General features: G+C 38.1%; 1 long non-coding RNA gene and 1 other non-coding gene across 2 annotated transcripts; one reads left to right on the forward strand and one right to left on the reverse strand.

Moving 5' to 3' along the window:
• Nucleotides 1-65,354: 65,354 nt before the first annotated feature.
• Nucleotides 65,355-118,137, reverse strand: LOC110150787 (uncharacterized). Its single transcript, XR_011484864.1, has 3 exons — nucleotides 118,041-118,137; nucleotides 72,526-72,617; nucleotides 65,355-65,499 (listed from the first exon to the last, which is right to left on the reverse strand). It is a non-coding gene; the product is annotated as an uncharacterized lncRNA (long non-coding RNA).
• Nucleotides 69,058-69,190, forward strand: LOC139032528 (U11 spliceosomal RNA). Its single transcript, XR_011485067.1, has one exon. It is a non-coding gene; the product is annotated as a U11 spliceosomal RNA (small nuclear RNA).
• Nucleotides 118,138-144,179: the final 26,042 nt, after the last annotated feature.

The following is a 144,179-nucleotide window of genomic DNA, read 5'->3' on the forward strand; positions in this document are numbered from 1 at the left end:
ATTGGTTAGGATGCTATAGGGTGGGTGGTAGATTAGGTGTTTTACCTAATATGGGATCAGGAAATTGGCCAGTTTAGATCCTGAGGCGCATGGCAGCAATTGCTGTGGGAGTTGGTCAGTTCCAGAGATTTTTATCCTGTGACCTTGGTACAAGGCTCCACACCTGTGAGCTTGATGTAGGGCTCTGCAAATCAGTAGAGAAAGCTTATCCTTCAAGTTTAACTTCCAAATTGTCCTTTTCCCAAGAGGTTAATCTTCTTGTGTAGTATTGCTTACATATGATTTTCCCTTATGCAGACTCTAAGCATGGATGGTGTGTGTGTGTGTGCTCACATGTGGTATATGTGTCATGCATGCATGTATGTATATGTGTGTGTGTATATGTGTAAATTCTAGAATGAAATTTCATTATCTACTAAATCTAATACAAATTTCTACCTAGAGTGTTATCACATACTACGCAGGAGCTCTACTTTTACATCATTAGAAATCCAAGGACCCTCAACCTTGCTCTCCTTTCAGCTGCGAGAAAATCCTTCCTTCCCTAGATGTCTGCACACGTGTTTCAAGATTCAGCAAGCTCTGCTCTGGCCTTCCTAATCTGATTTGTAAGGTGGTAAAATTCCTCTCACTTAATTATCACTAAAATGTGGCTTATCTCACTCTTATGCTCCAAGTCATGGTAATTAATTTGACTGAAACTCATTAATCAGGTGAAAGTTGAACTGTGCAGATTCCTGTAACTTGAATCTCCTTTCCTGCCCTAAATCATCCAAGTGCCAACGGGGTACATTCTCTGCTGCTTCCTCAGGTCAAAAATACATCATCTTTTATTAAGGAAATTCCCAAGTCACTTGTGAATCTTAGCAACAGCTCCAGGACCCTTGGCCTGGAGGGCATAATTATCTTACTGGCCTTTTGACTGAGCATCAGTCTCCCATTGTTAAAAATGTGTTCACTGTTTGTGTGACAGGAAAGCCCACCCACCCTGCCTTGCACAGCAAAAGATAATTGAAAGAGGGAGTTCTCTTGCAATAAAACTCAAGGCAGAGAGGTGAGCTTTCTGCATGATAATGAAAAAAAGCCATGGTAATAAAAATAAACCTTTGCTAAGCAAAGGTTAATTGGGGGGACAGCAGAAAGACTGACTGTGTCTGAAGTTATCTGTGCTGAGCAGTGCTCCCTGCTCCTCCGAAGTCCCTGAGCTCTGCTCTGTGTTTCAGGGAGGTGCCAGGTTTTCATCCAGGACTACTGAATGGCAGTGTGTTGCTCTCTGCTCCCCGACCAAGGAATGGTCCACACAGCTGGGTAAGAATGTTAAGAAAAGCAACAATCATGCCCTCCTGAGGCCCCGAGAAAAAAAATAATGGGGCTTGAATTTTTCCTTGGGGAAGAATTGGGGAGTGTGGGGAGAGGATGGGGGAAAGATGTGTCGACTTAAAAATTATACTGCATAAGAGTTATGAGTTAAGTTTTATTTGGAGCAAAATGAGGGCTACAGCCTTGGAGACAGCGCCTCAGTAGCTCTGAGAAACTGCTCCGAAAAGGTATAGGGGGAAAGTCAATATATGTGGTTTTAGTGAAGGGGTGGGGGGCCTCATGCAATCAAGCACTTCCCTTTACAAAAGGTTTTCTGCTCTCACCCTGAAGGGATTTAGTGCTTTTCTAGATATGAGGGGATGCAAGGATTGGGCTAATAAAATCGGTTCCTGAAAATATCTATCTAAAGACTGATTCTGCCAGTTTTCCTGGAGCATGGAGTGCCTCATTCATGTCCTCCACCCTGAACTTCCTACAGGGTGTGTCAAAGGTCTACAACTGAAGCAGCACAGGCTCCAATTCTCACGGAAGCAGATGGCAAATGCCCTTGGCAAATGCCAATTCATAGTTGACAGATGTGGGTCTGCGCCAGATGTGCTGGGTAAAGTGATGCTGGGGAACGTGTTTGCACAGCTGGACAAAGGAGCTTGGACTATGCATGATGTGAGTTTACTGGGTCAATTTCCAATGAAATTCCATGAGGAAGAAGCCCCTGAACAGTGGCCTCTAATCCCCCAGAGACCTATAGAGAAGGCTTAGAGAAAGCAATGTTGAAAGAAAAATCCATGGTTGGATACCCTGGCAGAGCTGATGGAAGCTCTCAGGCCTTCACTGGATTCTGTGGTGACTGTTCCCAAACCACGGTCAGGTGAAAGGTCAGGGAGGTAGCCCTGTTCCATGCCACCAAGTACCATCAGCTCAGGATACTTATGTGGAATGCACTTAGGTGTTTGGGAAGGAGGAGAAGTTGGAGGGGAAACTGAATACAGGATAGTGAAAGGACTCAGAGGCTGGTGGGTTGGGAAGAATTCTCCAGAGCCAAAGGAAACTTGGGCTAAAGATTAGGGATGAAACAACTATTCATTGCATGATGGTTCTCATTTTTGGGCTTTCCTGGTGGCTCACCTGGTAAAGAATCTGCTTGTAATGCAGGAGACCTGGGTTCTATCCCTGGGTTGGGAAGATCCCTTGGAGAAGGGATAGGATACCCACTCCAGTATTCTGGCCCGGAAAATTCCAAAGGGCTTGCAAGGAGTTGGACATGACTGAGCAACTTTCACTTTCACTTTTTCTCATTTCTAGAGTATGAATTGATGAGGATATAGAGTATCCAGGAAACATTCTCCATATTCATGGCCACTTGGCAGCTATAGGCCAATGTATTGAGGGCACCCCTCATGATCCTAGAGTATGGCCCACGCATTCTTTGATGGAGGTTAAGCCGCTACCAATTTTCAGTTGGTTAGTGATAGTGTTCTTGCTTGGAGAATCCCAGGGATGGGGGAGCCTGGTGGGCTCCCATCTATGGGGTCGCGCAGAGTCGGACACGACTGAAGCAACTCAGCAGCAGCAGCAGCAGTGATCCTCACTTCTTTGCAGACTTACCATTGGGCTGCTTTAGGTATGCACCCAACGGCTTGGATATAGTGTTGTTATATCAAAGTGAGTTGTGTGATCCTGTAACCTCCGAGAAGCCAGAGCCTCCTTTCAATGGGTGCATGCACCAACTGAAGTTAAGTGCCTCTGGCTGTCCCTGTCTTTGAGTCTCCGGTAGCCCAAGGTACCAACTGGCCATTATTCTGATATAAGCTCTTGCGTGAGTACAACCTGATGAGGGAAGCCACTTCAATGTGGGCTGTTTGTGATTTTTCAGCCCAGTGCCCTTTGGGGAGATAAGTCAGCAGAAGTTTCAAGCTCTGTGAGCTTTTGAGAAATGAAAGGAGACACTGAAAGAAAACTATAAACTATGATTCATCCTTGGATGGTGACATAACCACTAGTGCTGCAAGGAGCCTCCTAGAAGTTTGCAGTCTAAGATGGATAATCATGTCAAAAATCTTGAACACCATCTCGGTTGAGCACGTAAGGTAGGAAACATTTAAAGCATGATGTATGTGGATTGTGAGACTCTAAATCAAAGGCACATGGCATACCAATATCCTGTGTGTTTAATGTATCCTAGACTTTAGGGTGGGATTCACCCCATGGATCCATGCCATCATTTTGCAGAATAAAAATAGCAGACAGGAAAGTCTGTTGCTGATATATTTAAGGGCACCTGTTGGTGACAGAGCTTCCTTTCAGGCATCTGAGGTTTGGCAGCCAGGCTCTGAACAAAGGGGATGCCACCTACTCTGATTCACATGGGAGAGGGTAGAAGAAGCCAATGAGCTTGCATCTTCATTAGTAGCGAAGTAGCTTGTCACTTGCAGAACTGACTTGTGTGTGAATCCAGCATTGAAGGCAAATGATTATTGCATACCATTAGTGGTTTTGAACTTCACTGTGCAGCAGAGCCAATCAGAGGGCTTATGAAAACATACTTGCTGGACCCCCCAGCACTCATGAAGTTTCCAACTCAGCAGGTCTGAGGTAAAGCCAAAGGATTTGATTTCTTAATAGGGTTCAGATAATGCCAATGATGTGGGTCAGTGGGCCCCACTTTGAGAACTACTGCTGTCTATCATAAGGATGTGGAAGAGCAAAAGTCACTGCTAGCTGGGGACCTCTCTAATAGAGCTGATATCTGTTTCATAAAATAGGTTCATCAGCTCTACAGAGGGCCCAGAAGCAGAGAAGGGGCATGAGTAGGACGGAGAGGAAGTGACTCATGGAAACTCTCACTAATGGTAATGTGGATATCCCTGGGCTGTGAAGGGGCACCTTGGTCAACAATGTTACAAAATGCAAGTTCATGTGCCTAATGCACAGTGAGGCCAAACAAAGCAAAACATTGGGGTTGGGCGCAGAAAAGATTCACTGCACGGCCATGCAAGGAGAATGGGGGGTTCATACCCCACAAAACCCTCAAATCCCCAAAGGGTTTCAGCAAACCATTTTTAAAGACAGGATGAGGGAGGAGCAGGGTTAGTGGTTGCAAACTTCTTGGCATCCAAAGTCTCTGTTCTTGCAGCTGTACACATAGGTTAGGTCACGATATTTCTGTACACCTCCAGGACAAATATTATTCTCTGTTCTGTAACCTTTCTCTCTATATGAGTGGAAAAGTGTTATATCCTTGTATACCTACTATGTACATTTCAGGTTATTCACAACATTCTTAACTGAATGCTAAAGCAATAGAATACAAAGATTAAAGTAAAAGAAGCAGATCTAAGAAGGAGTCAGATTTTTTCTTCCCATTACAACAGCACAGTCCAGAACTAGAACTTTCCCCAGAAGCTATGCATCCTCTCACCCTGAGCCAATCCCTGTTGCCACAGATTGGGGGATAGCATGGACAAAGATAGGTCTTGAAGAGAGATGGGCATAACCCATATTCATAGTCATAAGGCCTGGCTCAGAGAAGTTCCTGATAATAATGGAATGCTATAGAGAGTATTGCAGCACCCCTAAAATATTTCTGGAAATAAAAAGTACTTCCTGAGGCCAGCCACAATGCTGATAAACTTGGAAAACAGAAGGATTGATTTTAAGGATAACTGAGGTATAGTTTTTTTTTTTTAAATACAATGATAGATAGATGATATTTATTTTAAAAAAGACAAGAAAGAAAAGAAAAACAAAACAAATCTAACCCCCTGCACCTGTTATATTTGGCAGAAAGCAATAATCACAAAAACCACCTGTCAAGATGATTCAGGCCAGGAATTCCTTGGAAATAGCATACCTTAATATGCTGTCTTCAAAGCTAGACTTGAAACCAAGACACTGCATTCACTACAATGGATGACTTTACTTACCACTCCTAGAAAGAAATCTTCTAGCTCAGCACAGATGTTGTAGGAAAATCTTCTTGGGTTTTGCTCTACCCAGACTTATCCAGAAAAAGTGGGTACATTTTGGATACTGTCAAAATGGAATGCAAGCATTTGGTGGGAAGAGAAGACAGAAGACTGAGGCCTTTGATGAAGAACTCAATGCAAAGAACAAGGTACACTTTATCATGTAATAGGGAAGAACAAATCTGACACTATATTATATCTGCTTCTTTTAATTTAACATTTGTATTCTCTTGCTTTTGCTTCAAGTTAATAATTCTACCTATAGCCTGAAATATACAGGATAGCTCATGCTCAAGATTCTGACTTTAAGGGTATAATGCCCTTCCATTCATGCAGAGAGAAAACATTGTAGAACAGAGAATAACGTATGTCTTGTTCAAGGTTTACAGGGATATTGTGACCTGACCTATATGGATGGCTGCAAGAACAAAGAATTCTGAAACCAAGAACTCTGCAACAGCCAACCACACCCCCTCCCTTTTTTAGTATAACGGAAGCCTGAATTTCACTTTGTCCACATTGTGGCCAAAATCATTTACAGAGAAAACTTGAGTTTCTGAGGGTAAGATACTTTATTTCAGATAAGATCCTAATCATAGTAAATGGAGTGGAGGAAAAGTTGATTTTTAGGCCAATCAAGGTTACAAATATAAAATTATAATTGCAAATTATTTTTATGCATTTGAATGTCTCTATAGTATTGTTTGTATTTATGTAAACATTTTTGCTAACATATGCTCTGCAGCTGAGAAGTTTTACTACCCCTGATAGTAAATGTGATACTGTTGTATTATATAAGTGAACCTATAAAATTGAAGATATTTAAAAGTGTTTCTTTGAATAGCCAGATTTGCATTACTCTTGGGAACCTTTCACTAAAATAAAACATTGGGTCAGAATATTAAGACCGTTGCCACAGAGTTTGCATTTGAGTGAGGATAAATACATAGTCAGGGAGTAAGGCAAGATTAAAATAGTAAACACGGCAGCACTGGTTCACTTCTGCTGCTGCAAACTAGGCCATGTTAATATCTCTTCACAATAATATTCTGATCCTGTCTATGTCAGTTTTCAATTTTATTTGGGATTACACATTAAATGTCTAAGTCAGCATCCTAAAGAAAGAAGACTCATTATCATCCTACATTTCTAAGAAAAAAAGGGATGGTTAATATGAACAAGAAACAGTCATTTGACACAAATCTAACTTGTTTGTCTTTTTCCTTTCAGTTTATTATATTTTGAAAATGTTCAAACACAGAAATGTTGAAAGAATGAGAAGGTGAGCATTTACATACCACCACCCAGGTTCTACATTTTTCTATACCTGCTTGTATGCTTACCTATTCATCCATTCTTCCTTCTATTCACTCTATTCATCCATCAGTATGAACGAACATTTTTTATACATTTCAAAATAAGCTACAGACATAATTTCCTTTCACTCTGAAATACTTTGGCATGCAGATCATCACCTTGAGTTCAGTATTTGTTATCTGTTTTATATTATTTGTGGTTAAAAGTTCAAATCTGAAGACCATTTAATGTTTTGACAAATGCATGCACCTGTATAGCCCAAATCCCTACCACCATATAGAACTTTGCATCCCTCCAGAGAATTCCATTGTGCCCCTTCCCAGTCAATTCCATCCACCTCCATCCTACCAGCAGGACTACTACTTATATCTTTTCAACCATTGATTAGTTTGCCTACTGATCAGTTCATTTTTGTCTCTCTTGCACAACTGAATAAAAAACAGTTTTAAAGATTTTGCTTTCAGACTAATGAAACTTCAATATTTCATTGGACGCTCATTTTTTAATATTTAGGGACAATTTCTAATAACAATGAAGAAAAGGTCTCACAAACAATGTCAATAAAAATTTCTAATGTGTTTGAGAAAAGTGCAGTCTTTTAAAGGAGGCAGATCTTGCCAAAAGGGAGCAGGATTTATTGTGTTCCTTGAGGTAGCTTGACTGTTGCAGAGAGGAAAAAAAAGAAAAAAGAAAATTCATTTGTTGAATATTGCCTGAGGGAAAATCAAAACAGCTCTATGTTTTCATTTGTCCATGACATGATGGTGTTTTCTTTCTCTCACATCACAGGGCAGCAGAACATTTTTCTTCCCACGAGCTCTGCTTGAGTTCTTCTTCCCTGTTTTACTTTCAGAAGGCACTTGCCTGAGACAATAGGACTCTCTGCAGGCTGCATGATTTAATCTGCTAAGTGAGATATTTCAGAATCCAGAGGCTGCTGGGCCCTTGCCTCCTGGAGAACACAGAGGATTTACCATAGATTATTTCCAGTGGGCTGCCCTGGCAAGCCCAGAATAGAAACACAGTGGGAAAGTGGCAAAATACATGTTTCATCTCTCTTCTCTGTTCTTGTTCAGCACGTCAGTTGAAATTAGAACATTGTGTTTGTCAAAACTCCAAACTATTCTGGCTGTGTATAGCAGCGCTCCCACAGTTTAATCAATTCTTATTTTGCCATCAGCTACAAATATTAATTCACTTATTCACTCATTCATTCATCAATTTATCCATTCCTAGTATTGGTTGTCTCTCCCAACGGTTTTTCCATTTCTTTTCAACCATGATGCAAACCAGATTTGCCCTCAACCCTTTCCTCCATCACTGTAGTCAATCTATGACCTCTTTATGTTCTCCTTCCCCCAAAATCTCTAGAATCTGTTTGTCTCTATCCATTCATGAAATAAGTATCTTTGAGCATCTGTGTGTCCCAGGTGTCATTTGTTCAGCGGGAATACAGTGGCCCATGAAAAAGGAAAGGGTCCTGTCTTCCTAGATAGTCCACTTTAGGGAGAAGAAATACCCAGAGAAACATGTTGAAATTTTAGATAATGCTGTGAATCAAAGAAATTCAAAACTAAGGCTCGCATAACATGGTATAAAGAGAGAGAGAGCAACAATTTAGAGCGTAATCATGGGAAGCTTTTTTGAAGTGAAATTGTTGCAATCAAGAGTCTAATAATGAGAAGAGATGGTCATGTGATGGTCTGGTTGGGACTTTCAGGCAGAGGGGACAGGAATTGGCAACACCTTACTTTTATCTACTTCCCTGGTGGCTCAGAGAGTAAAGAATCTGCCTGCAATGTGGGAGACAAGGGTTCGATCCCTGGGTCAGGAAGATCCCCTGAAGAAGGGAACAACAACCCACTCCAGTATTCTTGCCTGGGAAATCCCATGGACAGAGTAGCCTAGCAGGCTACAGTCCATGGGATTGCAAAGAGTCAAACCTGACTTAGTGACTAACATTTCATTTACTTTTTTTTTTTTTTTTTAACATCTTTTTTTTTTTTTTTTAAATTTTTATTAGTTGGAGGCTAATTACTTTACATCATTACAGTAGTTTTTGTTTCTACCATCACTTTTACCTTGGTCCAGCTAACTGGTCTATCATGATGTATGGGTGCTCTGATATACTGTGTCTTTCATACTAAGCTTTCTGTAATGTAAATCATATTCCATCAGTTTCCCTACCCTCTTGTCATTCCCATTAAAATGTCCCATAGCTCTCTACTACTTTTTCAGGGATACAGTCCTTAACATAACAACAGGTAACCAGACCATCCAGGGCCCGCCTTGCATTCTTCTCCATCTACATGTTGCAACACAATTTTCTGGTCCCACTGACCTTCTTTCAGACTTCCAGTCAACTGGGCTTACATAGATGACATTTCCCCAGTGTCAGAGTGGCCCATTTATTCCCCTACTATTGAATTAATACAATTTCATCCTGTAAATTGCAAATCATTCATCACTATCCCAAGAAAGCCTTCCCTGACCTACTTTTCAGAACCAAATGTCCAAATTACATGTTTTTAGGGAACAATTGTCTCCCATATATAGCACTTCTCACTCCAGTAATTTTCAATATAGTTTAGTTTATTTGGTTTATGTCTGTCCATAAGATTCTATGTTTATAAGAGGAGCCTCCCTGGAACATTACTTAGAACATAATTTTTCTTTTTTTAAATGTTAAATTGGTTAATCATGAGTAACTTCTGTGAATTTGAAAGTTGTCAGCATAGAGAAGACATTCTAAGACATTACAAAGGATGAGCTCACCTTGGGAGATGATAAGCAGAATCAGTACTGGGCACCTGAGTCATGGGCAAGTCTACCTTTACAGAACCAAAGAAGAAGGAGGGTCAACCAAGGAAATAGAAGTGGAGCAGCCAGAGGGGCACTCCCTGAAAAAGGAAAGGGGAGAACTCTGTCTCCCACATCAGGAAAGGAACTCTTCTAGTCTATTTGGGCTACTGTAACAAGCTGAAACTCCAATACTTTGGCCACCTCATGCAAAGAGTTGACTCATTGGAAAAGACCCTGAGGCTGGGAGGGATTGGGGGCAGGAGGAGAAGGGGATGACAGAAGATGAGATGGCTAGATGGCATCACCAACTCGATGGACATGAGTTTGAGTAGACTCCAGGATGGACAGGGAGGCCTGGCATGCTGCGATCCACAGGGTCGCAAAGAGTCGGACACAACTGAGTGACTGAACTGAACTGAACTGAACAGACACTTATAAGCAACAGAAATTTACTTTTCCACAGTTCTGGAAAACAAGTCCAAGATTAAGTGACCAGATTCAGTGTCTGATGAGAGCTCTCCCTCTGGTTCAGAGATGGCCATCAGCTCATCAGCTCTGGCTCATGAGGCAGACAGGGCAAGAGAGCTCCTGGGGTCTCTTTATAAGGGTGTTAATTCCATTATGAAGGCTCCAATCTCAAGAATTAAGCACCTCCTAAAGGCCCTACCTCTGAATACCATTACATTGGAATTAGGTTTCAATATATGAATCTGAGGGAGACAAAACTTTTAGTCTATAGCAGAGAGTGTGCTGAAGAAGAGAAGGGTCAACTCTTTGAAACGTTGCTGTGTATGACAGTGTTTTAGGAAATAAAGAAACAGAAAAAGAACATAAATGGAAATAATTCATATACACAAATACGCACACATGCGTGCATACTATGTTTGGGAAATGTTCTTAGAAGACTTTTAAGCACCTAACCAAACTGTGTTTGAGTGTGAATGTGTGTGTGTGTGTGTGTGTATTTGGGAGAGGGAAGTGATGAACATTATTAAATAATCCTCAGGTCTCAGAATTATATGTTTTATCAGCTGCTAAAAGAAGACAGATTTTTGTTTTGCTTAGTTTTTAAAACATTTTTCTTTAGATTTTGTGACAGCACTGTTCTAACAAAGTATTCATTTTTTGCAAATAATAAGTCATATTGAATAATCTTAAAGGAATCCTAAAATAGAACTGAATACAAATCAGGTAAGTTGCTATTTAATAAAGAAGGTATATAAGATAAACATAAGAGGATCCTTGGTAAATATTTTGAAAATAAGTTTTTTTCTCCTGCAGAAATTGTTTGTTATATTTAATATAAAACGAGAAATCTAATTTCCTCAAAAATGTGCAAACAGTTTTCATGACACAGCAACTTGGCGTGTCGAAACAGTCACAGGCGATGTGTAGAAATAGTACTTCTCTGGCAATGCCCTCAGGCTCTCTGAAGGAGAATTACTGACCCTTAGGTGGTCATGAAAATCCAAATCTTGAATCCAGGGTACTCCTAAGAGTCCTTGTGGTTACCTGCCAGTGACCAAAGAAGACTCCAGGGCTAGTGCTGGCTGCCTGATGTTTGCAGCAAAATCAGCATTTCTGCATGCCCCCAGACACTTTCCCTGGGCAATCTGCAGCCCCTCAAGGCTGCAGGCACCAGATCACTGCTCTCAGTATTCATAAAGATTTGATAAAAAGAGATATTTTGTTTACAAGTGATTACTCTTTCATTGAATTGATTACACTGGAAACAATCCATGCTTGGACTGTAAAACAATCTAAGCAAAAATACCTTTTCTGTATTCCAAATAACAACCTGCAACCCTCATTTGCCAAGTTAAATCATAATATAATCTTCTTTGAAACCAAGAACTCAGATAAGCTCAAAACAATTCTCTCCATGAATCTGAGGCAAACAATTCTTGACCTGATCCTGAGCCACAGAGGGAAATTGTGAAACTGACTTCAGCTGGAGATAAAACTCCAAACTAGCCCATGAGATATACACTGATCAGAAATCAATAGTTTATGTAAACAGGTCCAGGGTGGGTAGCTGGCTACACATTGGAGTGACAAGTGTGCTGAGACCTACTGTTTTTTCGCTTCTGCCTTCAACAGCTTCCTCTGTGACCCTCTAAACTTATTTACTACATATTTAGCAATAAACATAAAACAAAGATAAACTAGGAACTGATCATAACACTTTTCATCTCTCCACATTTATGTTAGTTTAAGTTACTATTGGACTTCCCTGGTGGCTCAGTGGTAAAAAAAATCTGCCTGCTGATGAAGGAGAGACAGGTTCAATCCCTGGGTCAGGAAGATCTCCTGGAGTAGGAAATGGCAACCCACTCCAGTATTCTTGCTGGGATAATCCTATGGACAGAGGAGCCTGGTGGGCTACAGTCCATGGGGTCACAAAAGAGTTGGACACAACTAAAACAACAACATGACAAAATTACTAGGAATTTATCTTCATGCATTGACTGGCTATTTTCTGTGAGCCTCTGTGTGAAGATAATAGGCCTGTGTCTTTGGGGGAATAATAATTCTCTGAAAAAGAGAGTGAGCAGAAAACAAGAGAAGAGAGGCAGGGAAGCACTCTGTGTAGGTAATCACTTCTACTGAAATTGCAGAGCTGTAATTATCCAAAAGCTGAAAGGTTTAGATGAAACATTTTCAGGTCATTTCTACAGAACCTCAAGGGCAAGAATTATTTACAATACTTAAATATTTAAGTAAAAATCTAAGGAAGAAAAAAAAAATGTATCTTTCAGCATGACTAAGCCTAAGGCTTTTTAAAACCTCACATACAAGTGTCACTTAATTACTCTTAGGGAAAAGGTGAGTTCAGAAGACTTTTTATTATAGTTCAGCTTTCTGGGAAGAAATAAACTCATGTTAAGCAAATGACAGAAGAAAGTTCTCTATCTCAAAACATGGCTAACAGAAAAGCGGTGTTTCTGGCTTGGGATGCACTATATCAGGGCTACAGGAATTATATACTGTGTTCATCATTGGAAGAAACCTAACATTTCCCTAATGGGAAACAATTGCTGCAGACTGGGCTCTGACGCCTTTATTTGTACTGAGGAGCGTAGCTATGTTCACCCTGTAATTACAGTGACACAACAAACCTTGGCAAATGTTGGCACAGCAGAGCAACCTTCATCGTTGCGGAGTCCTGAGATGCGGGAGTTCTTGGAGTCATGCCGTCTCTCTCAGTGGCTCGCATTGACCTTCCGCGGTGTCATTGCCAATACTTCTAGGGGCCTGTGGTCCATCACCATGTCTTAAACTTTCCTGACAGAGAATCCAGAATCAGATTTGAGATAGAGGGATTGAACCTCCTCCACAAATCAACCACGTCAAAATCTCCAGGTGTAATGCTGTAAAGAGCAATATTGCATAGGAACCTGGAATGTTAGGTCCATGAATCAAGGCAAATTGAAAGTGGTCAAACAGGAGATGACAAGAGTGAACATCGACATTCTAGGAATCAGCAAACTAAGATGGACTGAAATGGGTGAATTTAACTCAGATGACCATTATATCTACTACTGTGGGCACGAATCCCTTAGAAGAAATGGAGTAGCCATCATAGTCAGCAAAAGAGTTTGAACAGCAGTACTCGGATGCAATCTCAAAAATGACAGGACGATCTCTGTTCGTTTCCAAGGCAAACCATTCAATATCATGGTAATCCAAGTCTATGCCCTGACCAGTAATGCTGAAAACGCTGAAGTTAAACAGCTCTATGAAGACCTACAAGACCTTCTAGAACTAATACCCAAAAAAGATGTCCTTTTCATTATAGGGGACTGGAAAGCAAAAGTAGGAAGTCAAGAAATACCTGGAGTAACAGGCAAATTTGGCTTTGGAGTACAGAATGAAGCATGGCAAAGGCTAATAGAGTTCTGCCAAGAGAACGCACTGGTCATAGCAAACACCCTCTTCCAACAATACAAGAGAAGACTCTACACATGGACATCACCAGATGATCAACACTGAAATCAGATTGATTATATTCTTTACAGCCAAATGTGGAGAAACTCTATACAGTCAGCAAAAACAAGACCAGGAGCTAACTGTGGCTCAGATCATGAACTCCTTATTGCCAAATGCAGTCTGAAATTGAAGAAAGTGTAGAAAACCACTAGACCATTCAGGAATGATCTAAATCAAATCCCTTATCCCTTATCCACTTATCACTATACAGTGGAAGTGAGAAATAGATTTAAGGGACTAGATCTGATAGACAGAGTGCCTGATGAACTATGGATGGAGGTTTGTGAAATTGTACAGGAGGCAGGGATCAAGACCATCCCAAAGAAAAAGAAATGAAAAAAGCAAAATGGCTGCCTGAGGAGGCCTACAAATAGCTGTGAAAAGAAGGGAAGTGAAAAGCAAAGGAGAAAAGAAAAGATATACCCATTTGAATGTTGAGTTCCAAAGGATAGCAAGGAGAGATAAGAAAGCCTTCCTCAGCGATCAATGCAAAGAAATAGAGGAAAACAATAGAAAGGGAAAGACTAGAGATCTCTTAAAGAAAATTAGAGATACCAAGGGAACATTTCATGTAAAGATGGCCTCAATAAAGGACAGAAATGGTATGAACCTAAGAAAAGCAGAAGATATTAAGAAGGGGTGGCAATAATACACAGAAAAACTGTGCAAAAAAGATCTTCAGGACTCAGATAATCACAATAGAAACTCACCTAGAGCCAGACATCCTGGAATATGAAGTCAAGAGGGTCTTAGGAAGCACCACTATGAACAAAGCTAGTGAATGTGATGGAATTCCAGTTGAGCTATTTCAAATCCTGAAAGATGTTGTGCTGTGAAAGTGTTGCACTCAATATGCAGCAAATTTGGAAAACTCAGCAGTGGCCACAGGACTGGAAAACGTCAGTTTTCATTCCAATCCCAAAGAAAGGCAATCCCAAAGAATGCTCAAACTACCGCACAATTGCACTCATCTCACACGCTAGTAAAGTAATGCTCAAAATTCTCCAAGCCAGTCTTCAGCAATACGTGAACCATGAACTTCCAGATGTTCAAGCTGGTTTTAGAAAAGGCAGGGGAACTAGAGATCAAATTGCCAACATCCACTGGATCATCGAACAAGCAAAAGAGTTCCAGAAAAACATCTATTTCTGCTTTATTGACTATGTGAAAGCCTTTGACTGTGTGGATCACAATAAACTGTGGAAAATTCTGAAAGACATGGGCATACCAGACCAGCTGGCCTGCCTTTTGAGAAATCTGTATGCAGGTCAGGAAGCAGTAGTTAGAACTGGACATGGAACAACAGACTGGTTCCAAATAGGAAAAGGAGCATGTCAAGGCTGTATATTGTCACCCTGCTTATTTAACTTATATGCAGAGTACATCATGAGAGATGCTGGGCTGGAGGAAGCACAAGCTGGAGTCAAGATTGCCAGGAGAAATATCAATAACCTCAGATATGCAGATGACACCACCCTTATGGCAGAAAGTGAAGAAGAACTAAAAAGCCTCTTGATGAAAGTGAAAGAGGAGAGTGAAAAAATTGGCTTAAAACTCAACCTTCAGAAAACTAAGATCATGGCATCTTGTCCCATCACTTCATGGCAAATAGATGGAGAAACAGTTGAAACAGTAGCTGACTTTATTTTTCTGGGCTCCAAAATCAATGCAGATGTTGATTGCAGCCATGAAATTAAAAGATCCTTACTCCTTGGAAGGAAAGTTATGATCAACATAGGCAGTATATTGAAAATCAGAGACATTACTTTGTCAGCAAAAGTCCATCCAGTCAAGGCTATGTTGTCATGTAGTGGTCATATATGGATGTGAGAATTGGACTATAAGAAAGTTGAATGCCAAAGAATTGATGCCTTTGAACTGTGGTGTTGGAAAAGACTCTTGAGAGCCCCTTGGACTGCAAGGAGACCCAACCAGTCCATCCTAAAGGAGATCAGTCCTGGGGTGTTTATTGGAAGGACTGATGTTGAAGCTGAAACTCCAAAACTTTGGCCACCTGATGCAAAGAATTGACTCATTGGGAAAGACCCTGATGCTGGGAAAGATTGAGGATGGGAGGAGAAGGAGATGACAGAGGATGAGATGGTTGGATGGCATCACCGACTCAATGAACATGGGTTTGGGTGAACTCTGAGAGTTGTTGATGAACAGGGAGGCCTGGCATGCTAAGGTTCATGGGGTTACAAAGAATAAGACATGACTGAGCAACTGAACTGAACTGAAGAATTTGAATGTGGACACTCACTTTTTGGAAACACAGAGACCCCTGAAGCTCCTTCCAGGTATACGGTCTATGAGGATCTCAGCTAGTCGTTCTCAATAAAAATAGAGGAGCTTGCATTTGAGATCCAGCTAAGGAGCCTTGTCAGAACACAGATTCCTTTTTCTCCAACCCTCAGTTATACTGAAGTCTCCGATAGAGTTGGTTGTACATATGCTTTGAAGCGACTTTCAAAGTAGTCACAGCCTCCCTAGGCAGCTGCTCATCTAGGACTTTGATATGCAGAATGCCAGTTCAGGTACTACTCATTCAGTCAGTGTTTTTGGTTTTTGTTTTTTGTTTTTTTTTTTAATGGCGCACCCACCATTTACTTATTCGGAAAATTTTAGTGCTTATTGTTTCCTACCCCAACATGTTTCAAGTGAAATACAACCACCACGCTCATCAAAGTGCTTTAAGCTCTGAAGAAAAAAATAAACAAGAAAATACAAGTTTGGTGACACCATGACCCATGACACTTACAGTCTAGTTAAACAAGAAAAAGAAAAACAACAACTACAACAAGGAAAATGCCTCAAAGAAAAGTATATGTCACCAACCAGGAGCCTCCAGTTCCAAAGGGGAGTGTGGTTGAAGTTCAAGTAAAAATAAAGTCAGTATTTGTCTTGAAGAGGAAGACTTCACTCTACCCCTTGAGAAAGCAGCAGTGGGATAATACCTGGTAGAGAGAAAGGGAAGGCAGCATAATGTATGGGGAAACTGCTCTCTTAAAAAAACACAAAAATTAACAAAACTGTATTGTATTTTTTTCTGGAAAATTTAATTTACCTTTGCTTTTTGTCAAATGGCATGCATTTTTATTCTGTTTCTGAATCAGATTTGTGCATCCTTTGCATATACATCCTTTGCATGTACAATATTTGTGTTCATGTCTACAACCTTGAATTACTAAGCTGCTGCTGCTGCTGCTGTCGCTTCAGTTGTGTCCGACTCTGTGCGACCCCATAGATGGCAGCCCACCAGGCTCCCCCATCCCTGGGATTCTCCAGGCAAGAACATTGGAGTGTGTTGCCATTTCCTTTTCCAATGCATGGAAGGGAAAAGTGAAAGTGAAGTTGCTCAGTCGTGTCTGACTTTTCCCGACGCCATGGACTGCAGCCTAGTAGGCTCCTCCGTCCATGAATTACTATAAGTGCATGGAAATAATTATCCATCTTGAGAACTGAGAAATGCATATCCATGTGATGAAGATAGCCATCCTAACCAGTTTGCTCTATTAGAAAGGAAGAGTAAGAAAGAGAAGAGGAGAAGGAGAAGAATATGGAAGGAGAGAGGGGGAAGAGATGGGGAAGGAGGAAAGAAAGAGAAATAAAAGAGGAATAATAAAAATAATAATGGAGGATTTGAGAAGCATCACCGAAATAAAAAGCTGGAACAGAGGTGAGTCACCGGCCTGATGAATCTTGCATAAGTGAGAAAAATAAGGAATAGATTGGTCAAAGGCCACATGAAACTCAGGAGCATTGAGTAGAGAGTTGTCCTAGACTGTTTACTGTAGGAAACTGGGCTTGGCACATTCACATGTTTTTCATTTTAATTGTACATGGAACTTTCTAGAAGTAACATCTGAAAGTAAGTGGCAAACTAATCTTACCTTAGGATATCTAACATTAAGGGATGGTGTGCCAAGACTTTGTTTGTTTCATTCCCTAAAAGAAGTGGTAGGAAGCAGGAGGGGATAACCCCCAACAAAACTCCACCACCATTGCTTTGAAAGTCATTGAAATTTATGAGACTGACACCACAATTGTGGGATTCCTGGAGATTTCAAGATTCTAGTAATAGGAAGAGCAGCAAGTTGGGAGGCAGGCTCGAATGTGAAGGCTGCAAGGCTGCTTGCCTTATCTCAGTTCTTTGCCATAATTGATAGGCATACACTAACCTCATCAATAGCTGGCTCCTGGCCCTCAAGTACCAGCCTTATACTCATGTTCCCACAGTGTCCTTGGCAGTACAGGCTTCATTCATGGTGAGGAAAACCTTGCAAAGTGAAATAACATATCATGTTTGCCTCCTTATGGGAAATATTTGAAATATACCCACTGATGTAGTTTTTAAGGAAATTGGCATATATTTTAATTGGTTTTGGTACTAAAGAGCCACCTGATTAAAGTGAAAGAGGAGAGTGAAAAAGTTGGCTTAAAGCTCAACATTCAGAAAACTAAGATCATGGCATCTTGTCCCATCACTTCATGGCAAATAGATGGGGAAACAGTGGAAACAGTGGCTGACTTTATTTTTCTGGGCTCCAAAATCACTGCATATGGTGATTGCAGCCATGAAATTAAAAGATGCTTACTCCTTGGAAGGAAAGTTATGACCAACATAGGCAGTATATTGAAAATCAGAGACATTACCTTGTCAACAAAACCCATCCAATCAAGGCTATGGTTTTTCCAGTGGTCATGTATGGATGTGAGAGTTGGACTATAAAGAAAACTGAGTGTCAAAGAATTGATGCTTTTGAACTGTGGTGTTGGAGAAGACTCTTGAGAGTCCCTTGGACTGCAAGGAGATCAAACTAGTCAGTTCTGAATATTCATTGGAAAGACTGATGTTGAAGCGGAAGCTCCAATACTTTGGCCACCTGATGCAAAGAGCTGACTCATTTGAAAAGATCCCGATGCCTGGAAAGATTGAGGGCAGGAGGAGAAGGGACAACAAAGGATGAGATGGTTGGATGGCATCACCAACTCAATGGACATGGGTTTGGGTGAACTCTGGGAGTTGGTGATGGACAGGAAGGCCTGGCATGCTGTGGTTCATGGGGTCGCAAAGAGTCAGACACGACTGAGTGACTGATCTGAACTGAACTGATTATTGCCTAGTCATATAATGGTTCACTATGTTGTTATTATAGGCAATTATTTTACTTGCCATTAAAAGATTTCCTCAGTTAAAAGTTAAAAATCTATTAGAAGTATGCAATACAGTATGATCTTGTATTCACACATACAGACACACACAATACACACACATTTATATACACAACCACATACCATACATACATACACATTCTATAAATATTTTAAGTATGAACTTACACAAATTCATATGCTCTTACATTTTTGTATGGCGATGTTAAAATTCTTCCTAGGAGTCAATAAACCAAAATGCTAAGACTTGACCTAAGGATACTGTTGTTATCAGTGATTTTTACTTTTTACCATTTCTTAGCTTTTCAAAGATGTGAATTTTTTCTCCAATTCAAGATGGATTATGAGTAAAGAGCAAATGTTTCTCTGAGATATTCATAGTTTATATCATCACCCTTCATTTCAAAAAGTTACCAAGGGTGTATCACGTCCCTGTCAAAAGGAAGCATGAGCTGATGGGCACGTTCAGATGGAGAAGGAGGCTGCTGAGAGGAGAGAGAGGTGGTACAGATGCTGCAGGCTGACTATGCTCCTCCCAGATGCAGCACACCACTCAGGTACCAGATCTCTAGTCATTTTGCTGCCCAGAGTTTGCCAATGGCCCAAGACAACCAACAGTAATAGATGAAACTTACAGCACTTCTACCACCACAGTCCCCATCCCAAACCATCCTAGGGCAAAAAAGGGAACCGCAAACTCTCATAGATCCACATGGGGAAGGGGATTGTGCAGGGCCAGGAAGTAGGCTTGTACCATTGGGGTTGAAAGTTCTAGGGTCCTGAGAACCTTGCAGAGGGAACTGAGAGGAGGACTATGCTGAGAAAGAACATGCCCTGTCAGTACCACCAATGCCTAACCCCATGGGGAGTAAAAACTGAAGGAAGGCTGGAGTAAGGACCCGTAGGGCATCAGGTCTAGAGTGAAGATGACAATTGCCCAGGTCCAGTGGTGTTATCCAGAGACGGCAATGCACCCCACTCCAGTACTCTTGCCTGGAAAATCCCACAGACAGAGGAGCCTGGTAGGCTGCAGTCCATGGTGTCTTTAGGAGTTGAACATGACTGAGTGACTTCATTTTCATGCATTGGAGAAGGAAATGGCAACCCATTCCAGCATTCTTGCCTGGAGAATCCCAGGGACGGGGGAGCCTGTTGGGCTGCTGTCTACGGGGTCGCACAGAGTTGGACATGACTGAAGCGACTTAGCAGCAGCAGCATCAGTGGTGTTATGGTAAATCACTTCTCTCCTGAAAAAATAAAAATTTAAAAGCACTAATTTGTAGGATTTTCAGATTTTAATGATGGAATTCTTTATGACCAACTTTAGGCTGCTAATAGCTATATGGTATAGGAAAGGAGACTTCAATAATGTTTAATACTAACCTTTAGCCAGCCATTGCAAGCTGACTCTCTTTCTTTGTTCCTAGTTTGGAAATCCCCATAAACAGACAAGTAAAAGAAATAAACATCATTCCCATTACTCAGAGACTGAGATGATTCTGATGAAGATAATGCCCTAAGCCTTTGTAAACTGTCACGGCCCACCTCTATTTCCCACCCACAAAATAGTCAGCAAATGTGCCCCCTTTCTTAATAGCCTCATAAAAGATCCTCCTCCTCCAGGCACATCAGTCTAGTCTTTGAATTCCTTTTGTTTTTTTAAAATTGGAGTGTAGTTGATTTACAATGTTGTGTTAGTTTCTGCTGTATAATGAAGTGAATCACCTATTTGTTGTTGTTCAGTAACTAAGTCTTGTCTGACCCTTTGTGACCCCATGAACTGTGGCTTGCCAGGTTTCCTGTCCTTCACTATCTCCCGGAGTTTTTTCAAATACATGTCCATTAAATTGTTGATGCCATCCAACCCTCACATCTTCTGTTGCTCCTTTCTCTTCCTGCTCTCCACCTTCCCCAGCATTAGGGTATTTTCCTAATGTGTCTTCTCTTCACATCAGGTGGCCAAGAATTGAAGCTTCAGCTTCAACATCAGTCCTTCCAGTGAATATTCAGGATTAATTTCCTTTAGGATTGACTGGTTTGATCTGTAGTCCAAGGGATTCTCAAGAGCATTCTTCAGCAGCACAGTTCAAAAGCATCAATTCTTTGATGCTCAGCTTTCTTTATGATTCAACTCTCACATCCATACATGACTACTGGAAGACCATAGCTTTGACTATACAGACCTTTGTCAGCAAAGTGATGTCTTTCATTTTTAATATGCTGTCTAGGTTTGCCATAGCTTTCCTTCCAAGGAGCAAGCATCTTTTATGGCTATAGTCACTGTCCACAGTGACTTTGGAACCCAAGAAAATAAACCTGTTACTACTTCCACTTTTCCCCCTTCTATTTGCCATGAAGTAATGGGACCAGATGTTGTGATCTTCATTTTTTAAATGTTGAGTTTTAAGCCAGCTTTTTCACTCTCCTCTTTCACCTTCATCAAGAGGCTCTTCAATTCCTCTTCACTTCCTGCCATTAGGGTAGTATAATCTGCGTATCTGAGCTTGTTGACATTTCTTCAGGCAATCTTGATTCCAGTTTCCAGTTTGTGATTCATCCAGCCTGGCATTTCACATGATGAACTCTGCATATAAGTTAAATAGGCAGAGTGACAAGATACAGCTTTGTACTCCTTTCCCAATTTTGAACCAGTCAGTTGCTTCATGTAAGATTCTAACAGTTGCTTCTTAACCCACATCCAAGTTTCTCAGGAGACAAGTAAGGTGGTCTGGTATTCTCATCTGTTTAAGAATTTCCCACAGTTTGTTGTGATCCACACAGTCAAAGGCTATACATATATATATATACCCTCCTTCTTGAGCCTCCTTTCCCCCACCCCATCCCACTCCTCTAGGTCATCAGAGCACTGAGTTGAGTTCCCTGTGCTATATTGCAGGTTCACACTAGCCATCTATTTTTAAACATGGTAATGTATATATGTCAATCCTAATCTCCCAATTTGTCCCACCATCCCTTCCCCTTCCACCCTCCCCAACTGTGTCCACATGTCTCTTTTCTACATCTGTGTCTCTACTCCTGTGGTGGAACTAGGTTCATCTGTACTGTTTCTCTAGATTCTATGCATGTGTTAATATATGATATTTGTTTTTCTCTTTCTGACTTCACTCTGTTAATCTCTAGGTCCATCCATATCTCTACAAATGACCCAATGTGCTCCTTTTAATGGCTGAGTAACATTCTATTATATATATCAGCCACCCTCTGTATCTACTCATCTGTCAGCGGACACTTAAGTTGTTTTCAAGCCCTGGTTATTGTAAATAGTACTTTAGTGAACATTGGGGTACATGTGTCTTTTTAAATTATTTTTTTCTTAGGGTATATACCTGAGATAGGATTGCTGAGTAGTTCTATTTTTAGTTTTGTAAGGAAGTTTCATACTGCTCTCCACAGTGCCTGTGTCAATTTACATCTCCACCAACAATACAAGAGGGTTCCCTTTTCTCTACACCCTCTCCAACATTTATTGTTTGCAGATATTTTGATGATGGCTGTTCTTACTGGTGTGAGGTGATACTTCACTTACAGCTTTCATTTGCATTTCTCTAATAATTAGTGAGATTGAGCATCTTTTCATGGACCCCTTGGCCATCTATATGTCTTCTTGGTACAAAACAGATATATAGATCAATACTACAGGACAGAAAGTCCAAGATAAACCCACCTATGACAAACCAGTGGTCACCTAATCTATGACAATTAGATTGGGTCACCTAATCTATGACAATTAGATTGGGTCACCTAATCTAGGTAACCTAACCTAACTCCCTGGTGGCTCAGATGGTGAAGAGTCTGCCTGCAATGCAAGAGACTCAGGTTTGACCCCTGGGTTGGGAGGATCCCCTGGAGAAGGAAATGGCAACTCACTCCAGTATTCTTGCCTGGAAAATCTCATGGATGGAGGAGCCTGGCAGGCTACAGTCCATGGGGCCACAAAGAGTTGGACATGACTGAGCAACTTCACTTTTTCACTTTCAATCTAGGACAAAAGAGGCAAAAATACACAATGGAGAAAAGACTGCCTCTTTAGTATATTTTGCTGGGAAAACTGGACAGCTATATGTAAAAAAAAAATGATATTAGAATACAACCTATCACAATACACAAAAATAAATTCAAATGGATTATAGTCCTATATGTAAGACTGGAGACTATAAAATTCTCAGAGAAAAACATTGTTAAAAAAAAAAAACTCTCTGACATAAATTACAGAAAGATCATTCATGACCCACTTCTTAGAGCAACAAAAATAAAAACAATAAAAAATGGGTCTTCAAAAAAAAAAAAATGGGTCTTCATTAAACTTAAAGAGCTTTTGAAAAACAAAGAAAACCATAAAGAAGATGAAAAGAAGCCCTCAGAATGGGAGAAAATATTTACAAATGAAGCAACAAAGGATTAATCTCCAAAATATACAAACAGTTTATGCAGTGCTCTTTGTGTGTGTGTGTGTGTGTGTGTGTGTGTGTGTGTGTGTGTAAACTTGCAAAATGCCAGAATGATGAAACACAATCTGGAATCAAGTTTGTTGGGAGAAATATCAATAACCTCAGATACACAGATGACACCACCCTTATGGAAGAAAGTGAAGAAAAACTAAAGAGCCTCTTAATGAAAGTGAACAAGGAGAGTGAAAAAGTTGGCTTAAAACTCAACCTTCAGAAAACTAAGATCATGGCATCCGATCCCATCACTTCATGGCAAATAGATGGGGAAACAATGGAAACAGTGAGAGACTTTAATTTTGAGGGCTCCAAAATCACTGCAGATGGTGACTGCAGCCATGAAATTAAAAGATGCTTGCTCCTTGGAGGAAAAGCTATGACCCACCTAGACAACATATTAAAAAGCAGATACATTACTTTGCCAACAAAGGTCCATCTAGTCAATATGGTTTTTCCAGAAGCCATGTGTGAATGTGAGAGTTGGACCATAAAGAAAGCTGAGGGCCGAAGAATTGATGCTTTTGAACTGTGGTGTTGGAGAAGACTCTTGAGAGTCCCTTGGACTGCAAGGAGTCCATCCTAAAGGAAATCCAGTCCAACCAGTCCATCTTAAAGGAAATCAATCCTGAATATTCATTGGAAGGACTGATGCTGAAGCTGAAACTCCAATACTTTGGACACCTGATGTGAATAACTGACTCATTTGAAAAGGCCCTGATGCTGGGCAAGTTTGAAAGTGGGAGGAGATAGGGATGACAGAGGATCAGATGGTTGGATGGCATCACCAATTCAAAGGACACCAGTTTGAGCAAGCTCTGGAAGTTGGTGATGGACAGGAAAGCCTGGCATGCTGCAGTCCATGAGGTTGAAAAGAGTTGGACACAACTGAGTGACAGAACTGAACTGATAAAAGAACTTAATCAAAAATGGATGAAAGACCTAAATAGACATTTCTCCAATGAATTCTTGAGATCATCTTTAGAGGGTGGAACAGGTGTTGACTATAGGTTGAAAAGAGCTTATAAGATCCAAAGCACTTCTGAATTCCAGTGCAGGGTATGTCTTTAGATATGTGATTTTTGTCAAAGAATTAGAGCACTATAGTTGTTTAGTCACTAAGTCATGTCCAACTCTTTTGTGACCCCATGGACTGTGACCCATCAGGCTCCTCTGTCCATGGAATTTCCCAGGAAAAAATACTGAAATGGGTTGCCATTTCCTTCTTCAGGGAATCTTCTTGACCTTGGGATTGAGCTCACATTTCCTGCATTAACAGGCAGATTCTTTACCACTGAGCCACCTGGGAAGCTCTTAGAGCATTGTAGTCTTTGACATTTCAGTTGTAAATTGGTGCTGCTATTACCAACCTCAAAACTATGATTTTTCCAGTAGTCATATACAGATGTGAGAATTGGACCATAAAGAAGGCTGAGTGCTTAAGAACTGATGCTTTCAAATTGTGGTGTGGGAGAAGACTCTTGAGAGTTCCTTGGACAGTCAATCCTAAAGGATATCAACTCTGAATATTCATTGGAAGGACTGATGCTGAAGCTAAAACTCCAGTTCTTTGGCCACTTGATGCAAAGAGCTGACTCTGGAAAATACCCTGATGCTGGGAAAGATTGAAGGCAGGAGGAAAAGGGGGTGACAGAGGATGAGATGGTTGGATGGGATTACAGACTCAATAGACATGAGTTTGAGTAAACTCCAGCAGATAGTGAAGGACAGAAAATCCTGGTGTGCTGCAGTTCATGGGGTCTCATAGAGTCAGACATGACTTAGAGACAACAGCAACATTACCAACCTCATAAGTTGCTGTAAAAATTTAAAGTGACACATGAACAGAATTTGTAAACTATGAAACAGTTTTCAAATATTATATAGTAGTGGCAGTTTTACTTAGTTTGGGAATACAATCAATGGATCAAGAATCTCTGCCTAAAAAAGGCTTAGGGATACCATGGGAGTCAGAAGAACTCTCTTGACACCATGTTTTCTTAGCAACTGCATTGTTTTCTCTTGACGATTTATTTGGAATGAGTAGAAGGATATGCTGAACACTGGAGGAGGAATAATATCCTCTGAGAAGTTCCTTTGCACCTCTACTATATTCAGGGAGTACAAGAAGAAGAAAAAGTAACTGAAGAACTGAAGAGATTCACAACACAGGAAATGACAAAAGGATTTTCTTTATTTGAGGAGGCAGTTAGATTTTAAAGCATGGGATCCAAATGTAGAACTGTACACAAAAGTTGCAGCAGCCTTTTAGGATGCTATCCAGTGCTACTGTGTCATTTATGATGAGGAAAAAAAGAATTGCTACACAGGCATCTTTTGATTTTTTTTTTTAGCCATGGATTTACATGTATTCCCCATCCCAGTCCCCCCTCCCACCTCCCTCTCTACCTGATCCCTCTGGGACTTCCCAGTGCACCAGGCCCGAGCACTTGTCTCATGCACCCAACCTGGGCTGGTGATCTGTTTCACCCTAGATAATATACATGTTTCAATGCTGTTCTCTTGAAACATCCCACCCTCGCCTTCTCCCAGAGTCCTCAAGTCTGTTCTATTCATCTGAATCTCTTTTTCTGTTTGCATATAGGGTTATCGTTACCATCTTTCTAAAGTCCATATATATGTGTTAGTATACTGTAATGGTCTTTATCTTTCTGGCTTACTTCGCTCTGTATAATGGGCTCCAGTTTCACCCATCTCATTAGAACTGATTCAAATGAATTCTTTTTAATGGCTGAGTAATATTCCATGGTGTATATGTACCACAGCTTCCTCATCCATTCGTCTGCTGATGGGCATCTGGGTTGCTTCCATGTCCTGGCTATTATAAAGAGTGCTGCGATGAACATTGGGGTGCATGTGTCTCTTTCAGATCTGGTTTCCTCAGTGTGTATGCCCAGAAGTGGGATTGCTGGGTCATATGGCAGTTCTATTTCCAGCTTTTTAAGAAATCTCCACACTGTTTTCCATAGTGGCTGTACTAATTTGCATTCCCACCAACAGTGTAAGAGGGTTCCCTTTTCTTCACACCCTCAAAAGACCTATACATAGAAAACTACAAAACACTGATGAAAGAAATCAAAGAGGACACAAACAGATGGAGAAATATACCGTGTTCATGGACTGGAAGAATCAATATTGTCAAAATGGCTATACTACCCAAAGCAATCTATAGATTCAATGCAATTCCTATCAAACTACCAACGGTATTTTTCACAGAACTAGAACAAATAGTTTCACAATTTGTATGGAAATACAAAAAACCTCGAATAGCCAAAGTAATCCTGAGAAAGAAGAATGGAACTGGAGGAATCAGTCTGCCTGACTTCAGACTCTACTACAAAGCCACAGTCATCAAGACAGTATGGTACTGGCACAAAGACAGAAATATAGATCAATGGAACAGAATAGAAAGCCCAGAGATAAATCCACGAACCTATGGTCACCTTATCTTCGACAAAGGAGGCAAGGATATACAATGGAAAAAAGACAACCTCTTTAACAAGTGGTGCTGGGAAAACTGGTCAACCACCTGTAAAAGAATGAAACTAGAACACTTTCTAACACCATACACAAAAATAAACTCAAAATGGATTAAAGATCTAAATGTAAGACCAGAAACTATCAAACTCCTAGAGGAGAACATAGGCAAAACATTCTCCGACATAAATCACAGCAGGATCCTCTATGACCCACATCCCAGAATTTTAGAAATAAAAGCAAAAATAAACAAATGGGACCTAATGAAACTTAAAAGCTTTTGCACAACAAAGGAAACTATAAGCAAGGTGAAAAGACAGCCCTCAGATTGGGAGAAAATAATAGCAAATAAATTTTTTTTTTTTCAAGAGGGTAGATAGAGTTGACTCCAGCAAGCAATCAGAACTGTGCCATCAATGTCAGGTGTGAGTGAAATTTCAACTTTCTCTCCATCTCCTATTGCTGACAGTCCTTCAGCTCTACCATCTCCCACCTCCTCTCCCTCCTCCAGTCAGTAACTCTTCTTGTCTGTTCACTTGATACCAGCCTCTATATGCCAGTTGTTGCTATATTGTACTTTTCAAGTTCAAGATCCTATACTATAAGATTAGAAATGTTTTCTTTATAAAAAATGACAACAACAAAAAAGTATAATTTTGAAACCTAAAAAATGAACATTTATGTGTGTACTTCTGTGAATATGCACACACTCATAACTATAAACACACACACACATTACAGTGCTGTTTCTTCCTAAAATGAAAAGGTTAGAGCAGAATTACAAAGAAACCCTGCTCATTCTGGGCACCTGAATCTCAAATAGGTTCTTTAATATTTGGAACTACTGTTTTTAAAAAATATAAAAAAGATTGAGAGTGACTGGAAGGAACCTATATTTTGCAGTAAGGACTTGTAAATGTACTTTACTAGAATGACAAAAGAAGTGTGAGCATCTATAAAACAAATTGTATATAATGTCTTGTGTTTCACTGGGATTAACTTATTCTGGCTCACTAAAGACTGGGCATCAAGTGAAGTGCTAGAACTGACTATAGTCAAAGGAAATTCCATCCCTGGGCCATTCACACCCTCTGGGTTTGATGTCAAGGAGTGTCACACTCATGTCTGTGTGGTTCTGTGGTGCATGGGGCACTTCATGGTATCAGGGCTCTCATATTTATTCTAATTTGGCCTTGATAGTTCCATCTGAAATTCCTAGAGGTCCATACAGTTTTTACAAGGCCCCTAAATATAGCTTTGATTATCTCTGATTAAATACTGCCTATGCCCATGCAGTCAGAATCACAAAAAATATGACTTTCATTGTGGCCCTCAATAGGTTGTCCAAGCTTATTTCTTGCCAGTGGCAGCTTGCTGTGTATTTCACCCTGGGGACTTTTCTTGACTTTACACACAATCAGCTCTCTGCTCCATAGGGCTGAGGAGTTGTTTTGGGGTTGGACATTCTCTCCGTTTGGTTTCCTTCCCTCTGGCTTTCATGAACACTCAAATAAGATAGAGGTAAAGGGAATGAGTCCACTTCCAAATGAGTACGATCTGAAAGGACTTCCTTGCACAGAAACCCTAGAACATGACACTTCCTATATATTATTTGTGAGTATTCTTCCCATCCTCAGCTGAATATTATTTCAGTTTTCATAGTTCTCTGTGGGATTCTGCAGGTAAGACATTGAATTTTTAGCAAACATTTATTAATGTAACCTGATTGGCCTTCCATCCTCCCTGTGATGGAATCCCCTGGGCCAGAGGCTGAGTCAATGGTTCCATTGCTGAAGTCCTCAGTCAGTCCTGCCCTGATGCCCATCACACACATGCATGCAGGCTAAGTTGCTTCAGTCGTGTCTGACTCTTTGCAACCCCATGGAGCCTGCCAGGCTCCACTGTCTTTGGGATTCTCCAGGCAAGAATATTGGAGTGGATTGCCATGCCCTCCTCCAGGGATCACACACACACACACCCTCTTAAAAATCACCAACCTGTGCCAGATCACTCTGGAAAACTTACAGAACAAATGGAAAAATGGGGTTAGTAGCACAATGCTTAATAACTCTGTGACTGAAAAAAAGAGAGAGATAAGAATCTAATAAAAATAGGGACTTCCCTGGTGGTCCAGCAGTTAAGACTTTGTTTTCCAGTGCAGGGGCTGCCTGTTTGATTGCTGGTCAGGGAGCTAAGATCCCACATGTCTCATGGCCAAAAAAACAAAACATAAAATAGAAACAATATTGTAACAATTCAATTATGTAAGAATGGTCCACATCAAAAAAAAAAAAAAAAAAACTTAAGAAAAGAGTAATCTAATGAAAATAATCCCACAATTTTTGCATATTAACTTGGTTAAAAAACATAGCAATAAATATGACACCTAACCTTCAAAAAGATATACTTGTTTATGGCACTATTGCTTCAGAACCCTGTGTGCAGAGGAAGAGAATAAAATAGAGACAGAAAACGGGTGAGAGAAACAAATAAAGAGCAATAGAGAAAAAGAACCAGAGGATGACTGCAAACTAGGATAGGTGGCCAGTGGGGGTTCAGGGCAGGGAGGAACAGACCTTGTGTTCTGTTTGGAGTAGTCATCTTGGGGCAGTGTTCTGTGGCCACGTTGGGCTTCTTGCAGACAAAGTCATCAGTAAAGTAGCTGAGAAGCTTGGTGGTGCTCAGTTGATGCAAATACATCAGTTCTGTTGGCAAAAATTTGGAGAAAGGCCAAGAAAACCCAAGAAAGGTGCCATCTGCCAGCTGCAAGAGAGTGAAGCCCATCCAAGGGCACATTCACAGGTAAGTTAACCTTAGGCTCTGAGGGTGGAAGGGTGCATGCAGGACTTTCCCTGCCAGGGCCCAGCACCTAGCACTGTCAACTTAAAAATGTTTACAACCTGAAAGTTGAGAGTTATGTCTTATTCAGTGGGAATTTTATTTTATTTTTTTTCCATTTATTTTTATTAGTTGGAGGCTAATTACTTTACATCATTACAGTAGTTTTTGTCATACATTGATATGAATTAGCCATGGATAGTAGACAGAATCTCAGGTAGCCCTGAGAGAACTGCTCCAAGGAGGAAAGGGAAGGAGCCAGGTTATATAGAAGTTTTATAACAAAGGGCAGATAGTCTGTACATCAAAATATTATTGTTAATTAAGGAAAACCAGATATCCCAAGTTAAGGAATTTAGTGTTTTTCTATGTATGGGAAGATATAAGAATTTGGGCTCACTGAAATCATTCCTTTCATACGTATCTTGACTATATGGGGCTATTATCTTGTGCTTTTCACATCCTGAGCTCCCTTGGAACTCACTGCAGGAAGTGGCTGCAGTCTGATAGCTGCTAGATTTTAGATACTCTCCTCCTTCTTCAGTGCCCTAAGAGCTCATCAGCTCACATTAGAGGGCTGCAATCACTGATGACTATAAAACCCTTGTTCACTGATACGGCAGGAAATATTCCATTTTTCAGCACCACAAAGTGTTTACTCATCCAGTGCCTACCCTGCCTGGTTTAAGACCATTTCTGGCTGCTATGAGAGAGGCTGAGGCATATACTGGGTGCATGCTGTGGTGACTGGCCAGGGATGAGAACAAGAGGCTGTAGTGACCGCCCAGGGATGAGAACAACCCCCAGGAGCCTGTATCAGTACAAGCAGAGTGTGCAGCCAGTGACGATCTCCTCAAACTGTAGCAGAGTTTTGTTTCCAGTTGACCCTCTTGGGTTACATTGGTGAGGACTGCTTCAAAGCCCAGGCCAGGGTGCTGTGCTGGGTACTTCCAACAGTGAAGACTTCCATGGCCCAGGGCTGGTGCCAGCTCCCTCCACACCCATGCCCCATCTGATTACCTTTTCCAAGAAGCATTCTGGCTACCCTTACCCGTTATAGTTACTCTTTAAACTGACATTTGCTGAAGTTCTATGCATTTTTTTTTAGCTTAAATGTGAATTATGTGTCAGTTCCAACCCTGGCAAATTTAGCTATAATTTGAAAGAATTGTGCTCCATCAAAATGGAGAGCCCAATGGGGTTCCTTTCAAGGATTTGCATTAAATAACAAAAAGAGCTTTTTAGAACTCTTCCAGCTGTTAAAATATTAAAATTCAAGAGCAGTAAAGAATGTATAAAGGCAAAAGCATCCAGTTTATATGAAATAAAAACTTTTCTTAAAGTTCCTTGAGTATCGTTTTTAAAGGAACTGAAGAGCTTATTTTTCAACAAAATTAAAAAAAAAAAAAACTTAGAAAAAAAACTTTTTCCGTGGCATCTTCAACTCATCAAACTTCCCTCCTGATGCCTCAATTCACCTTTGAAACAGGAACTGTGCATCAATTCTACCAGCATGTCCCTTATTAAATGAAACAACTGCTGCTGAAAACTTTAGCACTACTTATATGGAGAGAAGGATTTGAAACAGTCTTCTCCACAGAACAATAGTTTGAAAAGATACAGGCACTGCTGTGTTCATAGCAGCACTATTCACAATAACCAAGACATAGAAACAACCTAAATGTCCATTGACAGAGGAATGGATAAAGAAGATGTGGTACACATATACAATGAAATATTACTCAGTCACAGAAAAGAACTAAATAATGCTATTTGCAGCAACATGGGTTGCTGCAACTAAGTGAAATCAGAAAGAGAAATCACTTATATGTTATTTCTTATATGTGATCACTTATATGATACCACTAGGGCTTCCCTGGTGGCTCAGAGGTTAAAGTGTCTGCCTGTAATGCGGGAGACCTGGGTTCGATCCCTGGGTCAGGAAGATTCCCTGGAGAAGGAAACGGCAACCCACTCCAGTATTCTTGGCTGGAGAATCCCATGGACGGAGGAGCCTGGTGGGCTACAGTCCACGGGGTTGCAAAGAGTCTGACACGACTGAGCGACTTCACTTTCACTTTTCACTTTCATATGATACCACTTATATGTGGAATCTAAAATATGACACAAATGAAACTATATAGCAAGCAGAAACAGAATCATAAACTTAGAAAACAGTCTTGTGGCTGCCAAGGGTTAGAGGTGGGGGAGGGATGGATTGGGAGTTTGGGAATAGCAGATGCAAATTATTATCTGTAGGATGGATGATCAACAAGGTCCCACTGTATAGCACAGGGAACTATATTCAACATTCTCTGATAAATGATAATGGAAAAGAATATGAAAAATATATGTATGTATGTGTATATATCTGAATCACTTTGCTATACAGCAGAAACTAACATAACACTGTAAATCAACTATACTTCAAATAAATAAACAGTCCTCTTGAAATGTCATTTAAGTAAGTTCAGGTTTAACAAGCATATATATCTTGAAATCAACCCCAAATGTTGAGGCAATGATGTGCGCTGCACCACTGCTGTCTGATGCAGACAGATCTTAGGGTTCAGAAGCTACTAGCTTCCCTAGAGCTCTCTTAATAGAGCACCCAAGATGATCTTCAGGAGCTCTCCTATTACTGTGGGGAATTTGGAAATGCTGAACTATTTTCACACCACCAAATACCTCATGTCTGTGAGCTGAAAACCAGTTTGCATTGCAATCCAAATTGTCAGAATTGAACAGTGAAGCACAAAAATCTCCACCCGACAATTTTTTATCTATCTAGATTTGGGAATATTTCCATAAATGCTTAATGTAACAGGCAAAAGACCTAAAAAATATTGAACGGTGTCTTTAAAACAAGTACACTTTCTGACAAGTGGAAATATAAGCATAAATTGTAGCCTGGAGGAGCAGTCAGCTGTGTACATTGTTTATGCTAGAAGACCTGAACTATAAGGCCAAGAGAACAAGACAAAGGATAAGCAGAATCTGGGAGCCCATTTCTGCAGATGGTTGAGTTGCAGAGGCCTTTGTACAAGATGATTCATACAATGGTCACAAATCCTACTTCTAGATCCTTTTAAAAGATCCTCCTTTGTTTCATTTACCTTCACACTTTCAGAAGTGTTCCATAGTTATTTTTACTTGCATAAGTGTCTTTAATCGAGAGATTTATCTTCTTTTCTCACTATGCTAGATAAGGGCACATTTCTTACCTCAAAACTAATTTCAAAGATGTGCTTCACGTGATGAATAAAGCTTTTCCAATGAAACATGGCTTTTGCTGTAGACTTAAGCATGCTTGAATAATGCAGGTGAAAGCACAGGGAGTGTTTATGTTCTACCAGTCCTTTCATTAACTGTTGGGACAGGCTGATGTGAGGCTCCCAGACATAGACAGACATAGACAGCACTGCAGCAAAGAGAATCAACCTGAGAAGAAAAGATTTGTGTAGGAGAGGTCTGGAGTGATTGGCTAAAGCTTCTTAACTATAATGATGCTGACTTTAATAGTTTAAATAGCCTTCCCTCTTTTTTGTCCCTAAATTAATCTAGCTAAGTATGCATCAGTTTTGCTGATCTTTTCAAAGATTTCAAAACCCTAGAAGTAGTGTAAGAGACGTTATAAGAAATCTATGGAATGTAGGAAGTGGAAGAAAAATACTTTGTGGCTCCAGGCTTGAAGGAACATCATACGCATCTTCTATGAGATAAAAGCCCCCTTAGACCTGGTATATCCTGGAGCTCACATAGCAGGAGAATGCCACCTGGGTATTCCTATTATCTTGAGCAACAGTCCATCTGACAACATGCAGGACCATACCATCAGGAAGGTGGATTGGAAGCCCTGTCAGAAATCATCTTTTTCTACTCTGGACCTGAAATTTCCCTGTCTGCAGAAAGATACCTAGGTGAGCAGTTTGCATAAGAGAAACAGACACAGTCAGAGCACATGGCTGATTTGGAAAGATGCCTTGTCTCCTTGGGCCTTCAGATCCTCATCCATCATCCAGAGATGAAGGATTGCCTGGAGGTTTTGCAGCAGGGGAAATACAGACACCATCATGCTAAGATCCTAGTGGTTGATGTGCTCTAATATTTCTAAATGTGACCATTTAGGGGAAAAAATGTATATGGTATCTCTCTGTATTATTTCTTACAGTTGCATATGAATCAATGATTTTTTCCAAAACATGGAATAGAAAAATCAGGGAGTAACCAGAATCCAAGATCAAGAAAAGAATGGAGAAAAACCAGGAAATAACATACTCATTCTTTTTAAGTTAGCACAGAAGGTGTACAAAATTGACCTTATGCTGTACTGTAAAGAAAGTCTAACAAATGTCAAAGATTTGAAATTAGACCAAGTATAATTCTGTGACTACAGTAAACCTAGTTGTCAATAAAGAAACAAAACCGGGAAACCTCTAAATGCAGCAATAATATTTTAAGTAACCAATGAGTTAAGAAAATAATAATAGATGTTAGAAAATGTTTGTATTAATTAATAGTGAAAACACAACAGATCAAATTATCAAGTTCATGAAACACTTTTTTCTAAAACTGTGCCTAGAGGAAAATAGCTTTAAATACACAAGTTAGAAAAGAAGAAAGGCTGCAATTTCAGTGAGTAAGTACTAAGGAGTTACAAACTAATAATTATAAAAATTAAGTGAAAAGACATAGTTAAAACAAGAATAAAAAAGTTTTATTTCTAGATAATAGAATAGGAAGAATATTTAATGGAGAGAGATAATATTTTCATCAGAATCTTCAGAAGATTAAAAATACGAGAAACTATTGACAATGATGATAACAAAAAAGAAAGATACAAGCATTATTAAGAATCAAAAGGGAACAGAGCTACAGTTATAATAGAAATGAAAATGATAATCAGAATGTTATTAAAAAATTCATGGCAATAACTTTGGACTCATTTCTGGAAAAATACATCTAACCAAAATTCAAACAATAACAAGTAAAATTTTCAAGTATCCTATAAAAAAGCTTATTCCAGAAAGAAAACTTTGGTATCAGAGACCTTCAGTAGAGAACTGTTAAAAAACATTAATAAAGAAGTAACATGAATGTTACACATATTTTTTTCAGAGTATAGAAAAATAGAGGAAAATTTGCCAACTTTATTAATGACAACAAAATAAACTGCACAGCAAAACTTGTACTAAAGATTAAAAGAAGAGAAAATTTTAGATCAATTATTCTCATGAATATAGATACAAAATTCTAAAAATAGTGGCAAAATGAATAAATAAATATACGAAAATGATACTAGATCATAAAGAAGTTTATGTTTATTCCTGTTTACTTCAGGAATGTAAAGTTGGTTTAAAATTGAAAAATTAATCAATATAAATCACTACATTTGCAGAAAAAGGAGACAAAATGCATAACTTTCCCAAGAAATACATGAAAAGAATTACATAAAATCGATCCCCTATTTAGGAGTGCAACTTGCAGCTGAGATGTAACAGAAAGGAACATCTTTAATCTGAGAAAAGATACTTAATATCAAATTTAATCAAGCATCATACTTTTTAATATATGAAACACCGGAAAATTTGCTCAAAGGCCAGTGGTAAGATAAGAATGTCCATTATCGATATGCACAGTCAACTTTTTACTTGAATTCAGCTGCTCAGTCATTGTCTGACTCTTTGTGATCCTATGCACTACAGCACGCCAGGCTTCCCTGTCCATCACCAACTCTAGGACCTTGCTCAAACTCATGTCCATCAAGTCGGAGATGCCATCCAACCTCTGTCATCCCCGTATCCTCCTGCCTTCAATCTTTCCCAACATCAGAGTCTTTTCCATTGAGCGAATTATTCACATCAGGTGGCCGAAGTATTGGAGTTTCAGCTTCAGCATCAATCCTTCCAATGAATATTCAGGACTGATTTCCTTTAGAATTGTCTGGCTTGATCTACTTGCAGTCCAAGGGACTCTCAAGAGTCTTCTCCAACACCACAGCTCAAAAGCATCAATGCTTCAGCTTTCTTTATAGTCCAACTCTCACATTCATACATGACTACTGGAAAAACCATAGCTTTGACTAGACGAATTTTTGTTGGCCAAGTAATGTCTCTGCTGTTTAATATGCTGTATAGGTTGGTTGTAGCTTTTCTTTCAAGGAGCAAGCGTCTTTTAATTTCATGGCTGCAGTCCGCCATCTTGGCTCCTCCCCTGCAGCCATGAAATTAAAAGACGCTTGCTCCTTGGAAGAAAAGCTACAACCAACCTATACAGCATATTAAAAAGCAGAGACATTATTTTGGCAACAAAGGTCCATCTAGAAAAAGCTATGGTTTTTCCAGTAGTCATGTATGGATGTGAGAGTTGGACTATAAAGAAAGCTGAGCAGTGAAGAACTGATACTTTTGAACTGTGGTGTTGGAGAAGACTTTCGCGAGTCCCTTGCAGAGTAAAGGGATCCAACCAGTTCATCCTAAAGGAAATCAGTCCTGAATATTCATTGGAAGGATTGATGCTGAAGCTGAAACTCCAATACTTTGGCCACCTGATGCAAAGAACTAACTCATTTGAAAAAACCCTGATGCTGGGCAAGATTGAAGGTGGGAATAGATAGGGACGACAGAAGATGAGATGGTTGGTGAAATCACTGACTCAATGGACTGAGTTTGAGTAAACTCCGGGAGTTGGTTATGGATAGGGAGGCCTGGTATGCTCCAGTCCATGGGGTCATAAAGACTCAGACAGGACTGAGCAACTGAACTGAACTGTAGCTTTAAGCCAACTTCTCCACTCTCCTCTTTCACTTTCATCAAGAGACTCTTTAGTTCTTCTTTGCTTTTACTTGAGGTTTTGACTAATGTGATCAAGTCAAGAAGAAAGAAAAGGTATGAATATTGAATAAAAGAAAAGAAATTATCCATGGATGGCATGAACATGTATGAGAAACATCCAAAATAATCCACCATTACATCAGAATATCATTTACTGAAATTATCAAAATCTCTGGGCACAAATTTATCATTTAAAAATAAATTGTGTTCATATCTACTAGTCACAGAAAATTACAAAAAGCAATTTTAAATGATAATTGCTACATGGCAAATAAAACAAATCAAATACTTAAGTATAAAGCCATCTAGACATTATAAGAGTTCACAAAACCTACAAAACTATATTGAAAGTGATATTATTTAAGCAAACACAAATAAAGAGAAGGATACATCATCTTTAAGGAAAAGAATAATCAGCACTGTGGGGGTGTCAGTTTTCCTCAAACTGAGTCTACAGTTCCAGTTTTCATCCCACGTAAATCCTCCCTGGATTTTGTTTTTACTTTCTGCTAAAGTTGACAAGCTCATTCTTAAAAATTGTATATGGAATACAATGTCCAGGAATAACCTTAATAATCTATTTTTTTAAGAGAGCAATGTTTGAGCACTCAGACTATCTGATATCAGTATTTATTGTAAAGGCATATTATATTACTTAAAGAAAAGCATTACGGTATTGGCACAAGGACAGATAAATAGTGCAAGGTGAAGTTCCTAAACAGACCCAAGCATAAATGAGCTCTTGAATTTTTGGCAGAGACAACACTATGAAACATGGGAAATAAAAGTTCTTTTAGGTAAACAGTACTGAGTAAATTGAGTATACATATTAGACCTGAATGTGAAAGTTAAATGGAGTAAGCTTCTGGAAAATTACATGGTACAAAGCTATCTCTCAAACAGGATAAACTACATGAAGACTATCAGAAAAATTTGAGCAGTTAGACTTCTTAAAATCTTCTGTTCATCCAAAATTATTAAGAAGACGTTGCAGACTGGGGGTGGAAGAAGAACTCTGCAATACATGTAAGTAGCAAAAGATTCATATTCAGAATATATTTTTCAAATCATTAAGAAAAAAGTGATACAATAGTCCAGTTTTTAAGTGAGGAAAAATTATAGATAAGCACTTAACAAAAGATAATACCAAAATGGCCAATAGCAATAAGAAAATATACTCAAAAATTAAGCCACAATGATTTATCATTCTACTATTTTGTCCTCATTTAAATTCTAAAATTAAGAAAACTAGAAATACTGAATATAAGTGAGGGTGTGGGACACCTGTAACTCCTTTGTATTGGGTGTATAAATAGATAAAACCATTTGAAAAGCTGCCTACAGTATTTATCAAAGCTAAACACACACATTTGTTCAGCAGATCCATGCCCCTGTATCTACTAATAATCAACAGAAATCTTATATCTGTCCCAGAGATACAAAAGAAGGGCCGTTTCACTGTTACTTTGAACAATGAATAGTTTAATGATAAAACTGGGATGAATACAATCCTTCCTCAATAGCAGAATGGAAACACAAACTGTAAATCATACAATCATGAATGGAACATTGTGCATCAGTGCAAATGGGATGAGCTGCCCTCCATACACAACATGGGCACACCTCACAGACACACCTGGTGCTTACAAACCAAACACAACTCCAGCATACTGGATGACCACATCGATCTCAACACCAGGCAAGAGGACTCTGAGGTCTTGAGGGGAGGAGCTTGGTCCCCTTGCTGAGGATAGAGGCTCTGTGACTGAGTGGCCATGGGAGAGACATCTGGGCTGGGATGACCTCCTACTTCTCCACTGCTGTAGTGAGAACATGCCACATCCAGGCTACAATAAGTTAGAATGTTAAAATTCCAGTAAATCATATTGAAAAAGCAGAGTTGAATAGATTGATTAATAAGGAGTTGATGTGTTTGACTGCTGACAGCTTCTAAGTCTTATCTCTCCCTTCTCCCCTTGTGCCCACCTCTGGTCAGTAGACAAAGCAGCCAGATGCTTTCTCCTTTAGAGAGGACAGGAGATTAAAGTTTCTAAAGTCCCTGAGTGTGTGGGGGAACCCTGGTAAGCCCCAGCTCTAACCACAATAGAAATTCAGTCTGGTCTCCTTTACTGGCTATCCCAGGCTATTTGGGAACTAAATTTTGAGTAACATAATGAGCTGAATGATTGTAAGTGAAAGCCACTTAGTTGTGTCCAACTCCTTGTGACCCCATGGAAGTAGCCTGCCAGGCTCCTCTGTCCATGGAATTTTCCAGGCAAGAATACTGGAGTAGGTAGCCATTCCCTTCTCCAGGAGATCTTCCCCACCCAGGGATCAAACCTGGATCTCCTGCATTGCACTTAGATTCTTTACCATCTGAGCCACTTGAATGTTTGTGCCTCTCCCAAATTCAAATGTTCTTGGAGTTAGGGCCTTTGGGAGGGGATTAGGTATAGTTGAGGCCATCAGCGGGCCCCCGTCATGGAGTTAGTGTCCTTATAAGATATTTCTCTCTTTCTTCATGTTCATACACCAGGGGAAAGCCATGTGAAGATACAACCAGAAGGTGGCCATCTGCACACCAAGAATAGAGCCCTGATTAGGAACTGTGTCTTCTGGTACCTTCATCTTGGATTTCCAGCTCCCAGAACTGTGAGAAATAAATGTCTGCTATTTCAGCTGCCCACAGTGGTATTTTGTTATGGTAACACATGAACTTATTGAGAAGGGAGGGCAATCCTCCTTCTTTCCATAGTACCTGTGATAATATATGGAACAATATCTAACAAGCATTAAAACAAACAAACAAACAAAGGTCAGTTTACATCTATCTGGTCTTCATATTTACAGAAAAATAATTGGAGACACACAAACATATTTGTATAGGGTCTAGATACAAAACAGAAACTATATCTGCCTTTTTAGAGGACTCACAAGAAATTGGAAAGTATAGTTAATGCTGAGCTATTTGCAAGGCCTCCTCAGACAACCATTTTATCTTTTTGCATTTCTTTTTCCTGGAGGTGGTCTTGATCACTTTCTCCTATACAATCTCATGAACCTCTATCCATAATTCTTCAGGCACTCTGTGTATCAGATCTAGGCCCTTTAATCTATTTCTCACTTCCACTGCATAATGGTAAGGGATTTGATTTAGGTCATATCTGAATGGTACAGAGGTTTTTTCTACTTTCTTCAATTTAAGTCTGAATTTGGCAGTAGGAGTTTTTTATTTGAGCCACAGTCATCTCTCTGTCTTGTTTTTGCTGACTGTGTAGAGCTTCTACATCTTTGACTGAAAAGAATATGACAAGTCTGATTTCGGTATTGACCATCTGGTGATGTCCATGTGTAGAATCTTCTCTTGTGTTATTGGAAGAGGATGTTGGCTGTGACCAGTGCGTTGTCTTGGCAGGACTCTGTTAGTCTTTGTCCTGCTTCATTCTGTACTCCAAGGCCAAATTTTCCTGTTACTCCAGTTACCTCTTGACTTCCTACTTTTTCATTCCAGTCCCCTATGAAGAAAAGGACATCTTTTGGGGTGTTAGTTCTAGAAGGCCTTATAGGTCTTCATAGAGCCATTCATCTTCAGCTTCTTTAGCATTACTGGTTGGGGCATAGACTTGGATTACTGTAATATTGAATGTCTTGCCTTGGAAACAAACAGTGATCATTCTAGAGACCTAGAGATCTCTTGAAGAAAATGAGAAATACCAAGGGAACGTTTCATGCAAAGATGGGCATGATAAAGGACAGAAATTGTATGGACCTAACAGAAGCAGAAGATATTAAGAAGAGGTGGCAAGAATACACAGAAGAACTATACAAAAAGCATCTTCATGAATCACATAACCACAATGGTGTGATCACTCACCTAGAGCAAGACATCCTAGAATGTGAAGCCAAGTGGGCCTTAAGAAGCATCACTATGAACAAAGCTAGTGGAGGTGATGGAACTCCAGGTGAGCTATTTCAAATCCTGAAAGATGATGCTGTGAAAGTGCTGCACTCAATATGCCAGCAAATCTGGAAAACTCAGCAGTGGCCACAGGACTGCAAAAGGTCAGTTTTCATTCCAATCCCAAAGAAAGGCACTACCAAAGAATGTTCAAGCTACCACACAATTGCACTCATCTCACATGTTAGCAAAGTAATGCTCAAAATTCTCCAAGCCAGGTGTCAACAGTACATGAACCATGAACTTGCAGATGTTCAAGCTAGGTTTAGAAAAGGCAGAGGAACCAGAGACCAAATACCAGACCACCTGACGTGCCTCCTGAGAAATCTGTATGCAGGTCAAGAAGCAATAGTAGAACTGGACATGGAACAAAAGACTGGTTCCAAATCAGGAAAAGAGTTCGTCCAAAGATGTATATTGTCACCCTGCTTATTTAAGTCATATGCAGAGTACATCACATGAAATGCCAGGCTGGATGAAGCACAAGCTGGAATCAAGATTGCCAGGAGAAATATCAATAATCTCAGGTATGCAGATGAGACTATCCTTATGGCAGATAGCAAAGAAGAACTAAAGAGCCTCTTGATGAAAGTTAACAAAGAGATTGAAAAAAGTTGGCTTAAAGCTCAACATTCAGAAAACTAAGATCATGGCATCCGGTCCCATCACTTCATGGCAAATAGATGGAGAAACAGTAGAAATAGCAACAGACTTTATTTTGTTGGGCTCCAAAATCACTGCAGATTGTGATGGCAGCCATGAAATTAAAAGACACTTGCTCCTTGGAAGAAAAGTTATGATCAACCTAAACAGCATATTGAAAAGCAGAGACATCACTTTGCCAACAAAAGTCTGTCTAGTCTTGCTATGGTTTTTCCAGTGGTCATATATGGATATGAGAGTTGGATTTAAAGGAAACCTGCACACCAAAGAATTGATGCTTTTAAAAATGTGATGTTGGAGAAGACTCTTGAGAGTCCCTTGGACTGCAAGGAGATCCAACCAGTCCATCCTAAAGGAGATCAGTACTGAATATTCATTGGAAAGACTAATATTGAAGCTGAAATCCCAATACTTTGGCCACCTGATGCAAAGAGCTGACTCATTGGAAAAGACCCTGATGCTGGGAAAGACTGAAGTCAGGAGCAGAAAGAGACAACAGAGGATGAGATGGTTGGATGGCATCATAGACTCAATGGACATGAGTTTGAGCAGGGTCCTAGATTTAGTAATGGACAGGGAAGCCTGGCATACTGCAGTCCATGGGATGGCAAATTGAGCAACTGAACTTAACTGAACAGTAAAAATTTTGCTAACATTGTGATTTTTGTTTTCCTATGTTTGTTTATTATTTCTCAAGTTAAAAAAAATCTTAAAAAAGCAAATGCAATTTAGTTCACTCTTAAAAAGGAAAAGAAATAGAAAGAAAGGTCATTTGCAGTAAATAAGTAAAAGCACAAGCGAAATGAGCGCAGCATTTTAGAATACATGACACATAATACTTTTACTTTTGCAGGTACTACAGAAAAGGCATTCCCCTGAGGTGTTAAACATGCAATGAGTCAAAGTGAGAATGAAAGTTCTTATGTAGCAAATGGCCAATTTTTATCTCTTTTATCATTCTTTGGAAAATGTATTTTTAGGATGTATACTGCTAAAGGTACTGCTACTTTCTTCCTTCTGTGTACTTGAAAACTCAAATACTGAAGTAAACAAAATAAGTAGAAACCAGAGATGTCCTTGAGCTTCTCCAGACAGTATGTTCTTTCATGGAGCACATTTAGGCAATATTTCTCTTTGTAGTACTAGGCTTCATCATTTAAGTAACAAGCTAATCCAGCCAAGACTTGCACAATGGCTGGAGTTAGTGGAATGATGCTCTCTTATTTCTGAAATAATGGGGTTAGAGCAGATGATCTTCAAGACCACTTCCAGATGAAATAGTTCAGGATCCAAGGAATACACACACCTATATAATTATCCTGTGTATGTCTCAATACTTGCAGAATTACAAGTGTTGAACTTAGAATCATTTTGAGATAAAATATTAGAGAATCTTCACAAGGGAACGTAGGTGTCATCTCTAGCCATGTCTGGTCCTCTATCCACTTCACTAAATGTACTTTACTGAATTTAAAAGGAGTGCATCCATCTAAAACTTTGGATGTCAACTACTTTCAAAGCAGAAATTAGCTCTATTTTCTGTCTGAAGAATTTGGGCAAAGCAATGTTTGGAACCCTCACATTTGGAGGTTAAGTTTCTGCCAAATATGGAAGTTCCCATTTATATTATCAATGGAATTTATTCAAATAAATCTTATTTATTCAAGGATCAATGCTGCATTTGTAGACTATGTCCCTAACTAAGGACTCAGTACCAAAGTAAATTATACTTTGGTACTTTATATACATATATATGTGTGTGTGTATATATATACATATACACACATATGTGTGTATACATATATATGTGTGTGTGTGTGTGTGTGTGTGTGTGTATACATACATATATATATATGGCATTAGTATATCATGATATCAGTATATCATGAAAGTTTAAATAAAATTAAAATTGCCAAAATTAAAAGGACAAGTCCATTCCAGAGTGGTTAACAAACCAATTAAATATCTCACCAAATAATCAGTCAGGTCCAGGTTCAGCCTGGATGCTCAATCTTTTCCCATGAACTTCCTCCTTCCTTGGTATGGCTTTTCACAGTGCTGTTCTCTTGCCTAAATAAACTGCATCTGCCCTTCAAGTATCCACTTAATATCAGCTTTCCTGGAGATGACACTGACACTCAAGTGAATTTCCCTTTGTGGTGTGCCTGCTTCTCCTACCCACCTCCCCATCATGATACTGGTCACGCATTTTGTAAATAACTTGTTTAATTTTTCCCCCTGACCTGACTATGGGCAAAGAGCACTGATAATCCACTATCTTGACCTAAGCCACAGATCCTTAGTGAAATTGCTATTTCTGGTGTAGTACATATGTTATCCAGGCTTCCTTGGTAGCTCAGACAGTAACGAATCTGCCGACAATACAGGAGACTCGGGTTTCATCCCTGGGTCAGGAAGATCCCCTGGAGAAAGGAATGGCTACTTCCTCCAGTATTCTTGCCTGGAGAATCCCATGGACAGAGGAGCCAGATAGGCTCCAGTCCATGGGGTCACAAAGACTCGGACAGAACTGAGCAATGAGCTATTTCACCTTCACATGTGTGTTATCCACAGCTCTGAAAGGGGAATCCTCTCTCCTGAATTTTGTGCAGGTTAATTTTTTTTAAACTGTTATTCATAGTACTTCCACTCTCTGATATATTATATATTTATACATTGATTTGTCTTTATTATCTTACCAGAACATACTAATGGTGAAGGCAACAATACACTTTTCTATTGTATTTTTGCTGTATCCTCAGTGTCTGGTTCACAGAAGTATGTCATATTTGGTTAAATCAAAGAATTAACCAACAATGAATCAGTAGTATCAAAAAATTAAATTAGGTATGTATTAAACAACTACTGTTTCCCCAGTCTAAATAACTGAATTTGAGAAAAAGGAACACAGAAAAATAAACTAAAATAATAGTTTATTTCATATAATCTCTATGTTCTGCTGTAGAACTGAACAGGTTTATTCCTGAAAGTAGTATGTGTTCTAACTTGACATGGATCAATAAAACATAATCATCATCATCAACAAAAAAATGCATACATTTTTCCTGCTTTTGTGACCATTGTAATATTAAAACATCAAAAAGTAGTGTTATTTGACAGTTTGATCTTATTATTAAGGCACTATCCTTGCATTTTTGTTTACTTTGATTCTACTATGGTACTAAAGTACACATTTGTGATAAAAGTAGTAAGCAGGAATTTGTATTAAGCTCATACTGGCTTTCCCACAGCTGGTTTCTACCCACAAAAAAATAAAAATTGTTTAATACCTGCCCTGCACAATTTTGCCATATCCTTGCAAGATTCCCCAGATGAGTATGAAAAAGTTGAAAAGGAAAATAAATATCCAAAAATCCAGGAAAGTGCTAACATAAGATATCAGGCATATCTGGAATTCCTTGGGAAGGAAGATAGATTATAGTCGTGAGACAGCACACAGGTTATTTTGCTGTTTGTGTTTTTGTGATGTAGTTGTAAGGCAATGATGGGTTGAATTTTGCATTAAGGCAGTCCCTATCATTTGCTCTCAGGGATATTAATTACAAGGAGTATAATATTAGCAATTATCATTCATTAGCCAATATGATAAATTGCTCACTTACCTTGCACTCATTGAGTAAAAATGTTGAGTGTATGTGGGCTTCACTGGGAAACAAAGATGAGTAATAAAAACTTTTGTCATTCCTGAGGACAAGGTGAGACAAATAGATGTGTTAAGGAGCAATTTCTTGAGTGGATGTTATCAAAGTGTTGTCATAGCAACAAAGACACACTAATTGTTTGGTGGCATTGAGGAAGGCAAGTGAGTTATTGTTTCACCTGGGTCTACAAGGGGTAGAAGCAGCTTGCCAAGCAATCACAGAGAAAATGAGTGACTTTCAGATAAAGAAGCATGGTGAAAATCATCTCTTATTTTCCTATAATTGGTTCAGGGTCACAGACATGTGGGAAAGAGATGGTAAAACTGGAGATGGTGTTAAGGATAAAACAGGCTAGATCATGAAGCATTTTGCATACCAAATTAGAGATGAGAAATGTTATCCTCATATAAGTTATCTGTTAAAAATTTTACTTAATTGTTTAGACACACAGCTTTAAGAATTAAGTTGTATCCTAGGGATTTTAATGATAAATCTGCTAGGTTTTAGCTCTTTTAAGTTTAGTCAGTATAACACTGATATCAATGTATCGAATAAACCAGAAGGAGAAAAGAATTGATGATAAAGAAATCATTTAAAGGCTTATTGTAAGAATATAAGGAAGAAATAATCAATATTGGAACAAAAGGATTGCGTCAAGTTCTGTGACATAGAATAGAAAGGATGTAATAAATAATTGCTAAATTTGGGAGTGGTGGGTCAAGAAAGGATGACACTGGGGTTGCTAATATGAAAGAGAGTGGGTCACATTAAGAAATTATATCAATAGTTAAAGGTCATAATCATAGAGAACAGACTGTGGCTGTAAAGGGGGAGTGGAATGGTGGAGATATGGAATGGGAATTTAGTATTGACAGATGGAAACTATTATATATAGAATGGATATACAACAAGGTCCTACTCTATAGCACAGGGTATTGTATTCAATATCTTGTGATAAACTATAATGGAAAATAATGTAGAATATATACATATTTTATATTCATGATATATGAATATATATGAATCACTTTGCTGTACAACAGAAATTAACACAACATTGTAATTCAACTATACTTCAATTTAAAAAATAAATTAAAAAAATAAAATAGATTAAAAAAAAAAGAATTTAGGGGAAGAGTCTCAAGGTCATAAAAATTGAGGGAGCGTAAAGGATAACACAGTCTCACCATACTAAGTTTGAAGACCCAACAGAACACCCAGGCAGATGTGCTCAGGTTGAAGACAGGCTGACCCTGAAGGTGCTGTCTTGAGGTTCATCATCTATGGATAGAGTTTGGGCCTTGAGAATGGTGACATCCCTCAGACGGACTGTGGAGTAAGGGTCAGCGAGCACTGGCATTAGATTTTGAGAAATATTTTGTTTTGTTTCGATAGTTATACAAAGGCTACTTTTCAGCTCTCATCACAAGAAGAAACTTAAGCGTTTATGATACTCTTTCTTTTTGAAGGGACTTCCTTGGTGGTTCAGATGGTAAAGTGTTTGCCTACAGTGCAGGAGACCTGGGTTCGATCCCTGGGTCAGGAAGATCCTCTGGAGAAAGAAATGGCAACCCACTCCAGTACTCTTGCCTGCAAAATGCCAAGGATGGAGGAGCGTGGTAGGCTATAGTCCATGGGGTTGCAAAGAGTCAGACACTGAGCGACTTCACTTTCACTTTTCACTTTCTTTTCTTTATATATATATATGTATCTTTTAAAAAGTACTTATTTTATTTATTTGACTGTGACATATTTCATTGTGGCATGAGGGATTTTTAGTTGTGGCTTGTGGGATCCAGTTCCCTGACCAGGGATTGAACCCAGGGCTCCTATATTGGGAGTGTGGAGTCTTAGCCACTGGACCACTATGGGAAGCCCCTGAAATGATTTCTTTACTGTACTATTGTTCTTACTGAATTTCCTCCTGTCCATAAAATGCTGCTTCATCTCTATGGAATCCTCCTCCTGTGCTGTCTTTAAATGTTTCATAATTTAAGGATCTGCCCTTGGCTTTATTCTTTTCCATGTTTGCACTTACTACCTAGGTGGTCTCATCTGACTCTATGGGTTTAAACCACACATGAATTTATTCATTCAACAGATATGTATTGTGAACCTATACTGTACCTGTCACATTTTTAAGCTTTACATGGCAGTGAATAAAATGGATTATGTTCTCATGGAATTTATCCTCCATTAAAGGGAAATATAATATATATGATTTGTAGGTACCTGAGGTTAGGGAACATACTTCTCAATATCATGTAAGCAGAGACTTGACATGCATTCATGTGTGGGCAGGATGTTATAGGGGAGGCAACAGTAAGCTCTAAGAAGCTGAAAAGAGAGGACTCCTGCCATTTTCTAAGGAGTGGCAAGGACTCTAGTGTGGCTAGAGCCACATGAGTCAGGGGTAACAGGGAGAAGATGGAATGGGGAGGTGTTCCATGCCCAGGTCAGGTAGGGCCAAGCCCACTATAAGGGAAATTCATATGTTTTCCTGAGAGTGAAGAGAAGCCTTCATAGGGTTCTGAGTGTTTGAGCAGCATAATCAGATTTATAGCTTTAGATGTCACTTCTGGGTTTCTATAAACAATCTAAATTTGAATATATTTTGAAGGTCAAGCCAGGAGATTTTGTGGAATGGACTAAAAGGAGGGTAGAAGAGAAAAGAGAAGTTAAAGGAAACAACAACTTGTAGAAACCATATGGTAAAGTGAGAAATGGCAGTTGTAAAGCATCTTTTACTGGATAGTGTGAGGCTGGGAGTGAGCAAAACAAAAATTACTGTTAATGTTTATATAACCCTTTGAATTTCCCCAGGAAAGTCAGTCATGGCAGCAAGCTGGAGTGTGAAATTCAGAGGTGAGATCAGAATGGGAGTTATAAATATGAGATTTATCAATTTCTGCTGCTAACAAACTACTCCCAGGACACTGCAAATCTAACTCCTTCTCACCAATTTCACTGCTACCAGTCTAGACTGAGATATCTTGGTGGATTTCTAACTGGATGCCTTCCTTTCAAATATGCCTTTCTGTATTCTCTTTCTCACAAGGTAGCCAGACTTCTCATTCTAAATGTAAATCACATATTGCTATCTGATCTACAGCCTTTAATTGGATTCTATCATCCCTCTAGACAAATAATTGCTGACCAGCCAAAACAATCTGGAGAAAGAACAAAGCTGAAGGCATCATATTATCTGATTTCAAAATATTTTACAAATCTACAGTAATCAAAATAGTATGGTACTGGCATAAATACAGATCGTTAGCCCAATGTAACAGAATAGAGAGCTCAGAAATAAACCCATGAATATATGGTCAACTGACCTTCAACTAGGATGCCAAGAATATACAATGGGGAAGGATAGTCTTTTCAACAAATGCTACTTGGAAAACAGTATATCTACATGCAAAAGAATGAAATTAAACCCTTATATTCCATGGGATCACAGAGAGTCAGACATGACTTAGTGACTGTACTACAACAACAATTATACCACATGTGAAAATCAACTCTAAATGCATTAAACATAAGACTTAAGAAGAAAACATAGGGGTAGTTTTCTTGACATTGTCCTCGGCAATGATTTCTTGCATATTCTTTATTATAGCAGGTAGGCCTTATGAGCTCTGAATCTGGTTACTCTCCATATTAGTTTCCAATTCTTTTGCTGCTCATTTTCAAAATTCCAATTCACTGCCTCCCTTGCTCTTCCTTGAAAATATCAATTAAAATATAAACTCAGAGTGAGGATGTGGAAAAATTGGAACACTTATGCACTGTGGATGGTGACGTAAAATTGTGCAACTGCTGTGGAAGACAGCTTCGTGATTTATCAAAAAGTTATGCACAGAACTACCCTACTGCTAAGTCACTTCAGTCGTGTCCGACTCGGTGCGACCCCATCCCTGGGATTCTCCAGGCAAGAACATTGGAGTGGTTTGCCATTTCCTCCTCCAATGCATAAAAGTGAAAAGTGAAAGTGACCCTATGACCCAGCAATTCCCTTCCTAGGTATATACCAAAAAGAACTGAAAACAGGGACTCAGGAAAGTATATATACACATCACTATTTACATCAACAAAATGGTACAAATAACCCAAATGTCCACCAATGTATGAATGGGTCAACAGATTGTTGAAAGTGAAAGTGAAAATGGCTGTCATGTCTGACTCTTTGCAACTCCATGGATTGTACAGTTAATGGAATTCTTCAGGCCAGAATACTGGAGTGGGTAGCCTTTCACTTCTCCAGGGGATCTTCCCAACCCAGGGATCAAACCCAGGTCTCCCACATGGCAGGTGGATTCTCTACCAGCTGAGCCATAAGAGAAACCCTTGTGTACACATAAAATGAAATATCATGCCATAAAAAGGAATGAAGTACTGACATGTGCTACATGTAGATGAACATTCAAAACACACTAATTAAAGGTTCCAATCACAAGAGATCACATTCTATGACTATTTTTATATGAAATATCTGTAATAGATAAATCTATAAGAGACAGAACAAAAACTGGTGGTTTCCAAGGCTGTGAAGAATGAGAAAAAATGACTTAGTGGTAGGGATTGTATTTTAGAACTAGACAAGAGGTAATGCATTGAATTGTGAATATACTAAATGCCATTGAAATGTCGTCTCACTTTATTTAGGTCTCAGCCATTTATCCATTTAGAGGGCTTATCTGGCTTCTAAAATAGTATACTTCACTCTCTTTCTCCTTACCTATTTTATTTTTTCCAGTCTCAGCCAAGTAGTCTACCAACATCAATCATAATATACTATATATATGTGCCTGCATGTATGTGTGGTCTATCATGAATTTATATCCTTAATCTTCTGCTATTTACTATGTTCCTATATTTCCCCAGTTAAGTCATAAAATAACTCCCTATCCCTTCTCCAGCAGATCTTCCCAACCCAGGAATTGAACCAGTGTCTCCTGCATTGCAGGTGGATTCTTTACCAACTGAGCTATCAGGGAAGCCTTTAATGAAAATGAGGATATTAACATTTTCCATGTGGTTTTGTTAACAGAATTAAGTGAGATAATGCATATACAATGATTAACAGGAGTTCTAGGCTTATAGTATATATTGGATAAACTATGGTCATTAACTTTATATAGCTATTTTGAAAGTGTTGAAGTTAATGACCATAGTTTATCCAATACATACTATAAGCCTAGAACTCCTGTTAATCATTGTATATGCATTATCTCACTTAATTTTGTGAACTGCAATGAAGGAAAATGTACAAAGAACAGCAGTCCCAAGTCTCTTTCTAGCAGGTGGGAAAGTGAATGAAAATTGAAGAGCAAATACTGTTAATAGCACCTGGCAAAGTGAGGAGTTTTTGAGCACAACTGGAAGATTAAAAAAAAAAAAAAAAGTTGAGACTTAAACAGGTTTGAAGGTAAAACAGTCAATAGATGAGCAAATGGGACCAAAGGTACAAAGTTTCAAAGAGGTCAGGGACAATGACCCCATAAACAGTTGTCAAGACAGCATGTGTCTTCAGGCCCAGCACTGACCTCAGGCACATTTGTAAGTGCTGCCTTATTGAGTTTGAAGTGTTTCAAGAACTATCCTCAGAACATCACATTCACAGTAAAAGTGAACATTTCCACTGTTCTCCTTCTCTAGATACTCTAATTCTAGTTGTGGAGAGAAGGGAGTGAGTCCCAGTTATGAATAAGCGTGATTCAGGTGCATAGGTGTATCCATCAGGGTACTGAGGACACAGGACTGAAATTCAATAGATTGTCTGAGTATGGTTGAGGACAAAGGATTTTTTTTTTTTCAAACAAGAACTAGGGAATAGTATTTTTTCAGACTTAGTGTATTTCAAGTTTTTATGTAATATGTATACCGTATGTTGCTGCTATAGTGAAAAATTTTTAAGATAGACCTGCAGTTCCAACAGTAATCAAGATTATGTGGCATTTGCTTCATTCTCCCCCGTTTTGTTCATTTCTTGTTGTTCAAGTATTTGAAAGTAAAAGCAATATTTCTTGTCTTTTCATTTCAACTCTATTCACCATGTATTTCATAAAACAAAATAAATATTTTGAAAACCATACAACACTTAACAATATTAATAACAATTTCTCAGTAACATTAATAATGGATCTATATCCAATTGTCTCAATAATATTAAAATATCTTCCTGTACATATACATATTTTTTCCCAAATCTGTATCAAGGTTTAGTCTCTTAATTCTTCTTTAATTGAAATTTCTTCCTAGCCATTTTTAATAAAAATTGATTTGCTGAAATAATTTGGTTAATTGTTCTATGAAATATCCTGAATCCTGGATTTGTCCACTTTTCTCAAGTTTATGTTTAAATTTTTCTAGTACCCTCTGTATAGGCAGTAATTGGAAGCTCAGTGAAACTATGTGCCATGCTGTGTAGGGCCACCCAAGATGAACAGGTCATGATGAAGAGTTCTGACAAAATGTGGTCCACTGGAGAAGGGAATAGCAAACCATTTCAGTATTCCTGCTTTGAAAACCCCATGAACAGTATGAAAAGTCAAAAAGAAAGGACACTGAAAGAGGAACTCCCCGGGTCAGTAGGCGCCAAATATGTTACTGGAGAAAAATGGAGAAATAAATCCAGAAAGAATGAAGAGATGGAACCAAAGCAAAAACAGCACCCAGTTGTGGATGTGACTGGTGATGGAAGCAAGGTCTGATGCTGTAAACAGCAATATTGCATAGGAACCTGGAATGTTAGGTCATGAATCAAGGCAAATTGGAAGTGGTCAAACAGGAGAGGGCAAGAGTGAACATTGACATTTTAGGGATCAGAAAACTAAAATGGACTGGAATGAGTGAATTTAACTCAGATGACCATTATATCTACTACTGTGGGCAAGAATCTCTTAGAAGAAATGGAGTAGCCCTCATAGTCAGCAAAAGAGTCCAAAATGAAGTATTTGGATACAGTCTCAAAAATGACAGAATGATCTCTGTTCGTCTCCAAGACAAACCATTCAGTATCATGGTAATCCAAGTCTATGGCCTGACCAGTAATGCTAAAGAAGCTGAAGTTGAACAGTCCTATGAAGACCTATAAGACCTCCTAGAATTAACACCCAAAAAAGATGTCCTTTTCATTATAGGGGACTGGAATGCAAAAGTAGGAAGTCAAGAAACACTTGGAGTAACAGGCAAATTTGGCCTTGGAGTACAGAATGAAGCAGGGCAAAGGCTAATAGAGTTCTGTCAAGAGAATTCACTAGTCATAGCAAACACCCCCTTCCAACAACAGAAGAGAAGACTCTCCACACAGACATCACCAGATGGTCAACACCTAAATCAGATTGATTATATTCTTTGCAGCCAAAGATGGAGAAGCTCTATACAGTCAGCAAAAACAAGACCGGGAGCTGACTGTGGCTCATATCATGAACTCCTTATTGCCAAATTCAGACTTAAATTGAAGAAAGTAGGGAAAACCACTAGACCATTCAGGCATGACCTAAATCAAATCCCTAACGATTATACAGTGGAAGTAAGAAGTAGATTCAAGGGATTAGATCTGATAGACAGGGTGCCTGAAGAACTATGGATGGAGGTTTGTGATATTGTACAGGAGGCAGGGATCAAGACCATTCCCAAGGAAAACGAATGCAGAAAGGCAAAATGGCTGTCTGAGGAGGCCTTACAAATAGCTGTGAAAAGAAGTGAAGTGAAAAGCAAAGGAAAAAAGGAAAGATATACCCATTTGAAAGCAGAGTTCCAAAGAATAGCAAGGAGAGATTAAAAAAAAGCTTTCCTCAGGGATCAGTGCAAAGAAATTGAGGAAAACAACAGAATGGGAAAGACTAGAGATCTCTTCAAGAACATCAGAGATACCAAGGGAATATTTCATGAAAAGATGGGCTCAATAAAGGACAGAAATGCTATGGACCTAACAGAAGCAGAAGATATTAAGAAGAGGTGCCAAGAATACACAGAAGAACTGTACAAAAAAGATCTTCATGACCCAGATAATCACTATGGCGTGATCATTCACCTAGAGCCAGACATTTTGGAATGCAAAGTCAAGTGGGCCTTAGGAAGCATCATTATGAACAAAGCTAGTGGAGGTGATGGAATTCCAGGTGAGCTATTTCAAATCCTAAAAGATGATGCTGTGAAAGTACTTCACTCAATATGCCAGCAAATTTGGAAAACTCAGCAGTGGCCACAGGACTGGAAAAAGTCAGTTTTCATTCCAATCCCTAAGAAAGGCAATGCCAAAGAATGCTCAAACTACCGCACAATTGCACTCATCTCACACACTAGCAAAGTAATGCTCAAAATTCTCCAAGCCAGGCTTCAACAATATGTGAACTGAGAACTTCCAGATGCTCAAACTCGTTTTAGAAAAAGCAGAGAAACCAGCAATCAAATTGCCAACATCTGCTGGATCATCGAAAAAGCAAGAGAGAGTTCCAGAAAAATATCTACTTCTGCTTTATTGACTATGCTAAAATCTTGATGGTGCAGACCACAATAAATGCTGGAAAATTCTGAAAGAAGTGGGAATACCAGACCACCTGATCTGCCTCTTGAGAAACCTGTATGCAGGTCAGGAAACAATAGTTAGAACTGGACATGGAACAATGGACTGTTTCCAAATAGGAAAAGGAGTACATCCAGGCTGTATATGATTACTGTACTTATTTAACTTATATGCAGAGTACATCATGAGAAGTTCTGGGCTGGAGGAAGCACAAGCTGGAATCAAGATTGCCAGGAGAAATAACAATAACCTCAGATAAGCAGATGACACCACCTTTAGGACAGAAAGTGAAGAAGAACTAAAGAGCCTCTTGATGAAAGTGAAAGAGGAGAATGAAAAAGTTGGCTTAAAGCTGAACACTGAGAAAACAAAGTTCAAGGCATCCAGTCCCATCACTTCATGGCAAATAATTGGGGAAACAGTGGAAACAGTGACAGACTTTATTTTTCTGGGCTCCAACACCACTGCAGATGGTGACTGCAGCCATGAAATTAAGATGCTTACTCCTTGGAAGAAAAGTTATGACCAACCTAGATAGCATATTAAAAAGCAGAGACATTACTTTGTCTACAAAGATCCATATAGTCAAGGCTATGGTAGTTTTTTCCAGTAGCATGTATGGATGTGAGAGTGGCCTATAAAGAAAGCTGAATGCTGAAAAAATGATGCTTTTGAACTGCGGTGATGGAGAAGACTCTTGAGAGTCCCTTGGACTGCAAGGAGATCCAACCAATCCATCCTAAAGGAAATCAGTCCTGGGTGTTCATTGGAAGGACTGATGTTGAAGCTGAAACTCCAATACTTTGGCCACCTGATGCAAAGAGCTGTCTCATTTGAAGAGAACCTGATGCTGGGAAACACTGAAGGCAGGAAGAGAAGGGGTTGACAGAGGATGAGATGGTTGGATGGCATCACTGACTCAATGGACATGAGTGTGAGTAAACTCCAGGAGTTGGTGATGGACAGGGAGGTCTGGGGTGCTGCAGTGCATGGGGTTGCAAAGAGTCAAACTCGACTGAGAATCTGAACTGAACCGATCTGAAAGGTTTTATTAAACCCAGATTCAGCTTTTCTGTCAAGCATGCCTCCTAGATGATGGAATGATTCATGTTGTATTACATACATGAGGCATTTACAATTTGCTTATCCACATTCAAGGGACACCAAGAATCATCAATGGATGAGAGTGGTGAGTACTAATCTCTTCATTAAAACATTTTCCATACATCTTTCACCTAAGGCTCTTGTTTCTGCTGCTTACTTTACTATTTCTTTTTAATATAAAATTATAAACTCATGTATTTTTATAGATTGAATAAATTTGATTCGTGAGTCTTGATTTCAATAGGAGTCTGCCACTTTGCTCCTCTGTTCATCAACTTTGTATAACCAGGTAACTGTACTTTATCTTACATCATAAAGAGTTCATCTGTTCTTTTAAAAGATAACACTGTAAGTCCACACAAAATCTTACACACAGATATTTGCAGCAGCTTTTTTCAAAATTGCCCAAAGTTGGATTCAACCAAGATGTCCTTCACAGGTGAAAAGATAAGCTATGATATATCCAGACAAAGGATTATTGTTCAGCACTAAAAAATAAATGCTCTTTCAAGCCAGGAAAGACATAAAGGAAACTTAATGCATATTGCTAAATGAAAAAAGCCAATCTGGAAACTACACTGTTTGACTCTAATTATATGATGTGCTGGAAAAGAAAATACCATGAACATAGTAGGAAATGACTGCCAGTGGTTGTCAGAAGTGATAGGGAGAGATGAATATACAGAGCACAGAGGATTTTTAAGGCAGTAGATATACTCTGCAGAATGTTGCAATGATGCACTTATGTCATCATACAATTTCTGAAACTCACAGAATGTACAAAACCAAGAATGAATCCTTGTGTAAACTATGAACCTTGAGTGATAAAGATGCGTCAATGGAAGCTCATCAACTGTAACAAATGTACCACTCTGGTGGGGGATGTTGACAATGGGAGAGGCTGTGCCTGTGTGGGGGGAAAGGGTATATGGAAAATCTCTACAATTTCTTCTCAAGTTTTCTATGAACCTGAAAATGCTCTTTAAAAATCAAGCAAGTCCTTCTATAGTCAAGATACAGAAGTAATCTAAATGTCAGAAGAATGGATAAAATGATATGTACAATGGAATGCTACCTAGTTACAAAAAGTAATGAAATAATGCCATTTGCAGCAACATAGATGGACCTAGAGACTATCATAATAAATGAAGAAAGTAAGAGAAAAACAGATATCATATGGTGTCACTTATATGTGGAATCAACAAAGATGATGCAAATGAATTTATTTGTGAAACAGAAACAGACTCATAGACTTCTAAAACAAACTTACGATTACCAAAGAGGAAATGTTGGGGGGCAGGAATAAATTAGGAATTTGAAATTAACATATACACACTACTATGTATAAAATAGATATCAGTAAAGACCTACTGCATAGTACAGGAAACTCTACTCAATATTCTGTAATGACCTATTTGGGAAAAGAATCTGAAAAAGTATATATATATATATATATATATATATGTATATATGTATTTGTATCAACTGAATCATTTTGCTCTACATATGAAACTAACACAACCTTTTAGATCAGCTATAATACAATATAAAATAGAAAAATTAAAGTATATCAAAACAGAAAAAATTAACTTATGAAATACCTCACCTAATTTCATTTTTAGCAATAATGTGAGAAGCTTATTCTCCTTGTAAATTCTACTACATACCAAAGTCATTACTTTTTTTCTAAGAACTGTACTTCATTTTGTAATGATCTAACTATAAATAATCCCAGTGTTCATGTTAAAAAATGTCAATGATAAACTGAGACTTCTATTATATTGGAAATATATCAAAGAATGACACAGCTTTTCTAACAGAGACAAATTAGAGATGAATACTTTAATCCTAAAGCTAAATTAGTCTTCTCAGATGATGCTAAAAAGTAGATTTAGCCACACTCAATGACATTTATTATTGTCAATTTAAGCCATTGTACTAGTCAAATGACATGTATTCAACAGCAGCAGTGAAACACATATCATTATCAATGATTTAATCATATTAAATATGATTACCTGGGGATCATATGCCTATTTTCAAAGATATTTCAAAAGGACAAAATATACCAAAAGAACTTGAACTATGTCATACTCAAAACTTCTTTTACCTCTATATTTTTGCCTATTATCTTTCTCTCTCCATTCCCTCCTCCTCCTCCCTCCTTCCCTCTCTCCTATCCATCTTTTCTTCCTCTTCTCTTCTCTCTTTCCTTCATTGCTTCCTCCCTTCCTCCTCCTCCCTTTCTTCCCTTCCTTTTTTGGCTATTTTTCCCTCTCCTGCTGAGCTGGGAGAAAATAAAAACAGTTGGGACATTTACTACATATCACTTAAATAACCTATGAAGACACAGTAGGAAAGGCAAAGAGATTTGTAAATGTATCTTTCATCTGTCTGTATCCTTAGAACAATGATTCCCAAAGTCTGGTCCTCAATTATGGGGGGATAAAAACAGTATGAGTTGTCCTCAGAACCACTGTCAGCATATGGAATAATAATTTTTAGAATATATATGAAAAAGCTGTTGTGACTACTTAAATGCATGTAAGGCCATACTGAATTTATTAATTGCATCATCCTTGCTTGAGCAGTTGAGTCAAAGGAGACCAGTCATAGAGAGGGATGATGTGACTCGAAAAAGTGAAAGTCACTCAGTTGTGTCCCACTCTTTGTGACCCCATGGACAGTCCATAGAATTCTCCAGGCCAGAATACTAGAGTGGGTAGCCTTTCCTTCTCCAGTGGATCTTCCTGACCCAGGAATCAAACCAGGGTCTCCTGCATTGCAGGCAGATTCTTTACCAACTGAGCTATCAGGGAAGCCCAATGTGGCTGGAGTATGTATTAATTTCCTATTGGTGCTATAACAAATTATCACAAACTTACTGCCTTAAAACAAAATATATTGAATATATCTATTATCAGGCAAGATATCAGCAGCGCTGTTACTCCTGGAGATTCTAGGAGAGGAGTAATGTGATTGCTTTTTCCAGCTTCTGGAAGCCTCCTATATTCCTTGTCTCATGTCTCCTATATCTAAAGTCAGCAGTGGCTGGTTGAGTCTTTCTCACATGGACTTATTCTGTCACTCCCTCTACCTACTTCTTCCTCTTTTAAGGATTTCCAAATCCACCTGGATTTTCCAGGATAATTTCTTTAACTGTAGATCAGCTGACTAGTAATGTTAATTCCCCTTTTAGTGTAACAAAATATAACATATTCACAGGTCCTGAAAATTAAGACTCAGACATTTTTGAGGAGTCATTATTCTGGTTTCCCTTTTCTGGGAGATCTGAGATAGATGTGATAAGAAGTAGAAACTGTAGAATAGGGAAAGGACCTTCATTGATAGAAAAAAATAAAACAACAACCAGGAACTGAAGTTGTGAGAACTGAACAGAACTGAGAGAGGAACTGAAGATCAGGTATGAGGGACTCCTCAGTAGAAAGGTGTCACTGAAAAGACAGGGACAGTTGGACCCAAAGCACAAGCAAGTGGCAAGGCTGAGAGTACCCTTGAGCTGCAGGAAAGGGGGGGAATATATTGTATTGGGAGCAGGGACAGAAAGTCAAAGAACTTTTTTTGTTTTCTCTAGAAAACATTAGACAAAGTCTGGAAGTTATGGCCTGGAAATGGGGGGGTGGGGTGGGGGAAGAGCTCAACCGGTCTTTAAATGTGCACTTACATGGTCAGTGAGAGATGCAAAGATGACCTAGCAGAGCTGCCCTCTCATCTGGGATTGGAGGTTGTGGATGGCTTTATTCCAGCCACCAAACCACACATCATACAGTGCTTTCCTCAGGTATGCAGCAGACAGCCAGATTGGCATGAAATTAACTATCTGTAAATCATGCCTGGAGGAAAGACAACTGTACCTTGGAGGTAAAGTCATGAGTAAATAACAGAAGAGCCAAAAGACTGAAATCTCTGTGAATTTGGAAACACGTGCCCTGCAAGAGAGGCAGGAAGTAAAGACTGTGATTCCAGTGTTGTTGGATATCTGCCGCTCACAAGTTCTAGTTTGCAGCTTTGTGATTGGTTGACGTGAAGGAAGGAAAGATGATTTGTGTCATCTGCTTTGAGGCTGAGCTTCCCTTTGAATTTCTGTGATATGAGAACAAATACATCTCTGCACAACTGATGGGAGATAATAAATATCCTAGACTGGCATCTTGTAGGACAAACAGCCTACACAATGAATTGATAAGCATACATTCTTAAGAAACACCAAGCTCCCCAGGACTCCTATGACCCTCAGTTTTGTTGGTCTGATAGCCCTGGGCATTACAATTTGAGATTCTGGGTGAATAACAGACTCACTGACATTCAATAAGTACCAGTTGTGGTGTCAAGAAGGATGCTGAGTATAGTCTTAAATGAACAAGTAACAAGGAAGACATTTTATTTGCTAAAACATGCCCAATTTTTGTTTCAGATCCAAATGTGCAGAGTTTTTGAATGTTTTAGGTTTTGCCCATGTTAACAAATTGGTAGTCAAGATGATCAGTTTAACTCTTAATTCAGGAATTCCTATCCTTCGTTTTAGCAGTTTCTCCCCCTTCAAATCCACACCTAAAATATTGGTCACTGCAAGTGGACAAACTAAGACAAAAGAAAAGCTGATACAAGGGCACATCCAGATTTTTCTTTTAGTTACAGATACCATCCTTTGAGTTTAGCCATGAGCTGATGGCTGTTGAAGATGGGAAATGTGTAAATGGCAGTTCATTCACTCTACTTTGTTGTCTGGGACTACAATAATAAAAAGAAGAGCCAGAGTCAGGATTCTGATTCCTTTCCTGCCATCACTTCCAAAGTAGCCTTTTTCATGCATCCAGCATATTGTGAAGAGGAGAAGAAACAAGAGCTTATCAGCCATCAGAGAATCACACCTAATCTGCTAATATAATGTTGAGGCTTCCCTGGTGGCTCAGATGGTAAAGCATCTGCCTGCAATGTGGAAGACCCAGGTTTGATCCCTGGGTTGGGAAGATCCCCTGGAGAAGGAAATGGCAACCCACTTCAGTACCCTTGCCTGGAAAATTCCATGGACGTAGGAGTGTAGGCTGCAGTCCATGGGGTTGCAAAGAGTCAGACACGACTGAGCAACTTCACTTCACAATAATAAAAAAGTATTCATTCTGAAAGAAAGTGCACTTGTGTGACCACTCGCTGCTGAGAAGTTCTACATCGAGCCAGTTCCTCCAAGCCCAAACTCTGTCTGTCTATGGACTGACACCTAAAGCCACCATTACATAACTGTCACTGCTGATGTCTCTAAGGCTCCATATTAACATAAGGTCATTGCTCCAAAGAGAGCTGCACTGCATCTTTCCTGACAGTGCTTGTCCTTGGGGAAGTGAGTCATCTCTGAAACTGTTTTCTCCTCTGTGTAGAGGAAGTAATAAATACTTTCCCCTTCCATTGTTGATATGCAGGTTGACAATGTGTACAAAGTCCCTGGCACTTAGGTGCTTGTTATGTGGTAACTACTATCTCTATGGCTTCTATCATAACTTATGTATGTGCATCCAGCTAACCTCCAAGTCACAACCATTTTGTTGCACTGATGCTGTTGGACTTGAGGCTGTGTTTCTCTGAATTCTTAAGACATTTCTCTTGCCTCCCCAGTTTCTGATCAAATAGACTTAATTCATGTCAGCTACTTGGAAGCCTGTTTATGATTCTAATGTCCTATGAAATTCACTTGATGTGGAACCAACTTTAAACAATTGGTCATCTGATGCCTGGAAATTTAGCCATAGTGGCAAATGCTATCAAATCTAGATTGGAAAGGTCATCCCCCTTCCCAGGAAATATCTCAGAATGCATTTGCTTTGAATCTGTTTTGATTTCAAGTTTTATTTTTAGACACTTCATTTTTATGATAAAAATGGATTTCAAGTTGGGTGGTTTCAAGAATATACTGGGCAGAAATAATTTAGCTATCTGTACTATGTTAATTATTGCCTCAATCATGATTTCCTTATGACCCCAAATCCCTGACTTTCCAAGTTGAATATACCTGGGTTTGATTTCTGACTTTGAATCTTACCAGCTTTGTGACCTGAAGCAATTTACTTAATGACTGTGAGCACCATATCTCTCATTTGTAAAACAGGGATAATCCATGCCTTTTTGTTATTATTCCAGCATACTATTATCATATCTTTCTTTCCATTATTAGAATTAAAGTTTTCATTATATATGAGAGCAAAGTGTATAGCAATAAGTGTTACTTTTTTTCTTTCTTTCCTTGTAGGGAATTGCTTTTAGTGTTTTAGTAATAGAATTGTCAGTATTTATTATTCCAGGTTTTCTCCATAATGTCTTTCCCACTTGCAGGATAACTTTATTGTAGGCTTATACCCACTCTTTCATTTTTCTTGCACAAAGGTCTATGATAAAGTATGAAGAAAAATTCTTTCTGTTTTCTTTAAAGTTATGTTGAGTTCTAGATGGGAATATGCATGAAAGTTTATGAATAATTCAACATTATCAGGCAAAGGTCACTTTTATGCTTTCTGCCCCAATTTTCTCCAACTTTACCTTAATCCATGACTTTGTTTCACTTAAATATGTGCTCTAATTGGTTAAATATTTCTCAGTAAATCTTCTATGCTCTTGCACGTGACGGATGAATCTTGTCCAGCTGGTCCACAAGGAGGAACCAGGCCAGGAGGTTGGAAATGGTCTGCTCTGCCTTCACTAGCTCCCTGCCCTCACTCACTTGTCAACATGTGTCTTGGCCCTTCAAGGACAGGATGATGCTCCTGTGCTCAGTCAAGCCACATTCACTGTTCCATCCCATGCTCTTCAGCTGTATTTCCAGGCCTCCACCTGAAACTCCCAAACTTCATGTCTCCTGAGATTCTGAGTCCGGCACAGCATTTTAGTGCTTCTGACCTTGAGATGAGCTGAAGGGAAATTTGGCTTATTGTTGAGGACCATGCACTGGTGGCATGGAGCTGCCTGATAAAGTATTAAAAACTGGGCAGTTAGACAACAGAAAGGTAGTGTCTCTCAATTCTGGAGGCTGGAACTCTGAAATCAAGGTGTCAGCAGGATTGGTTATCCCTCAGACTCCAAGGTCTTTGAGGGACAAACTGTCCTGGGCCTCTTTCCAAGTCACTGGTGGTTTCTGACAATTTTCAGTATCCATTGGTTTACAGAAGCATCACCCTGATCTCTGCATTCCCCTTCCCATGGCATTCCCCCGTATGTCTATCTCTGTAACCAAATTTACCCTTTTTTTAAGGAACACCGGTCATATTGGATTAGGATCCACCTTAATGACCTGACCTTGACTACATCAGCAAAGACTTCATTTGAAAATAACATCACATTCACAGGTACTGGGGTTAGAATTTCAACATCTTTTGTGGTAACACACTTTATTTCATAACAGACTACTTCATATTTGTTCTCTGTGGCCAAGATAACTGTCCTTTTCTTTCCCATTTATAAAGAAGACTGTCAATAAGTGGGGCCCATGGGACACAGACTCAAATGCCAGTTCTCCCATCTGCACAAAAGAAGGAGCAGCTGGAGGCAAATTTCACAGTCCCTATAGGTGACTCATTCTCTCTGGGAATAGGTCCTCCGTTCTCACTAGCTAGAAATGTGGCCAGAGGAAGGGACTACAATTAGCTAAAATAATTACCAGAGTTGTGGATGGATGACTCATTTTTTAGGTCATGCAATTTGAAGGTGTTAGTGTATCTTTACTTTCTGAATATCATTAAACCACCAGCTTAATTCTGAAAACATATATTAAACTATTTTCTACTGACAGTATTTATACAACTGCTCATCTTTCATTGTATAGCATATGGGAAGTATGTGTAAGAACTGTTTCTTTGGGAATGTATGTATTTATAAAAAGTCGGCAATGTCAATTCTACACCAAGGGTCAGTCAATAACCAAATACTTAGGCACTGCAGGGCACAGTTAGACACCCCACAGAGATCGTCTCTGGAATTCCTAGCACAACTCTGCAGAGTGGATAGTATTGGGCCATTTTATAGTCAATAGAAAACAGGTTCAAAGAAGTTGTGAAGCTCTCAGTCCTATGGTGCTGGAGGCTACAGGGCTGGAACCCCCAAAATGTCTTTCAGATTCTCTTGTACTCCACCTGCTTGCCCTGCATGATCTGCTTAGCCCCATGCAAGGAGCTATGCCTTCTGTAAGAAGACATCTAAGAGAGGGAGACTGTGTCCTGTGGAGTCAGCAAAGGTTTAAATCCAGCTTCTACATTAGCAGTGTGAACAGAGACAGATGACTTAATTGCTCAATGTCTCAGTTCTTACAACCAAATCCAAGTACTTATCTTAGGACTGTTTGGAGAACTACATGATACTGTACTATAAAGTATCTGCAATACTGCCTGGCACATAAGAAATATGTAATGCATAACAGTATCATTGTGTGTAATAAAACAATAATAAAGTGGTAACTTAGAACATACTATTTTATAACATTCTATGATAGCAAGGCCAAGGGATTAAGGAAAGAGAAGCCACTGCTTGCTTGAACATAAGGTCTATGTTCTTAATTAGTGTCTCCTTTCTGTTTAAGGCAGGAAGGCCACACTCATGTTCCTGCAACTAGGAGCATCCCATCCTAGTGACTCTTCCCACATGTTCTTGTGGGCTTCTTCCATGGCTCAGTAGCAAAGAATCCATCTGCAATGCAGGAACCGCAGGAGATGTGGGTTCAATCCCCGGGTCGGGAAGATCCTGTGGAAGAGGGCATGGCAACCCACTCCAGTATTTTTGCCTGGAGAATCCCAAGGACAGAGGAGCCTGGTAGGCTACATTCCATAGGGTCACAAAGAGTGGGACGTGACTGAAACGACTTAGCACAGGCATACACACACCTTCTTGTACCATTTTCAATGGCTATAAATTCACTCATGGCCAACAGGTCAAGGAAAGGGGCAGCGGTCATTTTCAGGTTGTATTATTGGAAGATTAGGCTTGAACTCAAAAGTGCCTTCGCCATTCCCAGTTTTTCTAAAACTTTAATCTTTGACTGTCAGGTAACACTGAATAAAGGGGGAAAAAATGCTTTTTTTTTTTCTTTTTTAGAACATATATTCTAAAAATCTAAAAGTGACATTTCAAAATCGTCATTGCTTCTCCAGAGATGGCTGGAAATAAACATGCTCACAGTCTGCTTTTATAAAGTGCCTCTGGGCCACACGGAAGGCACCAAGCTGTTGTATGCATTTTAACATCTGTAGATGTCTTAAAATTGCCACCAAGCCTTGGAGCCAGAGGAATTCATGAAAGCATTGTGTAATTTGGGGATTAAATAAGTAAAGTGAAGCTGAGTATGAAAACCTTCCCACCCCAGAATCAAACAATGTGAACAACAACAAAAAATCAATTATGATGGAAAGAGGAGGAAAGGAGAGACCCCATGAGGAGAAGCAGTGAAAAGTACACTTGCTCAAATTTAAATTAAAGGGTTTGATGGCTGGTGGCTTACAATTAAGCAAGAAAAAAAGATTGCCCAGAAATCCTCAAAACTCAGCATGGTATCTCTCCACATAGTTTTTTACTCTGTGTCCCACGGAGGCACCTTGGAGAGAGCTGAGGAGGGTCCAGACAATCTCATCACGAGCCCTAGGTTGGGGAGAAGTAAAAAGAAAAGGAATGTTGAAGGTTTTTACACCCTTCTCATTCTGCAAGAACAGCAATAATAATCTCCCAGACACTCATAGAGATTTCATGCTGATGATTTTCTCAAGGGGGAGAGAAAAAGGAAGGGCTTAATTATTGTGAGCAATAAATGGAAAACTAGGCAAGTGGAACATAAGTGAGAAAAACATACAGTGTCTCAGAGAGGCCCAAACACTTTCTAGTTAGCCCATTTCTGCTTGCAGGAAGGGCTATCACCATGGGAGTGAGACAGCCAGATGAGGGCAGGGACCAGTCCCATTCAGTTGGATGGAGGCTACAGGGACAGGGCTCCAACCCCTGAAGTAGGACAAAACCCAGAAATGGTGCACGGTCAAGTCAAGTGTCAAATAATGAACTTCAGGACATCATAGAATAGGAGGTGTTCCCTTTAATTTAAGGTATTCAAGATGATTACAAAAAAGAGGGCAGAGTCTAGGACTGCCAGCCATCACTATATGTAGTTCTCTCTGAGCCCCATACCTTCATACCCCTGAAACACCAAGCCCTGAACAAATAGCCATCATATCGCTTCATAGAAGAGGTGAAGCATGCCCATGAATCTTGAAAGGAAAGTCAAGGAGAATTTACCATATCAGCACAGGTAAAGTTCTGGACAGACTTATCCACTTCTAACAGCATGATGTTTATGCAGCAATTATGAAGCAATTGATACATAAAATGGGGGGAAACAATGGGATATTACTCATCCATAAAGAGGACTGTATTTGAGTCACTTCTAATGAGTTAGAAGAAATTTGACCCTATTACACAGAATGAAGTAAGTCAGAAAGAGAAAAACAGATATCATATATTAACTCATATATTGGAATCTAGATAGATGGTACTGATGAACCTATTTGAAGGGCAGCAATGAAGATGCAAACATAGAGAACAGACCTGTGGACACAGTGAAGGAAGAAAGAGAGGGATGAACTGAAAGATTAACATTGAAACATATACATTATCATATGTAAAAATAACCAGTGTGAATTTGCTGTATGATGCAGGGACTTCAAATCCAGTGCTCTGTGACAACCTAGAGGGGTAGGATGGTGTGGGAGGTGGGAGGGAGATGCAAGAGGGAGGGGACATATGTACACCTATGACTAATTCATGTTGATATATGGCAGAAATCAACACAATATTGTAGTGATTATCCTCCAGTTAAAAATACAAAAAAAAGGTGGGGGGAGCAGAGAGGACGGGAGTGCATGCACAAGAAAGGAGAGAAGAAGGAAAGGAAGTGAAGAAAAAAGAAATTGGCAGGCAAAACAAAGATAAAGCATCTAATTAGGAAAAAAAATCTTAACCCCAGGAAATATGAAACCACCAATATTTTACTGTACACAGAAAAACATATTAATAATGGGTTTATTTTAATAGATTTTAAATGAGGGGCATTAAAATAAAAATAGCTAAAAGGAGAGATTATAGACAGAAAATTACAAATAAAATCAATATACTACTAAATAAAAAGATAAAATAAACCCAGCAAAAAAAGATAATAGCTTAGTACTGAATTATTGCTATAGAAAAAGGATATAAATAATCACTATAAATAAAGAGTAAGAAACAAACTGACTAGAGCAATTCGAGTCCATGATGTTCTTCCTGGTGACTTTGTCATTCAGGGGGGAAGAGGGCAGTCAGACCTTCTCAAACATAAAGAAACTTATGGCATCCATAAGCATTTCCTGAAAAAGAACCAGGTAAAAGTGGAATTTAGCCAAGCAAAAGCTCAAACCAGAAGCCAGGAAAAATGTCTGGTATAAGGCATTAAACACTCACACGTAGAAAAATGACTAAGCTGTGGGAAATATGACTCAAAAGGTTAACAACTATCATAAATTCCAATGTTGTGTTAAAGGATAAGTTTTTAAAGGAAACTTGTGACTACCATGTGGAACATATGTCAAGAATTATAACTCATAATTAATGAAAGAATCTGTAATACATCATAACAAGTTCAAAAGAGAATTCAAAACACATGTATATATAGGGAATAAAATAATTCTGAAATCAAGTTGCAAACTGACACAAAACAGATCTGTTTACAGGTCAATAATCAATTGCAACACACTGGGCCTAATTCATTTGTGTTTCTATAAACAAGAATCATGTACATTATTGTCAGATTTCTGTAACTTACAGAACTGTTAAACAGTTCCAAGACCATGAAAGGCAGAGACAGCTGAAATAGATGACCTTGGCAGAGTATTTACTGAGTTTTTTTTTTCTTTTTTCCTTTTTCAATCCTTCATAACTTTTCCTGATAATTGTAAAAGTAGTTATAATACAAGAAAAAAATGTGCTAGTATCCTTATTTCAACTTAAAAGTATTTGAAATTTCAAAGATATATACATCTATGAAAGTATATTCATTTGTTTCCTAAAGTTTTCCAACTGCCACCAGAAAAATAGTAAGGTTAAAAGATAAATTATTCTAACATTTGTTTAAAATGGCAAGGAAGACTTTATTCAAGATTATGGCAATGGGGGAGAGACTACTGCAATAAAACAGAGAGATTGACCTTAACTCCAAATACAACCGGAATAAGTGGGGATTTATTACCAGTGGGCAGAATAAAAGAGAGGATGGACAATTGTAATGAGGAACTTAGTTACTAATCAAAGATAAAGGGGAAGAGGAGGTTGATTGGATATAGAGAGTTGGGGGATTCTCAATAAATTGACAGCAGGATTCTTTGCTAAAACCAGGCTTGGCAGGCCAAGGGCAATGAATAGCTAGAAGAATAATTCAGAGAAACTTGACCAAAGTTTGGCTGAGGAGGTAATCTTTTGATAGAAAGTTAATAAATCACAAAAGGGGTGAAGTATAATGTTTCAAGTTATGTCCAAGGGGGAAAAAAAAGACAACAAAGAAAATTGCAATAAATTTACAGAGCATTTCAGTTCAGTTCAGTTCAGTCATTCAGTTGTGTGCAACTCTTTGCAACCCCATGAACTGCAGCACAGTTCATGTGCTGTCCATCAGCACTGTCCTCACCAACTCCTGAGTTTACCCAAACTCATGTCCATTGAGTCGGTGATGCCATCCGCCATTTCATCCTATGTTGTCCCCTTTTCCTCCTGCCCTCAATCTTTCCCAGAATCAGGGTCTTTTCAAATGAGTCAGCTCTTCACATCAGGTGGCCGAAGGATTGGAGTTTCAGCTTCAACATCAGTCCTTCCAATGAACACCCAGGACTGATCTCCTTTAGGGTGGACTGGTTGGATCTCCTTGCAGTCCAAGGGACTCTCAAGAGTCTTTTCCAACACCACAATTCAAAAGCATCAATTCTTCGATGCTCAGCTTTCTTGATAGTCTGACTCTCACATCCATATGTGACTACTGGAAAAACCATAGCCTTGACTGGAAAGACCTTTGTTGACAAAGTAATGTCTCTGCTTTTTAATATGTTATCTAGTTTGGTCATGACTTTCCTTCCAAGGAGTAAGTGTCTTTTGATTTCATGGCTACAATAACCATCTGCAGTGATTTTGGAGCCCAGAAAAATAAAGTCAGCCACTATTTCCACTGTTTCCCCATCTATTTGCCATGAAGTGATGAGACCGGATGCCATGATCTTTGTTTTCTGAATGTTGAGGTTTAAGCCAACTTTTTCACTCTCCTCTTTCACTTTCTTGAAGAGGCTCTTTAGTTCTTCTTCACTTTCTGCCATAAGGGTGGTGTCAAATGCACATCTAGGGCTATTGATACTTCTCCAGGCAATCTTGATTTCAACTTGAGCTTCATCCAGCCCAGCGTTTCTCATGATGTACTCTGCATATAAGTTAAATAAGCAGAGTGACAATATGCAGCCTTGACATACTCCTTTTCCTATTTGGAATCAGTCTGTTGTTCCATGTCCATTTCTAACTGTTGCTTCCTGACCAGCATACAGGTTTCTCAAGAGGCAGTCAGGTGGTCTGACAGTGCATTTCAAGGACCATATATCATACTAAAATATATTTAAATTCCAGTACTAAAATTTGAAGTGAAACTAAAAATTAAAAAACAAAATTCTTTTACAAATATACATAATTATTTCATATTGGAAACAAATTGTCTAGCATCTTTCTCTTCTGTTGAATCATTAATTTTTCCCTCTGTTTCTTTGTCACTTTAGCTTTCAGAAGTTCTCAGTACTGTCAGAATGCTTGCTAAGACACTGACTCTCAGAACACAAATGGATACAGGACTTCTACATAATGACTTGACTGTCTTGCTTCTTCCTCAGAGAATAAAAAATCTGTTTCCTTCTATGCCTTGTATTAACTTCCAGCACCATTCAAGTCAGAGACAAACTTGTGAAAACTACTTTCTTAATGGATTATTTGAAAATATTTATGCAACTTCAGTGATGGTTAGGGTACACAATGTAATTATTCTTAGCTTCATTCCTGAACTGAACTTGGGTTTGCCATGCAGCAAAACCAATTTACTGAAACCAGGTGGTGGTGAAGAAAAAGTACAGTGCATTACAGGCACAAAGCAAAGAGTATGGGTGGCTTATGCTCAAAAACCTGAACTCCATGAAAGTTTTCAAGGAAAGGTTTTTAAAGGCAGCATTTGGGGTGAGGGCTGCATGGTGCATGACTTTCTTCTGACTGGTTGATGGTGAGGTAAAAGAGTGATGTTTCAAGAATCTTGATCATCAAACTTCTGGTTGCAGTCTGGAGTTCACAAACTTCTGTTCAGCATGCAGTCACCATCATCTACCAGTCTGGGTAAATTAGGACGGGGGGTACTTAGTTACTGCAGAACAACTCAAAGATCTGTGTCAAATTGTTATATATATTGCTTGAGGGGGAATTGGACTCTGGGGGGCGGTTGTTGCTGTTTTTCTTTGTTTTAGATTTTTTGATGTGGATCATTTTTGTGTCTTTATTGAATATAGGACTCTATGACTGAACTATCATCATTACTTTTCTTGTTTAACTGCTTCTCCTTTGTGTTTTCATTTTCTCACTCCTCTAATTAATAACTGCATATGTTTGCTCTTTGGAACACAAAGAAGGCCTTGGAGACTAAAGCTTTTATCTAAAACCAAGAAAGAGCTGACAAGAAGGAGCTTTTGTATCTGGAAGGGCCCCGCAGGGTCCTGTTTTGCTTCATCATTAAGCCACTTGCTTGTCTTGCTTTATAAATGTTTAATAAGAAGGTAGTCAAATTACAGTTTTGCAAGAATCCCTTGCTAGGATGCTGTTAGGCAAAATAATGGTTTTTGAAGATTTAAAAAACAGATATTAAAAAGGGGGGCTTCTGCTACAAGTGCCACGGGTAGCGCAGTTTGTCCTTCCTGAGGAATAGATATCAAGAAATTTCAGAAGCGTAATTTTTTTGTACTTAGGCAGCTTGTAGTCATCGGTCCTGGTACCCCACCTCTCCAACAAAAATAATAGGTATAATGCTTACTGCAGAAACAATATTTTTTAATCAACCAATAATGTTGTTTCTTTCCTCTCCTTCATTCTTCTGCTTTTCTTCTTTCTTTTGTTATCTTCCTCCATTGCTTCCCTTCTGTGTTTATATTATTTATTTTAGAGCTGTGTAACTTTAGAGGATGATCACTGCATTTTCATAGTCCAAACGTTTTGGGGAAAAAGTTGTCGTTTTGGAAAAGTAAGCTGTCACAATATTAATTTAATTTTACTTTTTTTTTCATTTATTTTTATTAGTTGGAGGCTAATTACTTTACAACATTGCAGTGGTTTTTGTCATACATTGAAATGAATTAGCCATGGATTTACATGTATTCCCCATCCCGGTCCCCCCTCCCACCTCCCTCTCCACCCCATCCCTCTGGGTCTTCCCAGTGCACCAGGCCCGAGCACTTGTCTCATGCACCCAACCTGGGCTGGTGATCTGTTTCACCCTAGATAATATAAATGTTTCGATGCTGTTCTCTTGAAACATCCCACCCTTGCCTTCTCTTACAATTTTTGGGATTTTTTTCAGGGCAAAATGCCAGGCATTATGCCATTTCATCTCTAAATACATTATCATGCACTGCTAACATACACTTTCTTTTTACACATTTATCATGCCATTAACACATCTAAAATTAAAATAAAGCACTATTTCACACCAATATTTCATACTCAGATTGCCCTGATTATCTCAAAACCGTTTTTTCACTGTGAGATTGTTTGAATCAGAATTCAAATAATATCCATAAATCATATTTGGTTCTTACGCTTTTCTGATTTTCCCATTGGCTGTTTCTGAGGGGTTAGGAAAGAATCCATTATTTATTCTGTAGAATTCTCGCATTTTGCATCTGGTTAATGAGTTCTTTGGGCTTCCCTGGTAGCTCAGCTGGTAAAGAATTTGCTGGCAATGAGGGAGACCCTGGTTTGATTCCTGGGTTGGGAAGATCCCCTGGAGAAGGGATAGGCTTACCCACTCCAGTATTCCTGCCTGGAGAATCCCCATGGACAGAGGAGCCTGGTGGGCTGCAGTCCATGGGGTCACAAAGAGTCGGACACGACTGAGCGACTAAGCACAGCATATCACAATGAATTATTTGTGGCATCATTTAACATATTTCTCTTTCTCAGCATGTATCATATACCCTGGTAGTGAGGTGCAGTTATAATTCAAGTAGATATTTTTCAATAAGACATCATACATGATATTGTAAATTTCCTATTTTTAGAGAAATTTAACTCAATTCAATTCAGTCACTCAGTCATGTCCGACTCTTTGCAACCCCATGGACTGCAGCACACCAGGCTTCCCTGTCCATCACCAACTCCCAGAGCCTACACAAACTCATGTCTATGGCGTTGGTGATGCCATCCAACCACCTCATCCTCTGTCCTCCCCTCCTCCTAGTGGTGCTAACTAGTGGTGCTAACATTCTCTGGAACATTCAGGTTCTATCAGTGTGATCCGTCTAAAAAATAATTTCACACCAACAAATCTTTGGATGATTTTGATCCTTTGGAGTTTACAAAATGATGGTTTTCTGATTCCATTATTTCCTCTTCATTTATTAGTTGGAAATAGTTCATATAGAAAGAAACTTTTATTATGTAATTGTTGGCTACTCTAAAAAACAGAAAAATATGTTTAATTCTTACCAGTTGTTTTTGAAGTTTTAGAACAGTGAATCTTAGCAATTACCAATAGTTACCAATACAATCTTTTAAAATATCATTTTGAAATAATAGCTTTTTAAATTATGCTTTTTATTTTAGAATAGATTGAGATAGGAAAGTTGTGAAGATAGTGTACCTTCAAAAAACAGAGTTGGTAGGATCTGTATTTACATCTTTAGCTATATCATCTACATCTATAGGATCATCTACCTATCTCTCTATTTATAGAGATTTATTTCAAGAAATTGGTTCACATCATTGTGGGGCCGCTGCTGCTGCTGCTAAGTCACTTCAGTTGTGTTCGACTCTGTGAGACCCCATAGATGGCAGCCCACCAGGCTCCTCTGTCCCTGGGATTCTCTAGGCAAGAACACTGGAGTGGGCTGCCATTTCCTTCTCCCATTGTGGGGCTGGCAAGTCCAAAATCTGTAGGACAGACCAGCAGGCTAGAATCTCAGACAGAAGTTGATGCTTCAGTCTTGGGACAGAATTTCCTCAGGAAACTCTAAATTTGCTGGTTGTTTTTTAATTCACTTTTGCTCGGAAAAATTTAGTTAATGTCAGATGTGGGAGAAAATTATACCATTCTCAGATTAGAACTAGGAATCTTTTGATCTAATTTAGACTAGAGAGCTCAGGGTTGAGAGAGGCTACAGTTTTGCATTTAAGGCCTTTCCACTGACTGAATGAAACCTACCTGCATTATGGAAAACAATCTTCGACTGAAAGTCAATTGATTGCAGATGTTTTCCACATTGACAGAACAACTTGACAACAACACCTACCTTAGTGTTTGATTGAATAATCTAGCCTCTCAAATTGACAATAAAAATGACCATCATAAATGGTGAAGAGAACTCCTATATATCCCACATGAAGGAATTAAGGAAGGAAAGAAGAGAAAAAGGAAGAAAGGAAGGAAGAAAACAAGGAAGGAAGGCAAGATAAGTGGGAGGGAGGGAAGGAGGAAGAGGAAATGGAGGGAGAGAGAGAGAGAGATGATAGGCTGAAAATATAGAGGTAAAGAAAAAAGAAGTTTTCAGTATGACACGGTTCAAGCTCTTTCGAATATATTGTCCTTATGAATTATTTTTGAAAATAGGCCTATGATCCCCAAGTAATGATAGCTGATATCAGTTAAATCATTGATAATGATACATTATTTGTTTCCCTTCTGTTGACATCTTTCATCAAGATGGTAAATTTGTCTGATGTGAACCAATTTCTTGAAATAAATCTCTATAAATAGAGAGATAGGTAGATGATCCTATAGATGTAGATGATATAGCAATGAATGAAACAATATTGATATATTACTATTAAGTTCATATTATGTTTACAGTTCTTTATATTTTTTAGATTTAATGCCCATTTTCTGTTCCAGGATCTCATCCAAAACACTTACTTTTAATTGTCATGTGTCCCTAGCCACTCTTGACTGTGATAATTTGTCAGATTTTCCTCTGCTTTTCATGACCTTTACAGTTCTGAGGAGTACTCAGTGTTTTATAAAATACTCCTCAACTGGATTTTATCTCATACTCTTCTCATGATTAGACCAAAGTTATGTACTTTTGGAAGGAAGACTGCAAAGGCAGTGTCATTTTAATCACCTCGTAGCAAGAGTACATGCCATCAGCATGACTGATACTGTGGATGTTGACTTTGATTACCTGGCTGAGGTAGATTTTCTCAGGATTCTCCACTAAAGAGTAGAAGAAGAATGTTATTACACACAGGCTGAACTTGAGAAGTAGAACATTATCTATGTACATTATTTGTATTTATTCTGTTCCAGAGATTTTTATCTTTTCCCCATTTATTTGTGTATTCAATTCTTAACATATATTTAAGCAGTATGGGTTGAAACACATGTTTTAAACTTTGGATTATAATCCAACACTACTTTATTTTATTGTTCAAATCATCCAGGCTTGTCCATCGGGGGATCTTTTGTTTTGCTCCTGTGACTCTTTGGCATGCCCCATCAGAGTGGGCATGATTAACCAATCAAAGACACATTTTCTTTTCATTGCCATATCATTTACCTCTAGCATTTCCTTTCAGTTTTTAGCTCCCGTCTATCTGCTTACATTTGCTACCAGTTCTTATCTGTTGTATGTTTTAGTTACAGTCATTAAGATAGGAATAATAAGTTATTTTAAATTCCCTGACTGATAATCTCAACATCTGTGTTATATCTGAGTTTTGTTTCTAATGATTAGCTTAGTTTTTCACAAAGTGGTGTTGTTCCTTGTCTTTTTGTATCATATAATTTTTTTGTTGTTGAAATCAAGACATGTTATTTTAGGTAATATTAACAGAGATAAATCAGTCTTACTGTGAGAATCTTTGTTCACCTGGCTGATAAGTAACTGGGCTTACTGTTTGCTGTAGCTTCAGGTGTCAGAGACTCCTCCCTTCCGGACTTTGGTTTCTAAGTTTTCCTGCTTAGAGCCTGAATCTTGCAGCTCAGCTACAATGTCCTGTTGTTATCCTGCAGCCTGGTCCATGTGATGGTAAAATGTGGGTTTTGGGGAGCATTCTATGCTGTTCTGATCACGTCTCAGTCTTTTTGTGGGTCTGTGTCTCAGGGCTATGGCCTTCATAAGCATTTACATCCCTCCCCCCATGGTACAACTTTCCCCCTTCGCTCCATCCTCTTCTTTCTGGGTACGTCATTGCCAATCTATATCCTTTATCTCTCCCCCCTGTTGACTATATTTTTCCCTCTTGGGTGAGAGAGAAATATTGAAGGGCGACTGGTGTGGGAGGAATTCCCTTTCTCTAGCTAAGATAAAGGTGACTCTGGTGAAATTCTTCCCCTTGGAAAGTAGGCCTTATTTATGAAGAAGATTCTGAGGCATTTTGCAATAGTTACTCTTCTCCCTGGGCCAGGGCCACACTGGAATCTTTCTTAGGGGTTCCTAGAGTAAAATCCCACGAATGCAGAGTACCCCCTAAGACTGTAGCCCTGGGTTTTTCTCACTCTCACACTAGTTCACATTAAGCCTCCAGTAATTTGTCAAAATTACCATGTTAAGTGCTAGCAGTTGATGGTTAGAGCGTGTCTGCTCTCAATAAGTAGATCTCAGTTCTATCTTTCTGGATCTCTCTTCAAATTCAGGGTAGTAGTTTGACCTGCAACCTTAGTTCTCTAATGTGTCCTAAGAAAGCCACTGACTTTCAGTTTGTCTAGGTTTTTCCCATTGTGGTGATGGAAATGACAATTTTCCAAACTCTTTAAATATTCAAGATGAAAGCAAAATCAATCATAGATTTTACACATGATCAGTTCTCAGTCCACAGTCATCACTTTATTTTTATTGATTAAGGTGTAACATTTTTAGCAGTTGAGAATCTGATCAAGTTGGTAGGTTATCTTGTCACAACCCCATTTGTCTTCGAACACTTCCTTGCTTTCTGGCAGAATATGATATCCTAGGTTCACATTTCTTGCCCGAGCCCTGAATGGAGAATTGTATACATTTGCACATTTCCTGACAGTTTCTCCAAGAAATCTTATTCCTTTTATTGAAAAACAGGCATACTACTGGCTTGCCTTTCTTCTCAAGTATTTCAGTAAATAGATGTGTGAAAAAAAAAATGAATTCAATTTGCAAAGAGACTCAGATGTATAGAACAGACTTGTGGACTCTGGGAGAAGGCGAGGGTGGGATATTTCAAGAGAACAGCATCGAAACATGTATATTATCTAGGGTGAAACAGGTCACCAGCCCAGGTTGGGTGCATGAGACAAGTGCTCGGGCCTGGTGCACTGGGAAGACCCAGAGGGATCGGGTGGAGAGGGAGGTGGGAGGGGGGACCGGGATGGGGAATACATGTAAATCCATGGCTCATTTCAATGTATGACAAAAACCACTGCAATGATGTAAAGTAATTAGCCTCCAACTAATAAAAATAAATGGAAAAAAAATAATAAATAAATAAATAAAAGTTATAGGATAATAAAAAAACAAAAAAAAATGAATTCATAATGATAATTCAAATTTAAGTTTATCAAATGTTTATAAAAGCATATACATAAATAGTTATTTGTTTACACTGAGCTACCTTTCATATCAGAGAAGCAAAGTAAGCACTTGAACTTTTCCTATTATTATTAGTTTTTGGATAAAGTTCTGGGTCCTTTTACCCTGACTCCAGTGAGCTTTCATCTCTTTCTAATATAATGTGTAGTCCCAGACTTATCTTCCACATTTTTTAACATTGTGTTGCAATCAGTCTTTTTCTTAAGGAACCTTTGTTGGATTCCTTGGTAATGGATATTTGGTGATCACACTTTGGGTAGTAGGTATGCTCAATGCTACTGCATTTTCACTACTCCTGGAACTTCCCGGTGTATTAAACCAGGAAATACATACAAAATTGTTACAGTGAGAAAATAAACACTAATGTTCCTGATACACCCAATTTAAAGTTAAGATTGCAAGATTTTTACATACCTGATTTGACTTCCCACTTAAAGTTCTTATTTTCCAAAATGAAATATTGTTGTTTGCCAGCATCTGTGTCATCACTTATTTAATTTATACAATTATATCAACTCAATGTTTTTAAAAGCCAGGTTTATTTTTTTCTAAATTAAAATAGCTTGTCGACATAGAGAGGTAAACTGAGGCAAATTCAAAAGAAACTAATATTTGAAAATAGAAGATTAATTCAGGACAAGAAAACTGTAGCAAGCTACAGATGAGGGTTTGGAGCAGTTTATCCTCATGGGCAGAGAAGGGAAAAGGGGGAGAGTTCAATTAAAGCTGGTTCAAATATAAAAGAAATGGAAACCAACCCTGAAATTTTTCCAAATAGACAAAATCAGTCCAGTCACAAAGTTCAATTCAGTCCACTTTGTAAGACCAGCTCACCTGGGTCATTCTCTTCATGTGTTTGGCAAAACAGCCCAAGGTTGAATATGACCACCTCTGATCAGTCCCCCATTACCCAAGAAAATTCCAGCACTATCAGTTTTCTGTAAATCAGGCATTACTGGCAAAGCAGTTTCTCAGTCCTTGAGTTTTCCTGGGGGCACATTTATGAGATTCTCTATTTTATATCTTCCAGTTCTATTTTAAATTGAAATTCTTTCACACTTGAAAACATATCACTAAATTTTACTAGGAATCAATTGATTCGTGAAGAAAGGACTCCAAAAAAACTTATACAGGTAATGATGCTTTTGCATTATTAAAACATAATACATGCATCTTTTCACATCAGTAAATGTGGATCTATAATCAGTCCCTCAACCCTAGAGCCCACTTATACTTTAAACTCTAACATTTACACTAGACATATTCCTGGACCCTTAGGCTTCTGCTCATTTTCCAAGGCCTTTTTCTAGTTTGCTTAACATGAGGATTCTTAGGCTATGGGAAGGGAGGGAATGCAAAACAAAAGAGGAGAAGTCAAGGAACAAAAGTGCAGGGATAAAGCAGGGTCCTGGTCTCCCCTCAAGGAATATGTGTGATGCTTTTCAGTTCTTTTTCAGGAATGAAGGTTCCCACCAAGGTGAAGGATGATAAATTCAGGGTAAGAAAAAGAGTCCTGAAACACGACCATGTCACCTCACCACCAGCCAATCAGCCTGCACACAGTGAGGATAACAAACTGTGAACCCCTCCTCAAATGATTAACTTTGCTTTCTCCCTTTAAAAAGCTTTCATGGTCCAGCAGAATCTTTGGTGTTGGTTCCTGGACATGAGTCCATCTTCTTTCTGAGTTGTTGGCAATTTGAAGAAAGCAAACGTTCCTTTCCAACGATTGCTTCTCAGGTATTGGGTTTTGAGATGCAGGCAACCAAACCTGAGTTCAGTTACAAATCCACTTTATCCTTTAAAAAAAAAACAAAAACAAAAACTAACCAATAAACAAAAAATCCCGACTATTTTAGAGCAATTTTAAGTTCACAGTAAAAGTGAGCAGGAAGTATAGAAATTTCCTATATGCTCCCTGCCTCTACACACACACACACACACAGCCTCTCCCATCATCTAAATCTCTCACCAAAGTGGTGAGAACTTTATAATCAATGAAGCTACACTGATTCATTATAATCATCCAAAGTCCATAGTTTACTCAGGGTTCATTCTTGGTGTTGTATATTCTATGAATTTGAACAAATGTTTAGTGAACTATGGGCTTCCCAATTGGTGCTAGTGGTGAAGAACCTGCCTGCCAACACAGAAGACATAAGAGATGTGGGTTTGATCCCTGGGTCAGGAAGATCCCCTGGAGGAGGGCATGGCAACCACTGAAGTGTTCCTGCCTGGAGAATCCTTGAACAGAGGAGCCTGGTGGGCTACAGACCAAAGGGTTGCAAAGAATTGGACATGACTGAAGTGACTAAGCCTGCATGCATAATGACATGTATCCACTATTACAGGATCACACAGAATTGTTTCTCCTAAAACATCCTCTCTGCTACCCCTATTTATCCCTTCCTCCCTCTTAAACCCTGGAAACCACTGATCTTTTTCTTGTATTCATAGATTTGCCTCAACTTTTTAAAAATAACTGCATATTCTATTGCAAGGTATGCCATCATTTATCTCATAAGAAATATAACAATATCTTTATTGCTATATTCAGGCCTTCAGCTGCTTCAGGGAACTTTGGTAATTGTTTCTTCCCATTAGCTCTCTGCTTGGCAGTGGGACATCATGGTGAGGGCACTCCCTGATGGAGAGGCCAGGGTCCTGATCGGAGGGCTCTGCATCCAGGGTGTATCCTGAAGGGTCAGGGCCTCATTTCCCGGTGCTTGCACAGTGTCCTGCCTGGCTAGTGCTGGGCATCTAAGCCCTGTCCATCAGAGGCCAGAAGGCTCCCACCTTCTTGCTTCTGCACATACCATTACAGGGAGGCTGCAAGTTTTGCAAGGAAAACCTTTTTTTTTTCATTCACTGAACATTGAGGATTTACCATGTCCACCCCATGTTTGTGCTCCAGAGATGAAAAACCCTCGCCTCTGATCTCAAAGCATCCACAGTATCTAAGAGAAGGCAAGCACATAAGTCAGATGTTATAGTGCCTGTAAGGAGTCTTGTTATAAAACTGTGTGCTCAACCACAGCTCTGAGGACATCATCATGGATGATGGCTCAGGTGCGGCCTGGACAAGCCCCATTGTACAGACTGGATCTGAAAGAGTGAGTCAGCAAAGTTGGCAGGTGGGGAAGAGAAAGTGCTCCCCAGATCAGGGGACAGTGTGTGTGAAGGCAGGCAGCATATAAATAACATATTGGGTTAAGTATTGCCTGGGGTAAGTTAGATACCTACTATTCCAATTTTGGGGCTTCCCAGATGATGCTAGTGGTAAAGAACCTGCCTGCCAATGCAGGAGACTGTAAGAGACTTGGGTTCAATCCCTGGGTCAGGAAGATCCTCTGGATGAGGGCATGGCAACCCACTCCAGTATTCTTGCCTGGAGAATTCCATGGACAGAGAAACTTGGTAAGCTACTGTCCATAGGGTCACAAAGAATTGGACATGACTGGAGTGACTTAGCACGCATTCCGATTTTTTCTTTAAAATGCATAGCACTAAATCTGTTGAACAACAATATTTTCAGTTTGGAAGGCAAGATATCAGTAAATAACACTGTTTGGGTTCCAGACTGGCATTTAATGCAAATTAGACATGTACATTCAAATCAGGACTGGAGAGGAAAGATCAGCATGGGGTTGATGTGTGATGGATGATTCTCATACAAATGTCATCAGCCAAGATAAGTGTTACCAACATTATCTACCATGTGCATCCCTGGATGACCATCTTGTTGCTAGATTTTTGCTGCCTAAAACAATATGTTTTATTATCCCTTAGGATGAAGTAAAAACTACACTCTTGCTGGGATTTAATATATTTAGAGTAATTTCAAGTTTTCTTGATTAGCAGAAACAAGTTGCTACAGATTCACTAGGCTTGAGGGGTAGAGTTCATAGAATCCAATTTATTGTAACTGTTCTAAGAGATTATAATTAATATTCTTAAATTTGTTCCTGCTGTCACCCTGAAACTTAGACCATCTACACAGAAAATATTTGTTCATGACTCCACGAAGGGAAAACTTTGACACAGAGATTTAAATGAATGTTTTGATTTTTTATTTCTTCAGGTTTGGGAAAAAATGAAACTGTGTGCTTATTGAATACATACATAATATACAGTGCACATCCAATGTTTCGTCAGACTGTTTTGAGCCTCTGACAAGTTTGGTGCTTTCATGGTGTGATCTCCCTAGCAACATGAAGCTAAATATCTTATCTGACTTTCTTCACTTTGAGAGAGGCTGAGAAGTGGGAGAAATGCAGTCATCTTCAGAATGAGGACTTGCATGATTTAACGGTAATCATGAAAGAGATAGCTACACACCAGAAGCTCTCTACCAGTACTTGGCCAGCTACATCCCTGCTTCTTGTGGTTCTTGGTTCCATCAGAGCAAAGCTCTTTTTTTATAATGAGTATGTTATGATGCTCCCATTGCTATCCTAAAATGAAACTTCACATCCTATCCTGTGGTAAAGGGGGGAGTTGGGGCTGTCTATGACTCCAGCAGGAGAGAATGACTGGGAGCTACAGAGGTAGAATCCTCCTGGACCCTGCATCACATGTCTCTTTCATGAGCTGATATTATTCATATTATTTTGCTATAGTAAACTGTAACAATGAGTATAACAGCTTTCAGCAAGTTCTGTGTGTCCTGCTGGTGAATTCTTGAAACTGAGGGTGGTCTTGAGGCTGCACCCACAAAAATAACAATATAATGATATAATGGTATTTCACTGAACTGAATAACTTTGCCAAAATCTAACAATGTTTAACCAATAAAATATCAAATTGATGTGACCTCTTTGAAATTAGATATGACAGAGATATAAATGGAAACTAAGTTGTAATTATACAGCACACATTCAAGAAGCAAAGGTTCAGATACAGCTATCCTGAAGAACATAATAAAATAGACCAATATTTCAACTTTTTTATAATGAATAAATTTGTAATTAAGATAAGAAAGACACTCAAAGCCCATTCTAGCAAGAGGCATGGGATAGGGAAAATGCAAGGGGGAAAACAGAGATTAAAATAAAGTCTACTGTTAGAAGAAACAACTAGAAGTTGTAATTATATAATAAAAGAAAGAGGAAATACCTTTAATTGAAATGGGGGAATAATCCAAGGCAAATTACAGACTGATGAAATGGGGAAAAAGGTGATGAGGCATGAAATTCATACATATGAACCTAGTCTTGTTTATAGATGCAGACATGAAATAAGACCCTGTGTTATCATAGTTTATTCCAGGAAACCTCTTTCCAACTCACACCATGATGGACCATATATTGAGGACCATATCCCTCAGCTGGTGACACAAAGAGAAGAAGACATACGTGGACAGCGCAACATAAATAATGTGGTAGACCTGGGAAGCAACTCCTAAATTGCCCTAATGCACATTTTTCTTAATATGGGTTACCTATCATCATACTGCACAATAGTGTGTTTATATTTACTATATGTAAATATATATATAATTCAAAATATCTCTAAAGCAAGCTACATTAATGAAATACACCAAGATCCCCATGTTTCCTGTGTTTCTGGTAACTTAATGATATTTGGTTCTCCAACTGTTAAAAGGAGTCTTTAACATACTTTCCTTAGACATTACAATTGGCTCCACAGCTTTTTTTAGTAACCACCCTACTGCACTAGAACCATCTTTAGTTAAATACAGAATTGGAAATTGGTCTAAATAAGTAATTTAGTTTCTTTCCAAATGAGTGTGTGGGGAAATCTTAAATACAAAATCTTTTCTAACTATATCAATTAAAAGATATTTTGGTCTCAAAGGCATTATTTTTAACTTATTTAACTTCCTGCAAATGTTTAACATAGTCTTTAGCCATTTTTAGTAGATTAGTAAATTAGTCTGATAAAGATCTTTAAATCAATTATTTATACATTTAAATACATGTAAATCCATGGCTGATTCATTTCAATGTATGGCAAAAACCACTACAATATTGTAAAGTAATTAGCCTCCAGCTAATAAAAATAAATGGGAAAAAAAATAAATAGTACTTAATAATGAGCAAATGTTTCCAAATTAGAACTTTTAATTGTATCTCTTAGTGAGTGAGATAAATACCTTGATATTCTCCTTCATTTTAATAAAATTGACATCATTTCCTTATAGTTTAGGGAAAAAACCATTTAACATTTTTAAATAAGTCTAAAACATATGTTGCATACTTTCTCAATAATACAATTTCAATGTACACCTTTTTTATAATTCAACTTAAAAGGTATTCAGTAACATCCAAAAGTGAATAGGATCTTAAAAACAACAATCTTAAAACAACAGCAGCAACCACTTCCTTTGGATAGTTACTTCCTTTGTCATATAGAAGGAGATATCCAAACATGTCTTTGGTGGTAATGTACAGATCATGAAACTATCTGAGGTATATGGGAGCAGTCTTCATGCCTTAGGAGCAATGACAATGTTGTCCATTCAGTGACTTTTCACCGCAATCCTTGGCCCTGAAACATTGTTGAGCAGAAGGCAAATAAGTGCTAAAGACACCTGATGCAGCATTTAAAAGTCCTCCTGTGGTCTCCACCTGATTCACCATGGCTGTTGCTCCATCTGCAGCAGAATCAATGGCATGGAGAAATGAAATATTTGTATACATTTTAAGGCTTTCGGGTACTGAAATTTTCTTTATAGCCATTCGCAGCAACTTTGAAAATAACATTTCATTTAAAACTTGTCCTTTCTTACAAACATAACATATGCAACAGCAAATCTTCATTGTCATATAAAAATTGTTCATTCACCTATAATGAACATTTATGTCACTAAAGCACATTGTAAAGTTGTATTTTACCTCTTTCCCCATGTTACCATTCTTCTCAAACATGATAAATAATTGGTTGAAAATTACATTTTTGAATTTCTTTCCACTTTTGTATACTAATATTATACTGATAGTAAAATATTAATATAATACTAATAAACTAATTTTGTCTAATATTGTGCAATTTGCCATATTTTAGATTAATTTGTGGTTTTATCTAAGAACCAATGAAATCTTTTTTTTTTCTGGTCAAATTCAATATTTCAGTTTTATTATTACCTTTTTCAAATCACTTTTTTACATCTTGAAAATGTGGTATATTTCTCACAACCCTAGTGTATTTCTTGGGGAAATGTTTGTCTAATTTTGGTTCTACTCTGTTTTGATAGAGTAAACATTAGGATAAAATCAATATAAAATACTTTACTGAACCCAATTTGGCATTTTAATATTTTTAAAATATTGGCTAAAGTTGCCTTTCTCTCTGTCTCTACATATATATGTAGAGAGATATGTGTGTGTGTGTATGCATATATGTATATACATATACATATATATATACACATAACTGTAAATTTCATAGCTAAAAATGAAGACTGATAAAGTGTGTTTTATTGATGATTTAACCAGGGTAAAATTGTTGATGGCAACACTTTTCCAAAATAATGATGAATTCTTAGCAAAGTACCAAATAAACAATGAGCAATCTTCCCTTGGGTCATATGGCAGGTTCATTTGAAAGTTCAATGTATATCACAACTGTGACAAAATATTGTCTTTATGTCGCAAAGAGTCAGACACGACTGACCGACTGAACTGAACTGAACTGAACACAAAATAGTCCTAGGGTCTAGACTCAGGTTTCAACGCTCCATCATTTTCACTGGAACATTCAAGAGTAATTTGGGACAAGCATGGCTTTCTAAGACACAAAAACATATACTCCAGACTTTTAAGGATTCTAGATATTGCAGACTATCTAGAATTTCAATTCTTATTCTCTAAATGTCCAGTGAATTTTCAGATTTTGCATAAGAGGTGATATTGCCTCAGATGGGAACCATTAATATCATGCAATCCTCTCAACAACATCAGAGGTAATTATTTCTGCAAATTGCAAAAAAGGAAACTGAGGTCGAGAATGGAAATGATGCCTTATTGTGGTTTCACAGCTAATATATGGTAGAGCTAGATTTAAGAATCAGGTTTGTCCACTTCAGAGTCAAACCTTTTCCACTGCATCATGCCCGTGTTGACTAATTTGACTGACTGTATAGACAAACAGGTGAACAAAAAAAATAACTAATGAACAAATGATTTATAATTTGACCTTACAGTTCTTTTGTAACTCAAACTCCCCTTGCATTGACATACAGAGATCCACACCAGCAACCTCTTTTATCTTTTTGAAGATGTTGCAGCCATACTACAAGGTTATTTCACATTTTTTGAATCTAGCATGTTCTCTCGGACTCAAAACCACTGGAGGCAAATATCAGTTCAGTTCAGTTCAGTTGCTCAGATGTGTCTAACTTTTTGTGAAACAATGATGGACTTCAGCACGCCAGGCTTCCCTGTCCATCCCCAACTCCCAGAGCTTGCTCAAACTCACATTCATCAAGTAGGTGATGCCATCCAAACATCTCATTATCTGCCATCCCCTTCTCCTGCCTTCAGTCTTGCCCAGCATCAGGGTCTTTTCCAGTGAATCAGTTTTTCGCTTCAGGTGGCCAAAGAATTAGAGTTTCAGCTTCAGCACCAGCCCTTCCAATGAATATTCAGGACTGATTTCCTCTAGGATTGACTGGTTGGATCCCCTGCAGTCCAAGGGGCTCTCAAGAATCTTCTCCAACACCACAGTTCAAAGCATCAATTTTTCGGCACTCAGCTTTCTTTATAGTCCAACTGTCACATACGTACATGAATATTGGAAAAACTGTAGTTTTGACTAGACCGACCTTTGTTGGCAAAGTAATGTCTCTGCTTTTTAATATGCTGTCTAGGTTGGTCATAGCTTTTCTTGCAAAGATCAAGCGTTTTTAATTTCATGGCTGCAGTCACCATCTGCAGTGATTTTGAAGCCCCCAAAAATGAAGTCTCTCACTGTTTCCATTGTTTCCCCATCTATTTGCCATGAAGTGATGGGACCTGATGCCATGATCTTAGTATTCTGAATACTGAGTTTTAAGCCAACATTTTTCACTCTCCCCTTTCACTTTCATCAAGAGGTTCTTTAGTTCTTCTTTGCTTTCTGCCATAAGGATAGGGTCATCTGCGTACCTGAGACTCTTGATATTTTTCCCTGCAATCTTGATTCCAGCTTGTGCTTTATCCAGCCCAGCATTCCTCATGATGTGTTCTGCATTTAAGTTAAATAAGCAGAGTGACAATATACAGTCTTGACATACTCCTTTTCCTATTTGGAACCAGTCTGTTGTTCCATGTCCAGTTCTAACTTGCTCCCTGACCTGTATACAGATTTCTCAAGAGGCATGTCAAGTGCTCTGGTATTCCCATCTCTTTCATAATTTTCCAGAGTTTATTGTGATCCACACAGTCAAAGACTTCGGCATAGTCAATAAAGCAGAAATAGAAGTTTTTCTGGAACTGTCTGGCTTTCTCAATGATCTAACGGATATTGGCAACTTGATCTCTGGTTCTTTTGCCTTTTCTAAATCCAGCTTGAACATCTAGAAGTTCAGGGTTCACGTACTGTTGAAGTATGGCTTGAAGAATTTTGAGCATTACTTTGCTAGTGTGTGCGATGAGTGCAGTTGTGTGGTGGTTTGAATATTCTTTGGCATTGTCTTTCTTTGGGATTAGAATGAAAATTGACCTTTTTCAGGGTCTCTTAGTGAGGCAAATATCACTGCTATTTTAGTTGAACAAGTCTTGATTGCTTCCTTATGTTTTGTGAACTGATGATGAGTCACACTGCTATTGCAGTCATTTTTTTGGCTATGATGGTTGGAAAATTAATCAGATTGAACTGTATTTTGCTAATTTGATCTTTTAATATTCAGAAACTGCATCATTTCCCATAAAGTTAGTTTCTACTCAAACTCTTCATTATCAAAATGATAAAGTTTAAAGGCAAATTAAAAGAGTTTGATGGATAGATTGGGCAACTCATCACAAAACAGTCAATTAATTCTTAAAGTGATAAAACTGACAATAAAATTTCACATGAAATATGACATATCACAGCATTTGAAGTGACAATTTTCAGGGAAAGATTTTAAAAGCTGTTTCTAATTGACAATCTGTGAAAATTTAATCAAAGATTATTACTAATTAGTATTATTGCCTCCTTTAAAAGAAAGCATAAAACACTATAATACTTTGCATGTCTGTCTTATTTAATCTTCATGAAGCATATATTATTTTTCCAGTTTACAAAGGAGGAATTCAGGCTGAGAAGATGAAATAAATTGCTAGATCCAGGATAACAAAATGAGGCATGATCACCTAATTCAGGCATATTGCTCCAAAAGCTAAATCTTAACTTACAGTGTATTCTAAAAGACATTTCTTGAAAGAAGACATACAGATGGCCAAGAGACACATGAAAAGATGTTCCACATCATTAATTATTAGAGAAATGAAAATTAAAACTACAATGAGGTATCACCCCACACTGGCCAAAATGGCCATCATCAAAAAATCTACAAGCAATAAATGCTGGAGAGGGTGTGGAAAAAGGAGAACCCTCCTACAGTGTTGAAGAAATCCATACTTTGAAAGAATACATATACCCCAATGTTCATTTTAGCACTATTTACAATAGTCAATACATGGAAGCAACCTTAATGTACATGGAGGAATGAATGAAGATGTGGTACATATGTACAATGGAATATTACTCAGTCATAAAAAAGGATGGCTTAATTCCATTTGCAGCAATATGGATAGACTTGGCGATTGTTCTATTGAGTGAAGTAAGACAGAAAAAGACAAATGTCATACGATATCACTCATATGGGGAAGTTAAAGAAATGGTACCAATGAACTTATTTACAAAACAAAAGTTGATTCATAGATGCAGAACACAAACCTGTGGCTATCAAGGTGAAAGATAAGGAGAGAGATAAAATGGGAGATTGGGACTGACATATACTTGCTACTACATATAGAATAGATAACTAATAAGAACCTACTTTATAGCACAGGAAACTCTATTCAGTACTCTGTAATAACCTATATGAGAATAGAATAAAAAATATTGGATATTTTTACAATGGACTTTTTATAATTGGATATTTTTTACAGTAATGTAGTATTACAACTCTCTGCTATACAACATAAATGAACACAATATGGTAAATCAACTATACTCCAATAAAAAACTAATTTAAAAAACTTACACTTTAAATATACACAGTGTGCAACTTATTATGTATGTTAAGGACTAGCTAAGGAGGTTATAAATAGCATGATTTACTTATATAGCCCAATGTCCCTGCATTAACCACACTGTCAATATAAAACAAGGTTATACCTGTCTCTGTATGGGCTTTCCCTTCCCACTAACCTAATGATTTCTTGTGATGGAGAGTCTGACTTCAGCCCATGGAATCCAGAGTCAAAGACAGTCTCAGAGTGCTGCCTCGTGAGCTGTGGGGAGCTCTGGGAAGTTACATCTGGGTTACAGCTGTGGTTACATCTGGGAAGTTAGCAGGACAAAAGGAACCTGAGTTGTTTCCTCTGGACCAGGTGTTCTGTCCAGGTGGGAGGGAGCCAGTTGGGGCCGCCTTAGGGTCTGCTCAGGAGGGCCAGCTGGAAGGGAAGGCAGGTCCTAGCAAAGAGAGGCTACAGATGACTAGGGACCGAGGATGGAGGGTGAGGTACAAGGTGAGCCATGGGAGTGGTCAGTTATCAAACCAAGGAGTTACAGGTGACAGGTCACCTGAGACTGAGCGCCAGCTCAGTGTCAAAGAAAACTGACCCCAATCCAGGCTACAGGAACTGAAGAATCTTCGAGCTGAGTACTGCCCAAATGCCTGGCCCACAAAATTGTAAGATATAATAAAACTGTGGTTATTTTAAGCCCATATCTCCTGGGATGCTTTGTTATGCAACAAACAAGCCACTTTGAGGAACCATTAAAGACACTCACTAGAAATGAAGTTACTTTAAAACATCAGCAAATTCATAGAGTTTGAGCCCAAATCAAGAAAGGACCAATCAAGTAAAAATTCCCTGTGCCCTTTAGTCTTCTCCATCTTCAAGGAGAAGGAGAATTAGCACAGGCAGAAGGAAACCAGCCTCTTTCCCAAAATGTAGACTGTATAGTCAGCAGCAGGCATTGATGTTTTAACTCTGTGTTACTAACAACTTTAATTATTGATCAGAGGATTTTGTGGTGTCCAAGAGCACATTTATGGGCCTGCTCAAGCTTTCATCAAAGGCAGGATAAAAACTAGTTCCAGAAAATAAATGTTAAAAGACAGGATATTTTATAATTGCATACCATAAGTTATGGGACAACAGAAAATTCTTTCAATTATTTAATTATGTCTTCTCATATTCAAATATATGTCATCAAAATACTGCAACTGCTTGAGAGACTCTAGGGGGAATGGTCCAACTTAATTCAATGAGAGACATGCTGAATGAACTTCAAAGACCTCAGGAATTACATCAATCAACCACTGAATTGACCTGAGGTTTCAAAGTCCTTTCTCTGAACTTGTATTACACAGAGAAATAAACCCAAATTTGTTTCAGTCCTTGTGAATGCATTTTCTGTAACTTGTAGCCAAATGCCTTTATAAATGACACATTTATTTACTCATTGCTTTATTCATTTATCAAGTAGATATCAAGTGCCCCCTTTAAGGTAGGCATTCCAATACTGGGAGGACATAAGCATGATTAAGTGCCTGGGGAAACATTATAGTAAAGAAGCAGAAAAAAACAAGAAAACACATGAAGAAGCACCTTCATTTCAGGCAATAACATTTCTGTGGAAACGGAAAAGCAAGCAAATGGAGGGAAAATGAAAAAAAAAAAAAAAGGGAAGGAAGCAACTGGGATTCTCTTACTACAGTGTTCAGGAAGTGATTTCTTAAGGGGATGCATTTGACCAGGCATCTGGAGGATCAAGCTGTGAGATGTGAGAAGATCCTAGTCAGAAAAGACACAAGGAGAGGAATCATAGATGCTCAGTCCTGAGGCAGAGAGCATGTGGAGGAGCATCAGAAAGGAGGGGGCTGCTGTGGGTGGGGGCTTCCCTCATAGCTCAGTTGGTAAAGAATCTGCCTGCAATGCAGGAGGCCCCGGTTTGATTCCTGGGTTGGAAAGATCCCCTGGAGAAGGACATGGCAACCCACTCCAGTATTCTTGCCTGGAAAATCCCATGAACAGAGAAGCCTGGCAGGCTACAGTCCATAGGGACATTCAAAGCAGAGGAGCTGAAGCCCCAGGGGATCAGGGCAGGGTTATCACAGAGGAAATTTGGAGCTTCTCTCAAGCATGATGAGAAGGTCCTACTTTTTCTCCACCATCTGCCCATAAGCTCTGGGAAAATCTTTGTTCATTTCTAGAATCCAGCACAACATCTCATACATATGACAAGCTCCATGAATAGTTTTTGAACTAAAGATGTAATGTCTGCTTGCAAAGAGAGACAACAGTCAATAGTCATTGATTCATTCATGCTCAGTAGGAATAGAACTGTTTTGTTCAGCATAGTGAAAAAGCATAGTGAAAATGCTTGATTTGCTTGTAAGAAGCTATGTAGATGGGTGCCTTGGTAACCTCAAAATACATCATCTGGTCCTCTCCCAGAGGCCACAGAATGAAAGACTTCCAGAGCAAATCACATAGTTACTGGGATCAAAGTGAAATGTAGTGAAAGGTGAAAGGAGAGAAATGAAGCAGGCTAACCCAGAGGATTGGGTACAAGCAGGGTGCTGGGGGAGGTACTCTTCCTACATCCTGAGTTTTATATATATATTATATATATAACAGCCACATGTTTCCTCTCCCACTATCTGACTATAGTACCAGCACCAGCCTTCCTGGCCACACAGTGTGGTCAAAAGGACTAGAGTTAAGATTTGAACCAGGGGGCCAAACAGAGAAAAGACACTTAGAGACAACACACACTTGTTCCATCAGTGAGATGCAGGGACAAGAATGCCTAGCCATGGCTGCTGCTGCCTTCCATTTAAGGAGCAGCTCTGGATTTTACCTGCTTTCCTTGACAAGGACATCTGGTGTTAGAATATGTGTCACTGATGTGTGGCTGGTTTAAAACCTCATAAATATTTAGTGCCACATGGATTGCATATATTTAGTGCATCATGAATATAAACTGCTTCTGTGGTCCTGCCACCCCTTTCCATCTACATTCATACTCATATATGTTTGACTTTTTCTGTGTCTGATGTGCCTCACAAATTCTAACTCACCCATATAGACACATGTGAAGTCCATCCATCTCACCAGTCACTTGTCATCTACTATAGAAGTGGATACTTGCAAACAACACGATAATTGGTTTTTGAAAGTCTGTTTTTGCACAACAAAGGAAACTATAAGCAAGGTGAAAAGACAGCCCTCAGATTGGGAGAAAATAATAGCAAATGAAGCAACAGACAAAGGACTAATCTCAAAAATATACAAGCAACTCCTCTAGCTCAACTCCAGAAAAATAAATGACCCAATCAAAAAATGGGCCAAAGAACTCAACAGACATTTCTCCAAGGAAGACATACAGATGGCTAACAAACACATGAAAAGATGCTCAACATCACTCATTATCAGAGAAATGCAAATCAAAACCACAATGAGGTACCATTATACGTCAGTGAGGATGGCTGCTATCCAAAAGTCTACAAGCAATAAATGCTGGAGAGGGTGTGGAGAAAAGGGAACCCTCTTACACTGTTGGTGGGAATGCAAATTAGTACAGCCACTATGGAAAACAGTGTGGAGATTTCTTAAAAAGCTGGAAATAGAACTGCCATATGACCCAGCAATCCCACTTCTGGGCATACACACCAAGGAAACCAGATCTGAAAGAGACATGTGCACCCCAATGTTCATCGCAGCACTGTTTATAATAGCCAGGACATGGAAGCAACCCAGAAGCCCATCAGCAGACGAATGGATGAGGAAGCTGTGGTACATATACACCATGGAATATTACTCAGCCATTAAAAAGAATTCATTTGTGTCAGTTCTAATGAGATGGATGAAACTGGAGCCCATTATACAGAGCGAAGTAAGCCAGAAAGATAAAGACCATTACAGTATACTAACACATATATATGGACTTTAGAAAGATGGTAATGATAACCCTATATGCAAAACAGAAAAAGAGACTCAGATGTATAGAACAGACTTGTGGACTCTGGGAGAAGGCGAGGGTGGGATGTTTCAAGAGAACAGCATCGAAACATGTATATTATCTAGGGTGAAACAGATAACCAGCCCAGGTTGAGTACGTGAGATAAGTGCTCGGACCTGGTGCACTGGGAAGACCCAGAGGGATCGGGTGGAGAGGGAGGTAAATGGAACATGTTCAGGCATTAAATGCTTTGTTAATAGGGCTTATATCTAAATATATTTTATTAAAGCAAAAAAAAAACTCACCTACAAATATTTTCAAGAAATAACCTTATAAAAGATTGAGGGCAGGAGGAGAACGGGACAACGGAGGATGAGATGCTTGGACTCACCAACTCAATGGACATGGGTTTGGGTGGACTCTGGGAGTCGATGATGGACAGAGAGGCCTGGTGTGCTGAGGTTCATGGGGTCTCAAAGAGTTGGACACGACTGAGCGACTGAACTGAACTGAACCTTGTAAATTGCTTGGAAGCAGAGGCGCAGATCCTTTAGCTATAACATGAACTGTCATTGTCAAAGTTTGGGGCCTAAACGAGTGTCTGGAGCCATCAGGGAAAGAGCTCAGGAGAAACAGCTACAAATCATCACAAGATCACTGTGTCTAGAGTCATGCTGTCCTGAATTTCTTTTTTTGTGTGTGTGTCCTGAATTTCAGTCTTGGCTCTGCTACTCAAACTGAGACCTCCTAAAACTGCATTCCCCTGCCAACTAATAATTAATCTCTCTATCCAAAATTTATTCTCTTCATTGTCCTGTCCCCTGGTTTGAGGATTGGGAAGTATCAGAGGAAAGGAGGAATTGAAAGCAAGCTGGATCCAGCAGGGCCTTCCCAGGCACAATAGCCCCTCCTTCTCTCCCATTTCTTATTTGTAGAAAATGCTTATGTCTCCTAGACCTTCTGAGTTCCAGAGAGCAGACATGTAAAATTAACAATTAGAGAAGTAAGACAATGCAGAAACAAAAGGAAAACAGTTAATCAAGACAACTAATGATAATTTAAACAATAGTTCAGTAATAAAACAGAGTCCAGTTTCTCTTCCAGGGATTTTCTCTTTCATCAACTAAGAATGTTAATTGAATTATCAAATAAGTGTTAGACTCAGCTCAGGGTTGGAGACACACCACTTAACAAGGCCCAGTCACTGAGTTAGAGTGAACAAAAGAATGAGTTTGTCTCCACGGTCCATTGTACAATGAAAGTCACATTGTCTGCTTAGGATCAGCATTGAATAAAATGGTCAGTGTATTAGCCTCCAACTAATAAAAATAAATGAAAAATAAACAAATAAATAAAATGGTCAGTGTAAAGAACCAAGGCCTACTATAGACACCAAATAAGGCATGGCTCTTGGGTTGTATTTCGCTTGAAGAAGAAAAAATGTATATATATAAATTCAATGATTTCTAGATTTAACAACTTTCTCTGAAGAAACTTTCTCTTCTCCCTCCAGCCTCGTTTTTCACTTTGGTCTTTTAAAAATTATTTGTACATCTGTTAATGAAATCTTGGGTAAATGTATAAGTGGCTATATGGGAACAATGACAACATGACCAGCCACAGAAAAAAAGATCAAGTCAGAAACTTCTCTATGTACCCATTCCAAAATCTTGAATTATCCCTGATAGTCTTTTAAGGGGAAAAACAATAGCCCTTCACAGAAGCAGCTAGAAAACTGGCTCTTGATTATAAATCAACTAAAAGATACAAAACCCAAATGAATGATTTATGAGGAAGAAAGGGTAAATTTGTGCTTATGTGTAATAACACAGATAACATTATAGATTATATTAGATATGTGTGCACTGTATATGACTCCATAATCTAACTGGTCATAATAGGCTTTGTTAGATGCATTAAGCCAGTACACTTTCTCTAACCCAAGTCATGAAGAGTACTCCTTCCAACTTCGGCCTGCACCAGTGAATATAAATGACCATATTATGAATGATTTAGGTGTACCATGTATGTTATAATTCACTGCAGCTCCTCCCTTGTTACCTTTGCCTTACACCTGGACACTTTAAAGTTGTTGATTTATCTACTGATCTCTCCAAATTTTTAGGTTGGTAGCTTTTTTGTCTTCCACAACATGGTCTCCAGAACCATGGCTCACCCTTCCAAAGAGTCCTCCAATTTTATTAATTTTCTCTTAAAACATATTATTTAAGTATTTTGACTTCTCCTTTGACAATCCAACAGCGGCAAGGTTTAAATGAATTGAACAACGTGTGAGTAATAAGTCTCATATATTCTCACCAAAATCACACGGGCTTCTGACAGATGTGTGATGGGTTCAGTTCAGTTGCTCAGTCATGTCCAACTCTTTGTGATCCCATGGACTGCAGCATACCAGGCCTCCCTGTCCATCACCAACTCCTGGAGTTTACTCAAATTCATGTCCATTGAGTTGGTGATGCCACCCAGCCATCTCATCCACTGTCATCTCCTTCTCCTCCTGCCTTCAATCTTTCCCAGCATACAGGTTTTTTCAAATGAGTCAGTTCTTTGCATCAGGTGGCCAAAGTATTGTAGTTTCATCTTCAGCATCAGTCCTTCCAATGAATATTCAGTACTGATTTCCTTTAGGATGGACTGGTTGGATCTCCATGCAGTCCAAGGGACTCTCAAGAGTCTTCTCCAACACCACAGTTGTGATGGGTAGTGACCTATAATTAAGTCTTCTGCTGAGAGATGCCATCTTGGTCACCCTCAAAAAGCCAAATTTCAGGACTTACAGTTCTAATGAGATGGATGAAGCTGGAACCCATTATACAGAGTGAAGTAAGCCAGAAAAATAAACACCATTACAGTATGCTAACACAAATACATGAAATTTAGAAAGATGGTAATGATAATCCTATATACAATACAGAAAAAGAGACACAGATGTATAGAACAGACTTTTGGACTCTATGGAAGAAGGCAAGGGTGGGAGGATCTGAGAGAATAGCGTTGAAACATGTATATTAACAAGTGTGAAACAGATCGCCAGTCCAGGTTGGATGCATGAGACAAGTGCTCAGGGCTGGTGCACTGGGAAGACCCAGAGGGATGGGATGGGAAGGGAGGTGGGAGGGGGGTTCAGGATGGGGAACACATGTAAATCCATGGCTGATTCATGTCAATATATGGCAAAAACCACTACAATATTGTAAAGTAATTAGCCTCCAACTAATAAAAATAAATGAAAAAAATAAAATAAAATAAAGTTACAGAGTAAAGAGAGAAACCAAAGCCTATATTCCAGGAAACCTATAATATTGAATGGTGGATGAGGAAAAAAAGCAACCCCAACACCCAGTGTAACAACCAAAAGGGCTGCTGTCCTATCACAGAGATAGAAACTTCCAGGAAGCCTCTCAGGGTGGCGTAATGTCTTACCACAGTCCCCACTCTGCATCTGAAGGAAACATTAGAGAGGAAAGGTTAGATGCATAAATATGTGTGAGAGGCTGGGGGAGGATTATGGATAATGCAAGGAGAGAAATGTCAAGTAAGTGTGGTTTGGGCAGGGCTGAGAAATCACTAGAAAATGTCCACCCAGGGAAAACTTCCCCCAGTCAATGCCATTTCCCCCCAGAGCAGAGGAGTAAAAACACAAAGGTCACAGAAGCAGAGGCAACTAACTCCAAAAACTAAGCAGCAACTAGTCAAAGAGAAAATATATAAGAAAACAATCTAAGTCAGTGGGAAATGAGAGAAGAAAACTAGAAGAAATGATTCATGCAAAGCCTCTCCACTCCCTGTGGGCTTCTTTCAGGGGACCCAGGCCCATTTCCAAATATTTTTTCAGCCTCCTGCTCCAAGTGGATCTGAGAGAATGCTGCAGAAGTAGGGGAACTGGGTAGAAACACAACTTAGCAGCCTCTCTGTCTCCAGAGATAGCCAGCACCAAGGAGAAACAGCTATCAGAAGCAGAACTCCAGACCTCTCTTCTGGGAGAGGGGAATTCTGCAGGGAATTCTGCTCCCTGACAGGATGAAGGAAGCATGATGCACAGTACTCAAATAAGCAGCAGGAAAGTCAACACAGCCCAGAACATGCACACTGTCCCCTCCTGATGCAGAAAACCCAGAGAGTCAGTACAACCTCAGGGAAACCTAGAGGTCCATGAGAAACAAAGCAAGGTCTCAGAGGGGAGGGGAAAGTTACCAAAGAAAATCTGTTTCAACTGCATCAGGACAGAAAGATGATCAAGACAGACTACACACTTTAAGCACACACAAGATGGGGATAAAAAAGAATTGGCATTTACATAAATATTGTTCAGTTCAGTTTAGTCATTCAGTCATGTCCAACTCTTTGAGACCTGATGGACTGCAGCATGCCAGGCCTCCTGGTCCATCACCAACTTCCAGAGTTTACTCAAACTTATGTCCATCGAGTCAGTGATGCTATCCAACCATCTCACCCTCTGTCATTCCCTTCTCCTCCTGCCTTCAATCTTTCCCAGCATCAGGATCTTTTCCAATGAGTCACTTCTTTGAATCCGGTGGCCAAAATATTGGAGTTTCAGTTTCAACATCAGTCCTTCCAGTGAATAGTCAGGACTGATTTCCTTTAGGATGGAATGGTTGGATCTCCTTGCAGTCCAAGAGTCTTCTCCAACACCACAGTTCAAAAGCATCAATTCTTCAGCACTCACTCAGCTTTTGTTATAGTCCAACTCTCACATCCATACATGACTATGAAAAAAACATAGTTTTGACGAGATGGACTTTTGTTGGGAAAGTAATGTCTCTGCTTTTTAATACGCTGTCTAGGTTGGTCATAGCTTTTCTTCCAAGGAGCAAGTGTCTTCTAATTTCATGGCTGCAATCACCATCGGCAGTGATTTTGGAGCCCCCAAAAATGAAGTCTCTCACTGTTTCCACTGTTTCCCCATCTATTTGCCATGAAATGATGGGACAAGATGCCATGATCTTAGTTTTCTGAATGTTGAGCTTAAGCTTACTTTTTCATTCTCCTCTTTCACATTCATCAAGAGGCTCTTTAGTTCTTCTTCACTTTCTGCCATAAGGATGGAGTCATCTGCATATATGAGATTATTGATATTTCTCCTGGCAATCTTGATTCTAGCTTGTGCTTCATCCAGACCAACATTTCTCATGACATACTCTGCATATAAGTTAAATAAGCAGGATGACAATATACAGCCGTGACATACTCCTTTCCCAAGTTGAAACCATGAAACTGTTGTTCCATGTCCAGTTCTAACTTGCTTCTTGAGCTACATACAGATTTCTCAGGAGGCAGGTCAGCTGGTCTGATATTCCCATCTCTTTAAGAATTTTTCACAGTTTGTTGTGATCCACGCAGTCAAAGATTTTGGCGTAGTCAATAAAGCAGAAGTAGATTTTTTCTGGAATTCTCTTGCTTTTTCAATGACCCAATGAATGTTGGCAATTTGATCTCTGGTTCCTCTGCCTTTACTCAATCCAGCTTGAACATCTGTAATTTCATGGTCCACATACTCCTGAAGCCTGACTTGGAGAATTTTGAGCATTACTTTGCTAGCATAGGAGATAAATGCAATTGTGTGATAATTTGAACATTCTTGAGCGTTGCCTTTTTTGGGGATTGGAATGAAAACTGACCTTTTCCAGTCCTATGGCACTGCTGAGTTTTCCAGGTTTGCTGACATATTGAGTACAGCCCTTTCACAGTATCATCTTTTAGGACTTGAAATAGCTCAACTGGAATTCCATCAGCTTCACTAGCTTTGTTTGTAGTGATGCTTCCTAAGGCCCACTTGACATCACATTCCAGGATGTCTGGCTCTAGGTGAGTGATCACATCATCATGATTACCTGGGTCATGAAGATCTTTTTTGTATAGTAGTTCTGTGTATTCTGGCCACCTCTTAATGTCTTCTGCTTCTGTTAGGTACATACAATTTATGTCCTTTATTGTGTTTGTCTTTGCATGAAATGTTCCCTTGGTATCTCTAATTTTCTTGAAGAAATCTCTAGTCTTTCCTATTCTATAGTTTTCCTCTATTTCTTTGCACTGATCACTGAGGAAGGCTTTGTTATCTCCCCTTGCTATTCTTTGGGACTCTTCATTCAAATGGATATATCTTTCCTTTTCTCCTGTGCCTTTAGCTTCTCTTCTTTTCTCAGCTATTTGTAAGGACTTCTCAGACACCCATTTGCCTTTTGCATTTCTTTTTTGGGGGGATGGTCTTGATCACTGCCTCCTGTACAATCTCAGGAACCTCAGTCCATAGTTCTTCAGGCACTCTGTCTATCAGATCTAATTCCTTGAATCTATTTGTCACTTCCACTGTATAATTGTAAGGGATTTGATTTAGGTCATACCTGAATGGTCTAGTGGTTTTTCCCACTTTTTTCCATTTCAGTCTGAATTTGGCAATAAGGAGTTCATAATCTGAGCCACAGTCAGCTTCTGATCTTGTTTTTGTTGACTGTGGCTGCATTTTTGGCTGCAAAGAACATAATCAGTCTGATTTTGGTATTGACCATCTGGTGATATCCATGTGTAGAGTCTTGTGTTATTGGAAGAGAGTGCTTGCTATGACCAGTGTGTTCTCTTGGCAAATATTTGCCCTGCTTCATTCTGTACTCCAAGGCCAAATTTGCCTGTTACTCCAGGTATCTCTTGACTTCCTACTTTTGCATTCCAGTCCCCTATAATGAAAAGTCTCCACACAAGAGACTGACCCAGACTTGTCCCTGAGTGTCCAGGAGTCTCCGGTGGAGGTGTGGGTCAGCAGTGGCCTGGTTCGGGGTTGGGGACAGTGGGTGCAGCAGTGCTTGCACTGGACTTTTGAAAGAGGTCATCATTATCTTCATTACCTCCACCATAGTTTTTGCCTCAGGTCAAACAACAGGATGGGAACACAGCCCTGCCCTTCAACAGAAAATTGGATTAAAGATTTACTGAGCATGGGCCCATCCATCAGAATAAGATCCAGTTTCCTCCTTAGTCAGTCTCTCCCATCAGGAAGCTTCCATAAGCCTCTTATTCTCATCTATCAGAGGGCAGACAGAATGAAAGCCACAATCACAGAAAACTAATCAAACTGATCACATGGACCACAGCCTTGTCTAATTGAATGACACTGGGGAAGGGAATGGCAAACCACTTCAGTATTCTTGCCTTGAGAACCCTATGAACAGCAAAAAGAGGATGCTGAAAGATGAACTCCCCAGGTCAGTAGGTGCCCAATATGCTACTGGAGATGAGTGGAGAAATAACTCCAGAAAGAATGAAGAGATGGAGCCAAAGCAAAAACAACACACAGTTGTGAATGTGACTAATGATGGAAGTAAAGTCCGATGCTGTAAAGAACAAGTGCATAGGAATCTGGAATGTTAGGTCCATGAATCAAGGTAAACTGGAAATGGTCAAAGATTAGATGACAAGGGTGAACATTGACATTTTAGGAATCAGTGAACTAAAATGGACTAGAATGGGTGAATTTAACTCAGATGACCATTATATCTACTACTGTGGACAAGAATCCCTTAGAAGAAATTGAGTAGCCCTCATAGTCAACAAAAGACTCAAAAATGCAGTACTTGGGTGCAATCTCAAAAACAACAGAATGATCTCTGTTTGTTTCCAAGGTAAACCATTCAATATCACAGTAATCCAAGTCTGTGCCCCAACCGGTAATGCAGAAGAAGCTGAAGTTGAATGGTTCTATGAAGACCTACATAAATATAGCACTAAATAAATAAATAAATGGTGCAGCCACTATGGAGCACAGTATGCATGCCAGTGTGCTCAGTCGTATCCAACTCTGCAACCCCATGAACTACAGCCTGCAAGACTCTTCTGTCTGTAGAATTTTCTAGGCAAGACTACTAGAGTTGGTTGTCATTTCCTACTCCAGGAAAGCCTCCACTGAGCCACCAGGGAAACCTCAGAGAACAATACAGAGGTTCCTTAAAAAAATTAAAAATAGAGCAACCAGATGATCCTGCAACCCTACTCTTAGGCATATATCCAGGAGATGAAAACCCTAACTCAAAAAGATATATTCATGACAATATTCATAGTAGCACTACTTAAAAGAGCCAAGCCATGGAAACAACCTAAGTGTCCATCAACAGAGGAATGGATAAAGATGATGTGGTGCATACATACAATGGAATATTACTCAGCCATAAAAAGAATGAAATAATATCATTTGCAACAACATAAAAGGACTTAGAGATTATCACACTGAGGTTAGCCAGATAGAGAAAGACAAACATCATGTGATATCACGTATTTGTGGAGTCTAAAAATTAATAATACAAATGAACTTATATACAAAGCAGAAACAGATCCACAGACACAGAAAGCAAACTTATGGCTACCAAAGGGGAGGGGGTGGAGAGGGATAAATTAGGAGTTTGGGATTAACATATACAGACTACTTTATACAAAATAGGTAACCAACAAGGACCTCCTGTATAGCACAGGAACTATACTCAGTATTTTCAATATTTTAAATGAACCTATAATGGAAAAGAATCCAAAAAAGTATATGTTGGGTTGGCAAAAAAGTTGGTCTGGGAATTCCATTGGATTACATGTATATAAATATACACACACATACATATATGGTTCAGATGGTATAGAATCTGCCAGAAATGCAGGAAACACAAGTTCAATCCCTGGGTTAGGAAGATCCCCTGGAGAAGGAAATGGTTACTCACTCCAATATTCTTGCTTGGGGAATTCCATGAACAGAGGAGCCTGGCAGGCTACAGTCCCTGGAGTTGCAGAGTCAGAAATGAATGGGTGACTGGCACACCCATGCAACAGAACGAACTGTGGCAAAGCCAAGTTACTCATTAACAGGAAACATCTGAGGCCTTCTCTATGAGTGCAGAACGGGAAAGGCAGGCAGATGAATGCAGTCGAAGGGGAGATAACAAGGTGGAGTGCAGAGACATCTAGCACAAGACCAGAGTTGTCCATACACAGGACCCCTTCAGAGAAAAAAGGTAGTGCATTCAAAGATATATAGAAAATATTTTCCTGAACTTGGGAAAAAAAAAAAAAAAAAAAACAGTCTGCAAACCTAAAGGGAAAGCTATTACCCTCCAAAACTGGCACAAAATTATCTACAAAGACACAGAAAACAGTTGAGTTTTTAGACATAATTAGAAAAAGAAAACCATTTTTTAGCCATTCTTGATGCAACAAAACAAGTAACAGATAAAGGCAGAGACAAGGCAACAACCTGCCTTGGATCTCCCTCAGAAAACAATGAAAGCATTTTCGTGTTATAGTTGCTTCAGGAAAGAAACTTGGACACAGGCAATCACATAAAAGAAGCTGTAGCTTAAATATATGTCATGAAGTGGAAGAGCTCACAGTAGGAAAAAGATCAGGAATATATTAGCACAGCCCATTGTTTGTTAAACAACAACAACAACAACTTGAATATGGATATCCAAACGATGAAAGAAGTACCAGTAAATGGAGTGACAGTAAAGAGGAAAATATTTCAGTAGAAGTTAAAACAATATTCTGAAGACAAGTTGATTCCAGAAAGTATATTTGAAGAACCTCAAAAAAGTAAAACTCACTCAAAAATCAGCAGGATCAAAGCAGGAAGAAGACAATGTAAGGGCAGCCGTTTCTTCATCTGTCGCAGCACCAAGTGGGTAAGCCAAGAAAAGGAACCTCTGAGTTTTACTTGGAGTTGTGAAAGGAACCACCAAAAGGACTAAAAATAAGTGGAAAACCAAGAGAAGTCTGGAGGTGGAGGGAAGAGAAAGGAAGTGGGAGAGTGGTAATTTTCTCTTAGTCATAACGGAGGCAACAGATGCTCTGTGAGAGTTCTAAATTCAGGAACAGAGGGCTAAGTGTGATATAAAGAATTATAAAAAGAACCACTACAAAACCCAAAGCAGAATCTATGAATTCCACATCACTAACAGATGGACCCACACATACACATATTCATACATAAAACAATCCTAAAATTACAAAGATAAGGCTAAATAGCAAAAGATAGGGGAAAAAAGGAAACAGAAGAGATATTAAGACCGAATATATGTTATATCAATATTTTAAAATAGGAAAATCTCATATATAGAAATATAAATAAATTCTATGTTCAGATGTGCGGGTATGTTAGGTCATTTCAGTCAGGAGTGACTCTGTGAAACCCTATGGACTCTAGCCCACCAGGCTCCTCCTTCCACGGAATTCTCCAGGCAAGAGTACTGGAGTCGGTTTCTGTGCCCTCCTCCAGGGGATTTCCCCAACCCAGGAATCAAACCTGCGTTTCTTCTCTCACCTGCATTGGTAAGTACTTTACCACTAGACAGTATATTAAAAAGCAGAGACATTACTTTACTGACAAAGGTCTGTCTAGTCAATGCTATGGTTGTTTCAGTAGTCATGTATGGATGTGAGAGTTGGACGATAAAGAAGTCTGAACGCTGAAGAATTGATGATTTTGAACTGTGGTGTTGGAGAAGACTCTTGAGAGTCCCTTGGACTGCAAGGAGATCAAACTAGTCACTCCTAGAGGAAATATACATATATATATGTACATATATATATATACACACACACATATACACACAGAGAGAAGCTATATAATGTCGCTGAAGACACAAAAACAAGAACTGAACAAGAGGAAAGGATAAAAATGATTTCCATAGACACACCAATTTTACAAAAATTAATACACAATGAAGCTAAATTCTGAAGTATAACTGCTAGTTTCTAAACATGGTAGACAAGGTCATTTAGAGTAATCATCCACTGGAAACCAATTTTTTTGGATGCATGAGACAAGTGCTCGGGCCTGGTGCACTGGGAAGACCCAGAGGGATCGGGTGGAGAGGGAGGTGGGAGGAGGGACCAGGATGGGGAATACATGTAAATCCATGGCTAATTCATTTCAATGTATGACAAAAACCACTGCAATGTTGTAAAGTAATTAGCCTCCAACTAACAAAAATAAATGGAAAAAAATAAAAAAATTTTTTAAAAAATGGGTAAATTTTTTAATTTTTTTTTTTTTAGAAATGTTTAAATTTCCTAAGACTTTAAGAAATGAAAGGGGAAAAACTGAAAGATGGAATTCAGAGGTACTAGCATACAAATGCAGGAGACATGCAGAGGCTAAGGAAGATATGAACTTTGAAGTGGGTGTGCACGGGACCAGGAGTGTAAATGCAGATACACTGATAGACACAGAGGTCAACAAGGATGATGTGTGTGTGCAGCATGGGAAAAATCAGATGGTAAACAGTACCCTGTCATCATGGTTTCTCTGCATGGAAGAAGGCCCTGAACTGGAAGGAAGGGAAAAATCAGGGGAAGGGAAGAACCAGACCAAAGATGTGAGGGAGGGAATTAATGAATCACAGCTGTTCATGAAGCTTGTTCCTGTGTGTAAAATTATGCCTGTATGTTTATATGTAAGGGAAGTAAAGTCAATTAATGCCACAGAGGAAATAAATCAATATCCAACAGTATATTATTTCTTGCTGGCAGTTCTACCAAAGTTTATAAACAAAAGGATCTAGGAACACGTAGTAGAAAATCCCAAGGAAAAAAGAGGTAGGGTTTGTGATATTAAAATCTAATAAGCTTGGACTCAAGGCAGAAGCTGTTAAGACAAGGAATCATGACAAAGTTGTGCTTAGTAATAAAGGCACTCTTATAAAAATCCTGAGGGACAAGAAATGAAGGAGAGATGAATTTAAACACAACAGTAAGAGAGTTGGGGAGATCGTTAACCGTCAGACTTTGTGTCAGACAGACACAAACAAGTGAGAAAACAGACATTCTGAAGAAACTAATGAGTGTGCTTCCAGCATCCATGAAATAGTGACAAAATTGAACCATGTAGATCACAAAGAAAAATCACAATAAAATGAAGGAAATCTTAACTATACAGATTACATTCTCTGATCTGTGAAATAACTAGAAAGCAATCACAAAAAAATGAATAAAAATGGCTAGATATTTTTGAATGGGTAAAAGTTGAGTTGAGAAAGAGATGAAAAATCTAGAAAACAATTATAAAGAAAATAAAACATATTAAATCTCACAAGACATACTAAAACAGTGCTCAGAAGAAAATTCTTAAAAAACTTTTACAGCTAAGAAATTTCTTATGAGATGAAGGAGACTAATAAAATTCAACCTTAAATATAATTCAAAATGTTTAAACAACAAAAGAAACAGAAAGAAGTAAAGAAAAACAAAAGTTTAAAATTTATATATTGAAAAAGAATAAAACATATCTTACACAAGGCAAGGCCAAGCTTGATGGATTCATCTGATAAAGAAACAAGCCCTTTTTTAGTTTCAAGCTGTTTATTTCTCACATTGGCGATGAAAGCAAAGGTGACCCAGATGCTGCTTCCTAGCCCTTGCACAGGGCTAAATGGAAACAAAGGAGTCAGATGGCAGTAAGTGGAAAGTCTCTGTTGCTGAGGAACCAAAGACAAGCTTTATTAGTCAGTTTTACAGCATGCAGCTGTAATCTGAGGTCAACAAGGCAGAGAGACTGACCCTTGTCAGGACCCAGCTGGCAGTAAGACACTATGTCATGCTAGCCTCTTCATAGACCAGAAACATATGAGAAATGGTTTTATAAGAGCAGCTTACAAGGTTCCCATCCTCTTATGTTCTGGTACACTCACCAAATGTTCTGTCTGGACTCCTACCAATCGTGGTTCAATCTTTGCTTATGTGATCTTTGTGAATATACACCTGTAAGATCATCAAGGCACCAGCACAAAGCTGTTTCCTCCAAAAAACAGTGCAGTCTTTTAATTCAGAACCTGCATCCAAAAAGAAAAAAAATTTTTTAAAGATAATCACATTTATTTAATTGAGGAGGCAAATATCTCCAAATTTTAAAAAAAAAAAATGAGAAACCTCAGAAATAAAATTCAAGAATAATAAAAATTTAATGGGTAAATGTGGGTGTAAGCACATTTAAAAATCTAGATAAATGGCTAATTTTCTGGGGGGAAATGTTAACATGATTGTCCTCAAAAGAGTCTTAAAATTCCAACAGGAAAAAAAAAAGAATTTAAAACCTTGATATCACTGTGAAAAAGCTACCCCGTAATCTAGCAAAAAAGCAAAATAAAAGGAGGTGTATATATGCAATTGATCCAGATAATTTCATAGAGGTCTCTCAATCTTTCAGGTTATAGGTACTTACATTAGTCCCATTTTATAATTTTTAAAATTACAAGATAGTAAAATCTTATTATTTTATGATAATAACAAATAAGAGAAAATCACAAAAACAAAAAAAGCATAAAATGTAACATAAACATAAACCTTAAAACAATGAATTTTTAATAAATAATTTTCAAATAAATTTCCTTATTGTTAGTCCTTTATATTTACATATAAACTTTACAATTATAGCTTATCAAGTTCTATGTGTGCACATATACACAGTCACACAAACTTTTGGAGTTTTTTTAAAGTGTATTTTATACATCAACTTTGGAGAGAACAGACATCTTAACAACTGTGAGTCTTTCAACCCACTAATTCTGTACTTTCTTCCACATGTATAGCTTCTTCATTTTGTCTCAAGAGTGTTTTAAATTTTTCAGGGGAGAGATCTTGCATAACTTTTTTTTTCAGATTTATTACTATGCATTTGATTATTTTGAAATCACAATGATGAAAAAATGCTTATTAAAATTTGTTTTCAATCTGTTTATTGCTTATGTGCGACAACATATTTTTATATATGACCTTATATGCAAAGATTTTGCTGTGATATTAGTTAATTACAACAGTTTACTTATAGATTCTGTTGCATTTCTACCTAAAGGACAAAACTTACACTATTATTTATCAAGATCTTTTACAAAACCAATTAAATCTTACAAAGTTAATTAAAAGAAGTAACAGTGTGGTATTATTGCAAGGATTACGAACTCACCAAAGGGACAGAGTTCAGAAGCAGACTCATGTTTATGATACTGTAATGGAGTGGAGAAGAACAGCCTTTCCAACAAATAGTTCTGGGCCATCTAAGTACAATACAAAAAATATTAAATCTTAATCCCTGCCTCACACATAAAGAAAAGCAATTACAGGTGGATTGTGGTTCTCAATATAAAAGGCAAAAAATAATTCATTTTAATGACCTTAGATTAGGTTAAGATTTCTTATTAAGGACACATAAAAAAATAGTAACTATAAAGAAAAAATTGACCAATTAAAATATCTTAAGTTCAAAATTCATGTCCAGAAAAACCACTATAAGACAGGAAAAGATTAGGTTACCAATTGGAAGAAGATATTTGCAATGCACGTGTCTGACAATGGAAAGAATTTATAAATAATATAAGCAACTCCTGAATTCAGTTAGGGCTTCCCTGGTGGCTCAGTGGTAAAGAATCTGCCTGCAGTGCAGGAGATGTGGGTTCAATTCCTGGGTTGGAAAGAGTCCCTGGAGAAGGAAATGGCAACTTGTTCCTGTATTCTTGCCTGGGAAATCCCATGGACAGAGGAACCTGGGAGGGTACGGTCCAAGGGATACAAAAATCAGACACAACAACTAAACCACCACCACATTCAATAAGAAAAGATAGACAACCAAGTAAGACACAGGCAAGAAAATAAAGATGATATCTATATGGCCAAGAAACATATACACTCCAAGAAAAACATTCACTCCCCCTTGTCTCATCAAGAAAATGCAAATTAAAACCTCAGTTTAGCCAGTAAAATGACTAAAATTGAAAAATCAACAATCTGAAGCATCTATGAGGATTTAGAATAATTGAAACTCAGGTACATCAACCAGTTCAGTTCAGTCACTCAGTCGGTTCGACTCTTTGCAACACCATGGGCTGCAGCACGCCAGGCCTCTCTGTCCATCAGTTCCTGGAGTTTACTCAAACTCATGTCCATTGAGTCGGTGGTGTCATCCAACCATCTCACCCTCTGTCGTCCCCTTCTCCCACCTTCAATCTTTCCCAGCATCAGGGTCTTTGCCAATGAGTCGGTTCTTCACATCAGGTGGCCAAAGTATTGGTGTTCCAATGAACACCCAGGACTTATCTCCTTTAGGATGGACTGGTTGGATCTCCTTGCTGTTCAAGGGGCTCTCAAGAGTCTTCTCCAACACCACAGTTCAAAAACATCAATTCTTCGGCACTCAGCCTTCTTTATGTCCAACTCTCACATACATACATGACTACTGGAAAAGCTATAGCTTTGACTAGATAGACTTTTGTTGGCAAAGCAATGTCTCTGCTTTCTAATATGCTGTCTAGGTTGGTCATAGCTTTTCTTCCAAGAAGAAAGCATCTTTTAATTTCATGGCTGCAGTCACCATCTACAGTGATTTTGGAGTCCAAAATAATAAAGTCTGCCACTGTTTCTATTGCTTCCCCATTTATTTGCCATAAAGTGATGGGACCAGATGCCATGATCTTAGTTTTCTGAATATTGAGTTTTAAGCCCACTTTTTCACTCTCCTCTTTCACTTTTATCAAGAGGCTCTTTAGTTCTTCTTCACTTTCTGCCGTAAGGGTGGTGTCATCTGCATATCTGAGGTTATTGATATTTCTCCCAGCAATCTTGATTCCAGCTTGTGCTTCATCCAGCCCAGCATTTTGCATGATGTGTTCTGCATATAAGTTAAATAAGCAGGGTGACAATATATAGCCTTGATGTACTCCTTTCCCAATTTTAAAGCAGTCTTTTGTTTCATGACCAGTTCTAACTGTTGCTTCCTGACCTGGATACAAGTGGCAGGTAGGTGGTCTGCTACTCCCACCTCTTTAAGAATTTTACACAGTTTGTTGTGATCCACATAGTCAAAGACTTTGGCACAGTCAATAAAACAGAAGTAGATGTTTTGCTGGAACTCTCTTGCTTCTCAAATGTTGGCACATTGACTGTCAGAGTATAAATTAGTACAATCTCATTGGAAAACTGGCAGTTCCTGTCTCTATCTATGACAATGAATTGTATGCATAGCCAACAATTCCATGTTCAATGGAAATGCATGTGTAACCCCATGGTTGATTCATGTGAATGTATGGCAAAAATCACTACAATATTGTAAAGTAATTAGCCTCCAACTAATAAAAATAAATGGGAAAAAAAAAAGAAACGCATGTGTAAGTTCAACAAAAGGCATTTACAAGAATGCTTATAATAGCACTACTTACAATAGACTCACACTGGAAACTATCCAGATGCCCATCAACAGTAGAATGGATATATAAACTGTGGTGTATTCATGAGGTGGAATACTATGCAACAATGAGAACAGAAGCACTATAATGCACAAAATATGATGGATGAAGATCCAAACATGTCAAGTAAAACATCCAGATACACAAGTGTATAATTTTCTCCAATTCTATTTCTATAAAGTTGAAAGTTGGGGGGAAAGAAACAGTCCATAGTATTAGTAGTCAGAGTAGTGGCTGCCTAAGGAAAAAATTATTTTGGAGAGGAGGGACAAGGATGTCTGAGGAACTGACAAAGATAAGTTACTTACTTTGGAGCTGGTTGCATAGATGTGTTCTTTTTGTAAAAATTCATTGAGTTGTATACTTATAACTGTGATCTTTACCTACATGTCTTTTCATGAAGAAGTTTTAAAATTGATAAATACAAATGAATGCATCAGAAACACGTATGATAAAGAAATGACTTTCATGTCAGCCCAATGGACCAATCTTTTGGAAAAAAAGATATAAAAATGAATCTCTATACCATGATTTGTTTAAAAATAAATTACAAATAGATCAGCAACTTAAAGGTAACAGAAAAAAACATGGTTTTTTATCAGAAAGAATTGGTGATTTTATATCTTAAGGTGAAGAAGGTCAAAAGGAAAATATTTCTAACATTGAAATTATTAACAATTTGAACATTTATATAGCTAAAGAATTTCCACATCTAAGTCAAATAATAAAACAAAAACAATGGAAGAATCTCACATGAGAGTTGAGAAGTTGATTCCTAAACTTTTAAAATTCTCATGCAAATTAATTTTTAAAAGACTGAAAACTCAATAAGAAAATGAGTAACAAAAATAAATAGGGAGTTTATTTTTTAATAAAAGAAAGAAAAGTAATATAATAGGTCCATATAAACATATGGGATGGCTAGGTTAGACTATAATTAAAGAAATAAAATTTAAAGTAACACTGTGCATAATTTTGACTTTGATATAATAGGAAAATTGATGCCCCAGTCTACTCCAAATAGCCAAAACAATCTTAGAGAAGAATAAAAAAATTGGAAGACTCATAATTTTTAATTTCAAAATAGTAATCAAAACAGTGTGGTACTCCCAGGTATATTTTTAGCTTCTAAACAATAGAGTAAAACTTAATTCCAGTAGTAGCGAGACAGGAGGTGTTCCAGGTGGTGCTAGTGATAAAGAACCTGCCTGCCAATACTGGAGACATAAAAGACAAGGGTTCAACCCCTGGGTCAGGAAGATCCCCTGGAGGAGGGCATGGCAAGCCACTCCAATATTCTTGATTGGAGAATCTCAAGGATAGTGGAACCTGGTGGGCTACAGTCCATAGGGTCACAAAGAGTTGGACACAACTGAAGCATCTTAGCACGTATGCATGCATATACTTGCATACAGAAATGAAGACGTCATGCTGGTGATACTTGCCATGGCAGAAGAAAGCAAGGAAGGAGGCAATGAAGCTGTTTCTTTTTTATTTTTCATAAATACTTTTTATATATTAAAAAATATAGCATGGTACTGGCATATGAATAGACATATTGATCCACAGACTAGAATTGATAGCCAAGAAATAAACTACCATGTTTATAGTTAATTGATTTTTGACAAGGGGGCCAAGACCATTCAATGGGGAAAGAACAATTGTTTCATCAAATTCTAGGAGAACTGAATGTCCACATGCAGAAAGAATGAATTTGGGCTTTTTTCCTCACTGTGTATATAAAATTAACACAAAATAGATCAAAGACCTAAATATAAGAGCCCAAACTCTATAATTCTTAAGAGAAAACTTAGCTGTAAATCATGACCTAAGATTTGACAATGGTTTCCTAGATATGATACCAAAAGTTTGAGTTACAAAGGAGAAAATTGGACTTAATCAAAATTTAAAAGTTGGAGTCATCAAAGGATACTCTCAGAGAGTGAAAAGACAACCCACAGAGTGGAAGAAAATAATTTAAAATCACATATCAGATAAAGGCCTAGTATCCGGAAAGTATGAAGAACTTTAAAAACTCAACAACAAAAGACAACCCAATTTTAAAAATAGGAAAAGGACCTAGATAAACATTTCTCCAAAGAAGATATCTAGATAGCCAACAAACACACAAAAATGTTCAGCCTCACTAATCAGTAGAGAAATACAAATAAAAATCACAAGGACAAATCACTTCATACCCACTAAGATGACCATAATATACAAAATGGAAAATAACAAATGTTGGTGAGGATATAAATAAATCAAAACCTTCATACATTGCTGGTTTTAAAATAGTAAAGCCATTATAGAAAACATTTTGATGGCTCGTCAATAAAATAAACACACCAACTCCCTTTCTAGCTATATTCCCAGAATATTTTGGTCAAACAGGAGTTAAAAACTTGTACACAACTGTTCCTAATAGCCTGATTCACAGTAACCAAAATGTAGAAACAACCCAATGCCCATCAGCTGATGAATAAAGAATGTGTTCTATCCAAACAATAGAATATTTTTAGCCATAAAAAGAAGAGAGGTGCTGATACATGCTATTAATAAATCATGGATGAACCTTGAAAACATGTTATATAAAGGAAACCAATTCCATTTATATGCAATATCCATAATAGACAAACCCAAAGAGCTAGAAAGCAGATTTGTGCTAGCCAGGACCTGGAGGGAGAGAGGAATGGGGAGTGACTGTTAATGGACAGGAATGGGAAGTGACTGCTAATGGGCAAGTGACTGTTAACCATTACCCAACATTTTCCATCTTGGATGACGAAAACGTTCTAACGCTGTATAGTGGTGATGATTGCAGAGTATCCTGAACTTACTTAATACTACTAATTTTTAAATCATAAAATGGCTACAATTGTAAATTTTATGTGATGTATATTTATCACAATAAGATAATGTGGGGAGCTAGGTTCTACAGCTAGCAAAAGCTTGCTTTCCTTAAAAGGAATTAGGCAAGGGGACCTCCTTGACAGTCCAGTGGTTAAGAGTCTGCACTTCCAATGCAGGAGGCATGGCTTTGATACCTGTTTGGGGAACTAAGATCTCATATGGTGAGCAGCTAAATAATAAAAATTGAAATAAAAGGGCTATGAGCTCTCAATATAAAAGAAATCAGGCAATGCTGTTGTTATATTGTTATGTATACAAAATACTTTCAGGTATCAACTTCACATAGACATCTACCTTAAGATGTTTAAGTTTTTTTCACTGTCATTAATTAAGCATTAAAAAGAAATTGATTACAAATGTACCATAAAGAACCTTGTTTTTTATTATTATGATGCAATGATATAATGATAACTATATGTCTCATTAAAAATAACATGATAAACCTATCTGTGCTGATATAGGGAAATTTTGTAAGATATATTATTAAAGGAAAAACATGCAGAATATATAGTATAATCCCTTTGTGTAATTAAAAATCAAAAATATATTTTAAACTTTATTTATTCCTCAAAAACACTATTGAACACTTACAGCAAAGCTGTTGCTACTCTAGACCCTGACTGCATGTATACTCAATTGTGTCTGACTCTTTGCGACCCCATGGACTGCAGGCCACTGGGCTCCTCTGTCCATGAGATTTCCCAGGCAAGAATACTGGAGTGGATTGCCATTTCCTCCTCCGGGTGATCTTCCTGACCCAGGGATCGAATTTGCATCTCCTGTGTCTCCTGCATTGTGGTGGCTCAGTAGTTAAGATCCTGGCTATTCAGTGGTAAAAACCATCTACACAATTGCTGGTCAGGAGAGTTCAGTTTTTACAGGCAGTAGTGGGACAGAAAATGCAGCCAGCTTTCTCAACACCATTTTCATCCCCTGAAGTTGACCTTCCTTGGTAGAATCTAGGACATCAGTATCCAGTTTGCAGACTCTCTTGCAGCTAGGTTCTGCATCATGAAGACCTGGGAGGTGAAGTGAGTTTCAGGAGGCCAAGTCCTGAGTTTTTCATGATGAACAGGCCTGGATGTATTGTTTATCATTACTGAGAATCTTAGGTTTGATCTGTAGGTCCCCCAGCAACACAAGAAAGTGGCAGTGGGATCGTCAACAGTTCCACATTATGGATGGGTAGTTTTCTAGGTAGATTTCTTCTTGGTGTGTAACAACCAAACTTTGTTTCCTAAACCTCTCTGAGATTCTGTAAATCAAAGTATGCAGAGCAAACAAATAAACAAAGCCCCCAAAACTCCCACTATTTTTGCTTAAAAATGGTAAAGTCATGCCTACAGGAGAGGCATAACCAATACAGGAAACAAGTACCTAAACAATATACTTTCAGATTGGAATCAGTGCTTAGAAAAAAATAAAATTTAATATTGGAACAAGGCATGGTTGGAAAAAAATATTCTGGAGGAGGATGGGAGGTGAGCTAAGACCTCAGTAAAAAGAGGGAAGTAGCAGAGAGAAGAATGGAAATGTAGTTTCAGGTCAGAGGAAATATCAGCCTTGAATGTGATGCAAATTATAATAAGGGGAAGAAGGTCAAGTGGCTAGAGTTTGGATAAAAAAGGGTCAGAGACATAGCAAGAGAGAGAGAAAGACACTAGGAATGGTATCAGATGAATTTTTCAGTGGGATAACTGAGGAAAATTTATTAGACACTATTTGCAAATGTATGGTCAAAGTCAAGGAAAACTAAAAAATGGGAGTCTGAAATATCAGGGAACCAACTCCAATTGCAGGCTTCATGAGCAGGGAGCAGGAAATAGAAGAATGGACCCCAGGTGGCACTGACAACCACTCTCCTTGACTGAACTCTAGCAGGCCAGCTTAGCAATAGTGCCCCACCCTTTATATTTACTCTTAGTCATCTTCCATCCACTGACCCTCAAGCTGCTCCTTGGCTATAAAGCCTTGCTCATACTTGCTATATTAGGAGTTGGCCTCATTCTGTTTCCCTCTTGCAACACTCTTGACACCAACTGCAATAATCCTGAATAAAATCTTTCTTACCATGTTCACAAGTGTCAGAACTTCTTTAACAGCTTCTCTTTGGACAAATTTCTGCGGGAATCAATTTCCTGATTATTTTTCCTCTTCCCCAAGTCTCCTGCCAGTCCTTCCCACTAAGGGGACACATACAGGAACCAGAGTGTGGGGACCCTGTTTACAGGTTCCTACAATCAGCTCCCAGAACACAGAGCAGGATAGAAAGAAATGGAGTAAATATGAGGGGTAGTTCGGAAAATGTCTGACAAGATTTAGTTTATTTGCTACTGCTTTCCAAGCTTGTTGTTTGGGGGACAAAGTCTGATGCAGGTGAGATCCCTGGGCTTACTTTACACAACTGGGGGTGTTGGCCAGGACATCCTCATTAGTCACCCTGAGGATTCTCCAGCTGCATTAGTATAAAATACAGATAGCCCCCATCCGACACTGGCCCTGAGGTCTAAATCCCTAATCATGTTTCTCTTCTCCCATGACTGAGTCTATATACCCCTTATATTTTAAAACCAAGGCTTTAAAAACCAGCTGAAAAGTATAAAAGCAGACAAACCTGTTCCATGGAGTTCAAAGCGGCTCTCTCTGGAAGGAGCAGTGAACAGAAGCAGAAATGTGGAAAGTGAGGGCTATGGGGCTGCTCATGCTCTGCTTTTTTCCTTTTAAATTCTATGTATTAAATATAACCTTACAAATATTCCATTTGAAATTTAAAATATTTCCAATTAAGGGCATTAGTAATGAGACTAATAATAAAAATATTGGCAATTACAATAAACACTTAAAAATCATGCAGTCTACCAATGATCAGGAAGATTTGCTATAAAGAGCAGTATTCCCAGACATGAAAAGCTCCAGTGACTGAACTCAGTAGACTATTTTGCATATTATTTGATTTCAATAAATTCCACAAAATTTAAATGAAGGCTGCACTTGTATCTTTGCCTGGGCAGAAGGAATCTCCTCTTCCAGAACTCTGATCCTAGAAATTTCACACATAAGACTAATATTTATCTTAGAAAAGCAGAGTTCTGAGTCTTAACAAACATTTCTGATATGAATTTAAGACTAAATATTTGTATCTATTAGAAATATATTCTTTATATATATTACCATACATTCACTTTTCTTAAAATGACTAGTAAGTATATATTTAAACATTTAGTAGAATGCTCTGTGTTAGGTGCATCTGTTTCTCTTTCTTAACACCAAAGCTATGAGCAAGTGTTCCTGCTTCCTCACAGCTGTTTTCTTAGTTCAATAGTGACGTTAATATCTTTGTTTACATTCGACAGCCAAATACCCATTACATCAAGGTGTTTTTCAAGAGGTCTTTTTTTTCTCTCTCTGGCATTATAGAAAGGAGTTGTTTTTCTCTGACTATTCTCACAATTTTTTTTTGAAAGATTAAATGTCAAAAGCTGAGGAAACAAAAGTCACTTAGATAAAAAATAACCTCCTATGGTACCCTCCATGTCATAAGACTTACATGTATTTATTTAGAGTAAATGAGTAAGAGGTTGATAATGTTGCCTCTTTAAAGCTCATATGCTGCTTTTCAATAATAGCCATGTAAAGTATTGTTAGTTTGATTTTATAGAATGAGGAACTTGAGAGGGAAAGAAGATAAATAACTCATCCACGATTCCCTCAGCTAGAAAATGGGGTAGCCAGGATCCAAACACAGTCCCTATCTAGGGAAAGTCTTCCCTCTTCAAATTCCTTCCTCCATTTTACAAAATAAATGCAATAGCAAAGCAAACAAATAAAAGAGAAAATACACAAATGCTCAGAGAATTTTTAAGCATTACATAATTCATTGCAAAAATACTTCTGGATATGAAAATTAAAACAGTTAGAATTATTAATATATGGGGTTACACCCTTTTACAATCCTCCAGTCTCACACTCTCCATCAAGAATATCTGACACCAGGTGAGAAGTGTATCCTTTTCATACATTCATCACTACACTGAAACACTGTGACTTTTACACATGCAACATAATATGTATAGCACGATCTACAACATAATATACATACTCTGTGTGCGTGTGTGCGTGTGTGTGTGTGTGTATGTGAATTCAGTTTGGCTCCCTGAATTCTTAATTTGCTTTTATCTTGCATTTTATCATTTCATTTTCTTACATGTCTCATGCTTTGTTGTGATATTTGCCGAGCAAGAACTTCCATTTTTCTTTTCCCATAATTTATTTAGCTAATCTTCTATATTTTCTCCTTTATATGAACTTAAAAGTTAACTTGTCAAGTTGCATAAAAATGTCTTGAAATTTTTATTAGAGTTACATTAAATTTATCAGTTTGGGGAAAATTGCCAGATCGAGTGTACCCTTTAGAAATACCATCATCTTGATGTATTTATATATTTTTATATCCTCAGATAAGAATTTCCAATTTTTTTCATTTAGCACAGATTAATTATCACAATTTGGCAAACTCAGACAACTGAGTTGGACAACTTTTCTTTCAATTTATAGACCCACTTTATGCCATAGGTCCTAGCTCTTTCTTTAAAAAGTCATAGTACTCATCTTTTAAATTGGATCTGGTTCATTTTCAGTAGAGAGCACATATACATTTTCAGTAGAGTTCTTAGAATAATTTTACTTTTTCTCTTGATGCATTTTATCGCTTGAGTTAATTTTGGCCATATTTTCTGAAAACAGTACCTACTTCATGGTGTTCTTCTATCTCATTGGCCAAATCCTTTGCAGTGGTTTCTTAATTCTCTTTACAACTCTGTAAAGAGAATTAAGGCTTTAATTCTTTACAGGCTCTCTTCTCGCCAATTCTTGAAGCCCACTGACTTGACCACTGATTATCCCAGATGTGACTGACTTCTGGGTACCAAGTATTAGGAGCTAACAACTGTTTGTTGCCATCACAGAAGGAACTGGCAGTGGGGACGTCTCAAGATGATTCCAAATGTCCACACTCATTTGACAAGTCTATATACAGTCTACTCAGCCCTCTCTGGAAGCAGCTGAGCTTCACTTGAGAGCTATCCACTTATCCCTTCTTCGAATGAGCTCCCAGTTATTCTTGGTAGGTTCTACTCAACACACCTCCATATTTTGTGTCCCTTTTCATTTCACTGTCTCCTAACTGCTTAGAGGGTGGAGCTATACCAAAAGCCACAAACAGCATAAAGGCTGTGAGCAACAAGGAGAGGATGGAGTGTGTATGGAGGAGCAGCTGCCCACCCAAGAGTGAGAATCTGCCTGCATAAAGCCACAAAGCTACTTGTACGGTTAACAATAGTGGCGATAACCCTATATGCAAAACAGAAAAAGAGACACAGATGTACAGAACAGACTTTTGGACTCTGTGGGAGAAGGCGAGGGTGGGATGTTCTGAGGGAATAGCATTGAAACAAGTATACTATCAAGGGTGAAACAGATCACCAGCCCAGGTTGGATGCATGAGACAAGTGCTCAGGGCTGGTGCACTGGGAAGACCCAGAGGGATGGGATGGGGAGGGAGGCGGGAGGGGGGATCGGGACGGGGAACACATGTAAATCCATGGCTGTTCATGTCAATGTATGGCAAAAACCACTACAATATTGTAAAGTAATTAGCCTCCAACTAATTAAAAAAAAATAGTGGCTTCTAGGTTATCACTAATGTGCCCGGCACCAGTTACTGCTGCTGCTGCTGCTAAGTCTCTTCAGTCGTGTCCGACTCTGTGTGACCCCATAGACGGCAGCCCACCAGGCTCCCCTGTCCCTCGGATTCTCCAGGCAAGAACACTGGAGTGGGTTGCCATTTCCTTCTCCAATGCATGAAAGTGAAAAGTGAAAGTGAAGTCGCTCAGTTGTGTCCAGCTCTTAGCAATGTCATGGACTGCAGTCTACCAGGCTCCTCCGTCCATGGGATTTTCCAGGCAAGAATACTGGAGTGGGGTGCCATTGTCTTCTCCAGCAGTTACTGTGTGTTGCTCAGTTCAGTTCAGTTGCTCAGTCACGTCCGACTCTTTGTGTGTTGACGTGACTGTAATTCTCACAACAGTCATAGTTAATGACACTCTTATTATCTCCATTTTATGATTGGAGAAGCAAAGTTCATATGGATTATATAACTTTGCTAACAAAGCTAGAAGCAGAGTCACAGCCCAACATTTTTGGCAAAACTGATTTCTGACTTTTGGACATCAAACAAAGAGCCCAGAGATTTTGAAAGAAAAAAAAAATCAAGTCTATAAATTAATAACTGTCATTTAGTCATTTGCAAAGTTTCCCATTCCTCTGTATCAGGAAGTGAGAGAAAGTGTGAACATTTTTGTCATAAATATCACTGGGAAGATAGCATTTGTAGGATTCTGTGGGTGTTTGAGAAATCACTTCTTTATGTCAATACCTGGGAACACTGAGTATATGGGAAACTATAAGGCCATCATTCTACATAAAAGTGATAATATTCAGTAGCTTTCTACAAAAATCTGACATTGGTCTATGGTTCCAAAAATTAACATTTTTTGTAAATGAGAGATTTCAAGTTATAGTTTGTGAACAAGAAACCCATAGAAACAAATTGGGTACCACCTATGCTAAGAGTGGACTGATCTCAACAAAATCAGCAAACATGAAGAGTGAGACATCACCTCTGCCACTCCTTTACACGGATGCCGCCCTATAGCCCACCGTTGAGAATTCCAGATTACCTAATGGAGAAATTAAGAATGTAGCCTCTGGGTTCAAATTAGGCAAGGTACCCTGCCTGAGTAACTTCTGCATCTCCCAAAAGGATATAATGATTATATCTTCCTCACAGGGTCATGGAGAGATTCAACATGATAATGCTTGTGAGGTACTTAGCCCTGTGCTTGGCATACAGCAAGTACTAGTTTATAGAAGCAATTATCTATTTCTAATCCTCATTGGAAATGAGGAGGGGACGATGGGATGCTGATGATGGGATGCTGATGCTGGGAGGGGTTGGGGGCAGGAGGAGAAGGGGACGACAGAGGATGAGATGGCTGAATGGCATCACCGACTCGATGGACATGAGTTTATAGTAAATTCCAGGAGTTGGTGATGGACAGGGAGGCCTGGCGTGCTTCGATTCATGGAGTCGCAAAGAGTCGGACATGACTGAGAAACTGAACTGAACTGAACTGAATCAACATTAATCAGAGAAGGTAGGGATGGAAAGCAGAGGGACTGAACACTACAAAGGCTTGAATAGCGTCCTCCATTCCAGACAGGCATTGGTTCCCAGGTTGATTAGGGCAGCTGAAGGATGGACATCCAATTCAAATGCTTTTAAATAAAAGGGAGGGGTCATCATCTGATACTACCATACTGTAGAAAGGAGGATCCTACCTTCCCAACAACGGTAAACCCTCGGGAGCCTCAGGCCTCACTCCATGTTCTATGAGTCTCTCCCCTCCCCACCTTCATCTCCCCAGGCAGCTTCTCCTTCAGGAAGGACCATGACTGTCAGCAGCTAACAGCTTCCTCATCTCAAGCTTGAAGCTGCAGACAAGCAAGCTTCCTCTCTCCACAGTGCAGTGAGAAAAGTCCTGGGAAGGTCACAACAGGTCTTGAGTGGGTCTCAAACCCACTTCTGGAAGATGAATTTATTACCAGAAGAAGGAAAAATGGAATGGAAAGAATTATGAAAACAATATATACATTTCAAATACCTCCAATCAAAAATATGGCTCAATTTGGCACATTAGTATGTGTCTGGGTCTATAAATGCCCTCAGAAAGAATTTCTGTAATTATAACCATAAATTAAAAAAAAAAACAAAAACTATCTGCCAGGTCTGAAAAGACTGCCATGTCTATATCCTCAGAAAGTCATTTTCTCATGAGAAGCAAGACAATATTTAAGAGGAAAATTAAATAAATTTATAAGGGTAACACAACAGAAGTGTTTTCACTGCTTGTAATTTATAATCTGCCTGATAATTCACCTCACAGGGTTTCTGGGTTTTTTTGTAAAATTTTATGTCCAGCTGAGGATTCATCACTCCAAGATTAGCTTAGGTGAAGTTCTCACCACATTTAAAATTGACTTTCACTCCTACAGAGAGGCACTGATGAGTCCTTCTCCATAATGCCATCAAATAATATAAGCGTGAGAGCCATGCTGAGTAAACAAGGTTTTTCTGCAAGTTCCTGTTGGGTCTGGCAGGGGATGGCGAGTGCCTTGGGCAGGAAGAGGCATGCAGGAGACACTAATTAACAGTGACAGCCATGACAGTAGCTTCCCCACCCCCCATCTATTTAGAGCACAAAAGGGAACCCATCCCTCAGAAAAGAAGGGTATCTGTAATGACTTTTAAGAGAGAATTTAGTGAGGGTGTTAGGAGACATTGCTTCTTAACATTTAGTTATTAAAAACTGTCATTGATGATTTTGCTTTTTCTCATTTCTGCTCAGGCAACAGCATAAGCTTTTATGCTAGAATAATTCACTTAGAGTCAGGCAATCAACTCAACGGTATTGGCAGCCACAGGCTGCCCTGATTGGGAAGGCTTTTAATATCTTAAACCTTTTTAAGGAAGCTCATAAGAAATGATCATAGATATTTCTGTGATTTTTAGAATAATCTGTGTTTTGAACTTTATTATAAAATGTAACTTAATAATACCTATTTTACAGTTTGATATTAGATGGGGGTTGTTTGGAAATCCCTGTTTTGATTATGATTTGAAAGACTCACTGTTTAATAATGAAATAAATCAAGATGACAAATATTCATTCATTCAATACTTACATTGCTCTCTGTTGTTTAAACGCTGTCATCCACTTTAAGCATCTTAAGTTTGTCCTGAGAGGAGTCTGTACTTCCAGGAAGAAACAGTGGCCAGTGCCTGGCACTGAAGAACTTGGAATGTTTCAACTCAATTCCATTCATCAGTGTCACAATATCTTACACTCTACCTTCATCACTGGTTTATTTCTTAGTATAGAAGGTAAACACTTTTTTATGGGGTAAAATGACTAGTCTTAATTTGCCTTAGAAACACAAGATGAAAGGTTCTGAAAGGTATATATCTTTTTTAATTTCTAACTTTTAGGAAATATTTTACATGTCTATTCTTTTCATAACCAGATTCTACTTTCTCTGATTTATGGGAAACTTAGATTCTGGATGGAAATCGAGGCTTCATAATTTTTCTGGATTCCTGGTTTTGTGTTTCTCACTGTTAGAGAAATAATGTTTCCTCTTGTTGTAGATGTGAAAATAAATTGAATGAAGTTGTAATTTTATATGCAGTTAATAATACAAAGGATATAATACTAGTATAATACTAGATATTGATCATAAAGACCTGTTGGTTGGTGGAGTTGGTACAGTGTAAATAGAAAGTAGAATCATGGGTAGCAGATACGATGCTTTGATGGTCAATTTGAGAAAATCCTCAGAGACTGAGTGAAAATTTGAGATTTTACCTATCTCAAAATCTAAGAAAAAAAGTAAGAAGATTGAAGAGTGACAGAAAGAAATATTTCCTTAAGAGACCTAGCCAGAGGGTAAATCTGTGATTATATAAAAACCTGGGAGGAGGCGAGGGTGGGATGTTTCAAGAGAACAGCATTGAAACATCTATATTATCTATGGTGAAACAGATCACCAGCCCAGGTTGAATGCATGAGAGAAGTGCTTGGGCCTGGTGCACTGGGAAGACCCAGAGGGATCGGGTAGAGAGGGAAGTGGGAGGGGGGATCGGGATGGGGAATACATGTAAATCCATGGCTGATTCATGTCAATGTATGACAAAGACCACTACAATATTGTAAAGTAATTAGCTTCCAACTAATAAAAATAAATGAAAAAAAAAAAAAACCCTTCAGTGGTCTTGTTATTTCCTCCTCAGATGCCTGGATGCCTCCCAACAGGAAATTTGTTCTGATGACTTTTAATTCTTAAAATGAAAAAGTCTTGAAGAAAAAATAATTGCTTTGAGAGTTTAAGAATGTATAAGATTTTAATGCTGAGAAATAATTTAATTGAGTTTTTAAAAATCTGAATTAATTCATGTCTTGAAACAGTCTGTTGTTTTGGCCTCAGTAATGATGACAGCTGGTAATTAGCTACACTATGTGATTTCCAAGCACTGCGATGTAAGGGCTTCATTCTAAGATGAAAATAAAAGGTAATTTAAAGCATGTATGGTGACAAAAATCTACTATGATTTAGTGAGACATTAATTAGAATGTGCTATTATTTATGAAGAACGAAGGACACAAATGTATGAAAAATGTTATTTCTGCAGACAATGCTTACTTAGTTTTATGTGAATTCATGGGGATTTTGATCATTTTCTGAGGGTCTCCAGGGCTCACTGAATCATAGATAGGTAGTCATTTCTTCTGGGTTACTTGTTCCCAGCAAACATAAAAAAATGTGATAGCTTCATACACGTGCCTAGAAATTTGGCTTTCAGAATATTTAAGAATGAGTGATAACCATTTGATATTCAGGTTCATACAGGGTAAGTTTTTCACATCTTCAATGGAAGCTGACAATGGAAAAGAAAAGGAGGAAAAAAGAAACAGAATTCCCTCCTTGCGCATGAAAGTCTCATAGATGTGACAGGATTAGCTATCCATTCACTAGACTTGCATTCTCACAGAGCACATAGCTAGACTGTATTTTCATTCTCCCTCTGCAATGAGACATATCCATGTGACTGTGTTCTAGAAAGTGGAATGTCAGTAAAAGTGGTATGTGCTCCCTCCAGTCCCAGCACCTTCAAGCTTGCCAGGTGTGATTCTCCAAGCTGTTTCCTCTTCCAGCAGGCTGGGATACAGACAACATGGGGTGTGGCCTTGAAAATGGCAGAGCCACCAGTGGAATTATTGTTACCTGAATGAACATTTCAGAGGGATCTACCCACCAATCAAGAACATCAATTTAGAAATTATGTGAATCACAAATGAGTTTTTATTGCATTCAAGTCATTCTGTTTCGAATTTTCTTATGTTTGTGACCTTAACTAATATACTATGTGATAAATATTGAATTACTCTTAACTACTGATGACTCTAATGCCTTTGTGATTTTGTGAAGTCTAGGGCATGGTGAGTAAAATTAACCTCTTCTACACATCTTCGGTATAAAATTTGCAGTCTCTGGGTACCATTAGGGTATCTTCGATGTGAGGCATAACATGCATACATTTTGCATATATTGGCTCCTGTGTTTTTAGATATTTTTACTGAAGGAAGATGTATAGGCAAATTTGTAACAATTAGGCATATAATACAATGAGTTTCTGTCAAATATTTTTAATCATATAACCAACACCCACACCAAAATGAAGAACATTCCCATGATCCCCCAAAGATCCCACATACTGCTTTCCAGTCAACCCCAAGCCACTCTTCCTACCATAAGCAACCATTATGGATTTCTAACACCACAGATTAATTCTCTCTACTTTTGAACTTTAGGTGAAATGGAATTACACCACTATACTCTAATGTAGGTTTGGCTTCTTTTGCAAAGTGTAGTTTTTGAGTTACTTCCATGTTGTGTGTCTATCAGCAGTGAATTCTTTTTTATTGCTAAGTAGTATTTCATTAAGATGAATATACTGCAATAATTTATTAATCCTTTTATTGATGGATATCTGTGTTTTTTCTAGCTCTGAACTATTATAAATACTCTTGTGTAAGTTTTTTAAACATATATTTTTTATTTCTCTTGGGTATAGTCTGTAGTAGACTTGCTACATCAGAGGATAGACATTATGCTTCACATTTTAGAAAGATATTTCCAAAGTGCAATAACTCAAGGTTCTAGTTATTCCATGTATTTACCAATAGTTGGTGTTGTGAACTTCTTTATATTTTGGCTATTCTGGATGTGGAACTATATATTTTATATACATATATCATATATATATTTATATATTTTACTTTTAATTTGCATTTAGCTAATGCTTAATACTAATACTAATATTTCCACTTGATTACTGATCATTAATATATGATCTTCTGCAAAGTTCAAATATTTTAACCATCTTTGGAGTTTTTTGTCTTTTTATTATGAATTAGTAAGATAGCATTAGTATATTGGATATAAATCATTTGTATATTACCAAGAATATTATTTTCAGTATATGTTGTGCCTTTTTGTTTTTTTTTCATGATGTATTTGATAAACAGGATATTCTAGTATTGATGATAATCAGTCTATCATTATAAAAGATTTTATGTTTAGTGCTTTTCTGTATATATCCTATTTGCAAAATTTCTGCCTTTCCCCAAATCATGAAGATATACTCTTTTATCTTCTTTCAGAAAATTTATAGCTAAGTCTAGGTCTATTTTCTGCTTCAAATTAATTTTCTATATGGTGTGACATGGGGTTAAAATTTAGTTTTTCCCATAAAATTATATAGTTGGTCCATGACCTTTTTTTTTAAAGCATCTCATTTTCCATTAAATGGCTTCAACATATTTGTCAAAAAAAATTAGACCATAAATATGAAGGTCTGTTTCTAGACTTTATATTTTATTTATCTTTTTACCTATTCTTACCCAATACCAATTCCATTGGTTATTATGACTATAATTAGTACCTAAATCAGGAAGTGTAAATTCCATAAATTTGTTCTTATTTTTCAAGATTTCTTGAACTATTTTATTTCTTTTTTTTTGTATTCTAGTTCCTGAAAAGCAATGCTTCACATATTTGTGCAGTTTTATATTTACACCTTCTTGACTGGAATCAGAAGTCCCTTCTCTTGGGCTATTTTTTCTAACTTAAATAGCTGTTTTATATAACTATGACTACCTATTGCCACCCACATTTCCCTAGGTTGCATTCCCATTGCAGCCTTTTTTCTTTTGAGACTCACTGGGAAGCTGGATTAGAAGACTGTCCCAATCATCATCATTTGGTAGAATATGCCTTTAAATTTATGATTCTGTTAGGAATAGAGATGTGAGTTTTAAAATGTCAGCCCATTACTGTCAACAGTCTAGAGAATGTATCAAGAGGTCAGTGAACAACACAGTTCCCCAAATAAGTTATTTTTAGCAGTAACAGGCTATCATGGACTTAGTCATTTAAACTATTCCAGAGAAATAAATTACTATTTTATGACACTAGATTTTAACATTGTAAAATATTCAAATAAATTTTCTGAATTATCTCAGCAACTTCATCTAAAAACTAACCAAAATATTTCATACCATAGTTTCAAAACCAGATTACCTATTGTCATAGTTCACTTGGAAATAGGGAAATAAATAATAACTACCACACATAAGTCTTTCAAAAATTGTATTGTTTAGTACCCAACCTCACCCTGTCCTCATCCTCAAACAGATGTAGATGAACCAAAGTTTCTAAATTTAATGTAGTCCAATTTATCAAACGTCTCTTATATTCTTTTGGTGTACTGTTGGATTATTTTGGGGTCCAATATGTTAATTTGTTAAAAATTTAAGGGTAGTTATTTTATGTTTTAAGAAATGTTACTCTACATAAGCTTGAAAAGATCTTATTCTATATTACCTTTTAAAAATCCAATATTTTCTTTAATATTTTCACTTACAATTGACTTGGTATTTAGATTTCTGTATAGTGGACCAAGGTCAACATGCAGCACCACTGTTACCCATGGCTCTGAAGTGTTGCCTTGTTGCATATTATGTTTCAATATTATCTGCTATGTGTTTCTAGAGCTTCTATTCTCTTTGTCTATATGTGCACTAGTACCACATTCTGTTATTGGGACTTTATAATCAGTATTGATATCTAATAGAGTGAGTCCACTCATTTCTTCTGCTGCAAAATTATCCAGATGCTATTTACCCTCTACACTTTCATATGAATTTTATTTATTTATTTTTTTATTTATTTTCATCCTTTATTCTTGGCTATCTAGTTAGGGCAGGGTCAATTCTTTTCTTTTTTTTTTTCCATTTATTTTTATTAGTTGGAGGCTAATTACTTTACATCATTACAGTGGTTTTTGTCATACATTGAAATGAATTAGCCATGGATTTACATGTATTCCCCATCCCGGTCCCCCTCCCACCTCCCTCTCCACCCGATCCCTCTGGGTCTTCCCAGTGCACCAGGCCCGAGCACTTGTTTTTAAAATCAATTTGTGTATGTTCACAAATACTTGTCCTACAGTGATTTACATCCTTCATTAAGTTTATTCCTAGGCATCTTTTAATGCCATTATAAATATATTCTTTTTAAACAAATTTTTGAAGTATAATTGACATACAGAGGACTGCACACATTTAGAGTAAACAATCTGATAAATTTTTATGTATGTATACATTCACCAAAAAATTCATTAGAGTCAAAATACTGAATCTATCCATTACTCCCAAAAGCTTTTTAAGGACTCTGTAATCTCTTATTACATCCCACCCTGTTGCCTCATCACCAAAAACCAACCAATTTGCTTTCTGCCCCTATAAGGTAATTTGCATTTTCTAAAAATGTATGTGACTTCAATTATACAGTATGTATACTTTTTGTCCAAATTCTTTCCCTCAGGATAAATTATTTTGAGATTCAATTACATGTAGCAGATACCAATGCTTCATTCCTTCTTTTTTCCCCCAATTGTTTACAAAGACACGTTCTTTCATTTTCTTGGAAAAAATGGATTTCTAAGATTACAATGGCTAAATAATGATAAAATATCTTTAAATATTCAATTTTTAAAGAATATATTAAACATTTTTTTCAAACTTGTTATAATTCCCACCAATGTGTATATGAATTTCAGTTTTTCTATATCCTTGCAAACACTAGATATTGTCAGTGACCTAATTTCAGTCACTCTAGAAAGTGTATAGTAACATCACAGTGTGTTTAAATTTGCATTTCCCAAATGCCTAGTTGATTTTAAGCATCTTTACATGGGTTTATTTTCCACATGTAATCTTCTTTAATAAAGTGTATGCTCAAAATTTTTGCTCAATTTTATTGGTTTGTTTTCTTATTAAATACTGTATGTGTTTATTATTCTGGATATAAGTGTGTTTTCACATATATATGCCTTGCAAATATTTTCTTTCAGTACATAGCTTATCTTTATTATCATGTTGTTCTTCAATCACTAAGTCTTATCCAATTCTGCGACCCCATAGACTGCAGCACACCAGTCTCCTCTGTCCTTCATTATCTTCTGGAGTTTGTTCAAATTCATATCCATTGAGTCGGTGACACTATCTAACCATCTCATCCTCTGCCATCCTTTTTCCCTTCTGCCTTCAGTCTTTCTCAGCAGCAGGGTCTTTTCCGTTGAGTTGGCTCTTCGCATCAGATGACCAAAATATTGGAGCTTCAGGTTCAGAATCAGTCCTTCTAATGAATATTCAAGGTTGATTTCCTTTAGTTGATTGGTTTGATCTCCAAGGGACTCTCAAGAGTCTTCTGCAACATCACAATTCAAAAGCATCAATTTTTCTTTATTACTAATTTGCATAAATACTATTGATTTTTATATCCTGTGATATTGCTAAACTAATTTATTAGTTCTAGTAGAGTTTGGGTAGATTTCACTGGATTTTCTATAGGGACAATTGCATTAGTTTTCTGTAGCTGTTGTAACAAATTATCACAAACTGGGTGGCTTAAAAGCAATAAAAATTCATTCCCTCAGAGTACTGGAGGCTAGAAGCTTGAAATCAAGATATCAACAGGACTGTGCTCCGTCCAAAAGCTCCTGGGAGATTTTGTTCATTGCCTCTTTCAGCCAATCCTTTGTGGGTGTCAGTGGAGGTCAACTGGGTATCCTGGGTTTCTACCCTCATCTGGAGGTACAAAGGTGATGCTATACTCTCTCCTACTTCTGGAATGGTGTCAGGGAAAACCAACTAAAATATAAGGCTTAAATAAGATCCAGGGTTTCACAACTAATATGAAATGTCCAAATTTCAATAAAAATTATGTCACATTGAAAACTCAGAAAATTTAAACTTGAATTAAAAAAAAAAATCAAAACCTATTTCAACCTGTATATCATAGACATGTTAACATTTTCTGACAGACATTTCAAAACTGCCAGTAAAAATACTTCAATGAGCAATTATGAACACATTTGGAACAAATTAAAAGAGAGAGAGAAAGACAATCCCAACAAAGTAGTAGAAGATATAAAGAATTGAATGATGACTTTATACGTGAAAAATACAATAGCCAAAGAAAAATACTGAATGGATAAACATGATAGCAGAGTGGAAGACAGAGGAAACAATCCATGGACTTTAAGATATAACGACATAAATTAAACAGCTGAACAAGAGACAAAAAATAGAAAAAAAAAAAAAAAAAGGTAAACAGAGCCTCAGCAACCTATGGGACTATAGCGACAACAGCAAAAATCTAATGCTATTACATTCAGAATCCTGAAAGGAGAGAAGAGAATGGACTGCTGAACTACTCTAAGAAATAATACCTTCACCCTTCTTTCAGAAGTGAACTGATCCAGTAGGCAGAAAAACAGTAAGGACAGAGTTGAACTTAACAATATTTCAAGAAACTAAATATAATTGACATTTACAGACTAATTCATTCAATGACACCAGAATACAATTTTTTCTTAAGCTCACATGGCACATTCACCAAGATAGATCATATCTTGAGCCGTGAGGAATACCTTAACAAAGTTAAAATAATAGAAATGATATGCTATCTACCTTTAGACCACAATGGGAAAAGGTTATATCTATTAAAGAAATTGAATCAATAATTAATAACTTTTCAAAACAGAAAACATCAGGTCTTGGTGGATTCCTGGTGAATTCTACCCAACAGTAATGGAGAAATTATGTGAATTCTCTATAATCTCTTTCAGAAGATAAAAACAAAAGGAATACTTGCTATTCATTCTGAGAATTCATTCTGAGGTCAGCCATATACTAATATAAAAATTAGACAAATACATTATAAGAAAGGAAAACTACAGACCAATAGTTCTCACAAACTGAGATGTAAGAATCCTCAAAAATGAACAAATTGAATCGCAAAATTTACAAAAAGAATTACACACCATGACCAGAAGGAATTATCCCAGGTATTCAAGGCTGGTCAACACATAGGGATCAATGTAGTGAACTCTACCACATTAACAGACTGAAAATAAAAAAGAAAATCACATGACCATATTAATAGATGCATTTAAAAGCTGACAAATTTCAGCATCTTTTCACAAGCAAAAAAAAAAAAAAAAAAAAAAACCTTCTCAAGAAAACTAGAAATAGAGAGGAATTTTCTCAACTTGATAGACAGTATCTACAAAAAAAGCATGTAGTCCGTATACTTCAATTCAGTTCAGTTCAGTTGCTCAGTCGTGTCCAACTCTTTGTGACCCCATGGACTGCAGCATGCAAGGATTCCCTGTCCATCACCAATACCCATAGTTTACCCGAAGCATGTCCATTGAGTTGGTGATGCCATCCAACCATCTCATCCTCTGTTGTACCCTTCTCCTCCTGCCCTCAATCTTTCCCAGCATCAGGGTCTTTTCAAATGAGTCAGCTCTTTGCATCAGATGGCCAAAGTATTGGAGTTTCAGTTTCAACATCAGTCCTTCCAATGAACATCCAGGATTGATCTCCTTTAGGATGGACTGGTTGGATCTCCTTGCAGTCCAAGGGACTCTCAAGAGTCTTCTCCAACACCACAGTTCAAAAGCATCAATTCTTTGGTGCTCAGTTTTCTTTATAGTCCAACTCTCACATCCATACAAGACTACTGGAAAAACCATAGACTTTACTAGATGGATCATTGTTGGCAAAGTAATGTCTCTGCTTTTTAATATGTTGTCTAGGTTGGTCATAACTTTCCTTCCAAGGAGTAAGCGTCTTTTAATTTCATGGCTGCAATCACCATTTGCAGTGATTTTGGAGCCCCCAAAAATAAAGCCTCTCACTGTTTCCATTGTTTCCCCATCTATTTGCCATGAAGTGATGGGACCAGATGCCATGATCTTAGCTTTCTGAATGTTAAGCTTTAAGCCAACTTTTTCACTCTCCTCTTTCACTTTCATCAAGAGGCTCTCTAGATCTTCTTCACTTTCTGTCATTAAGGTGGTGTCATCTGCATATCTGAGGTTATTGATATTTCTCCTAGCAATCTTGATTCCAGCTTATGTGTCATCTAGCCCAGCATTTCTCATGATGTACTCTGCATATAAGTTAAATAAGCAGGATGACAATATATAGCCTTGACATATTCCTTTTCCTATTTGGAACCAGTCTGTTGTTCCATGTCCAATTCTAACTGTTGCTTTCTGACTTGCATACAGTTTTCTCAAGAGGCAGGTCAGGTGATCTGGTATTTCCATCTCTTTCAGAATTTTCCACAGTTTATTGTGATCCACACAGTCAAAGGCTTTGGCATAGTCAATAAAGCAGTAATAGATATTTTTCTGGAACTCTCTTGCCTTGTAAAAGAAAAAGCATACAGACAACAGGAAAGAAATAAAATTGCCTTTGTTTACAGATGACATGATCGCCTATGTAAAAAATTCTAAAAGTTTCCAAAACACTCCTGGAACTAATAAATTATAATAGAAAGGTTGCAGGATACAAGGTTAATCAATGAAAGTTAACTGATTTCCTATGTACCAATTATGAACAAATGGAACTGAAAAGCATGATACTATTTACATTAGCACAACAAAAAATACTTAAATATAAATCTAACAAACTATGTACAAGATCTATATGAGGAAAAGTACAAAACTTTGATGAACAAATCAACAAAAGAAATAAATAAATGAAGACAAAATACATGTTGATGGAAAAGAAGAAAATATTGTTAAGAGGTCAGAACTTCTCAATTTGATCTATATATCCAATACAGTATCAGGTAAAATTCCAGTAAATTATTTTATGTATATCCACAATGGCAATACATTGGAGAAAAAATAATCTTTTCAACAAATGGTATTGGAACAACTGGGCATCAAAATGCAAAAAGTATATATCTAGACATAGATCTTACCCCCTCCATAAAAATTAACTCAGAATGGATCATTAGCCCAAATATAAAACATGAAACTATAAAACTCTTAGAAAATAGCACAACGGAAACCTAGGTAACTTGGAATGGCATTGACTTTTTAGATTCAGCAAAGAAAAATTCCATGAAAAAATAATTGGTGAGTTGAATTCGACTAAAGTTAAAAACTTCTGCTCTGCAAAATATAATCTGAAGAGAAGAAGAAAACAAGTCACAAACTAGGGGGAAATATATGCAATAGACACATCTGACAAGGGATTATTATATGAAATATACCACACACTCTTAAACTCAGCAGTAAGGAAACAAATAACCTGAATATAAAATGTGCCAAAGATTTTAACAGATACCTCATCAAAGAATATGTGCAGATGGAAAATAAACATATGAAAAGATACTCCACATCTTGTGTTATCAGAAAAATGCAAATAAAAGCAACAGTGAGATACCACTACAGACCTATTAGAATGGTCAAACTCCAAATCACTGACAAGATCAAATGTTAGTGAGGATATGGAGCAAAGGGAAGCCTTATACATTGCTAGGTGGGAAGACAAAATGGTACAGCCACTTTGAACAATAATTTTGTGTGTTTTTATGAAACTAAACATACTCTTAACCATGTGATTCAACATTACACTCCTTGATATTTACCCAACACAGCTGAAAGTGCGTGCCCATACAAAACTCTGCACACTTATGTTTATAGCCACCTTATTCATAATTTCAAAAATTTGGAAGCAACAAAGATGTCTTTCAAAACGCAGTCAGATACATAACCCGGAGCACATTCAGACAATAGGATATTATCTAATGCTGAACACATTGTTCATGAGCTCTCAAGCTATGAAAAGACATGGAGAAAATTTCAATGCATGTTACTAAGCGAGAAAAACCAATATGAAGAGGCTAACTACTCTTCATGTAATCATGTAATATGATTCCAATCATATTACATTCTGGACTTTGTAGAACTATGGAGATAATTAGTGCTTGTGAGGGTCAAGGTGTCGGGGAGACAAATGGGCAGAGCACAGAGGATTTTTAGGGCAGTGAAAACACTTTGTATGACACTATAATGATGAATATTGTCATTATATCCATTTATTTGTACAAAACCTTAGAACATAAAACACTAAGGGAGAAAGCTAAGGTAAATAATTTGGTGGGCAATTATGATGGGTCAACATAGGTTTATCCTTGGTTACAAAAAAAGTAACACCCTGGTCAATATGTTGAGAATGGAGGAAATTATGCATGTGTGGAGGCAGAAAATATATGGGAAATCTTGTACTGAACTCACAATTTTGTTGCATACTCACAACTACTCTAAAAAAATTGTTTTCAAAAAAAGAAAGACTAAAACTCTCCAAATTTGGTGGCACGGAATATAAACCTACTGATTCAAGAAGGTAAGTGAACTCCAAAAAGGCATAAATCCAAAGGAATCCACACAGAACAGATAATATTAAACTTCTAAATACTAAAGACAAAGAAAAAAACACAAAATAGTCACCAAGAAATGATAGCTTGCAATAGAAGAAAAAATCATAATGACAACACGTTTTTCATCACAAATCCTGGAAGCCAGAAGAAATTAGCAAAACATTGTTTCAAGTACTGAAATAAAAGACCTGTTAATCCAGAATTCTACCTCCAGTGGAAATATTCTTCAAGAAGGAAGAAGAATCAAAGCATTTTCAGAGGGCCTGGTGGTCCAGTGGTTAAGACTTCACCTTCCAATGCAGGAAGTATGGATTCAATTCCTGGTCAAAGAACTAAGATCCTATATGCCTCATGATGAAAGAAACAAAAATGTAAAAGAGAAGCAACATTGTAATAAATGCAGTAAAACTTTTAAAAAATGGTCCACATCAAAAAGAAATCTTAAAAAAGAACATTTTCAGATAAAGGAATATTAAGGGAATTGTCAACAGCAGACTTACTCTTATAAAAATGACTGAAAGAAATACCTAAGCGGAGGGAAATTATACAAGAAGGAATCCTGAAACATCAAGAAGAAAAAAAATAAAAATGGGGTGTGTAAAATAAAATACACAATCCTCTCGAGTTTTCTAAATTATACTTGGTTAAAGCAAAAATTATTACACACATATATGGTTCTAAATGTATGTAAAATAAATATTTATGACAATTATATTATAAATGGGGCAGGGTAATGAAAGATGTGTGTGTATGTGTGTGTTAGTCGCTCAGTCCTGTCTGATGCTTTGTGACCCCATGGACTATAGCCCGCCAGGCTCCTCTGTCCATGGAATTCTCCAGGCAAGACTACTGTGGGTTGCTATCACTTTCTCCAGGGGATCTTCCTGACCTAGGGATTGAACCCATGTCTCTTGCTTTGCAGGCAGATTCTTTACTGTCTGAGCCATCAGAGAAGCCAAATGAGACATAACTAAGGCTAAATTATAAAATAAAATGATTTAGGCACCCATTTGCTTATCTTTACTTTGAAATATTTGAGGTTTTTCCCATAAAACCAAATCAAAACCATCAGAGAAAATGTCAACCATAATATTAAAGATGATGCCCTACCATCCAACAAACATACAGACTGTGTTTTTTAATACCTTATTTTTAATTGCTGTTATTGTCTTCTTATTTAAATTCTGCAAATATTGATTGAGCTATTACTCTACATCATGTTCTATGCTATACTCATAAAGAACCACTGCCCAATAATGGAGACACATTAACAGTCGCATGGTAATAGGGGAGTATATCAAGGTACCAAGAGTCATGATCTGCTGTAGGGTGGGGAATCCATATAAAGAATCAGATAGTTTGCCAAAACTATATTCACTAAGCTAGATCTTCTTTTTTTTTTAATTGAGCACCATTGGATCATGGTATTCATGTGTTTGAGCAAAGGCCAAGGAAATCTAGTAGTGCTGTTAACATCTTCATGAAAAATTTTATTTGTAATATTTTCATTACTACCAAAGGATGCAAATAACAGTGAACATGATTGAGACCAAAAGAGTGAGGTAAACAGATCTCATCTGGCTTAGCCAGGTAGATAATGAAACATTATCATGTCATAATTGATACTAACTATCTCTAAGTTTGTCACACCATCTCAGTATTTAATGAGGATGACTCTGTACTTTCTAATTTTACTCAAATCTATCTATATTCTGCTTAACAATAAGGAACCACAAACTTTATTCTTCAATAAATTGCATTTCCTCATGGTCCTTTCAAGAAATGTCATTTTGAGTTTGATATGAAATGATGACACAGGTTAGTTAAAATACTAATTAAACATTTTTAGAACATAACATGCATCCTAAATGGCAGAATAGCAGAAAGAGAAGGAAAAAATCTAAGAGAGAGTACCATAATATATTCATATAGCAGCATGGTAAAAGAAATTAGCATTTTGACTAGTTAAAACACTTATTGATTTATATTTTGCTTTAATTAAAAGTATAAAATATTCTACATGAGATACAAAGTGTGCTAGGGGTTCTGATATGTCTATTTGCTTGCATCTTATAATATTCTGTGGTTATATCCCCTTTATAGGGATAAGATGATTTCACATGAATACACATGAATTTTGCAATTTAATTATTTCTGCTGAAACACATTCTAATGGATACCATAAATTTATCAGAATCCTGGCAAGAAAGAGATGGCACTCAACTTGGTAGGATAATGTTCTACCCCAAAGCTACCACATGTGGGGTGCTATTTCTACTACTGAGTTAAGCCTGGAGAGGTGAAATGGGGTGGGTTACTTGAACTCAGAGACAAAGAATGTTATGTGTAAGGACTGCCTGGCATGAATTGTGGACAGTCACCCAGACACTAACAAGTTTGTGTCCCTGCAGCGAGGAAGTAAATACCCTAATCTTACTTTTTTCCTCTCCCCTCATCTGTTGCTGAGCTCCATTGACCAACTCCAACTTAAATTCCAAGAGGCATGTAAGATGGGGAAGAGCACGGAAGAACCTAGAGGGATAAATAAAAGAAATCTAGCTTGCTTCCCTATTTTCTCAATAGTCTATAGAGAGAAGAACACAGATTTTGAAGTTCAACTACTTTTAGATTCATGACTTGGATGCATTTATCTGACCTAAATGAGAAATAATTTTCTTACAAAAATGGGAATAAAAACTGTACTAATCTCATGAATTTACCCTGAGTATCTGTGTAATATAGGACAGAAACAGCAAGGACCTAACAGAAGCATAAAATATGAAGAATAGAATACATAGAAGAACTATATAAAAAAGCTTTTAATGACCTGGATGACCACAACAGTGTGGTCACTTACCGAGAGCCACACATCCTGGGGTATGATGTCAAGTGGTCCTTTGGAAGCATCACTACAAACAAAGCTAGTGGAGGAGATGGAATTGCAGCTGAACTATTTAAAATCCTAAAAGATGATGCTCGTGAAGTGCTTGCACTCATTTTGCCAGCAAATTTAGAAAACAGAGCAATGGCCACAGGACTGGAAAAGGTCAGTTTTCATTCCAATCTCAAAAAAAGGCAATGCCAAAGAATGTTCCAATTACCATATGATTTCACTCCTCACATGCTAGCAAGATTATGCTCAAAATCCTTCAAATTGGGTTTCAGTAGTACATGAACCAAGAACTTCCAGATGTTCAAGCTGGATTTAGAAAAGACAGAGGAACCAGAGATCAAATTACTAACATTCACTGAATCATAGAAAAAGCAAGGGGATTCCAAAAAAAACATCTACTTCTTCATTGACTAAGTTAAAGCCTTTAACTGTGTGGATCACAACAAGCTGTGGAATATTCCTAAAGAGATGGGAATACCAGACCACCTGACCTGCCTCCTGAGAAACCTGTATGCAGGACAAGAAGCAAGAGTGCTGTACATGCAACAATGGACTTGTTCAAAATTGGGAAAGGACTACATCAAGGATGTACATTGTCACCTTGCTTATTTAACTTATATGCAGAGTATGTGCAAAATGCCAGACTGGATGACTCATAAGCTAGAATAAAGATTGAGTTTGAGTAAACTCAGGGAGATAATGAAGGCAGGGAAGCCTGGCATGCTGCAGTTAATGGAGTTGAAGAGTTGGACACAATTTGGCTACTGAACAACAACAATGTGCATAGTAAGTGCCTGATATCGACTTTGTTCTCAATAAAAGTTGGTTATTATATTTATTAGACTGCAAATTTTACAACCTTTTTGTGTTTATGATTGCAATTTATAAAGGGTAGCAAACACATCTATTGAAACCTGCACATGCTATAATGTGAGTTTTTAGAATGCTGGCTTCACATTTACAAATCAGGAAAATAAAAGACACATTTTGAGTGTTGGATATCAAAAGATATTGAAAAGAACCAAGATGTATCCACACCTTTATAATCTCTTGAATATGGGAAATATTTCTCTCTATCTCACCCTAGCTGGCAATGAAAAATAACTGCAATTACTCACGTGCGTGCTCAGTTGCTAAGTTGTGTCCAACTTTTTGAGACCTCATGGACTGCAGCCCATCCATCTCCTCTGTCCTTGGGATTTTACAGACAAGAGTACTGGAGTGGGTAGCCATTTCCTCCCGACCCAGGAATTAAACCGGTGTCTCCTCTGTTCTTATAAATTATAATCTTCATTTCCTGCCTATACAAGAAGTTAGGATGCTGCATGGGGCCTCCTATCAGATAAAAAGAAAGGGACTTCATAGCTTACAGTTATTAAAGTATTTTTCTACAGTTATCTCTCTTTTTTTTTTCATTTATTTTTACTAATTGGGGGCTAATTACTTCACAACATTGCAGTGGGTTTTGTCATAGACTGACATGAATCAGCCATGGAGTTACTCTTTAATTCAGCTTTCAACTTCCAGCTGGCTCCAGAATTCATAGGAATTTAATCCCAGGAAAATAAATCTCAGAGATGAGGACCTAACCCAGAAGTTGCCTTGTCAGCAGTCCTTAAGTTTTACTAAGAAACTGGAGGTTTGGGAGATGCTGAAATAAGGTTCTAGTTGCTTTAGGAGCTGTGAATGTAGCTATCATATCGAATCGAGTGACAGATACAATCTGATGGTTGGCATTTTTTTGATTTCTAGCATATGATAGTTGCTTTTTCTGCTGTCTAGTGAAGCAGATAATGATTAAAATATGGAGTGCCTGACAAGTTATCTCCAGGAATTGAGAACTAAGCTAGTGATCCATTGTTTCTCATAAATTTATTTTGTTCTTCTCAGTAGAAGCTTTTAGGATGGATGATAAAGCTGATTGAATATCCATCATTACCTGAAGATTTCCAAAATTAAAGTTTGCCCTGTTTCATTTTATTCTTAGAAATATTGATTTGGCAATATCTTAGGGAAAACCATATCTTAGGGAAAACCTGAATGAACTTTTTAACCAACCCCAATAAATTGTGCACCTTACTATGATTTAAAAAGAGATTCTTGTGATGGCTGATTCTAAGCATGAAAAAAATGAATAGTACTTAAAGTAGAATACAACACATGTTCCCATATGAAAATATTCTGTGAGATAAAAGAATCTTATTAAAGATAGTACAAGATGGTAATGATAACCCTATATGCAAAACAGAAAAAGAGACCCAGATGTATAGAACAGACTTGTGGACTCTGGGAGAAGGCGAGGGTGGGATGTTTCAAGAGAACAGCATCGAAACATGTATATTATCTAGGGTGAAACAGATCACCAGCCCAGGTTGGATGCATGAGACAAGTGCTCGGGCCTGGTGCACTGGGAAGACCCAGAGGGATCGGGTGGAGAGGGAGGTGGGGGGAGGGGGGACCGGGATGGGGAGTACATGTAAATCCATGGCTAATTCATATCAATGTATAACAAAAACTACTGTAATGATGTAAAGTAATTAGCCTCCAACTAATAAAAATAAATGGAAAAAAAAAAAGAAAATACTTGTGAACTTCATACTTATAAAATAGAAGTCGCTCGGGCCTGGTGCACTGGGAAGACCCAGAGGGATCGGGTGGAGAGGGAGGTGGGAGGGGGGACTGGGATGGGGAATACATGTAAATCCATGGCTAATTCATATCAATGTATAACAAAAACTACTGTAATGATGTAAAGTAATTAGCCTCCAACTAATAAAAATTAAAAAAAAAAATTAAATTCAATGAATGAGTCAACAATATTGATTATAAATTGCATACCTTGCTTGTTACTAGATCTATGGACTACATGAAAGAAGTGTAATCAATACCTCCTCACAAGATTGCAGTCCTGAGTGTGTATACAGGAAATGTACGTAATGAACGTCAAGACCACCAATGGTACAGGCACAATATATGGACTAGTGAGACAAAGAAAGCAACAAGAATAGGAATCTTGTTCAGGCTGATGATAGAGAACTCAGAAAAGAGTTCAGGATGGATCTGACTTAAGGAGTAGAAGCTGAAGGAGAGAGTCTGTGCGTCACACTGTTAGTGTGATGTATCTTGATGTAGAAACAAGCATGTCGCATTGTGGATAGTCACAAGAACTTCCTATCTGAAGTGGAAAAAATAGTTTTAGAGGAGCTAGAATAAAGGTGATTAAATCTGACATGCAAAGAGAGGTTTCATTATGCACTAAACCCCAAGGTAAGCTCATTTGAAAAAAAAAATAATGTCAAATAATGTTTTTTAAAGGGCTAAAATGTACAGTAAGAACTAATGTTTATTCATCACTAAATATATACTAGATACTCTTTAAGACCTTCACATGAGTTATCCTATTTGATCCTCAGACACAGATATTAAGTGTTTAATGTCTGCCATTATTATTATTTCTAATTTTTCTTTGACATCTGAGTTATAGAGGGGTAAAAAGCAAGATGGTGTTTTTAGAAGGAGGAATTTAAGACTAGAAAACAATAAAGGGACTGAAGTGCTAGCTCTAGATTTTGGCACTGGGCTCAGTAAATTTCGTTGCAGCAATGAGGAAAGTCTTCTAGAAATGTCACTTCAACCAGGAAAATTTTTGCTGTATAGTGTGATTTTACTGAATCTCCTGCTAATTGCAAGAGCTTGGAATGTCAATGGATTTTCCAAGCAAAAGCAATCTTGCCCTGAGCCTCTGACTCACTTAAATATATCTGTCATATACAAAGTCTATACATGTAATGGGGAAATATTTCTTATTGCCTAAAATATAATGGCAACCCACTCCAGTATTCTTGCCTGGAGAATCCCATGGACGGAGGAGCCTGGTGGGCTACATTAGTCCATGGGGTCACAAAGAGTCAGACACGACTGAGTGACTTCACAAAATATGCAAAGAAAATGTGCATTTGCTCGGATATGAACAAAAATGGGTTTTTAAGAGCTTCTTCTTTCTCTATGTCATCTATGTCCTTCAATCATTATTCCCAAGCAATGGGTCTATTCTTTCTTTGTATTTCATGCTCTAAACATAGCTTATTTGTCATGAATAAGAGTAAAAAGCAGTAATAGTATTATCTCTTCAAAGAATAAGCATCCCTGCAAGATATCAGGTCTTTATCACTACAAAAAACAAAACAAAAAAAAAAACTAACAAATGGAAAAAGAGGATAAAATTACTAAACAAATAAATAACCAGAAGTTGCCACACAAAATTCAGCGTCCTACAAATACAACTTTTCACATGACCCCTGAGCTAACAAATTTATATAGAAAGCAAGTTTCCTTTTAAAGAGCCATCCTTTAAGTGATAAGTGGAAGTAAGAATATCAGGACTTGTAAATATCAGGAACTCATTTCAGCAATGTTGCTAGAAGTCAAGGAGCATTGCTTTCTTTCATAGTGACCTTGTTGAATATTCAGGAAAATGTTCCCAAACTGTTCATAACCAGATAACATTAAAAATACATATCACTCATGGCAATGAGTCACTCAGGAAAAAACATTGACAAATATGGTAATTACACATCAGTCCATTTGCCTTCAGCATTTTGCATGGAAGAAATCTAGAAGTCTAATTAGAACTTGGTATATTACATAGCTATGTCTTATATTTTATTTTCAATATAAGACTTACTTTCATAATTCTAACATTCTTTCAAGTGAATTCTTCTGTTGCATATTGTGACAGCAATCAGCAGCAAGAATGTAGATTTTTCTTCCAATCAAAATACCCTTTATAAGTTGATATCACAACCAATAGCTAGAGGCTACTTTAAAGATTCCAAACAACACCTCAAGTTGACTTCCAGTACCAGAGTGTGTACCCTAGAACCCTCTAGTCTGGGATTTATAGGTTAGAACAACATGTCAAATTGTTCCTCTAGGTTTAGATCATAAACACAAACCAAAAGTCTCAAGCAGTGCACACATGGGGACATCATTCAGAGTGAACACTGTTTAGAAAAAGGCTGTGGAGAATCTGGGATAACAGTCAAAGCACCATTATTGTGGTAACAGTAAAACACTATGAGTCATGTCATAATTACCGATTTCTTGACCAACTTATCAACAGTTCTGCTCTGTAGAAGATATTTCACTGGAGTAATAAACAACAAATGCCTCAGAGATATGTGGTTTTTTGACTGAAAGCACTAACCCAGGTTGAGGAGGGAAAGGCTACCCACTCCAGTATCCTGGCCTGGAGAATTCTGCGGACTATATAGTCCATAGGGTCGCAAGGAGTCAGACACAAATGAGTGACCTGCACTTTCACTTTCACTAGGCCAGAAAGTTTCATTACAAGCCAAAAAGTGCTGAATGTCATGAAAACTCAAACTATGAAGAATGGCTTTTTCCTACGGACAATGATGTGGTTTATCAGTGGCTGACTCTGTCTACTGAGTGAAAATATGGTAGAAGATAATTGCCTCAAAGTGTGAGTTGCTCAGTCATGTCTGACTCTTTGTGACCCTGGACTGTATGTACCCCACCAGTCCATGGAATTCTCCAGGCAAGAATACTGGATGGGTAGCCATTCCCTTCTCCAGGGAATCTCCCAACCAGGGATCAAACACGTGTCCCTGCTTTGCAGGCAGATTTTTTACCATCTGAACCACAGGGAAGCTTTAATTGGCTCAGAGGGCTTGAATGTCATGTTCTCTGAGAGTGGAGATCTCATAGCTGCCTGGACCTTAGGTTCAGTGACATGTACATCAAAAGAATTGAAAATGATAGACTATGAAAATAACACGTGTATATGATCTTATTTTAGAGGACATTTACATCTCAGAAAATCAATCGATAAGAAACATTGGAAATTAAATTAAATTTCTTGTATTTGCAACTCAAGAAATAAAATTCTTAATAATTTTCTTTTACCTTTCTTATAAGTTAAATTTTCCCTGTGTGATCCAAAAAAAATGTGCTGTTTTTGATTATTTCATTGCATTATTTTGAAGATGCAAGCCAGTTCAGTAGGGCAAAAAAAGTAATATAAGGTGCAAAAATGAGAATGAAAAAAATAAAGTCTTTATTAACAGATATATCATTTTACATGCAGTTAAGCTAAAATAATTTATACATAACCAGCTTTTCTGATGACTCAGATGGTAAAGAATCTGTCTGCATTGCAGGAGACCTGGGTTTGATCCATGAGTCAGGAAGATCATCCTGCAGAAAGAAATGTATATAGAAACCATTGGAATTATTAAAAAGCTTCTTAAAGTTACTAAATACAAACTCAATGTTCCAAATTCAACTGTATTTCCATATACCAACAATAAAGAACTAAAAAGTTGTGGTATTTTAAAAGGGATATATTTTGAAATAGTGTAACATAAAGTATCCAGGATTATCAAAGAAATCACAAACAAATTAGAAAAGACCCTGATGCTGGGAAAGATTGAAGACAGGAGGAGAAGGGTAGGACAAAGGATGAGATGGTTGGATGGCATCACCGACTCAATGGACGTGAATTTGAGCAAGCTCCGGGAGATGGTGAAGGACAGGGAAGTCTGGCGTGCTGCAGTCCATGGAGTCTCAAAGAGTCGGACATGACTGAACAACTGAACAGAAAGTAGAATGAAAGGGAAAATAACAGATATACATTTTTAAAAAATATTTTGAACAAGTAAACGTTTAACCTATATGAAATGGATAATTTTCCAAGAAAATATAAAATGACAAAATTATCACAGGATGAAAATTTCCTTAAAATTCATATAAGTCAACATCTTTTAATGAAATTGAATTTAATTATAAATTCCCAAATTCCAGGTACTAGAAGCTCACAGGTAAGTTCTGCCTGCCTTTGAAACATATAGATCTTTCTTATCTTCAAGTTGCTCCAGAAAAGAAAAAGAGAGTGAATTGTCAAGTACTTTTAAAATATCAGAGTATCTAGATAAGGCCACTTGGTAAAAAATGGCCATCAGGTCAACTTCTTTGATTCTGCCTAAGAGAATTTGATAAAATTATAGTTGTCAACAGAAGCCATAGATTTTCTTTAGGAATTTAATGGAAAACCTGTCAATAATAGATTGATGATACAAATGTTTTTAAAATATAATTTACTAAACTGGACATTATATCATATTATATCAGTTCAGTTCAGTTCAGTTCAGACGCTCAGTCGTGTTCGACTCTTTGCAACCCCATGGACTGCAGCACACCAGGCCTCCCTGTCCATCACCAACTCCCGGAGTTTACCCAAACTCATGTCCATTGAGTCGGTGATGTCATCCAACCATCTCATCCTCTGTCATCCCCTTTTTGTCCCACCTTCAGTCTTTCATATTGGGCACCTGCTGACCAAGGGAGTTCATCTTTCAGTGTCCTATCTTTTTGCCTTTCATACTGTTTATGGGGTTCTCACGGCAAGAATACTGAAGTGCTTTGCCATTCCCTTCTCCAGTGGACCAAGATGACAGTGAACAGTGAAGTATATTTATAAGATTTTTACACTGGACACATATGGATACAATAGTATATAAATGGGTAGAAGTCCTTTCTTGTCATATTTATAATTATAGTAGTATGGAGAAATTGTATCCTGGTAAGTTTTTTCCAATTATTCTCTGACATGCTAGTTGTTTCTTTCTTTTTCTTTTTTTCACTCTAAAAGATTTGTTTGGCTCAATCTGTATGTCTTTTTATTGAAAACTACATTTATTTATTGTATTTATTAGAAAATTAAAGATTATCTATCTAAATTTCAACATGCATCCCAGGGCTATGATGACTTTCTCTCTAAAATCTCAGTAATTTCATTTTATAGTGTCAGAGTTATACACAGGGGCTTCCATGGTGGCTCAGATGGTAAAGAATCTGGCTGCAAGGCAAGAGACCTGGGTTCAATCCCTGGGTCGGAAAGATCCCCTGGAGAAGGGAATTGCTGCTCACTCCAGTGTCCCTGCCTGGAGAATTCCATGGACAGAGGAGCCTGGTGGGCTACAGTTCATGGGGTCACAAAGAGTTGGACATGACTGAGCAACTAATGCTACAGGGTTCCCAGGTGGCTCAATGGTAAAGAATCCACCTGCCAATGCAGGAGATGCAAGAGACATAAGTCCAATCCCTGGGTGGGGAAGATCCCCTTGAGTAGGTAATGGTGTGCCTGCTATGTAGTTCAAGTATTTGTAGTATTAAGCATGTAGAGGGAATGAATTAAAGCCCCAGTTCTCAAGTGTGGTCTGAGGACCCTAGAAATTCCCAGAGATCATTTCAGGGAGTTTGAGGCCAATGCTACTTTGATAATAATATGAGAGTATTATTTGCTTTTTCCCACTGCACTAATATTTGCAATGATGGTACACAGCAAACTGGCATAAAGAAGCTACCACCTTAGCACAAACCAAACAATGGCAACAAATTGTATGCATGGTCATAACACTCAACACTACCATATCTGCATGTTTAAGTGTAAGTTTCGTCCTTGATGCAATAATAAAAATATTAATTTTGATTTTATTAAAACTTGACCTATAGGTATACCTCTTTAATACAATGTGTGATGAAATGGGAAGTACCCACAAAACCTCCCTGCTGTACACTGAGGCATGAGAGTTAGCTCAAGGACATCACCTGTGTAGTTATTTGAGTTACAAGTCCAAACAGTCTCATTTTTCATTGAACATCCTCTGTACTTCATAGAACTGAAAGACAAGCTATGGTTATCAGAAATAGATTTTGTCGGACGTATTCTCAAAAATGAACAAAGTGAACCTATCAGTTCAAGGAAAATTTGTTATGCAGTTGCTAAATCTGAGCATGAACACACATAATGCAAAATTGCAGTTGGGAAGGCCTACAGAGGAAGCTCTCATGTCATACCACTCAGGGTCAGTTGTTATTCAGTCACTAAGTCAGGTCCAATTCCTTTCAACCCCATGGACTGCAGCACGCCAGGCCTCGCTGCCCTTCACTATCTCCTGGAGTTTGCTCAAACATATTCATTGAGTCAGGAATGCCATCCAACCATTTCATCCTCTCTTGCCCTCTTCTCCTCCTGCCTTCAATCTTCTCCATCATCAGGGTCTTTTACAGTGAGTCAGCACTTTGTATCAGGTGGTCAAAGTACTGGAGCTTCAGCTTCAGCATCAGTCCCTCCAATGAATATTCAGAGTTGATTGCCTTTAGGATTGAATGGTTTGATCTCCTTGCTGTCCAAGGGACTCTCAAGAGTCTTCTCCAGTACCAGTTTGAAAGCATCAATTCTTGGACATTCAGTCTTCTTTATGGTCCAGCTCTCACACCTGTACATGACTACTGGAAAAACCACAGCACTGACTATACAGACCTTTGTCTACAAAGTGATATCTGTTTTCTAATACACTGTCTAGGTTTGTCATAGCTATTCTTCCAAGGAGCAAGTGTCTTTAAATTTCAAGGCTGCAGTCATTGTCTGCATGATTCTGGAAACCAACAAAATGAAATCTGACACTATTTCCACATTTTCCTAATCTATTTGCCATAAAGGGATATGACTAGATGCCATAATCTTAGTTTTTTGCATGCTGAGTTTTAAGCCAGCTTTTTCACTTTCCTCTTTCATCTTCATCAAGAGGCTCTTTAGTTCCTCTTCACTTTCTGCTATTAAAGTAATATCATCTGCATATCTGAGGCTATTGATATTTTCCCAGAAATCTTAATGCCAGCTTGTGATTCATCCAGCCCAGCATTTCACATGTACTCCACATATATTTTAAATAAAGAGGGTGACAATATTCAGCCTTGACGTACTCCTTTCCCAATTTTGAACCAGTCCATTTTTCCATGTACAGTTCTAACTGCTGCTTCTTGTCCTGAAATCAGGTTTCTCAGGAGTCAGGGAAGGCTGTCTGGTATTCCTATCTCTTTAGGAAAATTCCACAGTTTGTTGTGATCCACAAAGTCTTTAGCATAATCAATGAAGTAGAAGCAGATTTTTTTCTGGAATCCCCTTGCTTTTTCTATGATCCAGCAGATGTTGGCAATTTGATCTCTGGTTCCTCTGCCTTTTCTGAATCTAGTTTGTACATCTGGAAGTTCTCGGTTCACATACTGCTGAAACTTAGCTTGAAGGATTTTGAACATAATCTTACTAGCATGTGAAATGAGTGCAATCATATGGTAATTTGAACATTCTTTGGCATTGCCTTTTTTTTTTTGGATTTGAATGAAAACTGACCTTTTCCAGTCCTATGGCCATTGTTGTGTTCTCCAAGTTTTCTGGCAAAATGAATGCAGCACCTTAACAGCACCATCTTTTAGGATTTGAAAAAAGGAACATAACTGATGTCATTTGTTCTCATTAGAAAGATATGAACTTTCTATTAACACATAAACATGGAATCTGGGCTTCTCAGGTGGCATTACTGGTAAAGAATCCAACTACCAATGCAGGAGATGCAAGTTGGATTCCTGGGATGGGAAGATCTCCTAGAGGAGGAATAGGCAACTTCTTCAGTATTCTTGCCTGGAAAATTCCATTGATAAAGGAGCTCGGGGGGCTGTAGTCCATGGTGTTGCAAGAGTCGGGCACAACTGAGCACGCACATATACACATAACATGCATATGTGGAATCTAGAAAAGTAGTACTGATGAACATATTTGCTGGACAAGAATAGAGACACAGATGTAGAGAACAGACTTATGGATAGAGTAGGGGAAGGAAAGTGTGGAACAAATTGAAAGAGAATCAGTGAAATACACACTTTACCATATAAAATAGATAACTAGTGGGAAGTTGCTATAAAACACAGGGAGCTCAACCTGGTGCTCTGTGACAACCTAGACAGGTGGGGAGGGGTAGGAGTTAGGAGAGAGGTTCAAGAAGGAGGAGACATATGTACACTTATGGCTGATTCCCGTTGTACGGCAGAAACCGACACAGCACTGTAAAGCAATTAGCCTCTAATTGAAAATAATAAGGAAAAAAGATTTTAACCTTCAAATGAAAATTGGAATTTTGGCATTTTGACAGTTTCTCAACACTTACAGACTTTCCTGATCATATGGTGGTGATGATATGATATGGATGCGTTTCCGTGTTATAGAATTACATGTATCAACATTAGGAAGATTTGCATTACTCACTGAATATTTTTAATTGATCAATGGGTTATGTTATAGCATTACACATGAGCAAAGGATCTATTCAAATAATAAATCAGACTAATGTATTTTAATGTAAATGAGTATGAAAAACTGACTGCCATGGTTTCAGATTTCACATGCACTAACCTTTAAGAAATTGTTTCGTCATGTGTATTACCATATGTGAAATAGATCGCCAGTCCAGGTTGGATGCATGAGACAAGTGCCAGGGGCTGGTGCACTCGGATGACCCAGAGGGATGGGATGGGGAGGGAGGTGGGAGGGGGGTTCAGGATGAGGAACACATGTAAATCCATGGCTGATTCACGTCAATGTATGGCAAAACCCACTACAACACTGTAAAGTAATTAGCCTCCAACTAATAAAAATAATTGGGAAAAAAAAGAAATTGTTTTGTTAAGTTTTGTCACGTTTC

Source organism: Odocoileus virginianus, chromosome 31, assembly GCF_023699985.2.
Source record: "Odocoileus virginianus isolate 20LAN1187 ecotype Illinois chromosome 31, Ovbor_1.2, whole genome shotgun sequence".
NCBI classification, from domain to species: Eukaryota; Metazoa; Chordata; class Mammalia; order Artiodactyla; family Cervidae; genus Odocoileus; species Odocoileus virginianus.